The 137,373-nt window shown below is 34.7% G+C and overlaps 8 protein-coding genes, 2 non-coding genes and 2 pseudogenes across 12 annotated transcripts; 2 read left to right on the top strand and 10 right to left on the bottom strand.

Annotated features, from left to right (window-relative positions):
- Positions 1-5,816: 5,816 nt before the first annotated feature.
- On the bottom strand, positions 5,817-8,024 carry LOC110667474 (transcription factor MYB113). Of its 2 annotated transcripts, none has more exons than XM_058146812.1 (3): positions 7,847-8,024; positions 7,592-7,721; positions 5,817-6,731 (listed from the first exon to the last, which is right to left on the bottom strand). In XM_058146812.1, the coding sequence occupies exons 1-3, from the start codon at positions 7,962-7,964 to the stop codon at positions 6,122-6,124; spliced, it is 858 nt and encodes a 285-aa protein (XP_058002795.1). In that variant the 5' UTR covers positions 7,965-8,024; the 3' UTR covers positions 5,817-6,121. The 2 variants fall into 2 exon arrangements, with proteins under 2 accessions (XP_058002795.1, XP_021684018.1); XM_021828326.2 differs by having other exon boundaries at positions 5,817-6,707; positions 7,847-8,019.
- A 6,803-nt stretch (positions 8,025-14,827) lies between these two features.
- LOC110667470 (sodium/hydrogen exchanger 1-like) lies at positions 14,828-20,710 on the top strand (annotated as a pseudogene).
- A 289-nt stretch (positions 20,711-20,999) lies between these two features.
- Positions 21,000-26,097, top strand: LOC110667477 (glutathione synthetase, chloroplastic). Its single transcript, XM_058146813.1, has 12 exons — positions 21,000-21,520; positions 21,975-22,144; positions 22,802-22,877; positions 23,023-23,153; positions 23,679-23,801; positions 23,891-23,972; positions 24,235-24,314; positions 24,412-24,481; positions 24,872-24,993; positions 25,116-25,255; positions 25,353-25,545; positions 25,700-26,097. The coding sequence occupies exons 1-12, from the start codon at positions 21,209-21,211 to the stop codon at positions 25,830-25,832; spliced, it is 1,632 nt and encodes a 543-aa protein (XP_058002796.1). The 5' UTR covers positions 21,000-21,208; the 3' UTR covers positions 25,833-26,097.
- Positions 26,098-26,251: 154 nt separating this feature from the next.
- Positions 26,252-29,196, bottom strand: LOC110667478 (uncharacterized). Its single transcript, XM_021828336.2, has 3 exons — positions 28,310-29,196; positions 27,243-27,266; positions 26,252-26,759 (listed from the first exon to the last, which is right to left on the bottom strand). The coding sequence occupies exons 1-3, from the start codon at positions 28,500-28,502 to the stop codon at positions 26,443-26,445; spliced, it is 534 nt and encodes a 177-aa protein (XP_021684028.1). The 5' UTR covers positions 28,503-29,196; the 3' UTR covers positions 26,252-26,442.
- Positions 29,197-30,468: 1,272 nt separating this feature from the next.
- Positions 30,469-33,742, bottom strand: LOC110667462 (phosphoglycerate mutase-like protein AT74). The gene is made up of 2 exons (XM_021828314.2): positions 33,045-33,742; positions 30,469-31,106 (listed from the first exon to the last, which is right to left on the bottom strand). Exons 1-2 carry the CDS (start codon positions 33,505-33,507, stop codon positions 30,682-30,684), a joined length of 888 nt encoding a protein of 295 aa, XP_021684006.2. The 5' UTR covers positions 33,508-33,742; the 3' UTR covers positions 30,469-30,681.
- A 1,203-nt stretch (positions 33,743-34,945) lies between these two features.
- LOC110667463 (protein FANTASTIC FOUR 3) lies at positions 34,946-37,447 on the bottom strand. The gene has a single exon (XM_021828316.2). It carries the CDS (start codon positions 37,131-37,133, stop codon positions 36,258-36,260), a length of 876 nt encoding a protein of 291 aa, XP_021684008.2. The 5' UTR covers positions 37,134-37,447; the 3' UTR covers positions 34,946-36,257.
- TRNAA-CGC (transfer RNA alanine (anticodon CGC)) lies at positions 34,976-35,048 on the bottom strand. Its single transcript has one exon. It is a non-coding gene; the product is annotated as a tRNA-Ala (tRNA).
- Positions 37,448-46,112: 8,665 nt separating the features above from the next.
- LOC110671449 (protein DMP10) lies at positions 46,113-47,010 on the bottom strand. The gene has a single exon (XM_058146810.1). The coding sequence runs from the start codon at positions 46,856-46,858 to the stop codon at positions 46,238-46,240; it is 621 nt and encodes a 206-aa protein (XP_058002793.1). The 5' UTR covers positions 46,859-47,010; the 3' UTR covers positions 46,113-46,237.
- A 1,594-nt stretch (positions 47,011-48,604) lies between these two features.
- On the bottom strand, positions 48,605-58,762 carry LOC110671465 (uncharacterized). The gene is made up of 36 exons (XM_058147659.1): positions 58,551-58,762; positions 58,307-58,369; positions 57,860-57,949; positions 57,694-57,753; positions 57,501-57,566; positions 57,304-57,369; positions 57,142-57,217; positions 56,991-57,055; positions 56,735-56,827; positions 56,534-56,614; positions 56,366-56,450; positions 56,238-56,281; positions 56,099-56,161; positions 55,963-56,022; positions 55,803-55,856; positions 55,391-55,450; positions 55,194-55,308; positions 54,966-55,108; positions 53,361-53,591; positions 52,918-52,980; positions 51,932-52,021; positions 51,764-51,823; positions 51,302-51,367; positions 51,145-51,210; positions 50,996-51,071; positions 50,845-50,909; positions 50,502-50,594; positions 50,259-50,339; positions 50,066-50,150; positions 49,951-49,994; positions 49,804-49,866; positions 49,666-49,725; positions 49,523-49,576; positions 49,212-49,271; positions 48,997-49,111; positions 48,605-48,910 (listed from the first exon to the last, which is right to left on the bottom strand). The coding sequence occupies exons 1-36, from the start codon at positions 58,704-58,706 to the stop codon at positions 48,783-48,785; spliced, it is 2,940 nt and encodes a 979-aa protein (XP_058003642.1). The 5' UTR covers positions 58,707-58,762; the 3' UTR covers positions 48,605-48,782.
- Positions 58,763-71,148: 12,386 nt separating this feature from the next.
- On the bottom strand, positions 71,149-84,787 carry LOC110671443 (sugar transporter ERD6-like 5; annotated as a pseudogene).
- Positions 84,788-86,720: 1,933 nt separating this feature from the next.
- On the bottom strand, positions 86,721-119,105 carry LOC110671452 (sugar transporter ERD6-like 5). 2 transcript variants are annotated; one of them, XM_058146808.1, is made up of 18 exons: positions 118,810-119,101; positions 117,807-117,869; positions 117,474-117,563; positions 117,316-117,375; positions 117,154-117,219; positions 116,560-116,625; positions 116,389-116,464; positions 116,229-116,293; positions 115,991-116,083; positions 115,809-115,889; positions 115,639-115,723; positions 115,506-115,549; positions 87,800-87,862; positions 87,648-87,707; positions 87,475-87,528; positions 87,275-87,337; positions 87,059-87,173; positions 86,721-86,986 (listed from the first exon to the last, which is right to left on the bottom strand). In XM_058146808.1, the coding sequence occupies exons 1-18, from the start codon at positions 118,996-118,998 to the stop codon at positions 86,856-86,858; spliced, it is 1,464 nt and encodes a 487-aa protein (XP_058002791.1). In that variant the 5' UTR covers positions 118,999-119,101; the 3' UTR covers positions 86,721-86,855. The 2 variants fall into 2 exon arrangements, with proteins under 2 accessions (XP_058002791.1, XP_058002790.1); XM_058146807.1 differs by lacking the exons at positions 86,721-86,986; positions 87,059-87,173; positions 87,275-87,337; ... (1 more) ...; positions 87,648-87,707; positions 87,800-87,862 and adding an exon at positions 88,113-90,150 and having other exon boundaries at positions 118,810-119,105.
- A 13,262-nt stretch (positions 119,106-132,367) lies between these two features.
- Positions 132,368-132,474, bottom strand: LOC131180455 (small nucleolar RNA R71). Its single transcript, XR_009149227.1, has one exon. It is a non-coding gene; the product is annotated as a small nucleolar RNA R71 (small nucleolar RNA).
- Between the last annotated feature and the right edge of the window lie 4,899 nt (positions 132,475-137,373).

The raw sequence follows: 137,373 nt of genomic DNA, 5'->3' as shown, positions 1-137,373 counted from the left end.
GCCTTTATAATTTCACTTGCCTGTTACCTAGCAGCTTGTGTAGCCTGATAATCAAGTCGGCTTCATCTTCTGTAAACATTCCGCTCTTAATGTCTGGTTTTAGATAGTTCGACCATCTCAGTCTACAACTTTTCCTGCATCTATGTAATCCTGGAATTCCAAGACATTAATTATCTCTTCATTGACCACCCACAGGCCAGATGCATATATATTATAATTTAATTACCTGCTCTTAAAGGAACTAGCTGCCATCTGCCTTCTCCATATTTCTGAATGCACTTCCTCAGAAGCTCGTCTTCCTCATGACCCCATGCACCCTTCCTCGCTAAAGAGTGTTCCATAACAAAGAATCTCTCTCTATATGTATATACTGTTTTGTTTTGGTGTCTTGGGCCAACCTTAAAGCTAATATTCATAAATGAGCAGTTGCTGCACTTCTTGTCCTCATAATCTTGTAAAAAGAGACGTGCACACCGGCTATCCACAATTCCACATAACTATCTATCACTTCACCTAACATTAAACGATCCAATACATTCAACACTTATGGAAAGAATGTAATAATGAGGTGATGAATCATTCTTCATATAACTTCCATTGGTTTAGTTTTTCCATTTTTGTCCTCGGAAATCTAAGTGTGTATATATGTATGTTTATTCCTACCAAATTATGTCAGGACCTTGCTATATGGAAAATTAATTGAAGTCTTGATTATGAATTGAGTTCAAGTATACGTTGCTTATGTTATCATTTTGATTTGTTCCTTTCTATGTATATAATCATCAAGTAACTTTATGGTTCCTGCATGAGAATGGTACCTTGCCAGCTTAAGACCACATAAAGGAACTTTTTAACGATTGTAGAAGGTTTATATATATATATATATATATATATATATATATATATATATATATATATATATATAAAGAAGGGAAGAAAAACGTCAAGCAGAGACAATACCCACATTGTGCCTTTGCATCAACGGAATCACACCCACCAGAGGATGGCTCAGCTTGATTGATCCGTAAAGGTTTCTTCTTCTTCTTTAATATAGTGCAAGCGAAGGAAATATGACATTAATCTTTGAACTTGTACGAGCTGTCTCAGTTCCCTGCTTTACAGGATGGCAAAGTACTTATTGAATTCAAATTCAAGTACTTTGCCATCCTGGTTTGGATACATCTTTTTTCGTTTTTTTTTTTCAAAGTAAAATTTTATTAATAAAAATAAGAACAACAGAAAGCAAAGCAAGTACAAGCCAATTAAACCAAGACGAAGGCTCACCCCAAAACACCCGACCAATACAAAACCAACAACCAAGCTGTAGAACCATAGGAAAGTAAAACAAGGACGAAGTTGCACAGCATGATAAATAAGGGGGATAAATTTCAAACAATTGCCGTTAAACTTATATAGTTGTAATATTATAATCCTTTAATTTTAAAATGTAACATAAAATTACTTAAACTTTTAAATTTTACATAGTAAAATTCCTCTGACTTTCAATTACTGATTTTTTAGTTAGAAACTAATGTGAATAGCTCTCGCATGGCACTTAGTCAATATTTCTCTCCTCTCTTATACAAAGTATAAAAATATTCTATTTACACATGAAAATTTATTCTGTCTATAGAGAGTAATGATTCAATTTATACATGGTTTGAGAGAGAAAAGAGAAATACTACTAAGTTCTATGCTGGAACTGTCCAGATCAGCGTCTAACTGAAAAACTGGTAATTGAAATTAGAGCGATTTTACCGTGTAAAATTTGAAAGTTGATGGGGTTTTATATTATATTTTTAAGTTAAGAGACTGTAATGTTACAATTAGATAAGTTTAGAGACAACTGTCAAAATTTATCCTAAATAAGAGCAAAAGCAAGCCAAGAACAGTAGCAAATCCTGCAAAAGAACAAGAAGACAAATAGCAGCTACAAGTGGAGATGGCAACGGTCGAATTTTTGCAAGTACTCGATTCGACTGGATCCTAATAAGGTAAAGGTAAATTTAAGTAATATGTAATCGGATTTGAGATGAGTTCGAATTTGAAAAATAATACTAATGACTAGTTCAAATCGAATTCGACTTTTACATATTAGGTATTCATTACTCTGTTCATATAAATACTTAATTAAATATAAAATATAAATTTTTTGTGATAATATTAATAAAATTTATATTTTTTATTTTAAATAAAATAAAATTTAATATATTTTATAAAATTATTAAATTTTTTTAAGATTTATTTCAACAATGTTGGATGGATTTTAGTGTTGCGGAAAGAAGGATAAGCTCCCATTCAAATAAGTTACGCCTCCAAGAGAAATTTCATTCCCAGCGATTGTCAATCCAGGACCCATATTCATTAATCCTTCCATTCGTACGAGAGAATAAATTAAACAGTCTAGCAAAAGAGAATTTAAGTGCTGCATCATTGATCCACTTTCATGCCAGTACAATACCGAATCACCGTCGCCAATAGTGAACCAAACATTTTCGACAATAGAGAAGTTATGAAAGGTAAGGCAGCTGTCCTCTGGATATCATGTCATACTGGAGAAAGTGAGTTTCCAAGAGCCAGTAGAATACCATTATCAACTTGAAAATCATATTTAGAATGCAAAACACCATTATCAAGGTCTAGTGATTCAGCTATTGAGTCTCCAGCATTTCCCTCAATTGACTTTGAAGACCACTCTCCACCACCCTTTATTCCAGGGTTGGAAGTTCGTAGAACTCTCGTCGTGGAAAAGGAACTTGGACCGTCATTTCAGTGCTTGATGATGAGGTGTTCCAGGGACTATCATGTCCGTTGGTAAAAGACAATAGCCAGGAAATCTAGTGCAGCCCTAGTCAAGATTTGTCTAGCGTCGAGTCCACTCCTTTTTGTGGCACATAGTAAGAAGGCAGCCATGCATGCATGATTTTCAGCATTGATTTTCCTGATGGCGACCCCAGATTAATATATACTTTCATATATACAAACCCATTTCAAACCTTAAATTTGTGGTTTGATATCTAACAGGTTGTTAAATTGATGGTAATATAATTGTTGGGAATATACAAGTGTGAAATTTTCATATAGGAAAAAGATGAGATGGATGAGAAACATATGAGTAGGAAGAACCTATAAATTCATTGTTTTAAGGTATTGGGTTGAATGTGGTGTCAAGCTCATTAGCGTGTTATTTCACAAGGTCTAACAAAGAAGGATTCTCCCTAAGCACTTTGAACTCTCAAAATCTCTAACAAGTGGTATCAGAGCCCTTAGCAAGTGACGAGTATGAAAATGATAGTCAGTGATTCTCGTGATGTTCTGATACATGGATGAAAAAGTCAGGTGACTCTTGGTAGGCCCAATGGAACAGGAGGGCACTCTTTTGGAGAAGAGCATATTAATAGAGTGGGAACTCTAGGTATACGTGACGGCAGAACGCGTGATGGCTCTGGCATGGTTCTTAGAGGTGCATGCTCGAGTGAATTTGATGTAGTAATTGGGGTTTTTGATGACACCGTAATACTTGAATTAAGAAAAAAAGGCTTTTGTTCAAAGGAGCGTAGACCAAGTAAGCTCAATGTAGAAAAAATTCACATTTGAAGAGAAAATTATTGAAAATATATAAATATGTGTCAAGTTTATTAGTGTATTTTTTTACAAATTCCTATAATAAAAGACCCCTCAAATCTTTAATAATAATATTATGATAAATTTACCGATCAATCTTATTATGTAATTTAGGTATCTAAATCTTTTATACATACAGATGTGATATGAACCCTCCTGCCAAATAAGGATATTTCATCCGAGTAAGATGTGAAACTGAAAGCAAAAGCACAAAAAGTAGCCAATATCAATTAATTAAAAGAGAAATTATGAAGTATACTGATTTAATGCACTGGTCCACTGATGAATCATGCACACATAAAGTAGAGCACAGACGAGCTGGCCATAATGTGACAGTGACAGTGATATTCTTTCAAATCATTACTTCTCCATCAAATATACATGATTGCCTTGGTGAGTTTTCACTATCAAACATAAGCCATCGTGTTGTCTTGATGCTAACCACATATAAATTAACAAATTATACGCTGAAGAAGCCAAAAATGTTCGGCCTCAGATGTCGAGTTACTGTGATCCGATTTAATTTTGGAGATCTGCACTTCATACAAAGAGATAACTAATCAATCAAAAATTCACCAAAAAAGCCAGGCAAGATCATTGGACCCTCATCATTTTGCACTATTGCGATGGCAATGATTATCAATATCCAGAAAGGGAAAGAAACTTTTTCGCTTCTTACCTTATTTGTTTATAGGAAAAACAATTAAATATAATTTTTGGCAGCCTTTCTCAGTGCATTTTTTTTCATACCCGCCAAACTCAACTGCTGATGAATGATCACCTTTGCCAATGCCAGCTTAATCATTTACTTCAAGACAAAATTTCTTTCTTGTAAGAAAAAAAAGATCATTTACTTCAAGTGTCCTCTTTAAATATTCATTTATCTTCTTGTTGGAGGTAGAAAATCTACTTATTAGAGCTTTTTATCATATGGGTGAAAGGAGAAAAAGAATTAACAATAATATAAAGATTATTTTATCTATGGGTGAAAGGAGAAAAATAATTAACAATAATATAAAGATTATTTTATTAATAAAATAAAAATTTAAGGGCTAATTTTTAAAATAAAAAACATTAACAACAGGACTAATTTTTTAACAAATTTAAATTAGAGAATTAGAAGATTATTAAAAATAAATTAGAGACTAATTTATAAATTTTACTATATCTCAAAAGCTTAATTATAATTTTACCTAAAATAACATCAGGTACAAAATTCAAATAATTTATTTTCTTGAAGATACACATATATACGGATTAATGATGAAAATAGATTATCGTTAAAATTATAGCATTTTTAACGAAATCCTTGTTTCTATGTAACTCACACTCACACACTTCATAACCGCTATGAGATCTCAAAAAACTAGTCTATTGACAGATGGCAAATGGAGTGTAAATATAAATCATTAAATTTTATTTAATGGAATAATAATTATCTTTTTAATAGATGTAAATATACACCATTAAATTTTATTTAATACTCTAGAGAATATAATGTGTATTTATTATTAAAATTATAATTTTTAAGGTAAATTAAATGAATTTTAATTGATGTAAATTGTATATTAAATAATTTTAAGACTTGACTAGGTGTACAAAAAAAATGTTTACAAAAATTACACAAATGAGATAAAATGTCCTTTTTGCCCTTAAACCATTTAGGTTCCAAATTTATTTATTTTTCCTCTAAAATCTTTTTCCTCCAAAATCCAACCAATCATTACATTCCTTTCTTTTGATCAATCGGCTTTCACCAATGTTTTAACCAATCAGATTGCACCAAAATTTCAACTAATCACATTGCACCAAACTTTTAATCAATCTCTTAACTAATAATATTCCACTAAAAATTTAACCAATTATGTCTAACCCTTCCAAAAATTGAACCAATCATAGTCTTTTTCATATTTTTCCATCCAAATCATATTTTTATCTCTAAGAAAAAAAATATATTTCCTTCATCCATGGTTTAGGGTAGAACGAAAATTATTCCCAAACGAAAAGTATCAATCTTCTTCCACTCTAATAAACATACCAATACCGTCCAAGATTTTTTGTTATAGTGGGTGAATCTTATAGTATTGATTAAGGGTAATGGATGTTGAAAATGAAAGAAAACGGAGAGAGTTGTATGATACATTAGGGATTAGAGATGATAGCAGCTTGTTCGATAAAAACTCTCTTAGCCATGAATCTTCAAATGGCGCCAATGGCACACTTTAATCAACCTCCATTACCCTTAATCAAATTAATACCCTTAAGCGCCAAGAGCAGATTAAGCGCTTGTGGTAAATATACCTTACCAACATGATGAATACCAAGTGAAAAAGCCTAGCAAGAAATACAAAAATCAAGGAAAATCAATACAGTTTACATCACGCAGACATTTTATTTTTTGCCACACTGACTAAAGTCCATGAAACCAGTTGTTGGGGACACCATATGCAGTGCCAAAGCGGAGAAGCTCGATGATTTAACCTTGGTGGTGTAAAGCTTAAAACATCTCATCGATCGAGGTTTCTTGTTCTTCATTCAGTAGTTTCCAAAGGTCTATATGCGAGGAAAATTCAATCCACCAGTCTTCTTCATAGAAATCGTTCATTCCCTTGGTCATTTGGCCTTCTTCAAAGAAAGTATCCACTGCATCAGTCCCTGTTGCGTTTTCTTCTGCAAAAGGCTTTGTGGCACTGCCATTGAATTGGTTGATTTCTTTCTTGTCTAAAATTTTTTCACACACGTCTTCATTATACGATCTTGGAAGTGGAAAAGCCATAGAGTGCTCGCAAAGACTATTGTCAGCCGGCGCCACACCACCACCATGCACCATTCTTACATTTTGATGTGTGTTTGATCCATGTGGTTCCGGCAACAACTTCATTTGCGCATTATTTACAGTAGTTGATGACATATTTTTGAATTTCCAAGGTTGAGGCCTTATTATGTTGGTCTTTTTTGCGTTTGGTGTTTTCGGTTTCGCATCTTCCTCGCAATAAGTGATATTCTTGCGCATGCGGGTGTTCCAGAAATTCTTTATATCATTCGCTGTTCTTCCTGGTAGTCTTCCAGAAATTAATGACCATCTGGGCACAAGAAGCAGTGAAACCCTGTGAGTATCATCATTTTTTTTTTTTTTTGAGAAAACATTGTTTTAATATTCTCTTTACAAAGAAATTCTAATTCCATATGTGTTGTACAGGACTAAATTGCTTGCAATACCAATTTCAATCTTGAAAAAGTATGCACTAATAATTCATAAAAGACCCACATTATTTACATGTAATGAAATTAATGTTTATAAAATAATTGTGTTGTTATGGGGTTTTTTGCATCGAATGATATTTACTACTAGCTCCATTTAACATCAAGTTTTCATCTTTCAAGAGCGAAGTATTACTTATTGTTAAAAGTTGGGAGATTTTTTCATATAATTGTGGATTATATTCTTTTTTTATTTATTTAATTCAATTCTGTGTTTATATATACATTGAGTTTATCTTGCTTTCTATGTTTATATAAAATAAAATTATGATTTAATATAATTTTACTATTCATCTTGTAAAATTTTTATAAAAAGATAATTTTTCAATTCTAATTTGGTTTGGTTTCAAACCGGACCATGGGCAGGTCTACAAGGAGGGTCTTTAGGATCCAAAAACAAAAGGATTCTTTTTCTTGTATAGATCAGATCTACGTAGACCCAAAACATAGGATGTGTGGTGAAACCTGAACCAAAAAGAACCTCAACAACTCTCGATGCTGAAATTTAAACCAACAAAACCTTACAAGAAAATCCCAAGATTTGGCAGATAAGAAAACGCAATAGCTACCAAAGGATGAAGCATCAAAAATTAAGGTGATATAAAGCTTTCAGAAAGAGCTGCAAACTGATTACTTTCATGCAGAATGTGGTGAAAAGAGAGAGATTTGACAGTTTGTTCTTAAAGGAATGCACTTATTATCTTACCTGTTACCAAGGAGCTTGTGTAGTTTGATCATCAAATCAACTTCATCCTCCGCGAATTCCCCTCTATTGATATTTGGTTTAAGATAGTTCAACCACCTCAATCTACAGCTTTTCCTGCATCTGTTCAACCCTGCAAATACAAGAAACATTTCAGTAACTTTGAGCAAATATTTTTTTTTTTTTAAAAGCGCCTCTTTGCTATTGTACCATTTGAAATGTCAGCAAGAAAATCTCCATTATATGTATAAATATTACCTGCCCTGGAAGGAACTAGATGCCATCTGCCTTCTCCATGTCTTTCAACCCAGTTCCTGAGAAGGTTATCTTCTTCAGAAGTCCAAGCACCTTTCCTCACTCCTTTAGGGCCTTCCATATATGATGAAGCTAGCCTGTGCTGGGTGTCTTGCCCCCGCTAAGTGCACCCATAAATAAATACACCAGGCAAAAACGACAAAAAAATCTTTCTTTAAAGTTTAGACATTAAAGAGACACCAAAAAATGATGCTATAATCTTTGACAGTGCTGATAATGCAAGCCAAGTTTATCAGATAATGGCCATATATTCGTGTGGTGGTATTTTGTTTCTAAATTCTAATACTGAAAAGTGTTTTGACACTGGTGATAGTTTGGCGTTTGGCATTGAAATTAAAGGGTTAATTTTTTTAAGAAAAAATATTATCCTTGACTAATATATTTAAAAAATAATTTTTTAACATTAATTCTAACGATAATTCTAAGCCGATGTTTGGTAGCCTTGATAAATGATAGTGATATTCTAAAGAGTAACCTTCGTTTTGTTGTGACATCTATTCAACAATTAATGATTCTTTCTGAATTGGGATGATAGAGTTAATCATATTTATCAAAAAGCAAAATTTTAATTTATATGGATTGATTAGCTAATTTCATCATTTTTATATTTTTTATTAAACTCACAAAAAAAAACTTAGTAAATATTATTCAACTAAACTCTGATCAAAAGATCACCCAATATATTTAATTTGAAACAGCAAATATTAAGGAAAAAAAAAAAAAAACCTGGCAAGGGATACTTGAGTGCTCTCTATGTTTTTTTTTTTAAAAAAAAAAATTCATGATAAAAATAAATTATCTGAGCTAATTAAATTAAAAAGAAAAAGAAGTTGAGAAAGGGACATATATACGAGACTTGTAATGCTACAGGTCATAGATCATACATAAAAAGAAGTTAAAAAGTACATGTTGATGTGATCCAACACATGCATCCTGTTTATGCTTCTAATTAAGAGATTTAGATTTCCGCAAATTATTATATGATTTATAAGTATTTACAAAATAATTAAATATTAATTATTACATTTATTATTAATAAAATAAAATTAAAAAATTATATATAATTTACTGTTCACATAAACATTCTCATCGAAAACAGGATTTTTTTTTTTACAATTTTACCCTTTTGCTCTACACTTTTTTTAGCCTTAAAAATTAACGTCGCCATCTATATGAGCTGGAGTTTTTTGGCCTTTTCCTCTTTTTGTTGCATTGTGGGGGCCATTTTGTCAGGTCATTTTGCACGATTCCTCTTGCTCAGGGCCAAATGCATTTACAAATAGGGCGGAGCAGAATTCCGTTTCAAATTAAAAAATTAAACTGAATCGAATTAATTTAATTTAATTAATTTAATTTTAAAATTTAATTAATTTGATTCGATTTTAATTTATAAAAATTTTGATTATTTTGATTCGATTTAATTTTAAAGAGAAAAAAATCAATTAAATCAAATCGAATTGAATAGTAATTTATATAATCAAATCGAATCGAATCGATTTTTAAATTATTTTATTTTTATGAAAAATTTATGAATTATATTTAATTTTATATATGTTAATTGTTTAATTTCATTGATTAATGGTTATTAGGTTCAAACCAAAATTAAAATTAGACCAAATAACTTAAAAATCAAGTCTAAATTAAAAAATCAATCAAAAATCAAACCGAACCAAAATAAAATGATTCGATTCAATTCGATTTTTTACTAATTTCAATTGATTTGATTTCTAAAATTGACGGTTCAATTTTTATAATTTAATTCAATTCGATTCTATTCAATTCGGTTTGAACCGATTGCTCACCCCTATTTACAATGGCCCCTTTGTTGTGCTCTTTCTTTTTGCCATTTATGGGGCTTTTTTGTCCTTTTCGTCCTTCTGCACCTTTTAAATTTCAATTGACAGATTAATGATTTTTCAGTAGCTAAATATATTAAGCAGCAAGTCACAACTAGATTTCAAAAGGAGCTGCAACTTGAAAGCGTAATCTCCATGGTATCAAGATGGACCAAGGCAACCAGGGCATTATCATCAGCCACCTCATGAGCAGCAAGTTGATTCAGGGATAAATTTCCCCAGCGGTCCCCGAACACTCTTTCTGTTCCTGTAAGTGAAATGTTGAGCAGTTGGCACAGAAGCAAATGTTGAGCAGTTGGCACACAAGCAACAAATCGTTCTCACGGGAGGGCAGAAGAACAGCTGGCAGGGCACAAGAACAGCTGACAGGTTGCCTTTTTGAGGCCTTTTGAGAGGAGGAAGGAAAATAAAAGAAAGAAATTTTTTTTTTATTTTTTATTTTATTTTATTTTATTTTATTTTTACTTAGATAAATAGAAAATATAAGATGAAAAAAAAAAGAGAAAGGAAAAGTTATTTTTTAAAGTGATTTTTTTTTTCAAATTGGAAAGATAATAACTAAAAAAAATATGATAAAATTTTCTCTTTATCTTTATTTTTCTTCTTCTATCTAAATAAAGAAAAAATGTCATTTCAAATTTATTTTTCTTTTTTTTATTTTCCTTTCCCTCTCTTTTCTACCTATCCAAACAAAGTGTTAATGTAAAGATGTTGAAAAAAAAAATGAAGAATCTCATAATATTTTTGTGAAGCTTAATTAGTTTCTATTGATGTACTGAATATAAATAGAGTAATACAAGGATAGAGATAAGGTCCACAACAGAAAGTTGTTACAGGAAGGATAAGTGATAAAAATATACAAAATAATATAACATAATTACAACAACTAAATATTATCTCTTACACGCCCTCACAAGATGGTGGAACCATCTATGACACCAATCTTGAACCTATGAGAAAAGAGAACCGCTTTAGAAATTGGTTTTATCAAAACATCAGCAGGTTGATCTTTGCTACTAATGTGACGAATATAAAGAGATTGCTGTTGGACTTTTTCCCGGATAAAATGATAATCTAAGGAAAGATGTTTCATTCTTGAATGAAATACAGGATTGGCACATAAGTATGTAGTCCCAATATTATCACAATAAACTGTCGGGGGTTCTTTAATATTAACACCAAGCTCTTACAAAAGAGATTGAACCCAAATAAGTTCAGCAACAGTAAGGCAATAGCCCTATATTCAGCTTCGGTAAACGAGCGAGTAATGGTTTTCTGCCTTTTAGAATGCCAAGCCATCGGTGTACCACAAAGATAAACAATATAAGCCGATGTAGAATGCAATGCAATAAACAATATAAACTCCAGAAAATTGTAAACTCTGCCGACTATTTCCATGAGCAATTGGAACATGATAAAAAGGGGGAATGGAAGATTGCACCCAAGATTCTTGAGATGATGATGTAACACGAAGCAAGGAGGGAAGCTGACGTTGATAAGGGAACTGATTTTCAACAAAGGTGACATGGCGAGAAGAGTAAACAGAGCCAGTTTCTACATCAAGACAAAGATAAGCACTTTGTTTAGAAGAATAGCCTAAAAACACACAGGGTTTAAACTTAGGTTGCATCTTATTTTTTGTATATGGATGAATCCAAGGATAGCAAAGACATCCAAAAACCCTTGTGATAGTTAGGATCTCAAGCAAATAATTTCTGGAATGGAGATGCAAAATTAAGAACTGGTGTTGGCATTCTATTTATGAGATAAGTTGCTATTTTGAATGCGCAAAACCAAAACTTCAAGGGAAGTGAGGAGTGATGGAGTAATGTGAGACTAGTTTCAACCAAATGATGATGTTTCCGCTCAGAAATTCCATTGTGTTGCGGAGTATGGGGTGGTGACAGCAAATGACTTGTGCCATGATCAGTAAGAAATGGTTTAAGTTTGACAAATTCGTCTTCATTGTCAATATACAAGTTGAGAATTGGTTTTTGAAACAAATTCTCTACTACCGTTTTAAACTTAGGAAAAATAATAGGGACATCAGATTTCTTAGACAAAGGATAGAACCAAGTGTACCGTGAAAAATGATCCATAAAAATCACATAGTATTTGAAATTATCACAAGAAGTAACAGAAGTAGGTCCCCGTACATCAGAAAAGACAATTTGTAAAGGAGAAGTACTCGTTAAAGTGGACTTAGAAAATGGAAGACGATGACTTTTATTACATAAACAAGAATCACAACAAGATTGAAAATCTTTGACAGAAATAGATGAGGAAAAATCACGAGCTACTCGCTGTAAGATGAGGGAAGAGGGGTGACCCAATCTACTATGCCAATTGCTAGCAGAGGAGCCAGCAGTGAATGCAATTGGTGAAGAATCACTAGAAGAATTAGGCCGCTCATAAACTTCATTAAACTTTTTGCCCTGAAGAAGATGCTGCCCCGTGCTTAGATCCTTCACAACAAAATGAGAAGGAAAGAATTCAATTGAAGTTTGATTAGTGGCACAAAGTTTCATGGACGGCACACATAAAGTATCAGATAATAAATAAGAATTGGATTTTTGGTCATGAGAAATGTTACTAATATGAGTGATCTCCAAACCTAAACCATCACCAATTAAAATCTCTTCAATACTGTCATACTCAGTAGGCTTGGAAAGATGAGTTACATTAGAAGTCACATGATGGCTGGCCCCAGAATCAAGAAGCCAAGTAGAAGGTGATTGAGATGAAATACTAGATATATGAGCAACTGATGGTGTGATGTTATTGGGTTGACGAACGCAATTCTTGGCAGAATGGCCAAAGGCATCACAAAGTTGACACTGTATTCCTTGATGAGACCGGCCCAAAGAATTTGGACGAGGACGATGTTGTCTACCGACATCCTAGCTTCTTTCAAATCTGCTAGAATTAGAGAAATGTGAACCAGCAAACTGCTAATGTCTATTGGAATAAAATCCTGGACTCTTTGAGTCAGCTTTGCGAGCATAATGAGCAAAAACAACAAGAGAGTCATCACGGTTGGACATGCATTTCAAATAGTCATCAAATTCTACAAGCTTGTCATAAAGTTCTTCAAAGCTAATAGGAGACTCACGAGCTCTAAAGGCTGCAGCAATTTCTTTAAATTCACTTCCAACCCCATTTAAGACATGAACAGTAATATCATCATCTGACAATCGAGTATCTATAAGTGCAAGTTCATCAACTATAGCTTTGATGTTCCAAAGATAGTCCAGAAGAGGTATAGTCCCACGAGAGATTGCCAATTTTTCTTTAAAAGACATAACTCTCGATCTAGACTTATTAGCAAAAAGTGTAGCAAGTTTGTCCCACGCTTGCTTAGCACTTGATGCAGTAGTAATAAGAGTAACTATTGACTCGGAAACAGAAGCCAAGATTGCATGATATAATAAGCAATCTTGCCGAACCCATAAAGAATAAGCAGGATTGGGAAGCGCTTTGGTATCTTCTGTGATAGTTTCTGCTGGACAAGGATAAGAACCATCAATGTAGCCAATGAGGTCATACCCCATAAGAAGAGTATAAAATTGTGCTCGCCAGGATGGATAATTATTGTTTGTCAATATGAGAGGAAGTTGAGACGCAACATTGATGGAAATCAAGGTTTCAGTGGATTTAAGAGGGACTTAAGAGGAAGAAGCAGTATATTTTAGTTATTATATTTTTATTTTTTTTTCCACTAGCATATACTAAAATCAATTTAATAAAATCTTCGGTAAAACTACTATATGACTAAAAAAATTATCCCTTTATCAAGTACAGCAGTGAGTTTACCATTGAAAATGAGGGTTCGTTGACTTTTTTTTTAATTATTTTTATATATTATTTATTTAAATTGATCTTTTATAGATTTAATTATTAAACTTCTCTATTTTAATGGTGATAGATGCATTTTTCATAAATGGTAAGTCAATTAATACTTTTCTTATTAAAAAAAAATTCTTAATCACAATTTTTTTTTTATATAATCCTGAAAATTTTTTTTCTACATTTGCTAATGATTAAGTCAGATTAAAAAACCAAAAAAATAAATAAATTTTATTTATTATATTTATTGATCTCTATTTTTAGACCCTAAAATATATAAACTGCATTGTTATCCTAGTACATCATTTACCATAAAATATTAAGTTTTAAGTTTAATTTGAGTTAAATAAATAAATAATGATCAGACTAAAAGTATATTACTGACTTGATCAGTGTCATATTCGAATATTTGCTCTTTTAATTTTGCTATAAAATAAATAATATTTAATTATAATTTTATGGAAATTATGAAACTAAGATTCAATTTGATATCACTATTTATATTTAATATTTAAGTAGAAGTAAATATATTAACTACACATTAATTTATTTTTAATTATTTATGCACATCAACGAATTATTTATGTAGTGAGATTTTGAATTTATTGTAGCCCAATTTCAAAGCCCATCTGGGTCTGAAATCGGGTCCAGTTCACTGTCAAGCCCATTGAGCCTTTCTAAATAAATCTATCCCTTCATTTCTTTCTGTAGGGCCTATTTTATCTCTTTTATTTTATTTAAAATAACATAAATAAATTATTTTGGTGTTAATGAAATTAATTATTGATGTTCTTATTTTAAAAAAATATATTTATTAATTTATATATTTTTGTTTTATATATTATAATTTAAAATGATAACTAGAATTATTGAAAAATTTAAAAAAATACATAAAATAAAAATATAATGATTGATATATTTTTTTAAAAAATAAAATTAAATAATTAATTATATAAAAATAAAAAAATTAAATAATAAATTTTCATTACTTTAGGTAATTTTACATATCAATATAACACCCAGTAAACTCACTTTTTTTTATTTTTTAAATTTTTATATCGATTATAAACAGTGTATTTATATTTATGTAGCTTATATAAAAATAATTAATTTATTAAAATTACAATAATCTTTTACGTATGAGGGCTTGTAGGGAAACAAAGCCCAATGTAACTGCCAGTCTTCCCTCCATTTAAGACTAATTAAAAAGAGGAAACAGATCATTCACATGAAGTGCAAGTCAGTGTTAACTCCAGTTTAAATCCAAATTTTGAGTTCTTAGTCCACCAAACCCACGTTTCTGAATGCCAAATCTAGCCAAACATCTCCCAAAATGGCCTCTCATGAAACAATGCCAATTCAAGATTCATCATCTATTCTTTAAACCAGCACTGTAATAGCTCTCCGCGTCTTGTATGCTCTCCTCTGTGCTTGTATCGTAATAGGTCACCTCCTTGAAGAGAATCGCTGGGCTAATGAGTCTATCGCTGCCCTTCTTTTGGTATGTGAATTTCTTCCTGGTGGTTTAGCTTTCTTGATTGGTTTTCTTCTTGTTGGTTGTTTGATTGATTCTATATATGTTTACTTGGCTTTGTACAGGGCTTGTGTGCTGGTGCCGTCGTTTTGCTTATTGACAGAGGGAAGAATTCGCGGTTATTGGTGTTCAGTGAGGATTTGTTCTTCCTGTATTTGCTTCCTCCTATCATTTTCAATGCCGGGTATGATCTCTTTCTGCCTCAAATTTGAACTTTGATCGGTTGCTTCAAAGTTGGTTGAGGTTGGAATTTTAGTTCTGGAATTTGAGGTTTTTTGTTGCTAAAATTATTTTTTCTTGATTTGGAGTTTGCTCATATATAAGTTGAATAGTGAAATTATTCGCATGTAAAAAGAAATATAGATTTCAATTACCGTTTCTCCTTGAATTTGAATTCTTGAACTCGACATTTGTGAGAACAGGTTTGCTTTGATATGCTTGATATGTTGTCCCAGAGAAAATTTTGGACTTCTTTCTTTTCTTTCTATGGTTTATTGTACTTAGTACTATCAATCCAAGGCTAGTGTGGCCTTGATTTACTGTTTCTTATTTTCCAAATTTTGGTTCCAGATTCCAGGTCAAGAAAAAGCAGTTCTTCAAGAATTTCACTACAATTTTGTTGTTTGGAATACTTGGCACAGTAATTTCATTCTGCCTCATATCACTAGGTGAGATCCGTTTATATTATTGTCCTTTTTACTAGTCTGATTCATCATTTTCAGACTTTATATTGATGACCAGCTTATTTGAAAACATTAATATGTTCATTTTTTTTTTTTAATATCTCGTATCCTGTGAAAGAAAGCCTAACCGTCGGATAATCCTATAGGTGCTTTTCTGCTTTTTGAGAGAATTGGTCCAACCACTCTTACTCTGCAAGATTTCCTAGGTGATTTGTAACTATTGGTGAATTTATTCTTCATTTATTAGCCTTGATTGATTCTTAGACCTTAATTTTAAATTTCCTATATGTTCAGCTATTGGTGCCATATTGTCAGCGACTGATTCAGTTTGCACGTTGCAGGTACACTTAATAAAGTTAAATCGTAGTATAACAATGGATATGGAATAATTAATTAAAGATATTAATACTTGATCTTTTCCTTGTGGTAAAGGTTCTGAGTCAAGATGAAACACCCTTTCTTTACAGCATAGTGTTTGGTGAGGGAGTAGTAAATGATGCTACTTCCATTGTGCTTTATTACAACGCAGTCCAATCACTGAACTTCAACAACATTGGTGCCACAATAACCTTAAAGTTGCTTGGCAACTTTATCTCTTCTTCACCACCACTGCTCTGGTTGTTGTAGTAAGTTACAAAGTCATTCTATTTTTATTACCTTGTTTTCATTAAAATGGATTATAAAGAGCATTTCTGACAAATATGTTATGTTAGAAAGGAATACCTCTGTGTTTCTTAAAACTAAAGTTCTGTTGCTTTGCTTCAGATTTATCGGAAGTACCTACTTGGCTTGTGTTTTGTTTGGCTTCCTAGAGTTGAGAGATACTGTTTGTGGGTTGTGTCTAACTTTCCCTATTTCAATGTTTCAGGTGGGTCTGTTAAGTGCTTTTGTCATAAAAAAAACTTTACTTTGGAAGGTAAAAAGGGATGCTTTTCACTTCTTTCTTTAAGCATTTAATGTTTGCATGAACTCTTCTTATTTGCTCATTTTTCTGTTTTCAACAGCATTTTTCATTGAGATGTCTACATCTAGGGTAATGTCATTATTCACACATCGGTAAAATGAAGTTCAGATAAAATAAGTTGGAACTTTCATACAAAAATGAAAGCAAAATGAATGGAGCAACAAGAATGTCTGTTTCAGATACAATTATTTGAATCAGTGGCAGTTTTTTCATTTTCATTTGAACTTCAACTTTGGCTTGTGATGCCTCTAATTTAGCAGAAAACGTGGCTATGACATGTAGCTATTCACATCTGAAAATTGACCTGTTGCAAATAAGGAGTCATTGTATTACTCAAAGCTTGAATAATTAAGATACAAATTCAACTTTGGAGAGGGCCATAATCTAACTTTTTTCAACTTTTAGTTGTATTCATGTTAGTCTGTATTTTGAATCTTGAAATTTTGTTGTCTCATCGACAGGCATTCCACTATTTGTGAAGTTGCACTTGTGATGCTTATGGCTTATTTATCATGCCTGTTGGCTGAGGTACCAAACCATACAATCTCAAATCCTTCCTAGAAAATTTTTAAGAAAAAAAAGTGCAGGATTGAAAAATGATGCCTCCTAATTTTCCTTCCTTTCCACTCCGTAGCATAGGAATATCAGTAATCTCTTAAATCATATCTCACCTACTGCAGCTTTTTAAATTTTGTATTGACTTTGATTGGAAGCGGTACATACATGGCTATCAAATCTTCCTGCAGAATCATTCTAGCAAATGCGTTTCACTTCAAAATTTAGAAACATAGTTTCTTTGCATCATAATTCCACTCTAATGGCATCATTGGGTGAAATGGGACTTTTCTCCCCCCTCGCAGCTTTGCAATCTCAGTGGGCTTTTGACAGTTTTCTTCTGTGGCATTGTAATGTCACACTACACATGGCACAATGTTACTGAAAGCTTATTTTTGATTTTGTTGCCCCATAGAGACTTCTTCACTCTTTCACTCTTCAAAGAAAACTGGATTCCATCAGTTAATGAACTTAATCTAGTTTTGATATAGGTGGAAGATTTTATATATATATATATATATTCATATTTGCTTTTCTTTTAAGTTTCTTCCAGACCTGGTAAATGATTTTAGTTAATCCTCATGCTGGCTAATAATTTCAGGCATGCATTTGCAACAATGTCATTTATTGCAGAAACTTTTATTTTTGTGTATGTTGGCCTGGATGCCTTCAACATTGACAAATGGAAAGGGAGCAATGCAAGGTAATCTTCTACCTGTTAATTATACATTTCTGGCTTGGATGTTTTCTGGCACCTGTTCTTATTTCCAATAAGCTAAGTGATTCACAGCATGGTTAACTAAACCTCAGTAATGGCCATGATATTTAACTGAAATGTGAGGCATATTGCCACGTATACATACAGGCAAATAGTTCATAATCCATGATAATTTATGTCTCTGGAGATTTTGCATTACAACATCACTTGTCATATCTAACTCGTTTCACATTCATAATTCAGTGCAGGAACTTCGGTTATTATCAGTTCAACATTCTTTGCATTAGTGTTAGTTGGAAGAGCAGCATCTTGTTCCCTTTAACAAACATTATAAATTGTGTCCAAAAGGAAGAGAGTAACAAAATTGAGTTTAATAATTACGGGCATCCAAAAACTAGCTATTGTCTTATGGTTCTACTTCTAAAAAAGAAAAAGGGTGCTAACTGTTTGAAATCTTAGTTTTTTATGTGGTGGGCAGGACTAATGAGATGTGCAGTTACTACTGCTCTTTCTTGTAACCAGATATGCCATAATAATTGAACTTCTACTTCATGGTGTTTGATTCTCAGATTGACATTTGATTGTGTGATCTGCAATTACAGTTTTCAAACACTCAGAAGATCAGCAGTTCCTCAGATTCTGCACTAATGATCACCTGTACCATTATAGTTGTTCTCTTCAGTACCATTGTAAGTTCTGTTTATCTGAATGCCCTAACAGAAAATTTATTTGTCATGCATCAAACCCTTGGGCTATGTTTGGCAACTATAATGCAATGTAATGCAATCAAATTTTCTATTAACATAGCATAAGATTATTCTCTCTTTAAATCTAGGTTTCTTTTTCTCCACTAAGTTGTAGTTATAGGAGCTCTGCACTTCATCAATGGCACATACGACCTTATAATCAGATTTAACAAGTAATGTTTTAGGCATAAACTCAACATTTCATTGAATCATATAATTTTAAGAATTCTATTTGAATTGCATCCATCTTGGTTATTACTGCAACATTGTACAAGCACATATGACATTTCTGTTTGCGGAACAGGTCTGTGGCTCTGTTACAAAACCTCTTATTGAAGCAGTGCTATTAAGAAACAGAAAACCAATGGTTTTAGAAGCAACTGATATTCCAAGTCTGGAAGACTTCAGGCAACTTTTCATTGAAAGTGGTGAACCAAGTGAGCAGGGCAACAATCAGATAGCCCCTAAGGCAAGTAGCTTAAGGTTGCTAATATCACACCCCACAATAACTGTTCACTACTTGTGGAGAAAATTCAATGACAGATTCATGAGGCCGGTGTTCAGTGGGCGGGGATTTGTTCCATTTGTACCCGGTTCACCAACTGGAGCAGCCGATGATAGCTCTGCAACTCTCTGAAGGTCAAACACATTATAATTTTTTCATTCATTAATTCTTTTAGCTAAGCTACTCCTTTATCAATTGAATTTGATAAGAATGGTTACCCAGTAGGCATGAAGCATTCATTTAAAAAAATAATCAAAGTACCAAACTTAAAAATGGTTCTTTTTTTTTTTAAAATTATTATTGTTGCTAGAGAAGTTAAAACCGCGTTCTATGGTTTTCTTGATTTTCAATTGTTGAAATGTACACTCAAACTTTTGTTATTCTCATAGGCTACACTCCAGGCTTCTTTTGCTTTAAGCAGAAACAGAATTGACAGTGACTTTTCTTTTGGGTTTATAAATATTTTTTCAAGAAAAGAAAAGAATCATTTTCATCTTGTTTCTAATGTGCCTCTACTTTCAAGAAAAGCATCCAAATAAACCCACTATTATAAAAATCTTCCATCCCCATTCTATCCATGTATATCAACTTCTGAAATTACATTCCAGTTTTAGAGAGTCCAATAAATGGATCAAAGAGAGCACCAGTTTCAAACCCTTAGCATTTGCAACAGGCTCTACAACTTCATTGTGAAAATTCTAACAGCGCAGGCCCTTAAGACTGTCACATTAGGGCATCCTGTGCATAAAAATTTAGCCAAAGCAAAGAGTAGAGCTGCCTTAGAGAGTGATCAAATGGCAAACCACAGGATTCAAGAAGAAACACCATGTGAAAGTGTAGATCAAGCCCATAAGACATATAGTTCAGACCCCTTTGTTCCACTTAGCTCTCCTAGCAACGGTCTCAAGCAAGATGGCAAGGAGCTCCCAGAAGTTGAAGATAATGAAGCTAAAATCAAAGAAGAGAAAATCAATTCCTATGTTAGTCCAGGAAAGAGACCAGAAGAGGAAGCACCATTACCTTCACTTGAAGCAAAACCTCCAAAGAAAGTTGTTAGCATGAATGATAGGGTTGAGGAGATAGAAACAAGTAAGAAGAAGATAAAAAAGAAGAAATCAAAAGAAAGATTGACTTCATTTGAGCAAGAAGAAGATGAGCCTAAACCATTGAAATCAATTCTCAAGGTGGGCTCTTTTTCAGGTGAAAAATCAAATTCCTTCGTCAATCGTGCTCGTGATGTATGAAGTACAGGGTCAATTTGAGGTCCTATGCAGTAAACTGTTGTTTCATGTAACAAGCTAAGCTTCTTGTTGATATTTGGTGTTCTATCTCTGCTGAAGTTATAGTCACCAGATTATACTTAAATTTCAAAGAATAATAATTATTATTATTATTAATAATCATTTAATTCATTAGTAATTAGTATTTATTATTATTCCTTCTTAATGGAGTAAAGTTCATATATACCCTTACACTTTCCTTCAATGTTCAAATAAGTTAATTGTTAATTAATAAATACTAATAAATAATTTACAGGTTTTATAGAGATTGCAGACTATACAATTATTCTAATCTAAACAATTTAATGTTTTATTTTATTTTACTTTTGAAATTATCTTTTTGTGATTCCTCACTAAATGCACGAAGGGCCAAAACCTTACCAGATACAACCACTGGCCAAGGAAAGGAGATTGTATGAGATAAAGAACACTGACACTCTCATAAACTAAGGCTCCCACTCCCACTATTGGACCAGGTCATAATTCTTCTCTGTATATTGGACCGCAATGGAATCTTTATAATCTCTTTGAGGCCACCCGGAGAAAGGCCAAAATAGGTGCTCATTCCTGATTCCTCTGTTTTCTACGCCTTTCCCCTTGCCTTTACTGACATCACTTATGTGCTATCTTTTTCGTCACACATCTAAACCAAACTCGAAAGGCTACTTCCATTCCATCCCCGCCTCCAAAAACCAATTTAACAATTTAACTTTCCAACACCATTATTCTACTAATTCTCCTTGTTCATCTGCAAAGATTGTGCCTTTGAGGTGTGCGATAGTAAGGTTGATGGAGACCCAAGAAGGAAGTGCTTCAAAACCCGTTATTGATTTTCATGACATCAACGAAGAATTGGTTCAAAAGATGGTTTATGATGCTCTTGTCTGGAGCTCTCTCCATGGTCTTCTTGTTGGTGATAAAAGTGTTGAGGTTTGTGCATAAAGATTCTATTTTGTTTTCAATTCTCTATAAATCGTAATTAATTCAGTATGATCATAAAATGACTAAAGTGGTTCTTTATTCGTTTAGGAAATGAATGCCATATTCTACAAAGATAATTTGCTTTTCTTTTTCTTCGCCATTTTAGCAACCTAATGGAGTTAACGATGTTATTGAGAGATGATTCTTGGTCGGGTTTTTTTCGTTGTAGTCTGATTACTTGATTGGCTGTTGTGGTTCGATGTTCTTAAAGCTAGATTGTATTCTTCATAATTGCTAATGGTAACGATGGAAGAGAAGCATAATTACTTTCATTTTGTTTTCCTCACTATTGTTAATTAAAACAAAAAATTTTACTTTTCTTTCATCTAAATTTCTTTTATTCTTTGCTTCAACGCGATATATGTAATATAAGATAGGAATAATGTGGTTATTTGCTTCGTAGAGATCAGGAAAAGTACCTGGTGTGGGGATGGTACATGCCCCATTTGCCTTGGTGCCCGTGAAATTCCCAGAAAATCACTTTAAGTTAGCATGTGAGGTTGCGCCCATATTCAACGAACTTATTGATCGTGTGAGTTTGGATGGAAAATTTCTGCAGGAATCGTTATCCAGGTACTTTTCATCCTGGACGCCACATATTTCATTAGCAAGTTTCACTGAAATATGCCCCAGTAATTCAACCTTCTAGGACATCATTTCTCGGATTGTGGACTGCTACATGTTGCTTCAGTACAGTATCACCATTTGTTATTTGCCTATAGTTTGTACCGACTATAGGAATTTTGTGTTCGTTATCATTAACACAATCATCCTTTTTGATAAATGCTTATGTCAGAGCGGGAACCATTATTGAAAGATGTATAAATATGCTACAATATTCTTTATGTTCAATTGAGTGTTAGGTTGTTGAAAAAGTTGTGCATGGTGAAAGCTATAAAGATCTAATTGAAACTGATAGGACCTTCAGTTGCTCTTTTACCTGTCCTTAGCTTTACTTTCTTCTTCTTCTTCTTCTTCTTCTTCTTCTTCTTCTTCTTCTTCTTCTAGCACATCAGTCTCATAATAACCATGACACATTTTAGCTCCAGCTTAAGTGGAGCTGTAGATCAGTTTCAAAGATTCCTTTTCTATTCATTGTTGTTTCCTTTGCTTTGTCCAGCTTCTTCTCTTCTGGATCTGTTTGCCATTTTATGCTCATTCTCTATATTCTCTCGATAAATTTGGATTGGATAGTTGTGAAATTGATATCTCTACTATTTGACACTGCAGGACAAAGAAAGTAGATGTTTTTACATCAAGACTTTTAGATATTCATTCCAAGATGCTGGAAATGAACAAAATAGAGGTAATTACATCTCAACTGGGGAATTTGGGTCCCATTTTATGCATTATATTATATTTGGTTCATTTAGGCAATAGTTTGTTGTGAAGGGAGCTTGCTGATTTTCATTTAGCTGGAAAAATGCTAATGATTTTACACAATAATACAGGAAATACGATTGGGTTTACATCGCTCTGATTACATGCTTGATGAACAAACTAAATTACTCCTCCAGATAGAGCTAAATACAATTTCCTCTTCATTTCCTGGCCTCAGTTGTCTCGTCAGTGAGCTTCACAGGTTAAGAAACTTGTATCAATTTTATATTCTTATGCTGTCTTCTTAGTCATATCTGTCTCACTAAAATTTGCATATGATATCTTATTTATTAAGGATAATTTAAATGTTGTTTCAAGTTTCAATGGTCATTGTATTACTGGGTTAGTTTCTATTATGAATGGCTACATAGTTCACATGTTGAAGTAAGCATTGCCGTTGAAGCAGAGTTAGGCATGCTAATTTTGTACCTCCTTTTATTTGGTTACAACTTACAAAGTTTACTGTTGTAAGATTAATCCAACTCTTAATAGAGTCACAGTGTAGCATTTACCAATTTAGAATAACATTATTAGTTGCAGATTTTAAAAGTGTCCATGTGACTTAGCTTGTAATTTTGTTCCATGTATTTGATATCAAATGCCTGAAACGTTTGGGTGCTCAATCTCAAACACTTGGAGTGACAATATATATATATATATATTCTGATACAAAGATCTCAAAAATTGAGCAAAAGAGAATTATAACCCTAGCTGTTCATTCCTGCAGGAACTTGCTTAAGCATTATGGAGAATGGCTTGGATTAGATTCCAAAAGAATACCAAGCAACAATACTGTTAATCGGTTTGCGGAGGCTCTGGCGAAAGCTTGGACCGAGTATAATAACCCTAGGTTAGGTCTGATTACTCCTCCTTCATTTATTTTTCTTGCCGCTCTTACTGTGTTCATGTAGGTTGATAATTCTTGATACACTTGTGCAGGGCTGTAGTTATGGTTGTTGTTCAGCCTGAGGAGCACAACATGTATGATCAACATTGGCTTTGTGCTGCATTGAAGGAAAAATATCCTTTTCGTGTAACAATTATGCTTTCATTGCAAGACTGGTATAGTTTCTGAGGTGTAATAGATAGTCATAAAGACAAGTTTTTTCATGCATTGTAAGTTTAGAAAGCTGATGATATTTTTACCAATTCCTGAATGATTTGGTTGTTGAAACATGAACTTCTCAAAAATCACTTTTCAGAAATCTCCTTCCAGATACTTATTTTAGTCAGAAGCTTTTCCCACACTCCTCTCAATTTTTTTTCCTTAGCTTTATAACACACATAATGTAACAGCTATTCGGAAAACATTGGCAGAAATTGATGAAGAAGGGGAACTTTTACCAGATGGAACACTCCTTGTGTATGTTATTTCTGGTTTGGAAATATATCCTCTTTAATTTTGTGGTATTACTTTGTCCTTTTTTTGATTTTTGTAAATGAAAGACATAAACTTGCAGAGGTGGCCAAGAAATTGCAGTGGTTTATTTTAGATCTGGGTATGCACCAACTGATTATCCTTCAGAAGCAGTATGTGTTTATTCCTATTCCTTCATTTTACTATGCCTTACAATCTCATTTCTTTCTTTTTTGCCCCAAAAATTGAATCTTTTTTATTGTGCGCCACAACTTATTTGGTGGGTAGGGGGACATAACCTTTGAGGTCAGGGAAAATGTAATGAAACATAACTAAATGGATTGGACAGTGTCCTTGAGTTCACTGACTTGTTTCAGATTTTTCTAGTTAATTTTTACTTCCTGACATCATTTAATTGCTTATTTCCTGGTCATTTGCAATTAATGCAGGTTGCAAGAGTTTAAAATATTGTTCTCAGTTTCTCTATTGTTTTGATGCTTCTATGCTCTGAATGTAATCTCCATTTGTGGTCTTCAATTTCCTCATTCTTGGTTTGTTTGTAGGAATGGAGAGCTAGGCTACTTATGGAGCAGTCATTAGCCATCAAGTGTCCATCCATATCTTATCATTTGGCAGGCACAAAGAAGATTCAACAAGAGCTTGCGAAGCCTAATGTGCTTGAGAGGTAATGAAATTTTCATGATGAGAACTTGGTATGGGACCCAAATTATTGTGGGTTTGGTATCGATCCTTTGAAATGAGCCAAATTAAAGGATTATGAGGCCTAATATGTGTAGTTTCTTACAGATTTCTTGAGGATAAGGAGGACATCACCAAGTTGCTTAAATGCTTTGCTGGCTTGTGGAGTTTGGATGACACAGATATTGTCAAAAGAGCCATTGAGAGACCTGAGCTGTTTGTGATGAAGCCCCAAAGAGAAGGCGGAGGTCCCTTATTTTTGAAATTCATGTGGATATTTTCCTTGCCATGATGGTTATTTTGTGGTCTTGGTGTATGCTAACAAGGAGCCATATTTATTTTCAGGGAACAATATCTATGGTGACGATGTGAAGGAAAACCTTCTAAGATTGCAGAGGGAAGGAACTGAAGAGGATGCTGCTTACATCCTCATGCAACGAATTTTTCCAACTGTTTCCCCCACATTTTTGGTGCTTAATGGCATTTCTCATAAAGATCATGCAGTATCAGAACTTGGAGTATACGGCGCTTACTTAAGGTACATAAATTATGCACGAAAAGATGTTCATTAAGATGCATATCTAATGAAATGCTGGTCAGTTACTAAAGGGGTGGTTAAAAATATCATATAAATGACCAATGCCATACTTTCAACAAAATTTTCATTGACATTCTTGTATTGCAACAAGCAGGAACAAGGACAAAGTTATTATAAATGACCAGTGTGGACACTTGATGCGGACAAAGGTGTCATCATCAAATGAAGGTGGAGTTGTGGCTGGATTTGCAGTCTTAGATAGTATATACTTGATGGAGCAACTTTAAATTTCTTATGGACTCAAATGCTTCATAATCGACCAATATATATGTCAGTGTCATTCAGCACCCGGTCTGACAGGTTTGAGAAATAGCACGGTTTTTCCTTACAATTCTCGACAGGAAATATTGGCATGGAGGACTTTACCTTTTGTTTCCATTGTTTTGTTGGCATAGCAATGCAATTGTAATGAATTGACACCATTGTTGGGTTTCATGTATGTCGTGTTGTCTGACTCTACCGCCAAATAAAATTTGAATAATTTCCTCCTGTGATTCACATCATTGCTATAAAATTTTTAAGTTGGCATGGCAGAATGAAAATTTTAAATTCAATGTAAATCTAAGCAAATATCATAAGTATGAAGTTGAAAATATATTGAAAGTTCTGATTACGGGCAACAAGGTCCCCCAAGAGGCAGCCTAAGAGAAATAAAAAGGAAATATTTTAATCAGAGGTTGAAATACAGAACCATTTCGTTGGTTTAATTTCCTTCGCATTAAAGGCAGCCTAACGGCAATTCTCCAGGAGTATTGACAATAAACTTGCGCGCTAGTTATACAAGCTATTTTGCAAATTGCAAATCAAATCCTAATATTAATTAAAAAGAATTTTGCATCATGTATACATTTTACTGCTATCTTCCCATCCTAGTTCTCTTGCACGTTTCTCCCACAATGCTGAATGCTTATACTCCTCTACTAATTCTGCTTCAGCCCTTTCCCTTGCTCCTTCACAAGTTTCCGTTTGAGCATTGCACTTTTCTGCTTCTTTCTGATAGTGTAAAGAGGCTTTCCTAGCATCCATTACTAATGTCCTGGTGTGCTCCAAAGAATCATTAGCCACTCTTTTCTGCAAATCAATTTCCTCTGATAGTAAAGCTACAATATCCTTCTCCATTTCTTCTTGTACATCTGGATTGTGGTTGCCACAGTCTGCACATAAAGTGAAGAACAATCAGACAATGAAAAAAAAAAAACTTTTTAAGGATAAGAATCAATCTATGATTCTAACAAGGGTGGTTTCGAAACGTAGCCAGATTAGTTTAACTAACTATTCATTCTGTTAGATTTCACGGCTTCTTATTTGATCTTATATTATGGAAGACCATTAATCATATGCATGACTCATCTTAAACAATTAGAGAAAGGAAAAGGAGCAAAATATATGTACAAGTTCCAAGTCACACGAAGCTTCTCTAGTAATGTGCTATTAAACAATGTGGTGGAGATTCTTTGGTTGATTTCACATTGTTCACATATGATTGTCTGCAAGGATGTTTTGAGAAATAAAATTCCAGTGAACACAGACAGCCAAATGTTCTAGAGTTCCAAATGTAAATTGACATGGACAGATAACAACAATTATAAAAACAAACGATGAAATATTATGACTAGCAGAATACACATAAAACTGACCTGCATATGAGCTGTTGACAAATCCTGCAAAAGAATAGATATTGGAACAAAATTAGAGGAAAGAAAAAATTGTCTTTAAAGAAGGACAAGACTTGCAGTGACAATGAATAAGTGCAACTAGAAGAATACAAACAGAATACAGATAATAAAATGTCTTTAAAGGATAGTAATTGTATTGCTGAACAGCATTTGTGTTACTATCATTGCAGTGTGGAACTCTGCAAAGCTTCATTTCTCAGTGTGTTTATTACAAAAAAGAAACCTTTTATTTGACCAGAAAGCAGCACCTCATCAAGAATTTAACTCAAAATATAAAATGGATTAGAAGACAAAGTTAAAAACCCAGTTAGCCTATAAGCTATATTTCAAGCTACAAAATTGATTCCTTCTTCCTTTCATCCTCTTCAATCAAACTGTCGAGCCATCTACTATGAAAATGGTTCCCTAAATTAATTTGACTCTATCTGGATCATGGTTTTCCTAGGTCAAAGCAGCCAACCAGACTCCATGAAAAAGCCGGTAAGTCAATATGGCGGTGTTTTATGAGGGCGGCAGGAAAATCTACCATGACAGTAGCTGTTGAATTACTCTTTGGTACATGAACTTGACAGAGGCTAACCATAACAAAAAAATGGTTATGGTTGTCAGATTTTGGTTCTTCAAGCTGCAAAACATATATATATATATATATATATATATATATATAAAACTTAACAAAAGAATCAAAGTAATTTCTCATAGGGATCCATACTTCAAAAGCATTACATCATTTGTGTAAATAAACTTTAAAGGGGAAACAAAAAAGCTTCCAAACAGAGTTTCAAGACATCACAAAGGCAGATCACATTATAATGAGTACGAGCCATATATGCAGACTACGGGATTAGAACCATTTTTAGAACTGTAGTAATTAATAAGAAGAAAGACCAAAATTGCAAACTACATTCTCTGCCAAGACGAGTGAATGCTTATGCTGTAAGTCTATTAAGTTTAATTCAATGAGAACAAAACAGACACAAATATGCAAACTAACCAAACATTACCATTCTATAAAGGTAAAAGCTGACCTAATGGTAAGGAAAAGGCAAATTCTTCAGAGCAATCACAATCACAAGGACATGAAGTTTGAGCACTTGAACTCTGCCTCGAGTACAGCTGGGGTTTCACGATGTACCCAACCAAGAATGTAGCCACCAACGCCAAAACTATCCTTAAAGCGCCATTACTACACAACCCATAATGCTCAGATGGATAAGCCATCGATGGATTTACTCAAAAAGAAACAAAACCCCAAACCCAACTTTGTTTTAAATTCGATTTTCAAGAACAGAATGACCACCCAGAAGCAGATATCAACTGCCCAGTTAAAAAGAAATAAAACCAAACTTTTTTAAGAAAAAGTATCCGATACCCATTTCAAGATCTGGGACATGTACACCTTATTCGAGTATTAGGCGCATCATTGAAGTATTTTAAAATGCACCCATTTCAAGATCTGGGTCCAACTGTAAAAATTTAACTATTACAGTAACATCTGCAACATTAAACTAAGTGTAGAACCTCTTTAGTTGAAATGAGAGTGCAACAGAGCAAAAGCAACATATACCATGAATTTTTTGAGAAGGAAAAGGAGACCCAGATCCCTACAAAGTGTAGAAGAGATTTATAGGACTTACGTGTGGATTTGTTGCTATGGTGAGAGAAAAAAGATAAAGTGAGTGAGTGAAAGCAAAATGGAAGTTCATAGAGTTTTGGGTTGACGTATAAAGCTTACTTCAGTGATTCTTTTTGTTGCTTTTGTTTCTTTAGGGGAAAAAACTTGGAACTTTGATAGAAAGGAAATCAGGCAATGAAGGGCAGATATCGTTAGTTATCTGATCGCAGCTAAGCACATGGCATGTCTTCTCCCTGTGTTTTTCGATCTGCCACCGTGTGACCGATCTGCTGGGTAACTGTTATTTAAAATAAATAAATGAATATGACCGTTTATAGAGCACAAAATTTTATATTTAAATTCATTTTAAACTTATTAAAATTAATCATAAACTACTTATATTATTATTACTATTATTATTATTATTAGCTAAATACATTTAATTTTATATTTTTAATTAATGATTTGTATTTTAAAAATAATCTTAAAACATGTTTAATTTCATTTATCAAAAGTATAATATTTTAAAAATTATAATATTATATTAAAAATATATATTTTATATTTAATTAATTATTCACATAAAATTGATATCTAATTTCAAATTTAAACTCATCATAAATACTAAGATAAATTTCAATAACTATCTTTAAACTTTTGATATTATAACAGAACTATATCTAAATTTTAAAATGTAATATAAAATTTTCACACAGTAAAATTTTTTTGATTCCAAATAATTTATTTACAAGTAATACGCTACTGTGAATAATTAAAAGTGGCGATAATGTAAATGGTCACCGTTATTTTTTTTTTTAAGGTAAAATCTTTCTAATGAGCTATTATATATCCAGTACTTCGTTATTTCATACGGCTGAAATTCTTTTACGGTTAATCAGTGAAAAAAATCATATTTAATTTTATCAGGTCACTATTATTCTGAAATACATAAATCAACTATTAAGGATTAGAAGAATTTCACCGTATAAATTTTAAAGTTCAAAGAGTTTTTTACTATGTTTTTAAGTTTAGAAACTATTATATTACAGCTCCTAAATTTCAGAAACAGTCTTTGAAATTTATCTCTTGCACTATTACTAAACCTTCTCAAACCTATTATACACTACCAAATATATCCTTTGAAAGTGAAATAAGTTAAATTGAATCGAGTATACAAAAATACATAATCTGTTGGCATCCGTAAATATTAAAAACTAGTTTTAATTTAATAATTATAAAAATTTTAAAATATCTAAAATGATACTTTTTATGATACCTTTTAAAATAGTAGTTTTTAATTTCTCAACCAAAATTTTAGAAGCAGCCATTACGATTTGAGAACATGATTGAAAATTCTTGAATTGCTTGGCATAAAGAAATAAGAACTGTCATAAGCAGCTCCAGACTCAAAATATTCATAAATTAACTGAAGGCTGAATCTGAAGCAGATAAAAGACGTCTTTCTACCACAAAATCAGACAACGAACAATCACACAATACATGGAACAAATTCACCATGACCACGAAATTGTAATGCTTTTGTGTTTACATTTTGCAGATAGCAGCCAATCATGCATTCGGAAGTAGATCTTTCCAAGAAAGTACTGACAATCTACCACCTAAATAATCTTGCAGTGCAGGCTACAACAAGAAGCCTCTGTTTGCTCAGTTTAAAACTACGGTTTCCATGTGTTTTTCTAGTAAGGTATTCAACTAAACACAGGTCAATAAATGAAATTGGTACAGATTAAATCAAAAGAATTTCGCATCTGATTTCTGGGTAGCTTATTCACATGTAGTTGAAGAATCATCTGCTTTGTCATCACTTTCTTTATCCACATCTGTCTTTAGATGATCAAAAAATGCATCGAAGTACCAGGGACAGTTGTCATTCCAATCACCCCTGTGGGCATGGATTCGCCACTTCTGGTCAGCAATCATTTCAGGAGACATTCCCCATTCTTGCATTTCTTCATTGGTGTGATGAATTGCTAAGCTGTATTCCCCACCTTCTCCTAATTCCATCACTCGAAACTCACAGTTCCCAAGATTATTTAGGTGCTCAAATTGTTCCACTGTCCACTTGAACCACTTCATGAGGAATACACGACAAGTTAATCCATGCGATACAATTATGAGATTTAGGTCACGATAAGGCTCCTTGTGAAGCCTGTTCATGTCTAAGTCCCTCCAAAGAGATTCAAGAAAACCTGCCAGAAGAAAACATTTAACCTGAATAATTCATTCTATTAAAAAAACTTCTCTCCGCTGTTAAACATTGGAATTAAAGTAAAATTAATCCCAGAATTATACGTCAAACCAATTAGATCCAAAATTAGCTATTTTGCCAAATTAGCACAAACTTTTATTTTACGGTCCCAATAGTTTGGCAGGTAAATGAAATTTAAATTATGTACTTTTTAAATATTTTTCTAATAATGTTTTAAAATTTTGGAGAAAGAACTTCTAAAAAAAGAAAACTTCTCTAAAAAAGCAAATTGAGAAATTTTTATCCTTGCCAATGAATTCTTAGGGCTTCTAAAACTAAAAACTAAATAACAAATAAGCTAATCTTTTCCAACAAAGGCTAAGAAGACACAGTGTTTGAAAATTTAGTAGTCACAGGCTCACAGCCATGGGTGATGATCATGAGCACAATCAGCCTCAATATATCTCGTGCAAGAACAGCTTGATTCATTTGACAAGTTAATCCAAAAATGAAATAGGAAATTGTTGAAAAGTTGGTTAACATGAAGTTCCGTCCTGAGAGCCACCACAACGTCAGCCACCAGTCTGATTTGGCTGAGGTACTAGAAATTTTTGCTTTGAGTAAAGAAGTTTGGGAGCTGTGTTGTGTTGTCTATGAAAAAGAGACAGGACGGCTTTTGGATGAAATGATGATATTTGGCTTTTCAGATGTGTGGAGACAATAACTGGAAATATGGGGGACTTTAATCAGGGAAAATTTTGCTTGCTGAGTTTTGGGTTTGATTGAGTAGTTAGCTTGGTTATTTGTCTTAGAAGCCCTACAAATTCATGGTTTGTCCCTCAATTTGTTTCTTTTTCCCCCTAAAATCCTAAAATTTTGTTACAAACAAAAAATGCAGAAAATAAATATCACTAGTAATATTTTATTCATCCTTTCAAACCATTAGGCTAAATTGGCTACAAAATAGAAGTTGTTAATTTGACCAGGAACTTTATTTTGAGCCAAATTCATGAATATAATTCAAGGGTCAATTTGAACTTTAATTTGTTAAAACACTGAGTTAAAAGCATTTCTCAGTTAGTTTCCAAGTAAAAAGTTACACTAAACCACAAGGAGAACTTTTGCACATGGAAATATATCTCTGCCTATTAATTGAAGCAATGCTTAACTCATGAAATACCGGACTAAATTAAATACTCTTAACTGACAATCACATGCTTACTGAGGTTAGATTCCAAAGCCATTTAACTAATCCAAGCTGGGTTATACTGTATCTATAATGTAATTAAGAAGATCAGGTCATGTTCAGGCCCCAGAACCAAAGCATGAGAAAAGTTCAATTGCATAAAGAACCTGCAAAATGTATGTTTTTATGCCTAAATATCAAAAATAAAAGCCTTCTGTTGCTTACAAAATGTTCAGAATGAGATACATATTCTGAATCCATTTTCAACTTCTTTATATGAACATTTCACAACACATTTTCCTATTTCTTCAGTAGTTCACTGTCCAAGTCTAAACTACCAATTTAATTGAGCATTTTGAAAGAGATATATTTGGCATAAAAGGAACTGATTGTAAAAATAGCCCAAACTACTCTGACTAACTATGCTAATTGATTTAGCATTTTTAAAGAGACAATGGAGCTCAGTTCATCACAGTCCCAATACAAAATTAAGCTGCTTTTCTACATTAACAGGAAACAGGTTAAAACATAAACAGTTTAGCTTAAAACTCAGGTTTTGAATTCAATTTTTTTCTTATCCTATGATTTTCCCTACAATCAAATTTGCATAAGATAGATTATTCAGACGAGCAGAATGTTTAGAAGTTTAATAGGATATTAAGGTTAATTCACTAAACAAACAGAAATAGTAATAATAAAGAAAAGAACACCATTAACCAAATTAATTAACAAGGTCAAGGAAAAGAACCGTACTTGAAACGCGGTCAAAAACATCAGCAGCAGATTCTCCTTCAGGAAACCGATAAAAGAACCTCCCAAACCTCTCTCTGGTCTCTTTAATCACCTTCATCCTCTCCTCGATCTGAAAATTACCAAAATCTTGCTCTCTAATCCTACACTCCTCTCTAACCCCAATAATCCTCTGTCTCTCAAACGACCGTCCGATCTCCCGGAGAGTGGATCGGGTACGCTGGTAGGGGGAGACATAGAAGTAGACCCGCCAGTTGGTGGTGCAGTTTCCGTGATCGGAAAATAGATTGCGCAAATGAGTCCCAGCGACACGGGCCTGGTCTAGACCCAATGAGGTTAATGGGATTTTGTTGTCAGGGGTGGTTACATAGGCGGCGGTGTCTATGTTGCCCATTGACTCGCCATGGCGGACAAGGATAATCCGCTTGGGGAGGAACTTGAAAGGGTGGTGGTCGTCAGTGGTCATGGTTAGGAAGCGGTAGTAATGGTGGTGGTGGTGCTGATTCTTGATTCTTGATTTGGAGACTATGAATCTGTTTCTTTCTTGTTATAGAAACCAAAAAATCAAAAAGAAATCTGTAATAAGCGTATGTGCTTCTGTATCTGTCGAAAATGAACATCAAGTCAGGCTCGTCGGATTGGCTTTTATAGTGTGCCAGTCTTGTCTCCATTTTCATTTCTTAATCTTGTTGAATTGTCAACTCTTAACTTTTTCAAAATAAAGAAAGTTATTCAACTTTTTGGTTTTATTATTAAATTAATTAATTAATTAGTGACACTTTTTTTTAAGATACCATCGCAAATAAACTTAATAAAAGAGTAATGCTGTAGGGATGCATTTGGGTGAGGGGAAAGGGAAGAAGAAATAATATAAATGAAAATAACGAGAGAGCTATTTTTTGTATTTAAAAAATTAGAGAGAAAATAAAAAATAAAGGGAAATAAGATATATTTTTCGAGTTATTTAAGGGTAGTTCGGTAATAGCATTTTAGATAATATTTATTAAATATTAGTGTTTAAAATTTAAAATAATTATTTATAAAAAAATTATTTTTTTTACTATTTAAAAATTAAGAAAATATTTAAAATAAAATTAATAAAATTATATTATTATTTTTTAATTTAATAATTATTTTTATCAAATATTTTTATTTTAATAATTATATAAATAATAAATTATTAACTGTTAATATTTAATAGTTAATAAAATAATTAATAATTATTAAAATAATTAATATTAAGAAATCAATAACAAAAAAATATTCTATTTATTTTAAAAAAATAATTTATTTATAAAAACATATTTTTCTTTATTTAATTATAATATTTAATTAATAGTATATATATATATAAGTGTGTTTAAATTTTAATAAAATTATTAAAATTTAAAAAATAATATTCTATTTAAAAAAATAATATACAAAAATAACGGAGCCTAGGAAAATGTACTGTAACTCATGAAGTTATATATATACACTCAATTATTATTCAAATTTTTTAAAATAGAAATATAATGATAAATCCATAAAAGAAAAATTAAGAAAGTAGAAATTTGATGCAAAAAAGGAGACCATTCAGCAGCCTGAAATAGGATTTAAACCTTTAAAAGAAATTATATGTTAAAATGTTGAGAAAAACTTAATAATAACGAATTTTATCTACATGTATTAAAAAATTTGATTTTGAAATTGTGTGATGAACAGCTAGGTAGGCACATAAGCGTCGGCGACGGCGCCTGAGTGTTTACGAAGATGGGATTTCTAGATTTGCCAACCTGGTGTTGACATTTCATCTTCTTCATCCCCATTGCCTGCTGCTTTTTCCAATATTCCTAAACAAGTTTTCACACTGATCTCATGCAGAGCTACAGTAATGGGGCGACGACGGCGTTTTCGAAAGGGCCAAAAAGCCCCAAATTCATTAAAGGCGAAATTGGAGACGCGGGGAATCGAACCCCGTGCCTCTCGCATGCGAAGCGAGCGCTCTACCATATGAGCTACGCCCCCGTGACAGATTACATTATGAATGTTAAATGTAGGGAACAAAAATCGAGTTTACTTTAATTGATATTACTTGGATGTCGTTCTTCTGTTTAATCGAACCAGCTAGTGGTTCGAGTACTGAATCAGATATTAACTTTCTTTAAAGTTGGAAGACATTCATGCCAAATGTGTCGTGGAACTGAATAGAGCAAAACGCCAACAAGGAGAAAAGCTACCCAAAATGACTAAAATCTGCAATTGGATATGCTTATTAATTCTTTATATTGATATGTGTGATATGGACTCCTTACTACTCACCCCTACGGACTTGAACTGGGCCCTAGTTTTCTGAAGCCTTCACAGCAAAATTTTAATATTGGCTGATATAGCAGACTTCTTTTGAACATATCACCACCATTAGAAGTTTACACCCTGAAATCTTGAGGTATTCTTCATGTTCACACTCTTCGCAACAGAAAAACTTATAACACTTGATATTTTGATCGCAGTAATTTGTTGCATTTTTAAGCTGACTGCTGATATGATATGATATCATCTCTGCAAGGCAGGTCGATCATGTGATCATATTATATCATTAGGCACAAAAATTTGTCAACACTATATATAATAATTTAATAATTGGTGTACATTTCAAAGTCTCCGTATCCATTGACCATTAATTTTGCTACATCAACCAACCAATACAACCAGGCCACATAGACCAGGAAACCATAACCTTTGTGCTAAAATATCCATTATAAATACATAATTTATTATTATTATTATCATCACTTCTTTTGTTCTTTGGTGGAAGAGACCATAATTCATAAACTCATCAAATTTCTAGACTTTGGTTATGGTGATGATCATAGATATGGCATTTGGCATTTGCCAATTTTTTCTTTCAAAGATAAAAAATAATAAGAAAAATTGTGTATCAAATTTCTAAATTTGGAAATTTTAACTGATAAATCTGTGTGTGTTACCCGCAAGGCTCTTTCAATTGATGTGGATCCCAAGATTCGATTCGAACCCATTGAACCAATCCAATCCACTCCTCCAAATTTAGTTGAGACGCATCAACCTTCTCTCCCTTGAGAAATTAATTTTGTATTGTCTACCAAAGAACAACAGTAGGCGTCTTCAATTAAGGACACGCAGATACACAGACGCACACACTCTTTAATTCTCGTCTCTTTTTCACACCCCACGTGACCATCTTAGGACTTAGCTTCACCTAGTTGTCACGCAGTGCTGGCTCCATACATGCAAATTATGATGGTGGCCGTGGTGATAATCATGATGCTGTGTCCCCAGCTCATGACACCTCCTAAACCCTTCTCCATTCACCGGAAACCTCCATTCCTCACTTGTCTCTTCTTCTTCTTCTTCTTCTTCTCCAACCTCCTCCTCTTCAATCTTTTCTTCCTCCAATATTTCTGCTTGTTTTTCATGTTCTTGATCTTGAACTTGAAGCTCTTCATTAATATCGGAATCTTCATCTCTAACGAGATGCAACCTCAACCTTCCATGTTCACGATAAGCACGTAAAATCTCTGGCCTATCAATCCTAACCTCCGTCAACTCGAGTCTTCCATCCTTTCTGATCGGCCGGAGAAAGAAACAAGGGTGACCATTATGGTCCAAGGAAGAAATCGGTGGCGGAAACTTCTTAACCTCTCTTCTCTCACCAATCTTCCTCCACTTAACCTTATTAGCGGTGGATTTCATCCTGGAACACAACTCAATCTCGTCATCAACCCTTCTTTCATCGGAGCTCTCAAATCCTAAACTCTCAGTGCAAGACATCAATCCATTAACACCACCACCAACATCATCAATGAAACCAAACCCACCAGGATCTTTCTTGAAAGGAGAAGGAGGAGGAGAGGATGATGATGATGATGAAGACTTGACAACAGAAGCAGATTCAAGAACATTAGGAGTTTTATGAGAATCAGCAGCAGTGGCAGTAGTCAAGCCAAGGCCAGAAGTTAAAAGAGCAAGGCATTTGGAAGAACAAGGTTGTTTATTATCATCATCAAGATTCATGGGAATTGTGGAGAGACCTAAGAAAGAGTGAACGCTCTTCTTACAAAAGGTCATCATGGTATGTTATGAACATATAAAAATGGAAAGAGAGAAAGAGTAGAGAAGCATATATATAAATAAGAAGAAATTAAATTCTTGGAAATGTGAAAATAAAAAATAAGTTGCAGAGAGGGAGATGAGGGTATTAATAATATCCTCACGCCAAAGATAGGGAAAGGGAGAGGAGGAAGGGAAGGGGCTGTGGTATGGCATAGAGAGTGCCAACGTGACACAGGAAGGGTTCGTGAATTGATAGCTGGATTGATAGAGGAGGAAACGGTGCCGGGTCCCACGTTTAGATGGCCTAAGACTTCGCTCTGATCTGCCTTTTCTTCCACTCTTTTTTCTTTTTATTTTGCTGAAATATTAAATTTTAAATTATTTATTATTATTATTTTCCTGTTGGAGTAGGTATTTGGTGATTAGGTCTTGCTAGCTGTCTGTACAAAACAATAAAGCTTGATCTTATCTATCGATTAACACTCTTTCTATTCATGGATAATATAATACCTCAACTGCACTGAAATCCACACAGACATCCTTATCACATTCTCCCTATTTTTATGTACAAAATGCCGTTCATTTTGGTTTATAAAACACTCTGAAAAAAATTAATTTAAGAAATTGAAGTTTGTTATTAAATTTGCCGTTACATTAAGATTGGGAATGAAAATTCTTGGAAGTTGCGAGAGCGAATGTCCAGTTCAGATGCGATGGACCAGCATGGCGGCTGTTACTTAGTTTTTTTTTAATAAAAAAATGATGAGAAAATATCAAAATAATTAAAAAAAAAAAGGGGAAACGATAGTAGAAGATAGCATATGATATTGTTGTGCCCCACTATTATAAGAAAAAAAAAGATTAAATGTCAACCCGTCAACCACATCAATGGGCATGGTGGGGGAGAATATCTGTATTGCCTTGTAATCCTAAATGGTACAATATCGTTTGCGGCGGCCATTCCAGGACATTGGGCGGCACCGCCAAATGGAGCCTGTTCCAAGGACCGAGGCCAGGACATTACCGTTAAAAAAAAAATCTCTCAAATTAAATAATTAAAATGTAATCATTACATATAAAAATTTTTCTATGATATATATGGCAAAATAAATGGAGGGATATTCATTAATCATGTTATTGGAAGTTTGCATCATCGGATATCTACAAGATTTATTGTATCCTTTGGCTTCAAATGGCCAAACTTATCCTTTTGTAGGTTCCCACTTTGATCGCATGACCCTTAACATTACCCACTTCCTACGTTTGCTTTGATGGTGACTGTGGCATATATAGAAGATGTTGCTATCTTCATTACTCTTTAATTGACTAACGTCAACCATGGAGGATGCATGAGTAAAATTTCTTTTTCTCATGAAAATGTTTACAAAAGGAAAGGCTATGTATTGTTATCTCTTCAACATATAAAGATAAGACTTTACACTGAAAGCTACATGCATGCATGCCTTCTTATCTTCAATATATATTTTTTAATTATTCTTGAGATTTTTATAAGATAAATAAAAAAAATTAAAAGAGAAGTTGATACCTAATTAATTCAACTCAACTCAACTAAGCCTTTATCCAAAAAATTTGGAGTCGGTTATATGAATTATCTTTCTCAACTCTAAACGATTTTGGGTTAAATCCTCCGAAATGTGTAATACTTCTATGTTATATTGTACTACTTTCCTCCAAGTCAGTTTAGGTCTACCCCTTCTTTTCTTTCTATCCTCTAACCTAATGTGCTCTACTTGTCTAATTGGAGCATCCGTATATCTATGCTTTACATGATCAAACCACATCAATCTCCCTTCTCTCAACTTATCCTCAATTGGCACCTCTCCTATCTTTTCTCTAATACTCTCATTACGAACTTTATCTAGTCTAGCATGACCACTCATCCACCTTAACCTTCTCATATCCGCAACTCTTATCTTAGACACATACGACTCCTTCAATGCCCAACACTCACTACCATATAACATGGCCGGTCGTATAGTTGTACGGTAAAATTTTTCTTTTCAACTTATTGGGAATCTTGCGATCACATAAAACTCTCGTGGCACATCTCCACTTCAACCATCCAGCTTTAATCCTATGACTAACATCCTCCTCACATTCCCCATCTATTTGAAGTACTGAGCCGAGATATTTAAAGTGATTACTTTAAGACAGTATCACTCCATCCAAACTAACTTTTCCCTATCACCAGTTCGGTCTTTACTGAACTTGTAATACATATATTTTGTATTCGTTCTACTTAACTTAAAGTCCTTTGACTCTAGAGTACTTCTCCAAAACTCTAGCTTTCTATTGACTCCTTGCGTCTCATCTATCAGAACTATATCATCCGCAAATATCACGCACCAAGAGAGACTCTTTTGTATATGTTTCGTCAATTCATCTAAAACTAATGTAAAAAGGTAAGGGCTTACAGCTGAACCTTGGTGTAATCCAACTGAGATAGAAAAATCTCTTATACCCCTTATCACTGTGCGCACAATAGTAGTTGCTCTTTCATACATATCTTTCAACACTTTTATGTACCTAATAGATATCCTTTTTTGTTCTAACACTCTCTATAGGATATATCTTGGAACACTATCATAAGCCTTCTCTAAATCGATAAAAATTATGTGTAGATCTTTCTTCACATATCTATATTTCTCTATCAAGCTTCTAATGAGAAAGATCGCTTCTATATTTGAATGACCGGGCATAAAGCCAAATTGATTGGGAGAGATAGAAATATCACAATGTAGTCGATGTTCCACAACTCTCTCTCACAACTTCATAGTATAGCTCATGAGTTTAATTCTCATATAGTTTAAGCAACTTTATATGTCTCCCTTATTTTTAAAAATATGTACTAAAATACTCATCCTTCATTTATCAGGCATTTTCTTTAAGTTTAGAATCTTATTAAACAATTTAGTTAACCATATCACTCTCATATCTCCCAAACACTTCCACACTTCAATTGGTATTTCATCGGGTCCACATGCTTTACCCATTTTCATTCTCTTAAGTGCTTCCTTTACTTCTGAAGATCTAATCCTTCTAGTATAATTCACATTCTTTTCTATTGCTTTGTAGTCTATATTCACGTTATTACTATTTTGACTATTATTAAAAAGATCGTCAAAATAATTTCTCCTTTTTTCTTTAATGTCCTCATCTTTCACCAACACTTTTCCTTCTTTATCCTTAATGCACCTAACTTGATTGAGATCTTCACATTTCTTTTCTCTCCTCCTTGCTAATATATAGATATTTTTCTCCTCTTTTTTAGTTCCAAGTTTCTCATATAACTTTTCAAAGGCTTACACTCTTGCTTGACTAACTGTCTCTTTTACCTCTTTCTTTGCTATCTTGTACTATTCATATGCCTCATTAGTATCACACTTAGGTAACTTCTTACACCATTTTCTCTTTCTCTTCACTACTTTTTGTACTTCCTCATTTCACTACCATCTCTCTTTTGAGGGTGGTCCATGTCATCTAGACTCTCCAAGTATTTTTCTAGCTACTTCTCTAATCTTTGATGCCATCTGTATCCACATACCATTGGCTTCCATATCCAGCTTCCATGCTTCGGACTCGAGAAGTTTATTTTTGAACTTCACTTGCTTTACTCCTTTGAACTCCCACCACTTTGTTTGAGCTACACTATTTCTTCTAACCTTACTTGAATTGTTCTTAAATTTGACATCTAAGACCACTAACCTATATTGACTTGTTAGAGCCTCTCCCGAAATGACATTGCAATCCTTGCATAGAGCTCTATTTGTCTTCCTGGTTAAGAGGAAGTCAATTTGGCTTCTATGTTGCCCACTTTTTAAAGTAACTAAATGTGACTCTTTTTTTATAAAGTAAGTATTTGCTAGTATTAGGTCGTATGCCATAGCAAAATCCAAGATGTTTTTTCCCTCCTCATTTTGGCTTTCAAAACCAAAACCTCCGTGAACATTCTCATAACCTTGCCTATCACTTCCTACATGTCCATTCAAATCTCCACCGATGAAAACATTCTCTTCATTTGGTATGTTTTGCATTAGATTATCCATATCTTCCCAAAACCTTTGTTTACTCTCACTATCTAGTCCTATTTGTGAGGCATAAGCACTAACTATATTTATTATTTCTCCTTCTAGTACTAGCTTTACTAGGATAATTCTATCTCCTACTATTTCATAGCTATTACAGCATATTTCAATGTTTTGTTTATAATTATGCCCACTCCGTTCTTGTTTCTCTCCTTTCCGGTAAATCACAGTTTGTACCTTGAATTACCCACTTCCTTGCTTTTCTCTCTTACCCATTTAGTCTCCTGAATGCAAGCAATATTCACCCTTCTCATTTCCAATGTATCCACAAGCTCTATTAATTTTCCTATAAGTGATCCAACATTCCAAGTACTAACTCGGATTCTTCTCCTATCCTGTTCTTTCCTAATTGATCTCCTTCTATGATATCTTTTATTGCTCTCTATGCCTATCTTGTGTTTTATTCCACTATTTGTTCTACTATATGTCCTATAGACTAACTTCTTTAGTTTTACTATATGTCATATGGACTAACTTCTTTGCCTACACCCGTCCATGATGTGGGAACCTTTGCTCATTTAATACCACAGCCAGGCGTCGGTATGGCGCGTCGCTTTCAGTGAACGCCCTACACTCTTGCATATTTCTCACTACATCCGAGCTCCGATGTAGCACCCCATAAGTAGAGGACGCCGTAATATTTATATCATTTGAATCCATATCATAAGGTGATATAAAATTTTTATGTTGATTGTCACCTATCACAACTCTCCTCCTTTATCCTAACTTGAGACCAGCAAAACGCAAACTATTTAGACGAGTTGATACCTAATTAATTAATTTAATGAAAAAGGCTTAGATCAATACAAAGTGGGGGTCAATTGATCAAATGTGCGAAGGGAAAGAGTCGATGTCAGTGGGAGCAACAGACTCACATATTTGCACGCTTTGTGAACATGGCCATACGTCTCTTATCTTCATTCCAAGTCTAACTTGGAGCCACGCGTCCCTTCCCATACCGACGGAATAGGAGAAAAGAAGCTCCACACAGTGCCCAAATCAGAAGTTGACATTAGAGACATGCTAACGTCTCATATATATTTTTTATTAGCTTATAAATTTTAAAAACCTCTTTTCTAAAATACGTATTAATAAATTTATTTTTAATTATGATATTAATTTTTTAATTTTATTAATTAGTTTTTAATTTAAATATATACATAATTATAAAAGTAATAATTTAAAATTTTTTAAAAAATTTTAAGTTTATAATTTATATATAAATATAATACTAAAATAAAACACAAGTTGTTAAAAATTAATAAAAAATTTCGTCGGTTTTTGCTCCACCAATACTAAATATCCAAGTTCAATAAAAATTTTTATAAAAAAATTATTATTTTTAATTATAAAACAAAATAAAAAAATACTAAAAATAATTATAATTTATTATTTTGATGAATTAAAATTTATTTATATATATAATTAAAATAAAATCAATCGGTATCAGTAACTTATACTTAACAAAGTAATTTTTTTATCAGAAGTTATTTAGCTATACTTTTTTAATTAATTGTTTTTAAAAGGGGTTTGGGTTCTCGGATTTTTTATTAATATAAATTGATGACGTTTGAATCTTTAGAAACAGTGTACTAAAAGTATTATATTGAGACTAAAATTTTAATTTTAAAAATTATTTATTTATTTTTATGTATTTTTATAATTATTTATCTTTTTTATTATTGTTTATAAATATAATTAGAGATAAATATAAAGATAAATATATATTTGACAGGAATTTAATCTTCAAAAATAAATATATTTATTTATATTAATAACTTATAAAGACAAAAATAATCATTTCTTTTTTCATTTTTATAAATTATATTATTTATCCTTAAATTTATTTTTAAAAATAAATTAAATTGACTTTAATTACCTATATTAAAATTTCTAAATTTACTTTTAAAATTAAATAAATTTATCTCTAATAATATTTTCTAAAAATAAATTATCTTGTCATTATATATTAATTTCTTCATATCATTAATTATTAATATTAATGCATTTATTTATCTTTAATATATAATATTTATGTATTACTACAATTTAAATGAAATTTATTTTAATTATTAAAAATAATAAATATCATCTAAAATAAATAAATAAATATAATTTTAAAAAATAAATTATAACTAGCAGCGCCATATTTCCCACTTTTTGCTTGAAATTTCAAGGGCAAAGATTACTTTTATAAGAAAACTATCATCTCCAAGTCCTTGAAAAAATGATTTGGAGCATTGCTTATTTTTAATTATTATTTTCTTATTTACAATTTAGAATTTAAATTTTAAATTCATCAAATAAATACTTTACTATAATAAAGAATTAATAATATATTACATTATATAATCAAATTTTCTTATATTTATTATAGTACTTATATATTTTTAAGTACAAATTTAATTAAAAATAATAATTAAAAAATAAATATATTAATATACATATAATTAATAAATTCAAATCATTTTGTAGTTTAATGGTAAAAGTGTTTTATCAAAATTTTGAGTTTTTTTCTTAAGAAATTAATAATACATGTTAGCTCAATAATTACTAATAATATGTTGATTAAGAGCTTTAATTATATAGATTAAAAGAAACATATAATTTCTTTATTTTAACATCTACAAACATAATAAAATATAAATATATATGTGTATGCATTTACATGTTTAATTTTTAAAAATTACTTTTTTATTTAATTATATATAATCTATTCATACTTAACACAACTTTGAAGAGAGAGAATTTAATTAGTTATTAAATTTTTTTATTATAAAAAAAGAATTTTTTTAGTAACAAATTAAAAAAATTAAAACTTTTTATATAAATAAAGTTAATCTTAATGACTTAAAAACAAATAATATAACATTTAGAGACCAATATGTTTTGCCTCAAAAAATTAATTATTAGAAACAAATAATATAACATTTAGATACTAATAAGCTTTACCACAAAAAATTAATTATTAGAAACAAATAATTATAAATTTAGAGACTAATAAGTTTTTGCCTCAAAAAATTAATTTTTAAAAATAAATAATTTAGAGACTGATAAATTTTATCTCAAAAAATAAGTTATTAGAAATAAATAATATAAAATTTAGAGACTAATAAAATTTTATCTCAAATAATAGTTATTAGTAACAAATATCATATTAAGTCTTTAAAAGGTAATATTGTAGCAGAAAAATATTATAAAGAAAAATATTATTTATTTCAATTAATTGGTTTATCAATTGATGGAGCTAGTGCAGCTTGATTTTCATAAATTTGTACCATATTTCTTAATTTTTTTTTTGGATGAATTAGTGTATTGGTTAGAATATTTAAGGGGACTATCAACTCCTATATTATTACATCACCTCAAGAGAATATTGAAAAAAGAAAATAACCCTAATTAATTTCTAAAATTATTAGGTTTAATTAATTTAATGGTGTTTGATGAAGGGCGTGAATCATGAATTATTCAGTGGCAAAGATGATGAAGAATGTAATTCAACTGCATGCACGATCATTTTCCATTATATATTTGATTCTGCAGAAGCTAGCTAGCGATAGTAATTAAACAATAAAAAAGAGAGCCCACCAAGCACTTGATCAATAAATAAATAAATAAATAAATAAATATATATATATATATATATATATATATATATATATATATATATATATATATATATATATATATATATATATATATATATATGGAATGAGATTCTTGCCTCTGCATGTATTCCAAATTTGATGGAATAAAATAATTATTACCAATTATTCTCTCTTTTCTTCATTCTTTAGTTTGTGATCCATCCTTTTAAACTGCACCATACATATATCCTCTAAAATGGTTTATATAGTAAAATCCCTTTATATATAGTTGATTCTACCATTTTGAATAATATATTAAGAGAGAATTGAAGTCCATTTATATAAACACACTTGTTAATTACAATATATATTTTATTATTTTATTTTCAACTTCATCTATCTTGCATATCTATGCTCCAAGCTGATTGTATGCAAGGAGCATGTTAGAAGAAAGAATACAAGTAATGAAGAAAATGATTGTGTATTTGTCAGTGTCTTTGTCTGTTCCTTATTTACAGAGATATTACATCTATTTATACATGAGAATATGAGCTAATTTAGACAAGAATAATAATTGCTATAATTATGCTATAAATCTCCTATAATCATATTAATTACTGTAATTATGCTAATTGCTATAATTATGCTAATTGCTATAATTATGCTAACACCCCCCCTCAAACTCAAGGTGGTAACACAGGTGCCAACTTGAGTTTGATTAAGATCATCAAGCGGCGGGAGGATGCATTTGGTGAATATATCAGGGTTTGGGTGAGGAGAGCGAGAATCAAATTGGTATTGAATCAACAACAAGTGTGATTTTTTCCAACAGAGTAAGGCGGGCCGGGTAGAACTACGAAGAGTAGACTCTTGATTCAGCAGAGGCGGTGTAGTTGGACTAATATTGAGCACATCACAATCACGGATCGGGATTTGCTGACGGCTCTTTGGTATAATAATGTAAATAAAAGAATGAACGAACATGTTGTAGAGAGAGAGAGACCCGAAACTATAAATAAAATTTTACTCTCGATACCATGTTAGAAGAAAGAATACAAGTAATGAAGAAAATGATTGTGTATTTACAGTTTGTCTTTGTCTGTTCCTTATTTACAGAGATATTACATCTATTTATACATGAGAATATGAGCTAATTTAGACAAGAATAATAATTGCTATAATTATGCTATAAATCTCCTATAATCATATTAATTACTATAATTATGCTAATTGCTATAATTATGCTAATTGCTATAATTATGCTAACAGAGCATTTAGGTGATTAATGATAGGTTCCATCAAAGTGATTCAGAAGTACTCTTCAGCTCTTCCTTCTCAACTTTTACACAATGCAAATACACTTGCAAGTACATTTCAAGATTCACGAAAGCCAACCTATATTAGCCCATTGTGAGCTCAATCTAAAAACTTAAGCTGTTTGTTTCTGGGTGTTTTGGTCCCCAGTGTCGGATGTTTTACAGATGTTCGAACCCGGCACGTCTCCATAGCCAATTCCTCTCCTTTTAGTGGGAAATACCATGAACAAAAAGCTGCTCAAAAGCCCAGCTCCTAATGGCAAATTCATGATCAGTTGTTTCTCATTAGGTCCTGCCTTGGGAAAGAAACATTCTTGCACATCAGAGCTACTAAGAGCAAAAACCAAGAACACAGTTAGCGATGCGAAGGCATGCACAAAGTCTATCAGAGTGATTTTGTAATTTTTCATCTGGGCCCCATCCAGTTCTTCGCTTCCATTTCCATCGGCGGAATCACTATCGTTGAATACATATAACCCTTTAAAGGTGGCGATACCATAATAAAGCTTCTTGTCATTCTGCCCTAGGAAGCTATCAGTGAAGGAAGAGAAAAAGCAAACTAGAGAACAACAAACAATCACGGCTAAAGTGAGGTACTTATTGGCTAGAACACACTCACCATTATTTGAGAAGGAAGGTACAATGGCTTCAAATATAAGTACTGTGCCGGTTGGCAGAAGGTTTGCGAGGTTAGCTGCAGCAGTGGCTGCACTTCTAGTGCCAACTTTTGACATTTAAAACAAGGATATAGCGCAGTTTGTGTTTTCTGTTTTTGGTTTGATGGCAAGGATCGAAGCCTGGCTAGCCCTGTGGAGGGCTAAAAGAGGTGGAAATCAGTTAAAAGGAGCTTGTTTTTTTGTTTGTGTGCATATGATCTGTTGGCGGTGTTTTTATAGGCAAGCAAGGTGGGTATAGTGATGAGAGTTGAGCAGGATTGTGCATGTGCGTGGCAGATGTAGGTGTGAGTAACGTGAGGTATATCATATGGAGTGGGGTGGCGTCAGGTTATCCCAAAAATATGGCCAAATTAAATTTGTTTACTGCAAGAAATATGTAAAGGCCTGTCATTTCGCTGCATGGGTCACTTTAATTAATACATTTGCTTCATCTTTCCTTTTCAAGAATTGGGCAGTGAATGTGAGAGAGAGCATCTGCTTAATGCATAAAGTAATCTCAATCTCTCTTGTCAAATCTGTAATCTTTGCTAGAATTATTTGACCCGTTCTCTTTATTTTTCCTATCATGGCCAACTATTTGTTGATTTTGAACTCACAGTATGATCCTGTTTGTAATCACGTTAAATTTATTCCTTCTTATCTTGTTAAAAAACTAGCTAAAACTAGGTTTAATGGTTAAGAATTCAGCTTTTGATACATCTGATTTGAGTTCGATGAGAATACTCTCCTACCCCTAAATTTTTTATATAAAAAAAAATTAAAAAGAACAGAACCACATTCCTTGTTCTAGCTTTAATTGATCTAATAATATCAACACGGAAAAGAATCTGATGCAAATTAATTTGCACCAAGTATCATCACAAGTTTCACGTAAAAGAATGGTGCTTGAATTTTTTAATAAAAGTAAAAATAAAAAGAATATTATTATTATTATTAAACTGCATCTTCTACATGGGAGGATCTGATTTCCGAATTCTGCAATCTTTTTTAACTTGTTTCATATGAAATAGTATCAGGTTAGCTTTGTTATGCATCCGAAGAAGCTTTCTCTCATTATATTTTCACTGAACATGAAGGAAGTTATTATTATAAACAGATTTTCTTCAATGCTCGGCCTGGCTGCCAAGCAAAGTGCAGAACTAAAAATGGCTGGAAACTAAAGTCTTTCATCAAACACCACTGATAAGCCCCAAATGTTCTTCTTCCCTGCCTTGAGCTAGTTGCCATACAAATAGACCTCCGAAATTTATTCTAGAAGCATCATCTAAACCTAATAAATGTAATGCTATCAATTTGAGAAATGAAATCCTCTAAATTACTCAATTTAAAAGTTTAAATTCATAGATAATAGCCTCAAGAATAATTTTATATATCTAACACACCCCACATGCAAAAGAAAAACAGAGATAAGTTAAAAGGAAAAAAAAAATCTCCAGAATTCTTATATGTATATATATGCATAAAAAGGAGGACTAAAAGGGCAATTTATAAAAGCTTAAAAAAAATTCATTGATTAAATCGTTATGTGTGTATTGGTCTCACCAAAATAAAATGGAGAGTGTCTAGAGTCAACATCAGTTGGCTCTATTTAATTTGAAAAATTAAAAAATCAAATAAATAGAAAGAGAGTTTAGGGCTTGGCCAGGGAACGAATCGAAACCAAATTGATTGGCCACAGTTCCAGTCGGTTCTAGTCCCACTTAATTCCAATTTCAATTTTGGTTTTGATGGTTTTAGTTTCAATGCAAAAACGGTTTGGTTTGGTCTACATAGCGCTCTTTAATTTAAAGTGACATATTGAAATGATGAAATCAAAGTACTTAGATAGCTTGTTTATCACAGACCAATACGTTTGTGCATACTCACTACTAAAACATCCAGGTAAATTTTCCATCAGAGGTTTGCACGAGTTACAGTACCATCGGGCTCGTTGGAATCCATGAAAACACAAAATGAATGCAAGGTGAAGATGCCAAATTCATCAGTTTGCTGTAAATGGATTCATGGATGCTTGTATTTCTTCCAATGTTCGTCCCTTGGTCTCTGGTACCAGCTTCGAAACAAACAAAACGGTTACGCCACATATACTTGCGAATATGAAGAATGTTCCTGAGGTTAAAGATTTTAAAACAAGGCTTAGATTACATCCAAACTCCAGCATGCTTGGAAGCAAATTTGCACACCGAGCAATTTACCTGATGAACTCCAATCCATTAAGAAGTTAAAAGCATAGGAAATAATCCAAGAACCTAACCAATTAACTACTGTCACAAGACTTCCAGCTGAGCCCTTCATGTTTATAGGAAATACCTGAAATTAAAATCATTTTCAGGCTGTAAATCTTCTCGATCTATTGAAAGGATATGAACAGCAAAGATTACAGAAATCAAGCCCTGTTAGGTTAATATACCTCCGACATTATAACCCAGGGGATTCCTCCCATGCCTAGTGCGAATGATCCTATATATATCTGATTACAGAATTCAAAACATCAACATAGAATCAATATTCTCTTATAATATCTAATCAGATGAACTTTAAAATGAAGCAACCTAAGGTTTCAATGCTAGAATATTAATAGGCAGATCAGGAATGAATAGATCGTCATTCATATAAATGAATAGATCGTCATTCATATAAATGAAATTATTAAATATGAGCTGGTTTTCCTTTGCAGATAAATCAAGTGGACATCTGAATTCAAAGTTAATCTAGCATTACCAGTACACCAATAAGTGCCAAAAAGGGAGAGAAGTCCATCCATTTATGAAGGTCCTGCAAATGGCAAACTTTTAGAATCTACATAAAAATAAGTAGAAAAGGAAAAGTAAACCAGAAGATAAGTGGATTCTACTTTTGAGAACCTGTAACAAAAATGACAATGCTACAAGAAAGCAACCCAAGCATGTTCCAGCTGCAGAGATCTGCAAAATTTGTTGATTTCAGCATAGACTTCTTTTTTCGAACTACACAAATTTGGAACAATTCCTTAGAGCCCTTACCATCAGAAGTGGCCTTCGCCCAGATATGTCCATCAAGACTACTCCCAATGCTGTCAGTGGAATCTGAAGAAAATCAGTTACCATTGTTCTTAGAAAATCATTAAGCAGAATCCAACACTTGTATTACAGTGGGAATTGAGTTTTGACCTGGACGACAACCATTGCAATAGTCCCAACAGTACCAGAGAAACCTGCCATATAATTAGGGATTTCAACACTTCTCTTATTCATTTCCTGTCCATTAATTATAACAATGACATACCAGCTGATACAAATATAGAACTTGCATAAAATGCAATGCCATTGACCCCTCCAAATTGTTGCAGTACCATCAGGCCCACTCCAACCTTAGAATAGAATTTCGATTATTCTTTAAATTATCGTTCCAATCCAAATCAAATAGAATGAAAAATAAAAATAAAATGCTACTGCTAGGAATAACTTAGAAAACTCACAATGAGTGAATGAGCATATTTCCACCGGAACAATTCGAATATGCCTGCTTCAGAATGCTGTTGAAGGGTTTCTGTGTAATCCTATAAATAATAAAACCCCATCTCAGTTCTTCCTATGTGAATATAATCAAAACAAAAACGCAAAGTGAGCCAAAGATTCCACACCTTTCTCATCAAGAAGTTTTTGAAAAAATAAAAGAAAGATTGATAGAATCCAAAAAATCCAAACTGTCGTTAACCTACTTTAATCTCAGCTGCTTCATCTGAGATATCAGCATTCTCCCCTCTAAGACGCAGCAGAGCAGCTTCACACTCTTTCCATCGTCCAATCTTTGCCTGTGAAAGTCATTTAACATTTAACATCACAATCTTTCATAGCTTTACTGCTGTGCACAAAAGAAATGATTGCATTTACCAAATCCATAACACCTTTCTATTTTCAGTTCTCATGTTTTCAGGAGAGAGTTGTAACATAATTGTAAAAGTTTCTTGAAAGCAACAGGGAAAAATATATATACATATATTCTTTTATTCCTTATGTGACAAAAAGACTGATAGTAAGCCATTACAATTTCTAAATACTCACCAACCATCTAGGAGATTCTGGAATGAAGAACAGCCCAAGAAGTTGAACAAGACATGGAATTGTTCCTGAAATCAAACCGCAGAAAAGCCATGTATTATGGAATTACCCCTAAATTGCATTGAAACGCCACAAAAGGATACAGCAATATTACCAATCACAGCCAAAATTCGCCAGGACACAAAAGCTCCAATAAGAAATGTTATTGATGCACCACAACATATCATCAACTGCATAGTCAGTGGTAAATAGGTGTCTGCAAACTGTATACCCTTCCTGCAACTAAATGATGCTAAAAATTACCTGATGAGCTGTTGTGAATGCTCCTCGCAGATTCTTGGGCGTAATCTCAGCTACATAAATTGGTACCTTCTCATTAATGGGTTGAAAATGGATTAGACCCCATTCTCCACACATGAAGGAGTAATCAAATGAGTTGCAGTACTTGCAAAAAGTTTACCACATAAGAAAGAAGCCCCATCCCGTATCCTACCAACAGTCTTCCAACATTGAGCCACCAAGAAGCCTTTCAACATGCACTGAATGTTAATGACATGAACAAAATCCAAGGAAAAAAATTGCTATTTAAAAACTTCTTTTAATCTTTTTGTTCCCTCTGATAATTATTCTGATTATTTAAAATGTAATCCAATAAAGAATGCAGATGCTACTCCATAGAAGAATTGCTTTTGCACTATACAAATGAATCCAATGTCCTATTGCCTAAATTTTCTGAAGAGTACAGAAACAGCTAATCCTTGGGACTTCTGTAATGAATGTCTCCAAGTAAATCTAAGATTCATTTTCTTTTAAAGCATGGAAAGATATAAGAACTTAGAAGAATTTATCATTCTATTTGGAAACCATACAGAGAAGCAAATTAATGAAATTGTGAGATGGGAAGAAGACAAGTAATGAGAACCTTTGAGAATGCTATTGCAAGCCATCCTATGATGCAAAACATTTCTGAGAAGCCCATTATCTGGTTCACCACAACCAAAATAAAGAAAAATTAAACATACAAAAGAGTTGTTCGATATAGAACTTCATGGTGTGGCTAGTGCTAATCACAGTAACAACAAAGACTTACGCCTCTTCGACCAGTGTAATCTGCTATCCTCCCACTCATTATTGCGCCTACCATTGCCCCGATTGTTAATATAGAACCAAAAACTGAGTACTGCATAATGAAATCAAATTGAAAAAGAAAAGAAAATTAAGAATTTGCACTTTAATCTGCTTAGACAGCATGCAGTAATTTTGCATGAAAGACATCAACTTTTCTAATTAGAAAGAATGTATTTAGTCCACTAACTCCAACTACACAATTAATGTAATCAACTGCATGTTATAAAGCTGAGACTTTAATTATATCCTCTAACAGTTCATAATGAGACTTACCAACTGATTTACATTTACTACAGAGATGACATCTTAAGTTGTCATGGGGCTTTCCAATTCACTCTTTCTCCCTTTCTTTTCCTTCTACAAGCTGGCGCTACTTTAATTTCTTTACCCCTCTCTTCCCCTAAAAATAGTTTTTAGCATTTTGTATTCAATAAATCTATTTAGACATTTATCAATTGCATTTTCTTTTTAACAAAATCAAATTTGCAAATCATCATTGTACACTTATTAAAACTAGGATGTTCTACATTATTTATGCTTCCCACCACAAAAAAAAAAAAAAGAAAAAATTCAAAAAGTAAGAATATATAATTTCAAAACTATATATACACATTCACACACACAACAAGAGATATAATTCCTTCTCCTCACCTACTTCAAAGAAGTGGAACGCCAATTAAGCTAACCTAACCCAAATAATCCTGATGACCAACACAATATTGTTATTCTCTTCGCAAACAGGCTCATTCCATGAGAAGCTAGAGATCATAATTAGTTATCAAGACTTCTTTTATTTTCACTGCCGATACAAGGAGAATACATTCATAGCACTGTGCTACATACCCACAAATGTGAATTTAATGGGCATAAATGGAAAAGAAATAAAATGCAATGTATGGAAATTAAAATGCCACCTTTTTATTACTTGTTATTTCCATCATTGCTTACCTCTGCCAAAGATAGACCCAGGTCGTCCATGATTCCAGACTGAGTGGGTGATGAATATCCTACCTGTAGATAATGCCATTTGTTTAACTACTCCAGAACTCGCCTGATCAAGCTGGCTCTATTTCACTCTAATTTATAAACAAAATATTTTAAATAAATTAAAAATAAAATTTCTCTTCTATTCTCCTCCTTTTTCCTCCTCTCCCTGCTCCATTTAATGTCAAACAAGAAAAATCACAGAAATTATTTTTTTTTCCCATTTCCCTCAATCCAAACAGAGGGCTAGGCTTAGTGAGTTCACATAAGCTTAGAGCTAAAAGAAGGGTTTTTGGGGAAGGAGGAGGTTCACTAATTAGAAAGTTGGGATTGACTTTAATTTGAGCTAAAAAAAATCACCAGAGAACTTGCTACAATATCAAGTTATTATTAGTCAGAGTACTTACAGCTGAGCCGAAAACATATGAACCAGAAACAGCAACCAGGGTGCTTATCACCAACACAGTAGTTGCTGAAGATCCTCCACTCTGCACTTCTCCACTAACACAGGCATCATCTCTTCCACGTATCTGAGATCTATCTTTGACAAGTAGAGAGCTCGATATTTCTCCTTCTTCTATGCCTTCCCTACCCATTTCTTGATTCTCTTCAGTGACCAAGAAGAAAGTGAAGAAACTCTAGGAGAACTTAATGCGGAGACAAGGCTATGTTCTTGCCGGAAAGGGAGTTCTTTAATAGGAGTAATTAAGGCAAAGACGACAAAGACATAGATGACACATGGAGAATATCATTGAGCTGGTGGGATTTTAAAAATATTAAAATTAGAATATGATACTTCTTGTCTGCTACTCTCGATAATGGGGAAATTTGCTATTTAACCCTTAGGTTATGCTATTATTAGAAATTAAACAATTTTAACCCCTCAGATTTACTTTCCTCGCACACTTTAAATTTAGCGTGAATCAGAAAAATATTTTTTAAAAATACATTAATTAAAAAAATTTTAAAAATAATTTAAAATTAAATTTTAATTATAAAAATAAATAATAAAATAATTTTTAAAATTTTTTTAAAAATAATTTTGATCCTCCAACATTAATATTAAACAAACACTTAAATTCTTTTATATATTTTATGATAATATTTTAATAAAAATTTCTATTTAATTTTTAAATATTATAATTATTTATAATTTTATTGCTTAGTTTTATAATTATATACAATTCCCTTTTTAATATTATCTTTTTGTCTCTCTCTTGTGAAAGAGAAAGATGATAGAAGCAAAATTAAGAACTAGATAATTTAATTTTCAAAATATAAGGGTGTAAGTATTAATAATTAGAAAATTTAATAACTAAATAATAATTTATCCATAATAATATCATTTGCACCCCTCATGTTCTTCAATTTCCGTTTTGGGACTGTAATAAATAATGACATCACATTTTTTAACAAAATTATCACTTCGCATCGGCCATTTCACAGTTATTTTAAGTAATATAAATATATAAAAGATTCAATTAATCATTGTACGATTATCAAGTCTTCATTCATGCTGCTTTGTTGGAAGATTACAACTTCACCCTTTAATTTTCAAAACGTAAGCACAGGTATCCTCGTAATTTGAAAGATTTTCCTCTTACCCCTTTTTAATAATTTAGAGGGAAAATGTAGGTGAAGCTCATAATTTATTTTATACCCAAATTTTCTTTTCCTTCTTAGTTTCTTCCTTTCCAAACAAAAATACAATTAAAGTATAAGATTATATTCCACTTTTATTGTCCTTCCTCCTCTATTTTCCATGTTCCCAAACATATATTTAAATGGAATTAAAATTCATTGTTCAAAAAAAATAAAATTCAGACATAAATCACATAAAATATAAAAGTTTAATGCATAATGAAATTTATGAATATATCCACAGTCTGATTTTTTATTCATCTCTAAGATGTTGCAATTTTTTTAAAGAATTTGCACTTTCTTGGTGCTTAAATCATAATAATTATTACCACACAATGTTTGGAGTTTTTGTTTTTTCACTTATTCTCTCAAGTACTTGTGGTTTTTCTTAGTGCAGAAACATGAGTAATTGAAGCTTGTAATTCTTCTAACGTTCGCCCCTTGGTCTCTGGCACCACCTTTGCAATGAACACAACAGCTGCTCCACAAAGTCCAAAGAGTATGAAAAATGTTCCTGAGATGATTTGGTTCATCACAACTGTTAGGCATCTAAAGCAGAACAGAAGGAAAAAGGGAAGTGGGAGAAGGATTTTGGATACCCGTTGCGCTCCATTCTATCATAAAACTGAAAGTAAATGTAACAATCCAGGAACATATCCATTTGATTAAAGTCACCAGACTTCCAGCTGTACCCTTGATGTTTATAGGAAATATCTGCAATGAAAAACGTTAATCTAAGCTCAGATGGTATCCTTTTTTTCTTATTTATTCAGGCTTCTAGCTGATACAAGCATACCTCAGAAATTACAACCCATGGTAATCCTAGCATGCCGACAGATATAGCCACGCTATAGCCCTGTTAATGGCATATTACAGGATAGGTAAGTCTATTAAAGCTCAGCTTAATGGAACACCATTCAAACAATTGGCAGGTACCTCATTCTTGTTTCTTTTCAGATTGAACTTGAGTTGAAAATATGTGCAAAATATTTCAAATCATACTGTACTAGTGAGACTGGCCTAAGAAATAAAGTATTTTAAGTGCATCAAAATTTAAAATATTATTCAAGAAGATTAGCTCACATTAGAACTCATATTTAACTGGTTGCTTGAGCACATGCAAATGAGAAAAATTTGTGAGAAAGGAAACATAAATATTTTAAGGCTTCTTCAAAACAAGGGGAATTTTAAATTTGAGAAGCAATTACCAATATACCAATATAGACCAAAATGGGAGTGATCCCTGTCAACTTGTGAAGGTCCTGGCCGTAATAAACTTTAGACTTTCAGAGATTGGCCATCATAAGCATAAAAAACAAAACCCTAAGAAAAAATATTGAAGTATCAACATCTGATTTGTTCACAAACCTGCAAGCAGAATGCTATTCCTATGAGAAAGCAACTTAAGCACATGCCAAAGGCAGAAACCTGCAAGCATTTAATAGACGTCACTCGGTTGATCAACTATATCACAAACTTGAAACTAATTTTGTGGCATTATAACCATGAGAAGTGGCCTCCTTCCACATTTATCTGTTAAGAGAACAGAAACAGCAGCAGCTGGAGTCTGCAAAGAGAAGGACTAGTCCAATGAGAAATGCATAAAGATGAATCTTGCATCCACTAGTTAAAACAGCACATACCTGGATAATAGCAATTGATATTAGCCCAACATTACTGGAGAAATCTGTCATCAACTAGATAAATTATTATTTCTTCAATTTCATATATGGTTAAATGCACACCACAATACTCAAAGCCCTTAATTTACCAGCTTTTTCAAAAATGGAGCTAGCATAATATGCAATTGCATTGATCCCTCCAAACTGTTGAAATAGAAGTATCCCAATACTGACCTGAACCAAGTAGATAATCCATATAATTTTAGATTAGTGCTGAAGAGATTTGCCATACATGAGATTTTAGTTGTAAGGCTCACAATAAGAATATAAGCATATCTCCACTGGAATAATTCTAGGATTCTAGTTTCAGAATGCCCCTGAAAATTCTTGTTATAGTCCTGTACGAAAAATGGAAATCCATCTCATTTTCTGATTTTATGCCAATGATAGATAAATCCAAGTGAGAAAGGGGAAAGACATCCTTTGAGTTCAAGTTTAACATGAAGTTGGAAGTTTACTCTAATATCAGCTGCTTCCTGAGAAATATCAGCATTCTTTCCCCTGAGGTGCTGCAGAGTCACTTCTAACTCTTTTTCGTGACCAACTTTTGCCTGTAGACATTTATACTCTAAAAAGAGGGATAAAAGAGTATTGATGTGTTTTCAACACTGATTTGTGCTATAGGATAAGCAAAAATGCTAAGGACAAAACACAAAAGGATTCTTTCCAGTTTACCTACATATCAAGAAAAAAGGAAGAAAGAAAAAGACTCACCAACCATCTAGGAGACTCTGGGATGAAGAAAACACCTATAGTTTGCAATGCACATGGAAAAGCCCCTTAAAATTCAACCAAATAGAAGTAAGTAAGTTCAATAATTTTGGATATGAGAATCAGTTTATTAACAGGGGCAAGGAGATGTTACCAATCAGAGCCAAGGTGCGCCAGGAAACAACAGTTCCAATGAAATATATTAGTGAAAGTCCACAACCTGCCATGAACTGCTCACTTGTCGAAAAATAGATGCAAAAAGAATGAGTTGATAGAATACAATAATTCAATTCAATCCAGGGTGGCACGCCTTTACCTGACTAGCAGATGTAAGTCCCCCACGAATGTTTTTAGGTGTTATTTCTGCAATGTACACTGGTACCTGTTTGGTAAGAAGAATGCAAATGTGTAGCAACAAATAAAAAGCATTGAACACGTGCATAAGTTTTTGCTGGGGTAAATGTATTGCACAAGTAATTTAATTTGATATAAATGCAAAGATAACATAATTACCACAAAAAGTGTAATCCCATGTCCGATCCCTATTAAAAGTCTTCCAAGATCCAGCAACCAGGCACCCTTTGAACAAGTATTGAGAATTAAGTCCGTTACATAACGTTTTCCTAATTAAACTTTCACTTTTAAAACCATTACTTCACAAGGAAAGCATAAATGAATGCTAATTGTGAGGAAAGAGGAGAAAAACCTGTGCAAATGCTATTGCAAGCCACCCAATGATGAAGAAAAATTCAGACACCCACATTGTCTGCGATACAAGGTTAACAAATTGTTGGAGACTAATAGGAAAGTTGGTTGTATAGTTGAAATTTTACACTGCACCAAGAGACATTTAAATGGTAACAAAAACTTACATATCTTCGACCAATGAGATCAGCCATCGTTCCATTTATTAATGAACCTAGCATTCCTCCAATTGTAACAACAGAACCAAAGATGGAGTACTGCAGAACAACAAAATATATATATACATGAAAAGCTTCACCGACAACAAAATGAAAATGAATTTCTAGTCAAACCAGAAATTTTCATTCCATGATAATTCCGTTAAAGCAAAGGGTATCAAACAAACGTTCCAGACGTCTTTGCATAGCCTAATATAGTTTTTATGCTAAGACGCTCGATCATGATTCGTGGTTTTAGTTTCAGGAAGAATCTAGCAGAACAAAAAATAATTCATGATTCTTGGTTTCAGTTGCAAGAAAATACTTGCACAACCAAAAAAATATATAGATAATTCTCATGATTGTTGCTTTTAGTGACAAGATGAATCAACAAGGAAAAATGACAATAATGCTTACAGCGGCCACAGACATGCCCAGGTCTTCCATGATTCCGGACCGAGCAGGTGATGAATACCCTGTCTGCAAAAATAAATAAATGAAATTACAAAACTACGGGTTCAAAAAGTGATGAATTTCTCTCAAGAACCCAATTTCAAGTTTTACTGCAGCCACACTTGAGATTCGTAGTCGAATTCCCGGAGAAACTTAAGCATCAAAAAGTCAGGAAATGTGTTTGTAGAACTTCATATACAGTACTTACAGAACACCCAACAGCAAAGGAACCACAGATGGCGACTATGGTGCTGAGAACCACAGCAGGAGTGGCCAAAGAATCGCTGGATGGGGGGAGGTCGTGAATGCCATGAGCATTGGGCTGAGATCTTGGATGTAGCAGTAGCTCTTGTCTTTCCTCCATAGTTTCTGTGTCCGTATTTCATTATTGAAGAAGGAGAAAATTTTGCACGAGCCAGGAGGCATAAGACCGACACGGAGTTAGTGCGTGGAACCAAACAAAACTTCAACAGTGATAGATTATTGAGTAAAAATTTATTAAAAAAATTTTAATTTTGCTTACGTTAGGTGTATTTTTTTAAAATGAACAATTGAAAAAAAAAAATTAAAACATTCTTCAATTTATAACTTTATCTTAACTTTTCAAAAAAAAAACTTTATGTTAACTTTAATTTTTATTTTGTTATCTTACATTTATTTTAACATTTTCGATTCACACCGACAGCAATTATATCTAAATATTTTAATTTTAAATTATAAATTAATAATATTAAAAATTATAGTTGGAGTTTAAAATTAATTAAAAAAAATTAAATTTTATCCACTAAATTTATAATTATAAAGATTTGACTATAATTATAAATTATTATAAATATTTAATTTTTATATTCATTTAAAAATTGAATTTTAGAAATTAAATATATTTACATTCAATATTAAACATTATAATGTCCAAATTAAAATTAAAAAATTAGAATAAAATTATTAATTGATAAAAGATTTATTTTTTTTTAACAATTGGCCTTTTAAAATATATTAACTTTTTTAAATATGCTTCTTGTTTATATTAACTCTTCTATTTCATTTTAGGCTAATCCCCAAGTTAGTAAATTATTAGGTACACCAGTATATGTACATCTTCATTAATAAAATAGTGGATCTCATTCTTTTATTTTTATTGTGTAACTATTTTGTGAGTATGCGATGCACTATTTTTTAGTGTATCGGATATACTCAATAATAACCCCCAAGTTTCTCCATAGTGATTAGGCCTGGCCACCTGGGACCAATCCTATGGCCCAGAGTCAGTCGCTTTATTTAGCACACAACCAGCCATCTACAAAGCTAACAATCGTAACAAAAGCTTATCGTTCAAGGTTAAACAAGTCGCGGTACTTGGAAATAATATACGTTTGATAATGATGCGATGCGCAAGTTTATATCAAACTCAAAACTTGTATTTTCTTGATTTTACAGGATTTTTAATTCTAATTAGTTTTTTTTTATATAGATTTTATTTATGATTTTTTAATTTATTTAAAACTTTAAAATATTACTTTTATTTAATTTAGATTTTTAAATATGTTTTCTATTTAGATTAGGATTCCTTAATTCATTTTTATCTAAATTAGGATTTAGAACTCTATAAATACCCATTATATTTTCATTATATAAATAAATTTTCAGATTTATTCAATGAAAATTTTCTTCTTCATAAAGCTATGTTTGCTTTATTTTATTCTTAGATTCTAGATTAAATATTGTGTTTTTTAATATATTATATTAGATCTTATTTATTTTCAAGGGTTTGATCATGTGTCGATCCTTTTCTATGCTGCACATTGCGTTAGGAGCAGGGATTTTCACCTCATTAAGATGGCCTGGTGGTGGTGGGGGCAATCAACCTCATAACAGTGATCAGGGGTTGTACGCTCTTTGTTAAGTAATCAAAGAGTAGATGAACACTAAAAAGCAATTAAATATGAATATAGACCATCAATTTCAAGAGATTTGTCGCTTATTAGAAGTTCGTGGTGTTAAGAAGAGAAACCATGAATTGAATCAAGTCGGAGGGATTAACTACGGTAGAGTCAATTATAATTTTGTTATCTTTAATCCTAAAAAAACACTTGTTACTAATGATGAATATAGGAGAAGTAGTGTTTAGAAATTATATAATTTAACAAAAACAAAGAGTGTAGAGGTGGAAATAAATCTTATTGAGATATCAAATAGTGCTGAAGATTTAAAGCAAGAACAAAGAGATCAACGTGCATCAGAAAAATAACTCGAAGTTGAAGGTTCCAAGCTTAAAGGATTTGAAATTGAAGAATTTAAAACTTTGGTTGTATTGCATTTCGCTATAGTGGATGATGAGTAGTTTGAGTTAGAATTTCTTGAACAATCTACTCTAGAGGAAGAAATTGAAATTCTTAAGGAAGAGCAAGTAGAGTTGGAGATGACAATGGAACTTAAAGAATAACTAACCATGGAGGAATCGATGGAGATTAAAAATTTATCTAACCCTTTTATTCCTATTGTTTTGGTTGATTTTATTTGTCCAAATGTTCCAATGGATGCAAAGGACAATATAAAGTTTTTCAATTCAATTTTATTCAAGTCAATCTTGTTCATACCATTCAAGGAGATATGGTGTGATCTTTTAATGAATTTTTTTATTCTTAAACACTTTTACTCAATTTTTTTATTCTTCAACACTTTAAAATTTAGGGTCAAATTTTCTCGAAAGTGTGGAAGAATAACATGATGTGTAAATCCATACCAAATCCAAGACTTGTGTTTTCCTATTTTCACAGGGATTTCTAATTCTAATTGAATTATTTATTTTCCTAGATAAGTTTTATTTATATTTCCTAGTTTATTTAGAACTGTAATACATTACTTCTATTTAATTTAGGTTTTTAAATAAAAACTTGTTTACACAATGAAAGTACAATGGGTATTTATGGAGTTCTAAATCCTAATCTAAGTAGGAATGAATTAAAGAGTACTAATCTAAATAGAAAATATATTTAAAGACCTAAATTAAATAGAAGTAGTATTTTAGAGTTCTAAATAAACTAGGAAAGATAGATTGTAACGACTCAAACCAGGAGCCGTTTTCGGCGCTAAAGATCGAGTCAGCTTAAGGTTGTCGAAACCCATAGCAAGCCTGAAACCTATGGAACCTACATACATTCCTATAACTTACCATTAAAACATACGTCAAATCATTACACCTTAGTCTTTTATCTGTACATAAACATTCATAACATAATAATGGTTCATAATTTGAACCTTAACATACATAAGATTCAAAATGTAATGGTTCAACATGCATACCCTCAAAAGGGTTTATACAATGCATACATCATTATACTTTAAACAATTATTAATATTTCCAATTTCCTTTAAATTCTAGCACAGTACTAACCATTCAAAGATTACATGTTTATCTACCTATACATCATATACAAAGAAGGGCTAAGACTACACCTGAAGCTTTCTCTTCAAGAACTCTTCTAGTCCTGCAACTAAGGGAGAGCAGTTTTCGGTTTAAACCGAAAAACCGAACCGAACCAATTCAATTCGGTTCAATCGGTTCGGTTTTAAAATTCAATCGATTTGGTTCGGTTTATAATTTTGATAATTTTGGTTAATCGGTTCGGTTTGGTTATTTTCATAAAAAATAAAAAAACAAACCGAACCGAAATTATTGATATATATAGGAAATCAAAGAAAATCAAATCAAACCAAATCGAACCGAATCGAACCGAACCGAAATCAAAGAAAACTGAACCGAACCTTAAGATTTTTGAGTTTTGATTTCTAATTTTTTTTTTGTTTTTATGTTTTATTATTTAGATTTAATGTTAAAAATATAAAATTTTATCAATTTCGGTTTAATCGGTTTAAAACCGAACCGAATCGATATTTATCGGTTCGATTCGATTCAATTTTCTCTTATTAATCGGTTTGGTTTGGTTTTTAAAATTTTTTATTTTTGATTTTTCGATTTTATAGGTTCGGTTCGGTTCGAAACCGAACCGACCATTTGCACACCCCTACCTGCAACCCTGCACCTGGGGTTTAGGGGAATGGGGTAAGCTTACACAAGCTCAGTGAGTAAACTAACCATCATTAATTTCATCATTCATTCATACATGTGTAATGCATTATTCACATAGATTTTTGCATCACAAACATTTCACGTAAGATGTACATTATCACCAATAACTTTCTAAACTTTTCTTTTAAACATGACCTGTGTCACGTATCTAATGGCAACTATCGGATTTCCCTTAAAGGGCAACATCAAGATCTCCCCTTAGGATTTACTTATGGATCCATAACATTACACAACATAACATGGGGGGAGTAATGGGTCATCCAATATCTATCAATGCACCAACAGCAATTTATGCAATTATGCAATATTTTCATGTTCTAGATATATACATCCTAAATAAATATGACATAATATATAAGGATACTCATTAATTACCTGTAAATAGTTTTTATTTTATTAAGGTTAGAGTTCCTCACCTCTTGTAGCTTATCAGCCTCCTTACTCGAACGGGAGCTATCCTTGAATCCTTACTCTTCCAAGTCTCTCAAGCCCGATCCTATAAAATTAGACCCTAGAGTGTTATACAAGGTTATAAAACACTAAACATAACATAAATATCCTATTCTAGGCCCTTAGGAATCATTAAATTAGATTTTAGAACCTTAGAATCAAAGGAGAAAATAAGTGGCCAAAACCAAGTTTGGTTGTTAGAGCCTTGGGTTTCAGCTGCGGGAGCCTTGGGTTTTGGCTGCTAAACCCAAGAACATTAGGTACCCAATTTTGGGTAGTAGCCACTGTGGCTCAGACTTCGGCTGCCAAACTTGAAAAATTTTAGATTTTTCAAGAAAATACAAGTTTCGGCTGTTAAACCTCTGGCTTTCGACGGCCGAACCTGAGAATTTACAGAATTTACAAAATTTCCAAGTTAAAAACTTGCAGATCCCAAAGCCTCAAAACTCATTTCAAAGTTTCAAAATATAATCTCATCTCATATACACATCTCTAGGTCCTAGAATAACTAGAAAATATACTTAATACCCACATACATTTATCAAAACTCAAATCCTTGGTTTTCCCCAAACCCAACATGTATAAACTTCATCAAAAACTTAACTTAAAATAACTTTTCATGAAATTAAAGCTTTATAAGTCTAATTTCTCATTAACTCTTTTCAATCTATCTATTAAATCAAGAAAAAAGAAGGTTACCTCTTTTCTTAGAGCTTGGATGCAGAAGAACCAAAACTTCAAAGCTTGAATCTACTTTTTTGCACTTCTAAATGAAAGAATCTACTTCCAGATCTTTGAAGACCCGAGGAGATCTCTTTAAGGAGCTCCTTGTATGCACCAATAGTTAAGAGAGAGAGAGGAAAGAAAGAAACCCAAGTGTTTTGGGCAAGAAATGAACTGAGATCCCTTTTATACCCTCTTTGCAGAGGGACTTTCAGTTGCCAGAGTCTATTCTGCTCAAATAGGCATCCAGACCAAAAAAGGGACTTCGGCTGCTGAAAGTCTGTATTTCGACTGCTGAAGTTCCTTCTGCCTAAAACAACTTCTTCAAAACTTTTAAGGAATAAAACCCTTAAAACATTTTAAACACACATACATGCACATACTTTCATATTTTACCACCACTCCTAAGATAGTGAAGTCTCAGTTTTCACAAGAATATTCCATCACGGATAGATATCCTGACATAAAAAAATGATGGGTATTACATAAATAAAACCTATCTAGAAAAATAAAGAATACAATTAGAATTAGGAATCCCTGTGAAAGTAGAAAAACACAAGTCTTAGGATCTGGTAAGGATTTACACATTGCATCATTCATCGACACTTTCGAGAAAATTCGACCCCAATTTTTAAAGTGTTAAAGAATAAAAAACTCCATTGAAAAATCACATCGTGTCTCCTTCTTGAATGATATCAATAAAGTTAACTTGACAAAATTGAATAGAAAAACTTCACATTGTCCTTTGCATCCATTGGAACATTTGGACAAATAAAATCAACCAAGACAACAGAAATTAAAGAGTTGGATAAATTTTTAATCTCCATTGATTCCACCATGGTTGGCTATTCTTTAAGTTTCATTGACATCTCCAACTCTCCTTACTGTTCCTTATGAATTTCAACTTCTTCCTCTAGAATAGATGGTTCAAGAAATTCTAGCTCGAACTCATCATCATCCACCATAGCGAAAAGCAATATAACCAAAGTTTTAGACTCTTCAAGTTCAAATCCTTCAAACTTAGAATCTTTAGCTTTGAGTTATTTTTCTGATGCAGGTTGATCTCTTTATTCTTGCTTTAAATCTTCAACACTCTTTAATGTCTCAATAAGATTTGCTTCCACTTCTGTTGACACCATATTTTGGCCAATCCCCGAAATCAGTAGACTTTGAAATCGATCCCCACTCGACCGATCCCCCATCTAGTCGATTCATTTCTGACCTCTCGTCGAAGAGATCAAACCAATATCAAGTCTCCTTGCTATCCAATCTCATTTTTTATCTCTCGCTAAAGAAGGTCGAACCAACACCAAGTCCCCACGTCATTCGATTCATTACCGATCTCTCATCAGAGAGATTAAACCAATGTCAAGTCTCCATGTCGTTCAACCTCAGTCCCGATCTCTCAAACCAATATCAAATCTCCATAAAGAGAATCAAACTAACACTCGGTCTCCTGGCCATTCAATCTCATTTCCGATCTCTTCCTACAAAATATAGTTGGAAGTTATTTAGCTAACGTTAAGATCGGGTCCCTCACTTGTATATCTTAGACATTACTTAAAATAAAGTTTAAGATATCAGTCCGGTTTAATGGTGATTCCGATCTAACTCAAAACGAGCCTTTTCCAATTTTAATGATCTAAAGTTCTGCCCGGTGTTTGGTTTCGGCTTAGGCTGATCTCATGCATAAATGTTCTTCTGACCTCTTGTACTTAGATTAATAATCGCTGTTAAGTTAGATGTCCCAATACGTTTAAGCAATCAAGCATTCATGCAATTTAGATACTTTCCGAGCTCATCAAGAAATTGAACAAAAGAGATTTCATTTCATATCAAAATAAAATACAAGTCATTCGGCTGGAGGATCACCCCCAGCCTGTTCTACATTTCGCTCACCCTCTCTATCTCCCTTGGGCTCCTCCTCGCTCTCCTCCTCGTCTTGAGGAGCCAGGTCCACCATCCAAGAGAAGTCTTCCTCAGGATAACGCCTCCTGAGCTCGGCCAAAAGGTCATTGTGGGCATTCACGTAAGCACCGGCCTCCCTCGTCACTGCCTCTTCTTCTTTCGCTCTAAGTTCTTCAGTGAGGCGAACGACATCAACAGTTCGGAGCACCCGAGCTTCTCCGAGTTCATGAGCCTGCTCGGCCAATTTGTCCTCATAGGATTTCATCTGACCCTCGATTTTAGCTATATAGTCCTGGGCGGATGAAAGTTGAGCTCGGACAGAAGCTGCATCCTGGACCGCCTTCAGGATCTCCTGCCTTAGAAGATGAGCCTTTTCCCTGATTATATGCTGGTTTACCAAGCTCTCCACGCTCAAGCTCATCGTCTAGGCCAGGAGATCGTCGATGCTGCCCGGGGTCAGCCTGTGACGATCCTCCTGGAGGTAGATGGAAGCTCCCAAAACCTTAAGCACACTCGGGTTCTCCCGAACAGAGCGATTCTTCTCCAAAGTATGAATGAGGACCTGGGCACCACGAGACAAGGTCCTCACAGTGGGTTGGGAAGGACCACCTTCCGCACTCGAAGGAGTAGGTGGAGGCGGTGGCACTTCTTGTCGAGAAGGAGACTGAGCTATTTCTATTTCAGGGACCGGCTATCCCGAGGGTCGGGACGAGCCTCCCGGCACCTCTCCTGAATCATGCCTTGGCATTTGCGAGGCCTCAGCGCGCTTCATTTCCCGCACTTTCCTGGAGACCTCCCTCTTACGCTTTCGGCTCTCTTTGGAAGCCTCGCTGCCCGCCATACCTGCACAAAGAAAAGTCAGTGAGTTCGCTAAGGCCCAGAGATCAGAGATATAGAAAGTACCAAGGCCGAGGTCAGAGAGCTGAAGCTCGTATTCTTCACCAGTAACCAGCCGCATCATCCAATGGTGCAGTTAGGCCATCACTGCCTCTAAGCAGGAGAACTTCTGAGTGGTCGCCTGATCCTTCAGCTCCATTACCATGGCACCCTCATCCCTACTCAGGGCGACATACTTCGAAAGTGGCGAGACCAGATATTGCCAGTTACGGGGGAAACCCTCGAAACCGTTTGGAATCTTGCTCCTCAACATGAAGAAGCGATTTTTCCAATTCTTCAGTGAGGAGGGGAGATCGGTAAAAACCCCGCAGTGCGATTTTGCTTGAAAGAACTAGTACTCGTCGTCCTTTCGTCGAGTAAGCCTATGCAGCTCGACAAACACCTTTGCTGTAGGATCGAGCCTCTTGGCCCGGCATAAGCCTCTGAAAACCACCAGAATCCATCACGAGTTCAGATGCACTTAGGCTACACTTACGTGGTGAAATTTCAAGACGTCCTTGAAGAAGTCATCAAGGGGAAACCGAAGCCCGACTTTTAATTGCTCTTCGTACACCATGATCGCATCATTTTCCTCAAAAAAGTGATCGGCTCTGAGATCGCCATGGGATCTGATAAGCTCGAAGGACTCTATTCGAAGGTTGTATTCTTGACTAATGGATTGCATATCTGTCTCCTGGAGGACCGACGGCAACTCGTCCACAGGGAGATTTTCTCTACCCGAGGAAGATGTCTGCCTTGATTGAGCTACTCGACCACGAACTAAAGCGAAAGTCATTGGAGGCTCAGATCGCCCACCTGGTCCAACCACTTCAACTTCATCCGATAACCACGAGACATGGACGGAAGGGGGGCTCACCGCTCTCTGACCCTCGGCGCCGCTCATTTTCAAAGAAATAAAAAGGCTTAAATAAGAGAAGGATTAAAGTCCTTACCGGAGTGTGATCGGTGCCAGAAGAACTTGAAGAAACGAGAGAATTTTGGAATCGCTCGCGAAGTGCTGAAAATAACATAAAGGAGCAACTGACTGACCCTTCCCCTATTTATACCCATCTGAGCATTCAATGCTCACAGTGTCCCAAGCGATGCATCGGTTAGCGAAATTCGCCCACTTTTCTGACATGTCGCAGGAACATTTTAGAAACTCCATAAATAAAATAAGAGGAGATCGGTTGGCCAAGATCGTTGGATTAAGGCGGATGTTCAGAATTACAGATCGGCTCAGGGCGATTCAGTTAGGAATCAGATGGGATATGCACATTAGAGATCGAAAAATAACCAATGCAATAATAAAATGATAACTGTCAAAATAAAATTTCATTTCATTTCCAAAAGGTTAGATTGCATCATTTGGGCGATCTCAAGAGATCGGATTACATCATTAAGAACCTTTAAAGGTCAGATTACATCATCTAGGCGATCTCTAGAGATCAGCAGTATATCCTACCTAACAGGGACAAATGTCAAAGCCTAGTCTCGTGGTTGAATCAAAAGATGTGTTTAATCAGAAAGCCAGCAATAGGCATCGGATAGATGTACAGCTCAGATAGAGTGACTATGACTCTCATGATAATGAGAGGAGTCATCGTCGGTGTCATCGACCAGAACCGAGCCGCAGTCGGGACGCCCGATGTGGTGAGGAGCCAAATGAACTTCAAAAGGCGGTCACCGATGTTAAGAGGGAAATTAGCAGTCTTCTCGCCCGAAATCGGTTCATCGATTATATCGGTAGACCGACTCGAGATCGGTATGATTGATATTCTCGATCTTGATCGGTAAATTAGTCTGGTTCTCTCACTGTCATCAGATGTGGTTATCATGATTTTCCGATCACCGAGGTCGTAAATTTTCAGTCGGGGAGCTAAGAGAATAGTCAGAAAAAGATCAAAAGCGGTCACCATGGCAAGAATGTTACTGGAGAAACTGGAACAGAAGAAGAGCGAAATGGAGGGAGGAGAAATGGAATGTGGGATAAATTCCCTGCTGAGGCATATATATAGGGGGTTTGAGCATTTATTACTAGCAGAAATCGAAGCGGATGCATTGGTAACCGAAGGATTAAATGCTTTGACTGAAGCAGATCGGATAGAAGGAGAGGTTTTAGAATGGAAGAGATCGGGAGAGGGGCCCGATATGAGAGATCGGAAAAGGAGTCATTATAAAGAGATCGGAAGGAATGGGAGATCGGAGAGCAAAGAGAACAAAATACTTCCAATAACTGTCATCAAAATTAGAGCTGAGGTAGTTAAAGCGTTGCAGGCAAGATCAAATCTTCACCGCACGCTTCATTTGCAGAATCGCCCACAATGCTGACAGACGCCAGGACAGTTATGACAGTCTTGTGCTTCTGAATCTCCACTGTTGATCTTACTCGTAAGGACAGACCCGGAGCCTTTGGATCAAAAAGTAGACGACAGGACCGGCGCCTTTTGTTCCCGGCCTTCGGATCCATCTTGACAGATCCTGAGCCGTTGGATTGGAAAAGAGAAAGGACAAATATTCCGAATAGGATCTCAACCGTCCATTCTGATTCTCTTCAATTCTCAGGCATCAGATCATGTCCTTTTAAATCCAAACCTTCCATCTCCTCAGAAGAGATCTTGACCCTTCATTAGGAGCACCCGTTCCCTATAAATACCTGCATGCAATACTGTTGAGGGACGGACAAAAAAAGGTGGTAATTATAGTGGAGAGGCTATGAAATTTGATTCAGTCTTGCTACTTTGCTATTTTAAGCTTTCAAAATAGAGAAACTTCTGAAAACAGTTTTCTTAAGTATCTCCATTGAAGGAGTATTGGACCCTGAAACTCTTCATTTTCAGTTTGTTCATTACTCTGCGATACCATTTCTCAGTTCAGTTTCGTCTTCATCATCTTAGTATCAACATTTTATTCTCCAAGCTTAATCTCATTCCAACCCGGTCACTGTCACTTTGGCTCAACTGCATTCTAACTTGGTACTTGTTATTTCAAAGTAAGCATTAGTCCCCAGACTATTAGCTCGCAGCTCCACAATATTTGTGGCTCCACAGTTAGTTCAATAGACTCAATCCCCCATAGGTAAGTGTCTAGACCGTTGTTTTATCAAATGCTCGCGTTTTATTTTCTTTGTTTTCATGCTCGTAATTTTCATTAAGTTCACTTATGCTAAAGAGCCCCACGTAGATAGTTATTCTCTTGAGTTTACCTTTTATTCATCAGTTCATGTTATTTATTTGTTCTTAGCTTTTATTACCTTTAAATATAGATGTTCTGGTTACGGGTAGCGTGTAGATAGTCTAATAAAACGTTGGTAGCTGTATCTTAACGCGAGAGCTTCTTTAAACAAATAAAAATAATAAAAGTTTGAATAATAAATCGGAGGAAAAAGTTATGAAGTTGAACCACTAAACGAGCTCAGGAGATAACCTGATATAGTGGGGATCGATATAAGATCGGATCCTAGACTAGTAATCGAGGAGATCGGAGGAGAGTTCTTATCCGAGATCCTTCACTAAAAATCTTTAAACCAAATATTTTAGGAGATCGGGGGAGAGTTCTTACCTTATTCTCGTCCAAAATTCAAACAAAACGAGGAGATCGGAGAAGAGTTCTTATCCGAGATCCTTCACTAAAAATCTTTAAACCAAATATTTTAAGAGATCGGGGGAGAGTTCTTACCTGATTCTCATCCAAAATTTAAAAAAAAAATGAGGAGATCGGAGGAGAGTTCTTATCCGAGATCCTTCACTAAAATATTTAAACCTAATACATTAAGAGGTCAGGGGAGAGTTCTTACCTGATTCTCACAATACGCGGAGTTCGGAGAAGAGTTCTTATCCGAAATATCCTGTTTGACGCTTTAAATAAAACATGTCTAGAGATCGGGAGAAGTTTCGTCCCGAGCTCTCTTAGTGAAGTTCAAAAATAAACAAAACTCCAATGCACAAGGCAACTTCATCCGAACACCTATTCACTAAAGGGCCGTGTCACGAACTCGTGTTCTTGGGCAACCCTAAATAAGTGAAATATCAAATACTCCTTTATTTTGCACAAAGGATTAACATCATCACTATCCCAACCCCTTAATTACCCTTTTTAATTTACGAAAGAGCATAAGATTAAATCTGTTTACCCTCATTGAGGGACGACGCGGGGTGCCTAACACCTTCCCTGCCCGTATATGGACTCCGAACCTGGAATCTCTGTTTTTGAAGTGGTTTCTTTTAATTTGTTTTCACAAATAGTTTTCTTTAATTTCCCTCAAAATTAAAGTGGCGACTCCTCACTCTTTCCCACTTCGGTGAGCGTTCGTCCAGGCGACTGCAAAATACCTTGCGACAACCTCCACATTCTTTGTTTTTGTTGAATTACACAATTCCTGAATGCCATGTCTCCTATATTCATCATTAGTAACAAGTGTTCTTTTAGAATTAAAGAGAACATAATCATAATTGACTTTACTGTGGTTAACTTCTTCGACTTAATTCAATTTGTAGTTTCTCTTTTCAATACCACGAACTCCTAATAAGTAGCAAATCTCTTGAAATTGATAGTCTATATCCATATTTAATTGCTTTATAGTGTCTGTCTTCTCTTTGATTGCTCGATAAACAGCGTGCAACCCCTAATCACCATCATGAGGTTGATTGCCACCACTACCACGAGTGTTAACTATCTTAATGAGGGTGAAAATTCCTGCTTTGATTTCACTAGCGTATAATGTGGAAAAGGATTGACACAAGGTCAACTGAAAACGACATTAACATCCATACTGCATCTTTCCATATTAGAAATCAAGAACAATATAACATTCATAAAAAAATATACTATCGACGATACAGTTGAACTCATAAATTTTATTACAGTTTTGTGTGTTTTACTTATTACAGGAAGTGAGTAATTGATGCTTGTAATTCTTCCAACATTTTCCCCTTGGTCTCTAGCACTACCTTGGCAATGAACATTATAGTCGAAGCGTAAATGCTCGAGAATATGAAAAATGTTCCTAAGACAAAACACCAAACCACAACATCTGTAAGTATCAAAGAGAGAGCATTAGTTAAAAGAGAAATGGTAGGAGAAAATCAAGTACCTGCAAAGCTCCATTCCATTATAAAGTTGAAAGCAAATGAAACAATCCAAGCGCTTGTCCAATTGATTAGAGTCATAACACTTACAGCAGTTCTATTGATGTTAATGGGAAATATCTGAATGAAAATTTTAAACCGAATATAAAGCTTTTTTGTTATTTTTCACACTATCAATTCACATATGTGTAGAGTTTAGGCCTGATGAAGTTATACCTCTGACATTATAACCCATGGTATCCCAGCCATGCCTAATGAGTAAGTTGTGCTAAATCCCTATTAACAAATGCAAAATTAATTGGCATGTTAAATGAATACATTTAAGTTCAGCTCAAAGTAAATCCTTTTAAAAAATTATCAGATGGTAGATTTTAATATATTTTCTTGATAGTGACCTTGATTGGGGATTGAACACTTGAAGTGCATCATGATTTTAAATGTTACCCAAGATTAGCTCACAATTGAGTATATCAAAACCCTTAGATCCTCTCTAATAAGCATTATTAAATTATAAAAAATTACAAAAAAACAGGAGAGATAAAAGTGTTAGTAGTATGCCCTAGAGAATATCATTTAGTATGTATCTTGTACATGTTTTTATTAATAAAAGGCGTTTCCACTTTTCCGTTTACATAAGATATTTATGTGTAATAGAAAAGGTTCATTGATATTTTGTTAGAAATTCTATTCTTAAGTTGTTAAGAATATGAGTAACAGTATTTCTAGTACAAAGTATCATAAATAGGTTCACAATCGAGGATACTTCATAATGAGGACATGACTTATCTAAAAAGATTATATTCATGTTTGTTCCCAAGCTATTTATATGATATATAAATAAGATGGAATGGTGAGTCTCATGCCATATCACAAACATGATAGACACTTATACATGATAAGTAGACCGAACCAGTGACACTTATGACAAGCACATGGAGTTTACTCTTGTCAATATTTTGTCATAAATCATATCAGTGCATATAATCTTTAGACCTGAGATAGCACAGCTATCTTGTATATAGGTAGTTTGAGTTTGATACTGCTTTCATACTTGTACTGTGTATGGGTATATGGGCATATGTTGGCTCCTACTAGTTATATATGGAGGTAGGTGTTTATCAAGATGGAATCTATTCCTCTAAGTAAATAGAGATAAAATCCTATGTTTATTTAATTGTTCTTGATGTTTCAAGTTCCTGGCCAGGACAGATAGATTTAATCAGAAAAGAGTTTCTGATGAGAAAATCTTTTTAATCAAGAACTGGAATTAAAAGAGAACATAATATTCATAGCAAATGGAGTTTGACATAAACCATGACTCCAGCTTGAGTTGAGATTTTGTAACAGAGAGATTCTAGTGCATGGTAACATATGATTATAGGTTCATTTAAGGTAAACCTTATTTACTAATTGGGTGGTCATGGCATGCTATGCTAGGTGTTAACCATGGTCTATGAGGTGCATAAAATGATTTAGAGAAATCATTTATGGTAAGAAAGAGTTCTGATGATTTTAAGAGTTGATATCATGTCTCATTGCCAATTAGTGATGAGCCTAGTAAGTCACACACATACACAAATTATCACCTATTTAAATATGATTTAATTAATTAATTAAAGAGTTTAATTGATTAATTAAATAGGTTTGGTTTGCAATTAGATTGCAAAGCTCCTAGCATGACTTGAAACCAAATCTATTATTGGATGTATAGTATAAGTTAAATTTATATTTGAAGTGTTTAAATATGAATTTAATTAATGAGAAATTAATTAATAAAGATTAATTATTAATTTATATTTGATATAAATTGATTAGAAGAAGAGAAATAATTATTTTGGGTTGAGAACTCAAAATTAAGACACATGGGCATTTTGGTCATTTCACAGGGTGACATGTGGCACCATGAGATGGTGACACATGGCATTACACATAAGCTTGCCAAATGTCTTTTAATTATGTAAGATGATTAAAATTAAGATTAAATATAGGTTTGACACTTGGCACAATGTGATTGGGTCAATTAAACCTAGAACCAATCAGAGGGTGACATGTGGCAAGAGTTTAATGTGGAGTTTAATGTGTTAACCTAGCTATATAAGTGTTGTTATGAAAAAGAAATAATACAACCAGCAGCCTCTTTCTTTGGTGCCGCCACCCAAGAATGTTTCTCTCTTCTTCATCTTCTTCTCTCATCTTTCCAAGAGATTAACAAACAATCTCTTGAATTAAAAATACTAGAAATTGTTTCTATTGTCCTGTTTACATCTTTAATCTCTTAAAAGGCAGAACTTAATTTTCTAAATAATAGAAAAAGCTTTAGAAGCTGTTCAAGAGCTGCCATAGGTGTTCTTGGTGTGGACAAGCTAAAGGGACAACATCTAGTATCTTGAAGACGCATCTGAAAGGCATAAATACATTGCAGTGCATTAAGAGGTTAGTGTGTTTGTTCTTGATTTAATATAGGGTTCTAAAATTAATCTGATTAATTTTAAAATCTTAAATGACAAATACAGATCCAAAAACATATTAAAAGAGTTTTAATATGTTGTTTATCATTGAAATCAAATAGATAAAAATAAATCTTGCATGATGCATGTGACCCTAGGTGAAAATTTTTGAATTCAATGGTATAAACTTGTGTTTTTCACACTTCCGCTCCTTCAATTGGTATCAGAGCCACTATATTTGCCATTTAGATTATTGATTATATGATTTAATTGTGTGTTTTGATCATGAGATGATTTATCCATTGCTGGTTGCAATGGATGTGTGGCGGCATGCAAGAGAACACCTTCATGGTGCGCAATGTTTGTGGCTTCATGGGTGGCTCAAGGTTTGACTTTTTAATTTGCAATTGTTGTATGATCTAAAAGCTCATCCTATGTCTAATTAAATTGTTTAATTAGAATTTCAATCACAAAATTAAATTTTGATTCAAATCAGAATTTTAAAAATTGTTTGAATGTGGTTCAAATATGAATTTTAAAAGTTGTTTAAATGTGATTCAAATTTGAATTTTTAAAGTTGTTTGAATCATATTTAAATATGATTTTTTAAAGTTGTTTGAATAATATTCAGATCTGAATTTTTAAAAATTGTTTGAATGTGATTCAAATATGATTTTTTAAAAATTGTTTGAATGTGATTCAAATCTGAATTTTTAAGGTTGTTTGAATGTGATTCAAATCTGAATTTTTAAATTTATTTGAATGAGATTCAAATCTGAATTTTTAAATTTATTTGAATCATATTCAAATCTGGATTTTTAAGTTGAATATGAGATATTCAAGTATGTATGTTTAATTTAATTATTAAATAATGATATGCATGATGGATGATCATAGACTATAAAAGACCAATGTGATTGAATTTATTTCTTTTATGTTTCTTTGAGATTGTAAATTAATTAATTTTTTTAAATTTATTTTGGGCATGTATTATTAAGTTTGTAATAATTTTTAGGTTGTAATTTCATTTATTTAAGTTCTTATAAATTCGTCTTGGTATGCCAATGATTAATATGTAATTGGATTGCAAGAAGTTCAAGGAGGTCAAGAGTATTGGTGGGACCAGTGGGAGAAATTCAAGATCAAGTGTTGATTATGTACTCTTTCGGCAACTCTTGTAAAATGAATGAATGAAATGCACCTAGGAATGTCCTGATTCAATTCTTGGTGGCTCAGAATTGAATCCCTTAGAAAGTCCATGATCATACCATATTTACTGCTTATCCATGAATGCATGAGATGTATGGGAATGTATGCAATTATATGATATATGCATGCTAAATGGATAATGTGTAAAGTGAGACCTTAATAGTAATTAGGATGACCATAAAATCTTCCAAACAAATGATTAAGTTGGAAATGCTATAATTAAAGTAATTATAACATGGGCCCTCCATTGGGGCAATTATTTTAAGAAATTTTAAATAGTCGCATAAGATGCAATTAATTTAAGAGATTTTATTAAGAATAATTGTTAAGCATGAGATGTTGTAAATATGTAAATGGTTTGGTGGCCAATATTGGATGTACCTAAGGACATTAAAATTATTTGCATAATTACTGGCTCAATGGGATCAACTTAACTAATGCAATATAAGTCAATAATGGATGTACCTGAGATTTTGAACATTAAGGGCTAGGTAAAGGATTGAACCTCACATGAGATGTGATGGACAAGGAGTTGCTCACTTATAGTTTATTGTAATTTCAATAACGGATGTACCTGAGGATGATCAATAGAATTATAAGAATTCAATCACCTACTAGAAATCCATCCAACTAGGATTTCCGTTTTCTACTTTGAAAGTGTAGGATTCGCTAAGTTAGTGGGAGGACCAATTTGATTAAAAGACCATAATCATTTTGGTTAATTACTTGATACATTTACTAATTAATCTGGTTATTTTCTGAAGTTAATTTTCTGATAATAATGAGCACAGAACAACCACCACCATCCAATATCCTTGCAAGCAAACTTAATCGCAATAAGTTGACAGGACCTAATCTCTCTGATTGGCTAAGAAATTTAAAACTTGTCCTGAATCTTAAACATATAGGATATGTTCTAGACTCAAATGTTCCTGGTCCCTTACCTCCAGAGGCCATTCCTGAGGAACATGAAACTTTGGATAAGTGGAAGGAGCATGATTTGAGAGCTAAGTGTTACATGCTTGCTTCCATGAGTAATGAGTTACAGAAGCAGCACGAGAACATGCAGAGTGCGAGTGAGATCCTCCTTCACCTACAAGAGTTATATGGTGAGCACAGCAGGAATGCTAGGTATGAGATATCTAGACAGCTATTCCGCATGAGGATGTCTGAGGGATAGAATGTTGGAGATCATGTCCACAAGATGATTCGGTTGATTGAGCAGTTGGAACATCTTAACTTCAACATGGATTTCCAACTACAGACAGATTTGATCCTTCAGTCCCTTGCTGAGTCTCTTGGGAATTTTGTGACAAATTTCCATATGACTAAACAGGAATGCACATTGGCTAGTTTACTCAACATGCTGGTTATTGCCCAAAAGAATATACCGGACAATAAAGAAAAATAGGTAGCTTTGATTGCATCTTCTTCTGATGGAAAGTCCAATAAGAAGAATGACAATAAGAAAAAGAAACCTCAGATTTCTGGTCCTTCTAAGAAAATAGCTAAACAGAAAGGGAAGACTAAAGCTGATGGAGGCAAAGAAAAGTGTTTCCACTGCCAGAAGGATGGGCACTGGAAAAGAAACTGCCCAGAGTATCTTGCTTCTCTAAAAGACAAGAAGGATACACCTTCGGAAGATATGTCCATATCTTGTTATTTAGATTATGATGATACTCATAGTTCATCTACAGCTTGGGTTTTAGATACTGTTGAAGCTTGCGTTCTAATGATATGCAGGAACTAGCAAATAGTAGCAGCTTGCGTTCTCAAGATGTTAGAGTCCGAATTGGCAATGGCTCAACTGTTGAAGCTTTAGCCATAGGATCTAAATCTTTTTACATGTTTGGACATGTTTTGTGTTTGGATAATATTTTATATGTACCTGATGCTTTTAAGAACATCATTTCTATATCTAGTTTGACTAGAAATGGCTATGAATTTCAGTTCACAGATGATGTTTGCAATATTTATTTTGGAAATAAATATGTTGGTTCGGGTTATATGAATAATGGTCTTTATTATTTGGATAATAATGACAAACACAAAATGAATGCAAGTGATCTAAATGAATGCAATGCCATGGTGAAAACCAACTCAAATTCAAAATATATTTGGCACTTAAGGTTATGTCCTATTGCAGAAGATAGGATTGCAAAATTGGAGAAAATGGGGATTTTATCCTCATTGGGCTCTGAGTCTACTCCAACTTGTGAATCTTACCTTCAGGGCAAAATGACTAGATCACCCTTTGTTGGACAAGGACTAAGGACTGAAAATATTTTGGAGCTAATACATAGTGATGTATGTGGTCCATTTAAGGAAATAGCTAGAGGCAGTTTTCATTACTTTATTACCTTTACTGATGATAAATCAAGGTTTGGGTATTTGTATTTGATGAAATACAAACATGAATCTTTTGAAAAGTTCAAAGAATTTAAATCTGAAGTAGAAAATCAAATAGGAAAGAGTATTAAAGCTCTTCGATCAGATCGTGGGGGTAAATATTTGAGTACTGAATTTGATGAATACTTGAGAGAGCACAGCATTGTTTCCCAGCTGACTCCTCTAGGAATGCCACAGCTGAATGGTGTATCTGAAAGGAGAAATCGTACCCTATTGGATATGGTACGTAGTATGATGAGCTATACTGATATGCCAATATCCTTTTGGGGATTTGCATTAGAATTAGCTTTGTATATTCTGAATAGGATTCCATCAAAATCAGTTTCTTCCACACCTTATGAGATATGGCATGGAAGAAAACCAAGTCTTAAGCATGTTAAGATTTGGGGTTGTCCAGCTTATATCAAAAAGCTGAACACTGATAAATTAGAAACCAGATCAGAAAAAGGATCGATTTGTTGGATATCCAAAAAATAGTTTTGGATATTATTTTTATTTGCATACATCACAAAAGGTTGTGGTGAGTAGAGATGCCACATTTCTTGAATAACAGTTTGTTCAAGAAGGAGGCAAAGGAAGGCAAATAGAGTTGGAATTGGAGAATTCTGATCAACCAACAGATGGATATAGATCAATCTAGTCAGCTTACATCCGTTGATGAAACATCTACAGCTGTTCCTCGTAGAACAACCAGGGTATCTCACCCACCAGTGAGATATGGTTTCCTTCATGAAGAAGAACAAGAGTTGTCTACTCATGAAGAAGTAGATCATGGAGATGATCTACTTACCTATAAAGAAGCTATATCAGATATAGACTCTTCAAAATGGATTGATGCTATGAAATTCGAAATTGATTCCATGTATAAGAATTAAGTTTGGGATCTTGTTGACTCACCTGAAGGTATTGTACCTGCAGGGAACAAATGAGTTTTCAAGAAGAAAATTGATTCTGATGGAAAGGTAGAGACCTATAAGGCAAGGCTAGTAGCAAAAGGGTTTCGCCAAAGGCAAGGAATCGACTATGAGGAGACTTTCTCGCCTGTTGCCATGCTTAAATCAATTAGGATTCTATTAGCAATAGCTGCATACTATGATTATGAGATTTGGTAGATGGATGTCAAAACAGCTTTTCTCAATGGATACATTGAAGAAAACATTTTCATGGAACAACCTAGGGGTTTTGAATCCCAAGATGGTTCCAAGGTATGGAAGCTAAAGCGATCCATTTATGGGTTGAAGCAAGCTTCGAGGAGTTGGAACATCCGTTTTGATGAAGCCATTAAATCCTTTGGTTTTATCAAAAATGAGGATGAGCCATGTGTATATAAGAAGGTTAGTGACAGTGCTATCACCTTTCTTGTCTTATATGTAGATGATATACTGTTGATGGGTAATGACACAGGTATGTTGACAACTGTAAAGGTATGGTTGTCAAATACATTCTCCATGAAAGACTTAGGGGAGGCAACCTATATTCTTGGGATTCGCATCTATAGAGATAGAGTGAAAAGAATAATTGGTTTATCCCAAAGTCTATACTTGGAAATAGTATTAAGGAGGTTTAACATGCTTGATTCCAAGAGAAGATTGTTACCAGTGAGACATGGTATCCACCTTTCTAAAGAGATGTCTCCAAAGACACCTGAAGAAAGAGATAAGATGGCCAGGATTCCATATGCTTCGGCTATTGGAAGTTTAATGTATGCAATGTTGTGTACTAGGCCGGATATCGCATATCTCGTTAGTTTGACTAGCGGTATCAATCCAATCCAGTTTGGAACATCTGGATAGTATCAGAATATCCTTAAGTACTTGAGAAGAACTAAGAATTTATTCTTGATCTATGGAGGTGAAGACTTGCAATTGGATGGTTATACTGATTCTGATTTTCAATCAGATATCGATGATAGAAAGTCTAACTCTGGATTTATATTTATTTGTAATGGAGGTGCAGTCAGTTGGAAGAGTTCCAAACAGAGCATGACTGCAGATTCCACTACCGAAATCGAGTATATTCTTTGCATCGAATCTTGCAAAGGAAGCTGTTTGGATAAAGAAATTCGTGACAAAACTTACAGTAGTTTCTTCCATTGAGTCAGCAGTTCCACTACACTGTGACAACAATGGAGCGGTCATACAGGCTAAGGAACCCAGGTTTCACCAAAAATCCAAACACATAGAAAGGCACTACCACATTATCGGAGAAATAGTTGGACGAGGCGATGTAGCCATACAGAAAATAGCATCAGTTGAAAATCCAGCTGATTCATTCACTAAGCCTATGTCACAGACTCAGCTAGACTGACATCTTGAGAAGATGGGTCTAAGATATTGTAATGAATGGCTCTAGTGCTAGTGGGAGATTATTAGTAGTATGCCCTAGAGCATATCATTTAGCATGTATCTTGTACATGTTTGTATTAATAAAAGGCGTTTTCACTTTTTCGTTTACATAAGATATTTATGTGTAATAGAAAAGGTCAATTGATATTTTGTTAGAAATTCTATTCTTAAGTTGTTAAGAATATGAGTGACAGTATTTCTAGTACAAAGTATCATAAATAGGTTCACAATCGAGGATACTTCATAATAAGGACATGATTTATCCAGAAAGATTGTATTCATGTTTGTTCCCAAGTTATTTATATGAGATATAAATAAGATGGAATGGTGAGTCTCATGCCATATCACAAACATGATAGACACTTATACATGATAAGTAGACCGAACCAGTGACACTTATGACAAGCACATGGAGTTTACTCTTATTAATATTTTGTCATAAATCATATTAGTGCATATAATCTTTAGACTTGAGATAGCACAGTTATCTTGTATATAGGTAGTTTGAGTTTGATACTGCTTTCTTACTTGTACTGTGTATGGGTATATGGGCATATGTTGGCTTCTACTAGTTATATATGGAGGTAGGTGTTGATCAAGATGGAATCTATTCCTCTAAGTAAATAGAGATAAAATCCTATGTTCATTTAATTGTTCTTGATGTTTCAAGTTCCTGGCCAGGACAGATAGATTTAATCAAAAAAGAGTTTCTGATGAGAAAATCTTTTTAATTAAGAACTGGAATTAAAAGAGAACATAATATTCATAGCAAATGAAGTTTGACATAAACCATGACTCCAGCTTGAGTTGGGATTTTGTAACAGAGAGATTCTAGTGCATGGTAACATATGATTATAGGTTCATTTAAGGTAAACCTTATTACTAATTGGGTGGCCATGGCATGCTATGCTAGGTGTTAACCATGGTCTATGAGGTGCATAAAATAATTTAGAGAAATCATTTATGATAAGAAAGAGTTCTGATGATTTTAAGAGTTGATATCATGTCTCATTGCCAATTAGTGATAAGCCTAGTAAGTCACACACATACACAAGTTATCACCTATTTAAATATGATTTAATTAATTAATTAAAGAGTTTAATTGATTAATTAAATAGGTTTGGTTTGCAATTAGATTGCAAAGTCCCTAGCATGACTTGAAACCAAATCTAGATTATTGGATGTATAGTATAAGTTAAATTTATATTTAAAGTGTTTAAATATGAATTTAATTAATGAGAAATTAATTAATAAAGATTAATTATTAATTTATATTTGATATAAATTGATTAGAAGAAGAGAAATAATTATTTTGGGTTGAGAACTTAAAATTAAGATACAGGGGCATTTTGGTCATTTCACAGGGTGACATGTGGCACCATGAGATGGTGACACATGGCATTACACATAAGCTTGCCAAATATTTTTTAATCATGTAAGATGATTAAAATTAAGATTAAATATAGGTTTGACACTTGACACAATGTGATTGGGTCAATTAAACCTAGAACCAATCAGAGGGTGACATGTGGCAAGGGTTTAATGTGTTGACCTAGCTATATAGGTGTTGTTATGAAAAAAAAAATAATACAACCAGCAGCCTCTTTCTTTGGTCCCGCCACCCAAGAATGTTTCTCTCTTCTTCAGATTCTTCTCTCATCTTTCCAAGAGATTAACAAACAATCTCTTGAATTAAAAATACTAGAAATTATTTCTAGTGTCCTGTTTACATCTTTAATCTCTTAAAAAGCAGAACTTGATTTTCTAAATAATAGAAAAAGCTTTAGAAGCTGTTCAAGGGCTGCCATAGATGTTCTTGGTGTGGACAAGCTAGAAGGACAACAGCTAGTGTCTTGAAGACGCATCTGAAAGGCATAAATACACTGCAGTGCATCAAGATGTTAGTGTGTTTGTTCTTGATTTAATCTAGGGTTCTAAAATTAATCTGATTAATTTTAAAATCTTAAATAGCAAATACAGATCCAAAAACATATTAAAAGAGTTTTAATATGTTATTTATCATTGAAATCAAATAGATAAAAATAAATCTTGCATGATGCATGTGACGCTAGGTGAAAATTTTTGAATTCAATAGTATAAACTTGTGTTTTTCATGCTTCCGCTCCTTCAAAAAGAGAGGGAAATATTTCATTACCAGTATGCCAATGTACACTAGAATGAAAGTGGTCTCATTTGACTTGTTGAAGTCTTGCTCATACGAGAATTAAGATTTTCAGAGAATGACTTATATCTATAGGCATCAAATCGTGCCAAGTATCTATTTTGATTTGTTGTCAAACCTGCAAGCAAAATGCTAGTCTTATAAGGAAGCAGCTTAAGCACATGCCAGAGGCAGAAGCCTGCAAACATTTGAAGTAGGCTCAACACCTATTGTTTTATCAGCTGCATAGCAAACTTGAAATCAAATTTTGAGGTGTTCTAACCAAGAGAAGTGGCTGCCTTCCAGCTCTATCTATTAATAGTACAGAAACAGCAGTAGCTGGAATCTGCAAAAGAAAGTCTAGCATGACGTCAAATGCATAAAACAGAATCCTTCCTTCATAGTTAAAATAGCAAGTACCCGGACAATGGCCTTCGAAATTAGCCCAACACTACTTGAAAAATCTGTCATCAACCAGGCATTTATCTTAGTGTTCTTCAATTTTATGCATGGTTAACTACCGTGATGAATAAAATAAAGCCTTTAATTTTACCAGATTTTTTCAAAAGGAGCTGGCATAAAATGCAATTGCATTGTTCCCTCCAAATTGTTGCAATAGCAATAGCTCGGCAACAGCCTAAAATAATCCATGGATTATCAGACCATTCATGAAGAGGAGACTTGCCAAACTTCAGAATTTTATTTTAAGACTCACAATGAGAGCAAGAGCATATCTTCCCTTGAACAAGTCTAAAAGTCTAGCTTCTGAATGTCCTTGAAAAGTCTTTGTATAATCCTGTACAACAATGCAAGTGAATCTTATGTCCTTATTCTGTGCCAACTGCCAACAATTTATACATAAAGAAAGAAAGAAAAAGGCATCCAAAGCCAGGAAGTTTACTCTAATATATGCTGCTTTGTGTTGAATATTGACATTCTTTCCTCTGAGGCACTGGAGAGCGAGCTCCAATTGTTTTTCTCGACCAACCTTAGCCTATAGATGGTTGTACTCTTTAGCCAACCAATATGATGAATGTGCACCACATTATTTCTGCGTCAATAATTCTATTAAGGGGGTAAAGGAGTTTGCAAAGTACACTTTCCGTCTGTCCTCTATGCTAATGTTTGAATCGTCTAGGATCAAGTGAAACAATGAAAGCAGCAAAAATTTTGACTTTCTGTTTCATATACCACAACCAAAGAATTTTGACAAAATTTTAAGGGATTACCAACCATCTAGGAGACTCTGGAATGAAGAATACACCCACAACATGCAATGCACATGAAACATCACCTTAGAATCCGAAAAAAAAAAATTAGCAATCTTCATACTTTTCCAACACAAAAATCAGTGGAAATAGAGGGTGAGAAGATTTTACTAATTAGAGCGAAAGTGCGCCATTAAACAATAGTTCCAATAAAATATACTAGTGAAAAGCCACAGCATAGCATGAACTGCACAATTGTCAAAACATAAATGCAAGAAGAACGAGTTGATAGGATATAATTAAAGGTTTAATTAAAGTCATGGTGGTAGTATATTACCTGGTTAGCAGCAATAAATCCTCCACGAGCGTTCTTAGGTGTTATTTCTGCAATATATACTGTTACCTGCATTCAAGAAGAAAGGAAGCGATGTTACACAAAATATGTTCACACATAAACATTTGAAGGGTTAAATTCATAAAGCAAGTAGGAAGATGTTATTATTACCACATAAAATATAATCGCTAATCCAATTCCCATTGAAAGTCTTCCAAGATCCGGCAACCAAGCAACCTTTTAATAAGCATTTCAAATTAAGTCAACTCCATAGTTTTGAAATGAAGCCTAATTGTGGGGAAGATAAAGAAAAAAAAAAAAAAAGACAAACCGGTGCAAATGCTACAGCAAACCAACCAGTGATGCAGAAAAATTCTGATACCCACATAGTCTACATTAAATTACAAGGTTAACAAATTGAAAAGTTGATTTTGCAATAGAAATTTTTATCAGCGCCAAGAGATAGTTTAAAGGGTAAAAGAAGATCCTACAAGTCTTCGACCAATGAGATCTGCCATCTTTCCATTTACGATCGAACCCATCACTCCTCCAATTGTAATTACAGAACCAAAAACAGAGTACTGCAAATTGAAAATTTATCATTAAAAAGATTAGCAAAACAAAAACAATAAATAAATTTTGCCCAAAACAGAAATGTTTTATGATTGCCGTAAAAGGAAACTAGGGCTTACTGATGCTACAGACATGTCCGGGTCTTCCATGATTCCAGCCTCAGTAGGTGATGAATGCCCTGCCTGAAAAAAAGTAATAATTAAATCTATCAGCTTAGTCAAAGTTAGCTCATTTCGTGATCAAATGGTTATTGGGTACAATTTAATTCTTTAATGGGCGACAGCTTCTGGGCTGTGCTTTGCCAGTTCTTTAAAAAGGTGAAATCCAGGAGTGAACTAATCAACCCTAACAAGTTTACCCACTAAGAATATTCTGTGATTACGTAGAGTACTATTAATTATTAAACAAACTAGTTTGATCTCTTGGGAAGTTAAGGTATAACATGTTTATTGCTATGCAAACTATTGTATTGCGAATTTTAGCCTTCGCTCGGCTTGGGTCCGCATGATACCTCCACTCCAGCTGGTCTGTTGCAGCCGATGGAAACGAATATGCAGGGCGTTTTCTTTAGCGTTTGTGTTTTTTTTAGGGTGCTAAGGTAAAAGGCCGACCGCCGACAAGCATTTCAATGGATTTGTCCTCAGAATCTATGACAAAAAGGTGGGCGGCTTAAGGCTTTGACAACCCCTATGGCCCATTCCAGCCCCGGAGACACTATTCCACAGTAGACCTGGCCAGATTTTGATTTGAAAACAGTCCGAAAGTGCTGGTTTTGATTCCTTGGGATATAAATCTGAATCAGCCTGTAGAAACCCTAAAATTTCGGTTTCAATTTTTATTCAGATTTCGATTTAGATTTTGGTTCAATCTATTTCCATCCAATTTTGATCAAATCCAACAGTTTTTTTTTTAAATTTTTTAATTATCAAAAAAATTCAATTTTAATTTGGAACCGAATTGTTCAATTCTGATTCATTTATCGTACCACGAAATTTAATCGATTTAATCCAGTTTAAACCTGTCCGATTCTAATTCTTACCAGCGCGCACAAGGCCAGGTTTATTCTACAGGCCTAAATGAACTGAAAACTCGCAAGTCAAACGCAAAACTGCACTAAAGAAGAGCAGATGAGCCGACTGCGGAGCATAGAAATGAAGAAAATATAATGGTTGTAGAGCACTTACAGCACATCCCGTGGCAAAAGAACCGCAAAGGGCGACTATGCTACTGAGAACAACAACGGAAGAAGCCCAAGATTCACTTGGTGGTACCGAGTCACTGATTGGATCAACTTGGAAAACAAGTGTAGACCCTGGTAGGAGCTCTTCTTCCGTGTTTGCTCTCTCTATAATTTCTTATTTCTTGAAAGAGAGTTTATAATGAAAACCACGGCTAGTTTAGTTAGAACATGCCCCAATATTGCTGTTTTTGATGATAATGATGGGTCAGAATCAATACAGTAGCAGCAGTTCAAAGATTGAGTAATTCAGCTAGTGAAAGTTCAATTCAGAGAAATTTTATTTATATATGTTTAATGTTAGTTTGGTGTGAGTGGCCGGTAAGTCTTGGTTTCATGGAATTTGCACACCCTTGACATCAAATTGTCGGGTTCAAATTTTTAGATTTTTTTTTCTGATATAGTAAATTCAAATTTTGGAATTGTATTATAAAAAAAAAAAAAATTTTCTAACTTTGACATAAATAATTTATCTTCAATTTAATGCAAAATTGAATTGATTTTGTTTGCCTTTGCAAAATACAATGTAATGGCCTTTTTTAAAATTTTTTTATTATTAAAGTTATGTTTGCTCAAAAATAATTATTTTAGCTAATTAATCATTTTTAAGTTAATTTTTTTAAATTTAATTTAATTAATTTTATTATATTAATTTAATTATGAGGCCTAAATATTAAATATTAATTATTATTTTGATAATTATCAATTATGGAAGTTAGAAAGTAATTGGAAGTTATTTACCATAGGGGGAAGTTATTAAACCACAAGAGAAGTTAATAGGAAGTGCAAGTAATAGATGGTAACTATTGGACATAGAGAATGTGAGCGTTGAGAATATACAAGTGTAGAATTCTCACATTTAAAAAATATGGGATTAGTGAGATACATATAAATATAAATCCATTCCTTTCACAAGGCTCATCAAGAAAGAATTCTCCCCAGACGTTTTGAGCTATCCAAATCTCTAACAGTGGATGTAGCTATAAATTGTTTAGTGCTTGCTATGGGAATATTCCTAATCAATCGAACAATAACAACTCAACAGACTCCAGCAATTTTTTATCATTTATTTATTTGTGCTTAATTTTCCAAACCTTATATTTAATTTCTTTTAGCCTTGCAATAAAATATCAAGCAATCAATACAAGTTCATTCTAATTTATTATGAGGTTTTAATAAATTGCATTTAGTATATTCGATTTCCCATAGTTGTTTAACTAGAAGTCAAAAATATATTAGCACGTCTGCACTTTTTAAGCTGTTAACTAATGCTACCTAACATAATTCAATGGATTACATAATAATTTTATGATACATAATAAAAGGTAATTTTTCTCTTTCATAAATTTCATCATATTAATAAGTAGCGATCTTTCATCTGACACTTACTCTTTACTTCATTTTAAAAAGATAAAATAATTTACAATTACATTAAAAAAATAATAATAATAACTCATCATATGTCTTGTGGATTAAAAACCATTTTTGCTTGAATTTCTTCCAATGTTCGTCCTTTGGTCTCTGGCACCAACTTCCAAACAAATAAAACAGTGAAACCACACATAGTCGCAAAGATGAAAAATGTGCCTGCAGGGCATATATAAATTTAATCGTAATGTTCTCCAACTATAGCAAAACATTAAGGTGAGAGAGAGAGACCTGCAGAGCTCCATTCCATCATAAAGTTGAATGTGTAAGACACAAGCCAGGAGCAGGACCAATTGGTTAAGGTAACTAGGCTTCCAGCTGAGGCCTTGACACTTACAGGAAATATCTGAAGTAAAAATTTATCTCTCAATTTAAGGTTCAAATCATCCATTTCTCGAGTTAATTGATTAAAAAAAAAAGTAGAGTGACATCAAGAAAATTACATACCTCTGACATGATCACCCATGGTATTATTGATATGCCTACTCCAAAAGTCATGAGATAACCACGCTCGCAGAAAGATCAATCGAGATTGTAATGTCATAACACAATTATAACACTTGAAATAGTATTTCTTTTTTTTAAGATTTATTTGATAATATTTTAAGTTTTAATTTTCAGTTTTATCAAACAACAATTTGAGTTACCAATAAGCCAGCAAATGCCATAAATGGAGTGAGGTCCTTCAAATATCCATGTTCCTGGAGAGAGAGAGATAGAGAGAGAGAGAGAGAGAGAAGAAATGTTTGTGATTCAGGAAAATGCCGATCAAAACCACATGCAAAATAATGGGAAGACGTATATCTTAATTTGGTTAAACCTTCAATAAGAATGATAATCCAACTAGGCTCAAGAACAAGCATGTTCCTCCAGAAGAAACCTACAAGTTTATATTCACCATCACCTCTCTATTTAAATACGTAAAATATTACACATGGAAGAAGAAGAAGAAGAAGAAGAAGACATTCTAACCATCAGGAGAGTTCGTCTTGCAAATATATCCATTAAGAGTAGACTCACAGTAGCTGCTACCAGCTGCAAAACATTTTCTGGGAGCTATAATATTTGAACGCGAGCTAAACACAAAATCAAGTACATACTGTAAAGTATAGATCAACCTTATCATTTACTGTTGTTAAATGATAATATATATACACGGACTCTGGAGGTGGCAAACCTATACCCAACCTCATTTATTTGTTACACAGTTAGAGTTTGTTACAAGGATAAATACATGAGGATAAATAAATGAAGATAAATATATGATTATCTACACGAGATATACTCTATCACCGCCCTGCAAATCTAACCAGGTGAGGTTAGAATTGTGAGTCTCATCTGCAAATCAGCATGTCTACTGCTTGGAAGAGGCTTGGTTAGCACATCTGCAACTTGATCCTTAGAAGATATGTAGCGAACTTGCAGGTCTTTATTGGCCACCTTGTCTCGCACAAAATGATAGTCCACTTCAATGTGTTTTCAGTCGGGAATGGAAGATGGGATTAGCTGTGAGGTAGGTGGCACATACATTATCACACCACAGAGTAGGAATTTGAGGAGATAAAATAGAAAACTCACGAAGCAGAGTTTGAATCCAAGTTAATTCAGTAGTTGCAGCACCAATAGAGCGATATTCTGCTTCGGTAGATGAACGCGCTGCCGTAGGTTGTTTTTTAGACTACCATGAAATTAGATTACTCCGCATGAATATCACAACCACTTATTGATTTTCTATCATCTAGATTGGATGCCCAATTCGCATCACTATGCGCATGAATATCAAGATTAGAAGAAGGAGTAAGGAGCAGCCCATACCATTGTGTGCCCTTCAAATAACATAAAATACGTTTTACTGCAACCCAATGCTGCAGTTTGGGAGAATGAACAAATTGAGAAGCTTTGTGAATCGAGAAGGCAATGTCGGGTCTGGTGATATTCAAATATTGCAAAGCACCAACTATGGTGCGGTAGAGAGTGATATCAGGTGCAGATTCAACACCAGTTGCTTGTAATTTCTCATTCGGTGTGGCTGGTGTAGATAAGCTTTTGCATGTGGTCATATTGGCTTTGGGTAACAAATCCTCAATGTACTTTGTCTGTGTAAGTAATAAACCCATTTTTGTATGATGAGCTTCAATACCCAAGAAATAATCTAATGAACCCAAATCTTTTAATTGAAACTCTAGTTGCAGAGATGCAGCAAGGTGTTGTAAATGAGTATTATCACTCCCAGTTAGGATGATATCATCCACATAAATAAGACAAAAAGCTTGTGTCCCACCATTCGTATAAGAAAATAAGGATGTATCTACAGCAGATGACTTAAAACCATTTTTAAGAAGCGCATTATACAAGCACTTGTACCATTGACGTGGAGCTTGACGAAGGCCATACAGAGAATGATGTAACTGACATACATGATTTGGTTTATCGAGATCAGTAAAACTAGGAGGTTGATCCATAAAGACCAGGTCATCAAGTTTGCCATGTAAGAAAGCATTTGAAACATCTAATTGTTTGATATTCCACCCCTGTGTAACTGCATATGACAAAATAATTCTAATAGTAGTAGGCTTTACCACTGGAGAAAAAGTCTCAAAGAAGTCAATGCTTGGCTTTTGATGGTAGCCCTTAGCAACTAATCGAGCTTTGTACTTTTCAATGGATCCATCTGGTTTATGTTTGATGCGGAAGACCCATTTGCAACCAATAATATTCTGGGCATCTTCTCGTGGTACCAATTCCCACCTACCCGTTTGAATTAGAGTATTTATTTCAGACTGCATTGCATCACGCCATTATTCAGATTTCATAGCCTGGGAATAGCATGTAGGAACAGCTTGGGCAACTATAGTAGTGGCAAAGATATTTGGTTTAAGATTCCCTGTTTGAGATCGTGTCACCATTGGATGAGTTTTAAGTGGAACAGATGGTTGATTATGGGAGTTGGTGAGACCTTGTTGATGAGGTGAGTGGAGATGACTAGGTGAGTGTGGGCTTTGAGTATCAGCATATATGGAAGTATTATGAGGTTGAGTGGAAGTAGGTTGGCTATGTGGGAGAGTGGATGCACATGGTGTGATGTGACTATGCTGAGGGTGGGCCAAGGGATTATGTGTCATTGGAGTTGCAGTGGATACTGCATCTATGGGCTGTAGAGATAAGTGAGCTGGTGGAGGACCAAGTATACCATCTTGAGGAGATAGTGATACAGTTACAGGTTGTGGCGTCAACAAAAAAGGTGGAAGAGGTGCATATGGAGCAGTAGTGGACGTAGTTGATTTATTGGCACTAGCATCATCAACACTTTTGAATGGAAAAATCTGTTCATGGAAAATAACATGGCGTGAGACAAGAATTTTTTTAGTAGATAAATTTAAACAGCAATACCCTTTATGAACCTTACTATAACCAAAAAAGACACATTTGGTAGAGCGAGGTGCCAACTTATGAGGAGCATAGGGCTTGAGCCATGGGTAGCAGAGACTACCAAAAATGCGCATATCGTTATAATTTGGAGGGCTACGAAATAATAGTTCAAATGGAGAATGAGGCTTGGTTTGGTCAAAAGGTAATCTGTTAAGTGTATATGTCACAAGGTATTTTGCGGTCGCCTGGACGAACACTCACCGAAGTGGGAAGAGTGAGGAGTCGCCACTTTAATTTTAAGGGAAATTAAAGAAAACCTTTTGTGAAAATAAATTAAAAGAAACCACTTCGAAAATAGAGATTCTAGGTTCGGGGTCCATGTACGGGCGGGGAAGGTGTTAGGCACCCCGCCTCGTCCCTCAATGAGGGTAAACAGATTTAATCTTATGCTCTTTCATGAATTAAAAGGGTATTAAGGGGATTGGGATGATAATGTTAATCCTTTGTGCAAAATAAAGGAATGTTTGACATTTCACTTATTTTGGGTTGCCTAGAAACACAAGTTCGTGAGATGGCCCTTTAGTGAATAGGTGTTCGGATAAAGTTGCCTCGTGTATTGGAGTTTTGTTTATTTTGAACTTCGCGGAGAGAGCTCGGGACGGAACTTCTCCCGATCTCTAGACATGTTTATTAGGAATTTTGAGTGGGAGATTTCGGATAAGAACTCTCCTCCGATTTCCCCGTTTTAGTTTAGGTGAGAATCAGGTAAGAACTCTCCCCCGATCTCTTAAAGTGTATGATTTAAAATTTGATGAAGGATCTCGGATAAGAACTCTCCTCCGATCTCCATGTTTTGCTTGAATGAGGATCAGGTAAGAACTCTCCCTTGACCTCTTAGAATATTTGGTTTAAAGTTTTTAATGAAGGATCTCGAATAAGAACTCTCCTCCGATCTCTTTAAGTATTTAATTCAGAGTTTAGCATGAGGAATCTCGGATAAGAACTCTCCTCCGATCTCCACATTTATTAAAATTTGGTTGAGAATCGGATAAGAACTCTCCTCTGATCTCTTTAAGTATTTAATTTAGGTTTTTAATGAAGGATCTCGGATAAGAACTCTCCTCCAATCTCCTGTGTTTTTGTTTGAATGAGGATCGGGTAAGAACTCTCCCCCAACCTCTTAAAATATTTATTACGATCGTATATCGTAAGACCCTTAGATTAGCGATGGCTTCTCTTAACCCATTGGTGCCTTATAATTAGGAAGGGGGTACCAGACTGAGTTTTTGCCGATCTACTTTGTGATCGCCTTATCGATACTCTTTTGCAGGCAATGTCCGATCTCTTTCTTTTACTAGTCTGGGATCCTATCTTACCTCGATCCCCACTATGCCAGGTTATCTCCTGAGCTTGTTTAGTAGTTTGACTTCATAACTTTTTCCTCCGATTTATTATCCGAACTTTTATTATTTGTATTTGTTTAAAGAAACTCTCGTGTTAAGATACAGCTACTAACATTTTATTAAACTACCTACACGTTACCCGTAACCAGGACACCTATATTTGAAGGTAATAAAGGCTAAGAACAAATAACTAACATTAACTGATGAATAAAAAGGTAAACTCAAGAGAATAACTATCTACGTGGGGCTCTTTAGCATAACTGAACATAATGAAAATTACGAGCATGAAAACAAAGAAAATAAAAAGCGAGCATTTGGTAATGTAACGGTCTAGACACTTACCTGTGGGGGATTGAGTCTATTTAACTAACTGTGGAGCCATGAATATTGTAGAGCTGCAAGCTAATAGTCTGGGGACTAATGCTTGCTTTGAAATAACAAATACTAAGTTAGAATGCAGTTGAGCCAAAGTGACAGTAACCGGGTTGGAATGAGATTAAGCTCGGAGAATAAAATGTCGATATTAAGATGATGGAGACGAAACTGAAACTGAGAAATGGTATCGCAGAGTAGTGAACAAACTAAAAATGAAGAGTTTCAGCATCCAACACTCCTTCAATGGAAATACTTTAGAAAACTGATTTCTGAAGTTTTTCTATTTTTGAAAGCTTAAAATAGCAAAGTAGCAAGACTGAATCAAGTTTTAGAGCCTTTCCACTATAATCACCACCCTTTTCGTCCGTCCCTCAACAGTATTGCATACATGTATTTATAGGGAACGGGTGCTCCTAATGAAGGGTCAGGATCTCTTCTGGGAAGATGGAAGGTTTGGATTTAGAAGGACATAATCTGATGTCTAAGAATTAAAGGGAATCAAAATGGACGGTTGAGATCCTATTCAGAATATTTGTCATTTCTCTTTTCCAATCCAATGGTTCAGGGTCTTCCTGTCAAGATGGATCCGAAGGCCGGAAACAAAAGGCGCCAGTTCTGTTGTCTCCCTTTTGATCCAAGAGCTCCGAGTTTGTCCTTACGAGTAAGATCAACGGTGGAGATTCAGAAGCACAGGACTGTCATAACTGTCCCGGCGTCTATCAGTATTGTGGGCGATTCTGCAAATGAAGCGTGCGGTGAAGATTTGATCTTGCCTGCAACGCTTTAACTACCTCAGCTCTGATTATGAAGAGGGTTATCGAAAATTGTCTCATCCTCTCCTTGCTTTCCGATCTCCCATTCCTTCCGATCTCTCTATTATGACCCTTTTCCGATCTCTCATACTGGGCCCCTCTCCCGATCTCTCCCATTCCAGAATCAGTCAAAGCATTTAATCCTTCGGTTACCAATGCATTCGCTTCGATTTCCGCTAGTAATAAATGCTCAGACCCCTTATACATATGCCTCAGCGGGGAATTTCTCCCACATTCCATTCCTCCTCTTTCCATTTCTTTCTTCTTCTGTTCTAGTTTCTCCGGTAACATTCTGGCCATGGTGACCGCTTTTGATCTTTTTCCGACTATTCTCTTTGCTCCCCGACTGAAAATTTATGACCCCGGTGATCGAAAAATCATGATAACTACATCTGATGACAGTGAGAGAACCGGACTAATTTACCGATCAAGATCGAAAACATCAATTGCACCGATCTCGGGTCGATCTACCGATATAATCGGTGAACCGATTTCGGATGAGAAGACTGCTAATTTCCCTCTTAACATCGGTGACTGCCTTTTGAAGTTCATTTGGCTCCTCACTACATCGGGCATCCCGACAGCAGCTCGATTCTGGTCGATGACATCGACGATGACTCCTCATCATCATGAGAGTCATAGTCACTCCCTTTGAGCTGCACATCTATCCGGTGCCTATGGCTGGCTTTCTGATCAAACACATCTTTTGATTCAGCCACGAGACTAGGCTTTGACATAGGTCCCTACTAGGTAGGATGTAATGTCGATCTCTAGAGATCGTCCAAATGATGTAATCTGACCTTTAAAGGTTCTTAATGATGTAATCCGATCTCTTGAGATCGCCCAAATGATGTAATCTGACCTTTAAAGGTTCTTAACGATGTAATTCAATCTCTTGAGATCGCCCAACTGATGTAATCTGACCTTTTGGAAATGAAATGAAATTTTATTTGACAGTTATCATTTATTTATTACATTGGTTATCTTCTGATCTCTAATGTGCATATCCGATATGGTTCCTAACTGAATCACCCTAAGCCGATCTGTAACTCTGAACATCCACCTTAATCCGATGATCTTGGCCAGCAGATCTCTTCTCATTTTATTTATTTTGTTTTTAGAATCTTCCCGCAACGCGTCAGAAAAGCGGGCAAATTACACCTACCGATGCACCGCTTGGGGCTCTGTGAGCATTAAATGCTCACACGGGTATAAATAGGGGGAGATTCCCTCAGTTGCTCCCCTATGCCATTTTCAGCATTCTGCTCACAATTTCAACTCTCTCTCATTTCATCGAGTTTTTTCGACATCGATCACACTCCGGTAAGGACTTTAATCCTTCTCTTACTTAAGCTTTTTATTTCTTTGAAAATGAGTGGCGCCGAGGGTCAGAGAGCGGCGAGCCCCCCTTCCGTCCATGTCTCGTGGTCATCAGATGAAGTCGAGGTGATTTGGTCGGGTGGGCGACCTGAGCCTCCTACGACCTCTGCTTTAGCCCATGGTCAAGCGGCACAATCAAGACGAACACATTCCTCTGGGAGAGAAAATCTTCCCGTGGATGAGCTGCCGTCAATCCTCCAAGAAACCAATTTGCAGTCGATTAGTCAAGAGTACAACCTTCGGACTGACTCCTTCGAGCTTATCAAATGCCATGGCGATCTCAGAGCCGATCACTTTTTCGACGAAAATGATGCGATCATGGTGTACGAAAAGCAATTAAAAGCCGGGCTTCGGTTTCCCTTTAATGACTTCTTCAAGGACGTCTTGAAATTTCACCAAGTCTCGGTAGCCCAAGTGCATCCGAACTCATGGCGGATTCTGGTGGCTTTCAGAGGCTTGTGCTGGGCCAAGAAGCTCGATCCTACAGAGAAGGTGTTTGCCGAGCTGCATAGGCTTACTCGTCAAAAGGACGACAAGTACTAGTTCTTTTAAGCAAAACCTCACTGTGGGCTTGTTACTGATCTCGCCTCCTCACTGAAGAATTGGAAAAATCGCTTCTTCATGTTGAGGAGCAAAATTCTGAATAGTTTCGAGAGTTTCCCCCGCAGCTGGCAATATCTGGTCCCTTTGATTTCGAAGAGGATCGCCCTGAGTAGGGACGAGGGTGCCATGGTAATGGAACTTAAGGATCTGGCGGCTACCCAGAAGTTCTCTTGCTTATATGCGGTGATGGCCGAGCTGAGACATTGGATGATGCGGCTGATCTTCGATGAAGGATGCGAGCTCCAGCTCTCTGACCTCGGCCCTGGTTCCTTCCCCATCTCTGATCTTTGAACCTTAGCGAACTCACTGGCTTTCTCTTTGTGCAGGTATGGTGGGCGGCGAGGCTTCCAAGGAGAGCCGTAAGCGGAAGAGGGAGATCTCCAGAAAGGTGCGGGAAATGAAGATCGCCATGGTATTATAGACGCTGAGGCGAGATTCAGAAGAAGTTTTGAGAGATTCGTCCCGACCTTCGGGACAGCCGGTCCCGGAAGTAGAAGTAGCTCCTTCTCCCCCTGGGCAAGAAGGGCCACTGCCTCTACCAATTCCCGCAAGTGCGGAAGGGGGACCTTCCCAACCTGCTACGAGGACCCTTTCCCGTGGCGCCCAGGTCCTCATTCACTCCCTGGAGAAGAACCGATCAGTTTGGGAGAATCCAGGCTTGGCCAAAGTCCTGAGCACTACCATATGCCTTCAGGAGGATCGGAATAGGTTGACCTCGGGTAGCATTGACGATCTCCTGGCCCAGACAATGAGTTTGAGCGTAGAGAGCTTGGTGAACCAACATATAATCAGGGAGAAGGCTCATCTTCTGAGGCAGGAAATTCTAAAAGCGGTTAAGGACGCATCCTCTGCCCAAGCTCAACTTTCATCCGCCCATGATTATATTGCCGAACTCGAAGGTTGAATGAAGTTCTACGAGGATAAATTGGCCAAAAAAGCTCATGAACTCGGAGAGGCTCGGGCACTCCGAACTGCTGACATTGCCCGCCTCACTGAAGAACTCAGAGTAAAAGAAGAAGAGCTTGTGACAAGGGAAGTTGGTGCTTATGTGAATGCCCACAGTGACCTTTTGGCTGAGCTCAGGAGGCATTATCCTGAGGAAGACTTCTCTTGGATGGTGGACCTGGCTCCTCGAGACGAAGAGGAGAGCGAGGAGGAATCAGAGAGAGAGAGGGAGAATGAGCGAAATGTATTGAGAGATCAGGCTAGGAAAGATCCTCCAGCCGAATGACTTGTAAATGTCTACCTTGGAATGAAATGAAGTCTTTTTGCTCAATTTTTTGTTAAGATCGGAGAATGTCCAAATTGTATGAGTACTTAATTGTTTGAACATATTATAACATCTAGCTTAAAAAGATTATTAATCTAAGTATAAGAGATCGGAGAAACATTGTAAGCATAAGATTAGCCTAAGGCGGAACCAAACACCGGGTAGAACTTTAGATCATCAGAATTGGAAACTTGATTTAACTTCCTAAGCTCGGAAACACCATTGAGTTGGACTGCAACCTTAACGTTATTAAACAATTTTCCACAATATTTATAAAGGAGAGATCGGAAATAAGACTAAATGGCACGGAGACCTGACATTAATTTGATTTTCTTTGACGAGAGATCGGAGACGAGACAGAATGGCATGGAGACCTGGTATTGGTTTGAGAGATCGGGAATGAGGTTGAACGTCATGAAGACTTGACATTGGTTTGATCTCTCTGGTGAGAGATCGGTAATGAATCGAATGACATGGAGACTTGGTGTTGGTTCGACCTTCTTTGGCGAGAGATCGAAAATGAGATTGGATGGCATAGAGACTTGATATTAATGTGATCTCCTTTGTTGGGAGATCGAAAATGTGATTGAATGGCGTGGGGACCTAATATTGGTGTGATCTTCTTTGTTGAGAGATAGAAAAACATTTGACTGGATGCGGGATCGGTTTTTTTCCTAATCAGGTTACTTGTAACCGAGGAATGTCAATTGAGGGTCGATTTTCAAAGTTCATTGACTTCGGTGATCGGCCAAAATATGGTGTTGACAGCTGCCCCTCTTTACATAATTTCTATTGAAGGAAATAAAATTTTCCCGTGTAGGAATTATGTAAAGATTCAGACCTATATTTTGGGTGATTGGGTATTAAAACGTTGAGACTCAAAATTTGACTTGGAAGTTAAAGTTAGGAAACTAAAACCAACTTAGGTCAAGGACCTAGAGGTTGATAACAGAAATTTAAATGCTGAAAAATCAAAATTAACTTAGATCAAGGAATCAGAGGTTGATGACAGAAATTTAAATGCCGAAAAATTAAAATCAACTTAGATCAAGGAATTAGAGGTTGATGACAGAAATTTAAATGTTGGAAAATTAAAATCAACTTAGATCAAGGAACCAGAGTTTGATGATAGAAATTTAAATGCAGGAAAATTAAAATCAATTTAGATCAAGGAACCAGAGGTTGATAACAGGAAGTTTAAATGCTGAAAAATTAAAATCAACTTAGATCAAGGAACCAGAGGTTGATGACAGAAATTTAAATGCTGAAAAATTAAAATCAACTTAGATCAAGGAACCAGAGGTTGATAACAGGAAATTTAAATGCTGAAAAATTAAAATCAACTTGGATCAAGGAAACAGAGGTTCATAACAGGAAATTTAAATGCTGAAAAAAAATTAAAATCAACTTAGATCAAGGAATCAGAGGTTGATAACAGAAATTTAAATGCTGAAAAATTAAAATCAACTTAGATCAAGGAACCAGAGGTTGATAACAGGAAATTTAAATACTAAAAAAAAAAATTAAAATCAACTTACAAAGCAAGCCTAACCTGGCACGAGAAGTTCTTCCTCGGCGAAGTGTACTTAACAGAATTCCGAAGACAAATGATTAATGGAGGACGAGTCGCAAGACTTAAACCCATCACTTCCCATTTCTTACTCACTTTCCGGATTTCCTTCCTGTTCTCGACTTTCTTCTTATTTTGCAGAAAGCGCCCTTGTGGGTTTTCACTTTCCCCTCTGCCCATCTGATTAGAAGCGCCCTTCCGAGTTTTTACCCCTAGTTTTTTTTTTTTTTTCGCTAGCGATCATTCCCTACAAATCTCTTAGCAAAGTACATGAGGTCATCAATATCCAAATCCTAATCTTATGACAAAATTTACCCGATTAATAGCGCACAAAATAAAAATGTAGAAAAGACAGCATTAGGGTGTGAGTATACGAGAAAGATAAACCTGAGTTTAAGCAAAAAGATAGATTAAGATGCAAATGTGTGAAGAAGATAGATTAAAGTGAAAGGATAACTTTATTATGGCTTGAGAGATAAAGGTACAGTTTCAAAGAAAAAGGGTACAAAGATAGATCTCACAGATTCCTTGTAGTTGACTTTGAAGTCCCTTAACTGCCATTACTTCAAGTACTTTATTGACGAACATTCATGCCGTGGTGGTTTATTTCCAATCTAGGTTCCGTGTCCCCTTCCTTATTTCTCCATTTTCTGGTTCTAAGGGTGCCCTTTCGGGTTTTCACCCCTAGATTTTGTTTTCTTTTTTTTCTCTTTTCTTTTTCAGGGTACCTTTTCGGGTTTTCACCCTTCACTCATTTTACAGAAAGCGCCCTTCCGGGTTTTCACATTCTTTCGTACATTTTGTTAGGAGCGCCCTTTCGGGTTTTCACCCCTACCCTCTTCCTCTTTTTTTTTTTTTTTTTTTTTTTTAAGGCATAATACTTTTTGACAGTGTCAGCATTCACGGGTCTTAGAAATTCTTCACCATCCATATGGGTCAAGATCAGGGCCCCACCAGAAAATGCCTTTTTAACCACGTAAGGTCCTTCATAAGTTGGTGACCATTTACCTCGGGCATCGTTTTGATTCGGGAGCACCTTTTTCAGGACGAGATCTCCTGGTTGAAATTCACACGGGCGAACGCCTTTGTTGAATGCCCTAGCTATTCTTCTCTGGTATAGTTGCCCATGACACGCTGCTGCTAGTCTTTTCTCATCCAATAAATTCAATTGGTCTAACCTTAACTAGATCCATTCCGACTCATCAATTCCTGGTTCTTTGAGAATTCTCAGGGAAGGAATTTCTACTTCAATAGGCAAAATAGATTCCATCCCGTAAACCAGTGAGTATAGAGTTGCCTCAGTTGATGTTCTTACAGAGGTCCAGTATGCATGAAGAGCATAAGGAAGCATATCATGCCAATCTCTATAGGTGACTGTCATTTTCCGGATGATTCTCTTGAGATTTTTGTTAGCGGCTTCCACCGCTCCATTCATCTGGGGGCGGTATGGTGAAGAATTGAGATGTCGGATCTTGTATTGGTCACATAAACTTTAGGCCTTCGGACCATTCAAATTCTTGGCATTATCTGTGACAATTTCGCTGGGGAGGCTGTGTCGGCAGATGATATTATTTCGGAGGAATTCGAGGAATGTGTTCTGCGTGATGTGGGCATATGATGTCGCTTTGACCCATTTAGAAAAATAGTCAATAGCTACCTAGATAAACCTATGCCGATTAGATGCCTTGGGGTTAATGGGACCAATTACGTCGATTCCCCACATTGCAAAAGGCCATGGTGAGACGAGGTTGAACAATTGGTGAGGCAGAACATTTATCGGATCCGCATATATTTGACATTTATGGCATTTTCGGAAGTACTCGATGCAATCTTTCTCCATGGTAGTCTAGAAGTATCCTCGTTTCATAATTTGCTTAGCCATCATGTGCCCATTAGCATGGGTCGAACAATTCCCCTCATGGGTCTCAAAAAGGATCCTCTTTGCTTCTTTTACATCCACGCATCTCAACAGTTCTCCATTGGAGCTCCTTTTGTTAGAATTTCACCATTGGGGAAGTATCCCAAAGCTAATATCCTGATCATTCTCTTTTCGTTTCTTCTTGCCCCTGGAGGGTATTCCTTGGTTTTGATGTAGACCTGGATATCATGGTACTAGGGTTTGCCATCAATTTCTTCCTTGGCCATGAAACGATGTCGGCTCACCCTTGCTTTGATCCGCACACCGAGTCGCCCGCCTCTTCCATTTGAGCCATGACAGCCAGGGTGGCTAAGGCATCCGCGAATTGATTTTTGTCCCGACTAAGGTGAGTGAAAGAAATTTCTTCAAATTTCTTGATCAATTTCAGTAGGTACTTCTGATATGGGATTAACTTCGGATCCTTGGTTTGCCATTCTCCCTTGACTTGATAAATGATCAGGGCTGAATCGCCATATACCTCTAACTTCCTGACTTTCATTTCGATGGCAGCCTGTAAACCCATTACACAAGCTTCGTATTCTGTGACGTTGTTAGTGCAGTCAAACCTTAACTTAATGGCTATCGGGAAGTGTTTTCTGTCAAGGGATACCAGCACAGCTCCAATCCCATTACCAGACAAATTGACAGCTCCGTCAAAATACATTTCCCATACATCAGCAGGTCCTTTTTCATCGCCGTCGACCTCGTTAACATGCTCATCAGGGAACTCAAAATCCAAGGCTTCATAATCTTGGATAGGGTTTTCTGCTAGGAGATCAGTGATTACGCTACCTTTTACTGCTTTCCGGGTCATATAGACAATGTCATATTGAGAGAGTATGACCTGCCATTTGGCTATCCTCCCTGGCACAAATGGGCTTTCAAATACGTACTTGATGGGATCCATGCGGGAGATGAGCCATGTCTTATGATTCAACATGTAGTGTTTAAGCCGATTTGCTGTCCAGGCCAATGCGCAACAAGTTTTCTCTAGGAATGAATACCTTGACTCGCAATCATTAAATTTCTTGCTCAGGTAATAAATGGCCCTCTCCTTTCGCCCTGTATCATCATACTACCCCAAAACATATCCCATCGAATTCTGTTGGACTGCCATGTATAGAATCAATGGCCTTCCTGCCACCGGAGGAACCAATACCGGCTGGTTTGACAAGTACTGCTTAATTTTCTCGAAAGCCTCTTGACAAACTGAATCCCATTGAGAGGTGTTGTTCTTTCTGAGAAGTCTAAAAATGGGTACAGCTTTAGCAGTGAAGTTGGAAATAAATCTTGAAATGTAGTTCAGCTTCCCCAGGAAACTGCGCACCTCCCTTTCTGTTTTTGGGGATGTCATTTCTTGAATGGCTTGAACTTTGTCTGGATCTACTTCTATTCCCTTCTCACTCACTATGAATTCCAACAGCTTTCCAGATCTAGCTCCAAACACATATTTGGCTGGGTTCAACTTCAGCTGATACTTTCTGAGTCTTTCGAATACTTTCCTCAGCACCTGTACATGGCTTTCTCCCTCCCTGGATTTGATGATCATATCATCCACGTACACCTCCACTTCTTTGTGCATCATATCATGGAATAACGTGACCATAGCGCATTGTTAGGTAGCGCCAGCATTCTTTAAGCCAAATGGCATGACCCGATAAAAGAATACCCCCCACCAAGTGATAAAAGTATTTTTCTCCTTGTCTTGTTCATCCATGGGAATTTGGTTGTATTCCGATGCCCCATCAATACACGAACATCTACCTAATCCTGCAGCATTGTCCACTAGCACGTCTATGTGTGGGAGAGGGAAATCATCCTTCAAGCTTGCTTTATTAAGATCCTTGTAATCAACACACACCCTGACTCTCCCGTCCTTCTTCATTACCGGGACAACATTAGCTATCCATTGGGGGTATTTGACTACTTTCAAGAACCCAGCATCATACTGCTTTTTGACTTCATCCCTAACCTTGAGCAAGGTGTCGAGATTCATTCTTCTCAACTTCTGCTTTACTGGAATTGTCCCAGGAATCAAGGGGATCTTGTGCATTACTATCTACGGATCTAACCCAGGCATATCGTCGTAACTCCATGAAAACACATCCAAGAATTCTTTGAGCAAACTGATCATATGTTCTAATTCCCCACTCCCCACAATCTTAAGTTCCCTCTTTATTTCTTTTGTGCCTAGATTGATGGTGTGCGTTTCATCCCTACACGGCACCAGGGAAGGTTCATCTCTCTCACCTCTTTCTTCTACTAGTTCTTCTTCAGAGTCACTTGAAGTAATGGCAGTCATGGGAGTTTCAAAATTAACATGAGGAATTTCTAAGTCTATTGAATTATTAGGCGTTAATTGATGAATGGTTCTGAAGAAATGAAAGTGGAGTATATTATAAGAATGGATTTCAAGAGAAAAAGAAAAGATAATTGGATGCAAAATGCGCTATTAGTTCATTAATATTCATATCATAAGAGAAGGGTCCATTTACAGCATTACACTTGTCACCATGGACAAAATGATCAAGTGTTGATAACCAAAGGTACTTTACTCGATATTGAGTACAGGAATGTCCTCTGCTGTCCAGTTTTCCAGCTCTTGCCCCTTATCAATTAGCGAGATCAAGGCTTCATATAGGGAGTCTAGTTGTATGACATTAACAGATGGTTTTTTGGGTGATTCTTCAGCTTCCACTGGATTTTCAATGACTGACTTGGTGAAGACACCTGTGATTTTTGGGACAAACTTCATTTTCCCGACTTTCTGGTTAAATCTCTGATCCCGAAGGAGATTCCTCTTCCAAAATCTCCCATCCATCAGGGCATCTTCCTCAAATCCCAGGTCAAAACGGCCAATCTTCTGGATAGCAGGTATGGGTTCGACAATCCCCTGTAATGTAGCGCCTAACCCCTTGCCCATCTCATATCCATTCTTAAGCATCACCTTCGCAACCATAGCCGTGGCCCCTTCATCCCTCAGGATAGTTTCTTGCAACTCTAGAGCCTGGAAAGAACTTTCCAAGGACTTTCAGCTGCTTCCACATAAGGAAGTGATTGCGGCTTGGTGACCAGCATGGCTTCCTCCCCCCTCACAATGATGATTTTGCCGTCCATGATGTATTTAATTTTTTGATGCAAGGTCGAAGGTACGGCATTTACTAAATGGATACAAGGCCTTCCTAGTAGCATGGTGTATGCAGGTTTAATGTCCATCACTTGGAATGTGACATTGAAAGTGCATGCCCCGATTTGAAGCTGCAAGTCAATGTCTCCCAGTACTTCCCTCCTTGTGCTGTCAAAGGCTCTTACTACCATGGCACTTTGACGTATGTTTGATCGGTCGACAGGTAGCCTTACCAAGGTGGCATTGGGCAAGACATTAAGCGCAGATCCGTTGTCAATGAGGACCTTAGCAACTATGCAGCCTTCGCATTTTACTGTCACGTGTAAAACCTTGGTGTGCTTTAAGCCAGCCGGGTCTATCTCTTCTTCTGAGAAAGTAACAAAACTGGATGCCTGAATCTGTCCTACTATCTTCTCGAATTGCCCCGGTGTGATATCGGGGTTTACAAAGGCCTAATCCAGAATCTTCTGTAGGGTTTGGCGATGCACCTCTGAACTTAAGATCAATGATAACAACGAAATCCGGGCAGGCGTCTTCCTCAGTTGCTTAACAACGTCATATTCACTTTGATTCATTATTTGAAGCAACAGTTCTTCTTCTCCATTTGATCCCGCAGGTTCTCCCCTCTCTGCTTTCTCAACCTCCTCTTCCGTGTTCTCTTGTAGCTCTCCCATTTTTACTTTCCCTTTCTTCTTTTTCCTCTCTTCATTCCAGTAACATCTCCCACTTCGGGTTATAAATTCTATCTCTTGCTCAGGTGGGTAGGAGCTACTAGTCGTGACAGGTTTGGGGTTTGGTTGGGGAGTAGCATTGCCGGAGGGTCCGGTGTAAGTCATTCTGAAGTGCTCGTGGGGGGCGAAGCACGGTTTAAGGGGTGTCGAGGGTGAAGTATAGGCGAGGTTAGGAGTTGCTGTACTGCTGGATGCTTCTTGAGTGAAGACTTGGAAATTGTGGGCTCTGATGCAGGCTTATTTTGGGACATCTCCCTCATTAATCTCATGAGCTCTGAGATTTGGTCTTTCAATTCGGAAACTTATCCCTGCAGGTTCTGGACTTGCTCCTGATCTTCCATTAGCTTCTTCGTTCATGATCTCGTTAAGTACACTCGTCTTGGTTAAACTATTTGTTTGGTCAGGCTTGCTTTGCTTGAAGCAATGTTGATTTCCTGTGGAAGATGGTAAAAAAAAAAAAAAGAAGTCTTTAAATGAATTTCAAATTTCGTGAAAATTTAAAGGTCCTGTTTTGGACAAAGGATACTGTGGCATCTGAAAGCCAGAAATGAGATCTGTAGAAGAATAATTGCATCCATTTTATCATGGCATCACTCGATAGTCTGACGGTGAATTACTGGATTGAATGCGTGTCTATGATACTTGTCCATATGGCGTATTCAACTTTTTGCATAACCCTAGCGAGGGTAGTTCCTACGGGAGTCATACTATTCATTCACAATTTTGCTAAACAATGGCCCAAAGCTATTTCATTGATTGAATAGTTCATACATAGCACTCTTTACATTGGACTAGGCTTAGGAAGACTCTTTATAATGTAATGACATCTTTTGAGATATTCGTAAAGTCTTTCTTCTTGTCTGGCGGGGTCAAACATCTTTAGGGCATATTCGGATTCTGGCAAGAGCTCTTGTTTCCCTTGTGCTACCATTCTCTCCAGCTGGTCAACATTTTCTCTTAACTTTTGATGGAGAGTAGCTTGTCTTTCTTTTTCCTTTCTTTAGCACACTCTTTCAGAATATCATTAATGAGTTGTGCTTGCTCTTTCAGTTCAAGCTTCTTCTTTTTGCTCTCTTGTTTATACTCTTCCATGAGTATCTCCTGGTATTCCATTTTCTCTTGGAGCTTGCCATTCCGAACTTTTGCCTCTTTTATTATAGCTTAGAGGGAGATCTTTTCCCTTTCCCACCGCATTTCTTGCTCCTCAAACTCTGCTCGTTCGGTCATTGCTTCTTCCCTCAGCCTTTTTATCTCTCTTCTGAGGATGTGCTGTTGATCCTCCAACTGCCTTATCCGTTCTTGTAATTGCTAGTTCTTGGTATCTGCCTTTTGTAGAGAATCGACCAAATGAGCATTAACTTCTTCTGAAAAGATGTTTTGATAGGGGATGTTTCTTTCGAGTTCCATTGGCTCGGCAGCTGAGCGTCCTTGATCCCTGCTGGCCCTCCATTTGAGATAATCTTCCGTGGCACCCGGACCTTTAGGCGATCTCTCCATCATGGTGACGCTCTCCCAAGATTTGTGGGCCACTTTCAATTCCTCTTCATTACCGAGCTCATGGTAGAAGTGACCTTGATGGCATTCTTCAATACTGAGTGCAGACTGAGTTGAGCCGAACTGCGTCATTACCAATGTTGGGACGTAACTTGTATATCCAATCACTCCGATCAAAGATACTGAATAATTACTCCCTGTGCTGAACAAAATAGGTAGAATTGGTGCCCACAATTTCCTCCAACAGTAGTTGTGACTATTAAAGCTTAAAATCTGTTCTTGCCACTGCAGTTCGTTCTTTGGGCTGATAATCCGGTCATTTTCTCAATAAGAGGCTAGTCTAGGTACTAAGTTAACCCCTTTGTCTCTATAGGGCACATGTGACTGATGATTCAGAGGTGCAATAATTGAGAACAGTACTTAATGGATCCCCTACCTTGTTGTCTACAGTAAGTAAGAGTCAACAGAGTCTCCGTAAAGATTGCTGGTATTGGGTTGACCTTCTGCTTTTCTACTACCCAGAACATCTCCGTGACTACAGGTTATGATTCCCGAAGGCCCAAGGAATAAGATCAGGCCATAGATCCCCAAAGCTAGTGCCAATGAAGCTCGCTCCCATTGTTCATCTTGGATGTACAGGTCCAACTACTTCTTGAGGTAGGTCCAATACCACCCGTGTGTGTTCCCTTTGATAGTTTCTCTTGCCTTCGCTTCCTCTGGGGGAATTCCCAATATATGCGCGAACCGTTTCCAGGTCTGCCTATGCTCGAGGTGTAGGTAGATCCGATTTTGTGCAACATAAGGAATTTCCAAAAGCGCTTGATATTCTTCCATAGTGGGAGTCGTATCGATGTTATTGAAGGAGAACACCCCATACTTGGGGTTCCAAACTGACAGCATGGCCTTTAGCGCTGGAATTTGAACTTTGACTCATATCAAGGTCGCGATCCTTCTGTATTTTTCCTCAAACCTTGCCTTGACGTGATCGGGAAGCGACCTCCAACTACTAGATAAACCCTCGAGATCGGTCATTTTGACATCGACTTTGCTTAGGTCTAATGGAGGTAACAGGCTAGTATCTGCCCTGGTGACATCACTTTACGGGGGCACTGAACCACGGTTTAGCATTTTGTTCTTGTCTAGGAACCTCTTCCACCGACTGACTTGAGGATGTCATGTTAGAAATGATGCTTATTCTTTTACAGACCTTAATTCTGTGATGCCTGTGTAGAAAACTTGTTAACAGGATAAATTCAGGTAATTTTGAATTATATTGTTGGCAGGGTGACACCCACACATTTGTCAAAGTAGGAAAATGTGTAGATCCTCCTAACAGTATGATCCAAGATTACCCTCAAAAATAAAAACATGAGAAAACACAAATAGAATAGGGTGAGAGCAAGTATGTCCCTTTTATCCTATAATAAGGAAAATCCTAGTACCGGGTAGGTGCTACCTAATTGGATAGTTCTATCTTATGAGATAGTTTGCTACGGCTTCCAGCTATTGTGATGGTTTAGCTCAAGGTCTAATTTTCTAAAAGCCACAAGTTCTCAAATTGCCCCTACTGTAAACAGTAGAGCCCCATTCTATCACCATGATACTAACAGGAGAGTTCCACAAGTATCACAGTAAATAGAACGAGTTTCAATCTGAGCAGAAGCCTTTACGGATACTAACAGGGTAAAACCCACAGGTACCGCTACATGACTCCCTCCTACTTTCCTAAAAGGGTAAGAAAGCCCGGGTATAGGGCTGAAGTGTGTGAGGACATTGTGTGAATGTTCAGTGTGTGAAGGGACACCTTTACCTCTTCTTAGTACAGGAGAGTTTTTTTCCTTTTTTTTTTTTAGACGAAGAGTGCTGTATGAAATAAGACAATCAAGATAAGCAAAACGGTTAGCAAGAATAACAATAATCAATAGATTGAGATTTTCGAATTTTGTAAATTAAGCCCTCCTAACTACGGTTTTAGTTTATATGAGCATAAAATTAAATATGCTTTTGGACCTCTAAACCGGGGTTAAGGTGAATACTTCTCCAGTGGAGTCGCCAAGCTGTCGCAAGGTATTTTGCGATCTCCTAGACGAACACTGACCAAAGTGGGAAGAGTGAGGAGTCGCCACTTTAATTTTGAGGGAAATTACAGAAAACCTTTTATGAAAATAAATTAAAAGAAACCACTTCGAAAACAGAGATTCTAGATTCGGGGTCCATGTACGGGCGAGGAAGGTGTTAGGCACCCCGACTCGTCCCTCAATGAGGGTAAACAGATTTAATCTTATGCTTTTTCATGAATTAAAAGGGTATTTAGGAGATTGGGATGATGATGTTAATCCTTTGTGCAAAATAAAGGAATGTTTGATATTTCACTTATTTTGGGTTGCCCAGAAACACAAGTTCGTGAGATGGCCCTTTAGTGAATAGGTGTTCGGATAAAGTTGCCTCGTGTATTGGAGTTTTGTTTATTTTGAACTTTGCTAAGAGAGCTTGGGACGGAACTTCTCCTGATCTCTAGACATGTTTATTAGGAATTTTGAGTGGGAGATTTCGGATAAGAACTCTCCTCCGATTTCTCCATTTTAGTTTAGGTGAGAATCAGGCAAGAACTTTCCCCCGATCTCTAAAGGTGTATGATTTAAAATTTGATGAAGGATCTCAGATAAGAACTCTCCTCCGATCTCCGTGTTTTGCTTGAATGAGGATCGGGTAAGAACTCTCCCCCGACCTCATAGAATATTTGGTTTAAAGTTTTTAATGAAGGATCTCGGATAAGAACTCTCCTCCGATCTCTTTAAGTATTTAATTCAGAGTTTAGCGTGAGGAATCTCGGATAAGAACTCTCCTCCGATCTCCAAATTTATTAAAATTTGATTGAGAATCGAATAAGAACTCTCCTCCGATCTCTTTAAGTATTCAATTTAGGTTTTTAATGAAGGATCTCGGATAAAAACTCTCCTTCGATCTCCTGTGTTTTTGTTTGAATGAGGATCGGGTAAGAACTCTCCCCCGACCTCTTAAAATATTTATTACGATCATATATCGTAAGAACCTTAGATTAAGGGTTCTGGAGCCTGAAGACGCCAGGAACCCGAGCGATGGCTTCTCTTAACCCATTGATGCCTTATAACTAGGGAGGGGGTACCAGACTGAGTTTTTGCCGATCTACTTTGTGATCGCCTTATCGATACTCTTTTGCAGGCAATGTCCGATCTCTTTCTTTTACTAGTCTGGGATCCTATCTTACCTCGATCCCCACTATGCCAGGTTATCTCCTGAGCTTGTTTAGTAGTTTGACTTCATAACTTTTTCCTCCGATTTATTATCCGAACTTTTATTATTTGTATTTGTTTAAAGAAACTCTCGTGTTAAGATACAGCTACTAACATTTTATTAAACTACCTACACGTTACCCGTAACTAGGACACCTATATTTGAAGGTAATAAAGGTTAAGAACAAATAAATAACATGAATTGATGAATAAAAAGGTAAACTCAAGAGAATAACTATCTACGTGGGGCTCTTTAGCATAACTGAACATAATGAAAATTACAAGCAGGAAAACAAAGAAAATAAAAAGCGAGCATTTGGTAATGCAATGGTCTAGACACTTACCTGTGGGGGATTGAGTCTATTGAACTAACTGTGGAGCCACGAATATTGTAGAGCTGCGAGCTAATAGTCTGGGGACTAATGCTTGCTTTGAAATAACAAATACTAAGTTAGAATGCAATTGAGCTGAAGTGACAGTAACCGGGTTGGAATGAGATTAAGCTCGGAGAATAAAATGTCGATATTAAGATGATGGAGACGAAACTGAAACTGAGAAATGGTATCGCAGAGTAGTGAACAAACTAAAAATGAAGAGTTTCAGTGTCCAACACTCCTTCAATGGAAATACTTTAGAAAACTGGTTTCTAAAGTTTCTCTATTTTTGAAAGCTTAAAATAGCAAAGTAGCAAGACTGAATCAAGTTTCAGAGCCTTTCCACTATAATCACCACCCTTTTCGTCCGTCCCTCAATAGTATTGCATGCAGGTATTTATAGGGAACGGGTACTTCTAATGAAGGGTCAGGATCTCTTCTGGGAAGATGGAAGGTTTGGATTTAGAAGGACATAATCCGATGTCTAAGAATTAAAGGGAATCAAAATGGACGGTTGAGATTCTATTCAGAATATTTGTCCTTTCTCTTTTCTAATCCAATGGTTCAGGGTCTTCCTGTCAAGATGGATCCGAAGGCCGGGAACAAAAGGTGCCGGTCCTGTCGTTTCCCTTTTGATCCAAGGGCTCCGGGTTTGTCCTTACGAGTAAGATCAACGGTAGAGATTCAGAAGCACAGGACTGTCATAACTGTCCTGGCGTCTATCAGCATTGTGGGCGATTCTACAAATGAAGCGTGCGGTGAAGATTTGATCTTGCCTGCAACGCTTTAACTACCTCTGCTCTGATTATGAAGAGGGTTATCGAAAATTGTCTCATCCTCTCCTTGCTTTCTGATCTCCCATTCCTTCCGATCTCTCTATTATGACCCTTTTCCGATCTCTCATACTGGGCCCATCTCCCGATCTCTCCCATTCCAGAATCAGTCAAAGCATTTAATCCTTCGGTTACCAATGCATCCGCTTCGATTTCCGCTAGTAATAAATGCTCAGACCCCTTATACATATGCCTCAGCGGGGAATTTCTCCCACATTCCATTCCTCCTCTTTCCATTTCTTTCTTCTTCTATTCTAGTTTCTCCGGTAACATTCTGGCCATGGTGACTGCTTTTGATCTTTTTCCGACTATTCTCTTTGCTCTCCGACTGAAAATTTACGACCTCGGTGATCAGAAAATCATGATAACCACAAATGATGATAGTGAGAGAACCGGACTAATTTACCGATCAAGATCGAAAACATCGATCGCACCAATCTCGGGTCAATCTACCAATATAATCGGTGAACCGATTTCGGATGAGAAAACTGCTAATTTCCCTCTTAACATTGGTGACTGCCTTTTGAAGTTCATTTGGCTCCTCACTATATCGGGCGTCCTGACTGCAGCTCGATTCTGGTCGATGACATCGACGATGACTCCTCATCATCAAGAGAGTCATAGTCACTCCCTCTGAGCTGCACATCTATCCGGTGCCTATGGCTGGCCTTCTGATCAAACACATATTTTGATTCAGCCACGAGACTAGGCTTTGACATAGGTCCCTGCTAGGTAGGATGTAATGTCGATCTCTAGAGATCGCCCAAATGATGTAATCTAACCTTTAAAGGTTCTTAATGATGTAATTCGATCTCTTGAGATCGCCCAAATGATGTAATCTGACCTTTAAAGGTTCTTAATGATGTAATCCGATCTCTTGAGATCGCCCAAATAATGTAATCTGACCTTTTGGAAATGAAATGAAATTTTATTTGACAGTTATCATTTATTTATTGCATTGGTTATTTTCTGATCTCTAATGTGCATATCCGATTTGGTTCCTAACTGAATCACCCTTAGCCGATCTGTAACTCTGAACATCTGCCTTAATCCGACGATCTTGGCCAGGCGATCTCTTCTTATTTTATTTATTTTGTTTCTGGAATCTTCCAGCAACGCGTCAGAAAAGCGGGCAAATTACACCTACCGATGCACCACTTGGGGCTCTGTGAGCATTGAATGCTCACACGGGTATAAATAGGGGGAGGTTCCCTCAGTTGCTCCCTTATGCCATTTTCAGCATTCTGCTCACAATTTCAACTCACTCTCATTTCTTCGAGTTTTTCCGGCACCGATCACACTCCGGTAAGGACTTTAGTCCTTCTCTTACTTAAGCTTTTTATTTCTTTGAAAATGAGTGACGCCGAGGGTCAGAGAGCGGCGAGCCCCCCTTCCATCCATGTCTCGTGGTCATCAGATGAAGTCGAGGTGATTAGGTCGGGTGGGCGACCTGAGCCTCCTACGACCTCTGCTTTAGCCCATGGTCAAGCGGCACAATCAAGACGAACACATTCCTCTAGAAGAGAAAATCTTCCCATGGATGAGCTGCCGTCAATCCTCCAAGAAATCGATCTGTAGTCGATTAGTCAAGAGTACAACCTTCGGACCAACTCCTTCGAGCTTATCAAATGCCATGGCAATCTCAAAGCCGATCACTTTTTTGAAGAAAATGATGCGATCATGGTGTACGAAGAGCAATTAAAAACCGGGCTTCGGTTTCCCCTTGATGACTTCTTTAAGGACGTCTTGAAATTTCACCAAGTCTCGGTAGCCCAAGTGCATCCGAACTTGTGGTGGATCCTGGTGCTTTCAGAGGCTTGTGCCGGGCCAAGAAGCTCGATCCTACAGCGAAGGTGTTTGCCGAGCTGCATAGGCTTACTCATTGAAAGGACGACGAGTACTGGTTCTTTCAAGCAAAATCACACTGTGGGCTTTTTACCGATCTCCCCTCCTCACTAAAGAATTGGAAAAATCGCTTCTTCATGTTGAGGAGCAAAATTCCGAACGGTTTCGAGGGTTTCCCCCGCAGCTGGCAATATCTGGTCCCTCAGATTTCAAAGAGGATCGCCCTGAGTAGGGACGAGAGTGCCATGGTAATGGAACTTAAGGATCTGGCCGCTACCTAGAAGTTCTCTTACTTATATGCGGTGATGGCCGAGCTAAGACATTGGATGATGCGGCTGATCTCCGATGAAGGATGCGAGCTCCAGCTCTCTGACCTCGGCCCTGGTACCTTCCCCATCTCTGATCTCTGAACCTTAGCGAACTCATTGACTTTCTCTTTGTGCAGGTATGGCGAGCGGCGAGGCTTCCAAGGAGAGCCGTAAGCGGAAAAGGGAGATCTCTAGAAAAGTGCGGGAAATGAAGATCACCGCAGTATTACAGACGCCGAGGAGAGATTCAGAAGAAGTTCCGGGAGATTCATCCCGACCTTCGGGACAGCCAGTCCCTGAAGTAGAAGTAGCTCCTTCTCCCCCTCGGCAAGAAGGGCCACCGCCTCCACCGGTTCCTGCAAGTGCGGAAGGGGGACCTTCCCAACCTACTACGAGGACCTTTTCCTGCAGCGCCTAGGTCCTCATTCACTCCTTGGAGAAGAACCGATTAGTTCGGGAGAATCCAGGCTTGGCCAAAGTCTTGGGCGCTACCATATGCCTTCAGGAGGATCGGAATAGGTTGACCCCGGGTAGCATTGACGATCTCCTGGCCCAGACAATGAGTTTGAGTGTAGAGAGCTTGGTGAACCAACATATAATCAGGAAGAAGGCTCATCTTCTGAAGCAGGAAATTCTAAAAGCGATTAAGGACGCATCCTCTGCCCAAGCTTAACTTTCATCCGCCCAAGATTATATTGCCGAACTCGAAGGTCGGATGAAGTCCTACGAGGATAAATTGGCCGAACAAGCTCATGAACTCAGAGAGGCTCGAGCGCTCCAAACTGCTGACGTCGCCTGCCTCACTGAAGAACTCAGAGTAAAAGAAGAAGAGCTTGTGATGAGGGAAGCTGGTGCTTATGTGAACGCCCAAAGTGACCTTTTGGCTGAGCTCAGAAGGCGTTATCCTGAGGAAGACTTCTCTTGGATGGTGGACCTGGCTCCTTGAGATGAAGAGGAGAGCGAGGAGGAATCAGAGAGAGAGAGGGAGAATGAGCGAAATGTACCGAGAGATCAGGCTGGGGGAGATCCTCCAGCTGAATGACTTGTAAATATTTACCTTGGAATGAAATGAAGTCTTTTTGCTCTATTTCTTGTTAAGATCGGAGAATGTCCAAATTGTATGAGTACTTAATTGTTTGAACATATTAGAACATTTAACTTAAAACGATTATTAATCTAAGTATAAGAGATCGGAGAAACATTGTAAGCATAAGATCGCCCTAAGACGGAACCAAACACCGGGTAGAACTTTAGATAATGAGAATTGGAAACTTGATTTAACTTCCTAAGCTCGGAAACACCATTAAGTTGGACTGTAACCTTAACCTTATTAAACAATTTTCCACAATATTTATAAAGGGAAGATCGAAAATAAGACTGGATGGCACGGAGACCTGACATTAATTTGATTTCCTTTGACGAGAGATCGGAGACGAGACCGAATGGCATGGAGGCCTGGTATTGGTTTGAGAGATCAGGAATGAGGTTGAACGTCATGGAGACTTGACATTGGTTCGATCTCTCTGGTGAGAGATCGGTAATGAATCGAATGACATGGAGACTTGGTGTTGGTTCGACCTTCTTTGGCGAGAGATCGAAAATGAGATTGGATGGCATGGAGACTTGATATTAATGTGATCTCCTTTGTTAGGAGATCAGAAATGTGATTGAATGGCGTGGGGACCTGATATTAGTGTGATCTTCTTTGTTGAGAGATAGAAAAACATTTAACTAGATGCGGGATCGGTTTATTTCCTAATCAGGTTACTTATAACCGAGGAATGTCAATTGAGGGTCGATTTTCAAAGTTCATTGACTTTGGTGATTGGCCAAAATATGGTGTTGATAGTATAGACAGCACACTCGAATGCATAAGTCCAATAATGTAAGGGAATAGAGGCATGAGTAAGTAAAGCATGACTTATTTCAACGATATGTCTGTGCTTTCTTTCTGCACAGCCATTTTGTTCAGGGGTATGAGGACAAGAGATGTGTTGGCTAATTCCATGTTCATGCAAATAATTGGTAAGTGCTTAGTACTCTCTGCCCTAATCGGCCTGAAAACATTTGATGGGAAGAGCAAAATATTTTTCAACCAAGTGTTTAAATTGGATAAAAATATTCAAAACATCAGACTTTCTCCGCATAAAATAGATCCAGGTATATTTACTATGGTGATCAAAAAAGATAACATAGTAACGAAATCCATCCACAGATGCAATAGGTGATGGGCCCTAAATGTCAGAACAAATCAATTCAAGTGGTTTATTAATAACAGAAACTGAATTGACAAATGGCAACTTATGAATTTTACTGACATTATAAGCATGACACAGAACAACGAAGGACTTATTCTTAACAAAAGAAAGACTCTGACTGGACAAAACACGATGGACAACACAATCATTATCATGACCGAGACGTGCATGCCATGTGCTAAGTTCCACAATGTGTGTTTCAGGCTTGATAGGAGTCAAAGAAAGCGGCATGGTGTAAAGGCCCCCATTACTCTGGCCTGTGTATAAGACCTGCCTTGTGGGGATATCCTTGATGACAAACAGATTAGGGAAAAACTCAATTGAGACATTATTATGTGAAGTAAAAGAGTGAACAGAAAGTAAATTGCGAGTAATAGTAGGCGAACAAAGAATATTATGAAGAGTAAAAGAACGATTATTAAGAGAAAATCGTGATGTACTAGTGTGGGTAATAGGGAGGGGATTACCATTTCCAACAAGAATTTCGTCAGAGCCTTGATAAGGAGGGAGATTGGAAACATTCCCCGTTTCATTAGTGAGATGATGGTTAACGCCAGAGTCAACTGTCCATTGAGCCATGGAAGGATTGTTAGATGATGAGGCTAGGTATGTGGTTGGCTTAGTTTGTCCAGTGTTGCTATTATGATGGAGCTTTGGCGAAGGACACTGCTTTGCAATGTGGCCATGACCACGACAATTGTGACAAATAATATTAGGTGACACTTGTGCAGTAGAGGAAGAGTTGGTACCATAAGGTGGCTTATTGCTTCGACCACGAACTTGAGACCTGCCACCATGTTGATGTGGTGTCTTTGTGGCCACATGTGCTGATGGTGGAATTGAAGAGGATACAGCTAGTGCCTCCATTTTTAGTTGACTTTCTTCACTCAATAACAAAGCATAAAGATCATCATATTCCATTGGAACATTCCGAGCCTCAATGGCCCAAACAAAGGGACGATACTCACTGCCTAACCCTTCAAGAATGTCATTGACTAGAGTGTCATCAGACACAGGTGCTTGAAGAGCTGCAAGCTGATCGGCGAGTGTCCTGGCTCGCCGCATGTAGCTATTAATCGAATCAGTGCCTCGAGATAAATGCTTGAGCTATTTCCGAAGTTGAAGAATTTGAGTTCTAGAACCAACGGAATATATTGACGCAAGTTTCGTCTAGGCTGCCTTTGCAGTCGTACTGCCAACAATCTATGGTAGAATAGTATCAAAAACAGAGGAGAACAACCAACTCAGGACCATCTGGTCTTGCCGAAACCAGAGATCATACTCAGGATTAGGCTTATTATCTTCAAGAAATTGGGATGGCGGAGTGGCAGTGTCAGAGATATAATGAGACAAATTGTACCCATGCAGTAATGACACCAACTGTGCTTTCCAAAGGACATAGTTTGAGGAATTTAATTTCGCAAAGATGAATTGAGCAATATTCGGTGGTGTAGAAAGAGAGAAGATAACAGTATTGGTGCTAGAAACTAAAGATTGGGAAGAAGAAAAGTCTGCCATGGTCAGATGGCTCTGATACCATGTAAAGTATAGATCAACCTTATCATTTACTGTTTTTAAATGATAATACATATACATGGACTGTGGAGGTGGCAGACCTATACCCAACCTCATCTAGTTGTTACACAGATAGAGTTTGTTACAAAGATAAATACATGAGGATAAATACATGAAGATAAATATATGATTATTTACACGAGATATACTCTATCACATACCGATATAATAGCTAACGCTGTACTTCCAAGAATTGTAGAAAAATCTGTAACATACCAAAAAAAAGTCACCATTTTAAAAAAATGTCCTAGTCATATGAATACCAGTAAAATTAATTAGTACTGATTCTCATACCAGCTTCTGCAAATATGGTACTGCTATAATATACCACGCCACTGTTCCCTCCAAATTGTTGCAGTAACATTAGCCCTACTCCAACCTAAGCCCAGTTCAAACAATGCAATGAAAATTCTAAATTAGTCATGAAACTGAAAGGAATTCGAAGAAATCACTTAAAGACTCACAATGATCGAATAACAATATCTCCTCTGGAACAAGTCAAGAGCATTGCCTTCTGAATTGTGTTGAAAGCTTTCGATAATATCCTATAAACAATGAAGTACATAATCATCTTCCAAAAAGATTCTTTCCATAAATCCTGTACATTCTTTCACTTTTCTGTGAGGTATGAAGGTTGAAATATTACTCTTATATCCATTGCTTCTACAGATACATCTGCATTTTTTCCCCAAAGATGTTGCAAAGAAGCTTCAAATTCTTTTTCTCTGCCACGTTTCGCCTGTAAAAATTTCAAATTTTCAACATTAAATATAAGAAGTGAATCAAACAATAACTAAGCTCTAATCTCATGAATTCTTTTTCATCATTATCCTTATTACACAATCACAAAAAAGAAAAATACCCTTGTTTTCAGTTGAACTCACCAGCCATCTAGGAGACTCAGGAATAAAAAATAAACCCAGAAGTTGCAACAGGCATGGAATAGAACCTAAATAATAATACAATAATTAATAGTAATAAAATTATATATACTTGAATCAATTAGCAAAGTAACTGATTAAAAGGTAAAAAAAATAAAATTACCAAGTAGAGCCAAGGTGCGCCAAGAAATTATATTTCCAATACAGTATGAGAATGCAAAGCCACAACTAGTTAACATCTGCGCAGTTACAATTTTTTTTTTTTTTTAAATTGAAGTTCATGATAATATTAAAAAGAAAATTTTTTCAATCTCAATTGGTTGTGTAGTTTCACCTGATGGGCTGACGTAAATCGTCCTCTGAGGTTCTTAGGTGTAATTTCTGCCACGTATACAGGTACCTGTCACTGTTAAAATTATTACCTCTGCCACATCAAGTCATATTAGATCCACAGTCTGATGCTAAGATACAATTTTAAGTTGCCGACAATTCAACAAAGACATGAAATAACCCAAAAATCATACATTTTGTAATAATTTGGAAGTTCAAGTTTCAAATCCTTTGAAACCAAATAATCAAACTGAAAATTTTAATTGGAAAATTAAATAAATTAGTAAGAGAAAAATGATATTACTTTATTATAGCATTCACACTAAACAAATGACCCAGTATTAGAGTAGTTTAATTGATTTTTATTTTACTAAATCAACAGAATTTTATTACTAGAAAAATAAAGAAAGGTACTACCTTTTATTATATAATTCATTAATTATTGTTAGATCCATGAAAATTTTTCAAAATATTTTAAATAAAATTATAATTTTTAAATTCATTTTCTCGTAATAGATGAGACTGGGTGTTCAAACTCTGGAGATTTCCTCCATTTTAATAATTTTTAAAGCATCAAAGGAATAAAAAAGGGCATTACCACGTAAGTAAGAAGCCCTGCTCCAAGTCCAATCAACAGTCTTCCAATATCCAGCCACCATGCATCCTTTTGAAAAAAAAGAAAAAAAATCACTCTATTTCACTGATTTAGTTAGTACTTGAATGTAGAATAGCAATTGCATGGGGAGGGAGGAAAATAAACCTTGGCAAATGCTATTGCAAGGCACCCTGGAGTGCAGAATAATTCTGCTAATAACATTGTCTGCTTCAAATGAACACCAAATTAATTAACTGATTCAAGACTGCATGCAGATTTTAATTAAACTTAATTAAAAGGGTACTTGAAAAAGATTTAATTACTCGTCTCCGACCGACAACATCAGCTATCTTCCCACTTATAATTGCACCTATCATTCCTCCAATTGTCAGTATGGACCCAAAAACTGAGTACTGCACAGTTCACAGAAATAATGTTCATTCAATAGATAGGAGTACTTTTTTTATTTACTTATGTTTTAGTTGAGAGATTGGAGAGTACTTAAATTCGAGTTTCTCAATTGAACAATATGCCTATCGCCATTAAATTAAGTTTGACTAAATCGAAAGTATTTTCTTGTTTTCATATTTGTTCTTTGTTTAGAACTTAATAATAATAATAATCATCATCATCGTCGGAAATGGTCAGTTACTAACTGCTGCCAAAGAGAGGCCTAAGTCTTGCATGATTCCAGATTCTGCCGGCGACGAATAACCCACCTGGGAAAGCAATTATATCACAGTAAGTTAAACAATAATTTCCCGTTATCTAAAATATTCCGGCTACCAATAACCCACAAGCAATTCCGATCAAAACTAAGAATTCAAACAATTAAGTAATATACATATTACTTAATTTATTTAAAATAATTGGTGATGCATCATGGTCCTTCTATTCCAACCACCCCAACTCAAAGAAGTATATATTATTATAATAATTTATACCCAGTTAACTATTGTTCAAATTTCAGTTTCTTTCGTATTTGTGTTTGATGGAGAAGTTCAAGATAATAAAAAAAAATTAAAATATAATAATACTTTCATTTCTTTTATTCCTTCTGTTGAAGAATCTAATAAGTAAGGCTAATACCTTTTATTTCTTTTTAATTTTTTATTTGTGAATGCCCAATAAGCCCAATCTTAAAAGTACTTCTATTCTTGAAACTCCACTTTATGTCTCTATTAATAATTATTTCATTTGACATTGCAGATTAAATATATCCATAAAAATGGGTGATGTAGAACTCACCTCCAATGCCCAACTTTCAAATTTCAACAAGTTCTCATTTATACTTCTCAAAAAAAATTTATTTAATATATAACACAATTATATTTAAGGCCCTTGATAATGGGGTTGGATTGTACGAGATTCCTTCAGTGATTGCTTATCGTACCCCAAGATATTAGAAATACTAAAATTATTATTTTTTAAGGATATGTGATGTAAATATTTAACTTTTAAATATATCAGTAAATATTTGAGATCTTGTCTTCACTTGGAATCTAAGAAAACCAAAATACGAGAGTAAGTTCATATGAGATTTTCCTGATTTTTTGGAACTACATGCTAGACGTCCATGTTTTTGGGTTTTGATTAAAACTCTGTGTTTTCGACTGCATAAATCAACGGGACAAACATAATAAATATAGGAGTACTTACGGAACAGCCATAGCAGAAGGAGCCACAGACAGCGATGAAGGTGCTAAGGAAAAGAACTGAAGCGATGGAGGAATCTCTGGCCGCTCTGTTGAAGTTACTAATCTCATGAATAGTGTTGGGCGTCGGCTGTGCATCAAGAAGCAAAGGCCTCGTCGTCGGCAGCCCTTCTTCTATGCACTCTCTTTCCATATTTTTGTGTTTCTTGGAAGTGGGAAGAAACAGAGAAAGTGGGCGGCCGGGGCTGTGTGTTGATTCTATATCAGTGCACAAACATAATCTGTTTATGCAATAATTATATAGGTAGTAGAGAAGGGACTGTAGTTTGACTTATTCATAGAATTTCATTTTGGAGAAATCATTGAATATACGATCCATGAATTTAATATAATAAATTAAATTTTAAAAAAAAATTAACAAAATAATATATTACTTTTATTTATTTATCTATAATTATATTATTATTATTATTATTTACAAATAAGAGGACAATTGTTAATGGACAAAATATATTTATTATATTTGTAAAATAACTATTTTAAATAGCGTTAACAATAAATTGTTTAAATAAACAAAAAAAAATATAATTCTAATGTTTAAATATTAAAAATTTCAAGGTCACAAAAAATTATGGTTAAACTAAGATTTTTAATAAAAAAATAAGCAAAACTTCTAAATAAAAAACTGATACTTATAAAATTATTTATAAAAAATCTTAATATTAACTATTCAAATAAAAATATAATTCTAATACTTAATATTAGAAATGGGAATTATTATGAATCATTTCATAGGAATTAGGTTTATCAATTCATTCTATACAGTTATCGAAGAATCTGGACAATGGCCTTAATAAGAAAAAGAAAGAAATTATGCAATAAAATTCTAAATAAGAAAAAAAAACACTTTTGTATGAATTAAAAAAATAATAATTAATTAACTAATATAATATAAATACTGTTATAAAATTACTATTTAAATAACCTTAATGCTAACTATATAAAGAAACAAAAAAAATATAGAAATTTCAATCGAAGATATTTAATTATTATCTCATAAAATGTAATTAATCTCAATGTTTTAGTGTTTATTATTCCTTTCAATTATTATTCTGATAATTTTGACCTTTTTTTTTATGCACATGAAACGCTATGAAGCCATAAAAGCTACAAGTAAACCAAACAAGGCCTTAAATGATCTGGTACTAAAAAAATAAATAAATAAATTACAGCCGTTCCTTTTCCCATCCACCTACACCACCCTAACCATCCACCGTGACCACAGCCTCGTCCTCCTCCTTAACCCTCACCTGTGAAGGACAATGACATAAAAAATAATAATAATAATTATATATATATATATATATATATATATATATATATATATATATATAAATTAAAAAATATTGTGTTAAAAGAAGAAAATGACGTATTTGTAGTCTCTCTCAATTTTTCATTAAGATATAAAATTTGATAAAAATCGATTTACTTAAATTCAAAATTAGAATATTAATTATTCATTAATCTAGATTAACTAAATCGAAACCATTTTAAGAAAGATGATAGTCTATCTTTTTTGAATCTTAAACTTAACCAGAACTAATAATTTGGTTTTATTTCATACATTAATTTTTGAAAAAAAGAAAAATTTTTAAAATGTTTATAATAGTTAAATTATTTTAATTTAAAGTAAATTAAAAATATAACTAAAATCAAAATTTTCTTAATCAAGACTTAGAGAATATTTAGTTTAACCTATAAATTAATTAAATTTATTTATAATAAATAAAAAATCATAAATAAAATAATATTTGATTTAGCTTATAAATTAGATAAACTATTTATTACTTAAAATAAGTAGAAGTCATGAGAAAGATGTCTCTGGCTTCTGATCATCTATGCATTTTAATTTTTTTTTAGATAAAATTTGATAATTTATTGATAAAAATAATAAGATGAGTATAATATAATGTTCTTATATGAGAAAAATTATAAAATAGATAATTAAAATATTTTATTCAAAGATGATTTGAATATAATAAAATAACCTTTCAAGTAATACAAAGTCTATTTTGATTTTGGACGATCAAATAAATATTCTGTAATACTTTCTTTTAGAAACTTATTATCTCTATAGCTCACAGCAGGTAATCAATCACTAAAAGTCAATAGAAGAATAGGTACACTACTAGACTCTTTTGATAAAAAATCTTTACCTATACTTGAATTTTCAACTAAAAAAAAATTAACAATCCAAGTTAACATTCTAATTATTCTTTGATTAAGTAAAATATTATATTAATATTATCCTAATATTTTTTAAAAATATTAACATTATCTCCATTTTAATAAAGTAAAATATTATATTAATATTATCCTAATATTTTTTAAAAATATTAACATTATCTCCATTTTAATAAACTCTCAGCTACTTAAAAATTTAAAAAATATAATTTTTTTATCACTTTGAGATATTAACTTACATTTAACTATATATTAACTAAACACTTAAACTCTTAAACTATTTAAAAGTAACTTTCAAGTAATTTTACTAAACACTCAACTATTTATTATTAGATTAACTTATAAATTAAAAATTAAAAAATTTATAAATATTTAAAGAGTTAAAACTACTATATTGTAAAAATATCAAAATCGCAACTGATAAATAATAAATTACATATTTATCAGTTACAGTTTCCATCATCTTTAAAATATGCCATTTTTTTCAGTTTATTTTATTTTATATTTTATTCATATTATATTACCCTTTTAAAATTTATTATTTATAAAATTTTTGTCTTTAAATTATATTTTATATGATTAAATTATTTATAATTATAAGAAATAAAAAAATATTAAAATATTATAATTAATAATTAGACTAGTTATAATATTTATTATTATATATATATAACTATATTTTTAATGAAAATTATTTTTTAATTCGTATATTATTATATAATAAATTAATATTACAATTGATTGATAAGAATTACTCAATGTTCTAGAACCGCCAATTCCAAGAGAACAGGAGCGTAGGCAGCTGGACTACGAAAAACGAGTTCCTCATGGCACGGCTCTTTCGAAGAAAACAAAGAAGTCACGGTTCTTGACGTGAAGGCTTAGATGAGGATTAAAGCAGTGATCTTGCTGTCCACCGAAAAAAGAAAATTGAAACGACGGAGTTTTCGTGCAAGCATGTTACAAAAGAATTCAGCACATGCATAATTTTAGCTATTAAATTTTTTTAAAAAATTATTATTTAATTTATATATATGAATAAAATTAATTATTTTATTTTTATATTTTAAAAAATATAATATTTAAAATATAAAAATTATACATGTTTGGCGGGTGCTTTCGATTCTATGTTCTTTTCCTATCACTCCAGCACTTCACCATCCATCTTTTATTTTTAGTCCTTTGGAGTAAGTGCTATTTGTTTCAATCAGTTTGCTCGTGGCATTCTTTTGCTTTTCTTTATTATTATTAATTTTTTTTTTTTATAAGAGTAGCTCTGATAATTTTTATTAGCTAAAGAATAATTTAGCCTATAAAATTTAATAAAACTTATAATTTAATTTTTATATTTTAAGAATTAAGAAATTTAGTTTATAAAATTTAGTAAAACTTAAAACTTAATTTTTGCCATTAAAATTTCATTAACTTATCTTTAATTTTATTTAAAATAATAAAAATATTTTATTTTTATTTTTATTTTTAATTTAAAAGCAATTTATTCCGGATATTTTATTTTATTAATAATTTAATTCATGTATTTTTAAAATATGAGTCCCATTAAGTTAAAAATTTTTAATTTAAATTATTAAAATATAAATTAATTATTTTAAGATCCTTAAAAATTTTGATTAATTAAAAAATCATCTATATATCTTACAAATTGATCTTTATATATATATATATATATATATATATATATATATATATATATATATATATATATATATAATTCTAATTTTAGTAACTAACTTATAAGTTTAACAAAATCTTAAGAGCTAAATTGTTAATAAAATAAATTCTTAAGGACTAAATTATTTTCAGATAAAAAATAAAGTTAAGTGCATTTTAGTTATTTTTACTACAATTAACGATAACTTAACTAAAATTCTAATAGTAAAGGTTAAATTATAGATTTTGTAAAATTTCATGAATTGAATTGCTTGATTTTAAAAATATATAAATTAAATTATTGGTATTATCAAACTTTAGAGACTAAGTTATAATTTATTATTATTATTTTCTTTTGTTCGAACTGATCCTCAAATATAAGTAACTACACCAATAACAGCCTAAAAAAATTGTTAAAAGAGGACATAATTAATATTGCCCCACATTATTTGATATTTCAGTTCTCTGACTTTTGTCGTTGTGGTACTGTTAGATCAATTTGCTCTATGCATCGATGTGATGGACAAAGTAACAAGGAGTCTATAATATATATATATATATATATATATATATAAATTTCACTTCATTCTTGTTATAGTTTACCTCTCCATATTAGGTACCAGTAAAAGGAAACTTGAAAAGGGAGTAAAATCTTCTCTAATTATATCATTAGGCCTACCTTATAGTTTTCTTTGTTGCTTGAAAATCACTTGATCTTGACAAGCCAGACCTCTTGTTGTTTCTAAGGAAACATCATGTTTTAGCACTTTAATTATGTAGAACAACACACCCTTCTTAAGTCTATGCATGGATCAATATCGAAATAAGAGTAGCTTTAATATTATACAAAGAAAATGTATTGAACTTAACTCAAACTTAAAAATTAATTCAAGAAGGAAAATTGTCAAAATCTTTATATTTAATATTCTTATTTTATACTCGATGTGGTACAACAGTTCCATATTCATCCTATTACTATCGTTTTTTTTTAATAATATAAAAGGGAAGAGTTTGTTTAGTTTCCAAAATGTATGCAAGTTCATTTAAAAAAAAAAAAGAATGGTTAGTCGTATGACTACTATTAGAATTTTTAATTTCATTTGAATTGTCATTAATGATTGAATACTTGCCTGGTAATACGAGATTACAAGGATTTAAACCCTGACAACATTATCCCCTCTAATATTTTCTAAAGCGCCAAAAATATAAAAAAGAATATGGATAGAATTAGATAAGTTTTATCACTTGCTAGTTAAATTATTAGATACTCTCAGTGCATGTGCAACTCACTCATGGAGTTATAAGTCCCACATTCTTAAATTGATTTTTTGAGAGTGATGGGAGTATTATTTTTTAATACACTGAGTGCACTCAATAATTTACCTACAACAATATTATGTTCTCATTCCATAAAATAAGCAAATGATACCCTTATTTCTTCTGGCAGAACCCCATGGTCTCTGGCACCAACTTCCAAATGAATAACATAGTTGACGCCCAAGTCCCTCAGAAAATGAAAAATGTTCCTGCAATAGTTTATCCATAACATGAAGTCATAAATCTTTAGTATCCACACATGTTTAATGGTGTGCGCGAGTGCATGTGCATCCCTGCTGCAAGTAAACTAAAACTTAAAGAAAAAAAAAAAGATTGCAAATATTATAATCCAAGATGGTATTCTTTTCGAAAGGCAATATTGTGTTTTTCTATTAGCTTTTCAAACCAATATCCCAACAAATGCCATTATAGGAGTGAGCTCCTGCAAAATGTGTAGCTCATGCTCATTCAAAGAGAAGGAAAAACTTTAATTAGATGACTAGCTAACTGAAATTGGAAAATGATACTATCAAACAAAAGGAAGATTTATTGCTTGGAGAATGATAGTCCTACAAGAAAGCAACAAAGGAACATTCCTATGGTGGAGACCTGCTGATGCGGAGCAGATTATGATTTAAATTTATTTAATTTTATTTCAATATGAATATTTATTGGTTATCCAATTTTAATTAGGATTAGTTATTTTCCTATTCTATCTAGATTTCCTATTATTTATAACTAAAATATTTCCTATTGTATTTATATTTATCTAAAACTCCTAGATAATAGTTATCTTATCCTAATTGGTTTAGGACTATCAACCCTATAAATACCCTTCATTTTATTTCCAATACTGGTGGTGGCAATCAACCTCGTGATGGAGATCAGGGGTTACCAAATGTTTGGAGAGTAATCGAAGAGCAGCAAAACTCCATGACAAAAATTATGCAACAATTACAAGAGATCCAAGAGCAATTGAGCACTAAGATGAATGTTCGTGAAAATATGAATCAAGAACCTATTCAAGCCAGTGGAGCTAACCTCAGTAGAGCTAAATTTGATCCTGATCTTGTCAACCCAAGAAGAAGAGCTATGATGGATGATGATACAAGCGATGATGAGGAGATGGACTAGGGGTATGGAGCACGCTAAAGACAAAGAAGAACTGGCTGAAATTTCCAACAAAACTATAGGAGGGAAGATGAGTTCAAATTGAAGATGGATATTCCTACCTTTAGTGGAGATCTTGACATTGAAGGTTTTCTTGATTGGCTAATTGAGGTGGACCATTTCTTCAAGTATGCTGAAATTTTGGAGGAATGAAAGGTAAAATTAGTAGCTTATAGATTAAAGGGAGGAGCTTCTGTATGGTGGGATCGATTGAAAGAGACAAGGAGGCGAGAAGGTTGCAATCCAATCACTTCATGGAGGAGAATGCAACAATTATTAAGGGGTAGATTTTTACCTCCAAATTATGAACAATATTTATTTGAAGCTTACCAAAAATATTTGCAGGGAAATAGGAGTATCAATAAATATACCGCTAAATTCTTGAGGTTGGCAGCAAGAAATCATTTGTTCAAAAGTGATAATCAACAAGCAGCGTGATATTTGAGGGGATTAAAACCTTCAATTCGTGATAAAATTGGAATTCATATGGTTATGAGCGTGCAAGAGGCAAGAAACTTAGCCTTGAAAGCTGAGATCACATTACAAGAGAAAACTCACCAAATTTATTATCCCTCATATGGTAAAGATGACCACCAAGCTAGAACTAAAAAGGAGGAAATCTCACAAGATGTTTCTTTGGTTGGTAATGTGGAGATAGCTAAGAATCCTACAAGTGTCAATAACAAAGCCAGCAGTTCTAACCCTCCAAAGACTAATAATCCCTATGCTAAGCCCGTTCCAGTCAAATGCGACAGGTGTAATGAGATGGGAAACAGGTCTAATGAATGCCCAAAGAGAAAAACCATTAACATCATTGAAAAACATGATGATTATGATGGTGAAATCTATTCTGGACCTGATGGAGAGGATGGAGAGGAAGATTATGAACAAGATGAATCGACCTGCTTAATGAGGAGGTTAATGTTCATACAAAAGATTGAAGATAAATCATTAAAAGATTTTGTAGAACAAAGGGATCATCTTGAATTTGAATTTGACACTTTTATAATGCCTTTTACTATGGTAGATGATGAAGAGTTTGAAAAGAGTGTCATGGGGAAAGAAGAACATCAAGCCAAGGAGATTTTAGTGAAGGTTGAAATTTTTTCTAACAATTTTCCTAGTATTTTTTTTTATTTTATTTGTCTAGGTGAGTCTAAATATGCCAAGAAAAATTCAAAATTGCTCAAATCAATTTTCTTCAAGCCAATCTTTTTTATACCATTCAAGAAGAATATTTTGTGTGATCTTCCAATGGAGATTTTAATTCATTAACATTTTAAAATTCGAGGCCAAATTTATCTTAAGTGGAGGAGAATGGTGTGGAAGATGATCGTTCCATTATTATTCTATCCCAAAAAAATTAAAATTCAAGGTCGAATTTTCTCCAAAGTGGGGGTGAATGATGCAGAGCAGATTATAATTTAAATTTATTTAATTTTATTTTAATAGGAATATCTATTAGTTATCCAATTTCAATAAGATTAGTTATTTTCCTATTTTATCTAGACTTCCTATTATTTATGTTTATCTAAAAGATTTCCTATTGTATTTATATTTATCTAAAACTCTTAGATAATATTTATCTTATCCTAATTGGTTTAGGACTATCAACCTATAAATACCCTTCATTTTATTCAAATTTTGTAACTTTAATTATTTCTTTAATTTTTAACAAAACTTATTTGCTTTACTTTTATCTCTTTCTTCTTTAAGTTTTGGATTAAATCTTTATTGTTCTTTGGATATTTGTTCTTGTGACAATCTCTATACGCTACACGCTGTATCACCTGCAAATTCTTGATTGTTCTAAGATGATTTGGTCATGTTTAATGAGAATCAAAATATTAATCATCAGCTAAGGCTAGTGTAACTAGTATGGTTGTTGACATTTTTTTTTTGATAAATCAAAATTTTATTTATTAATAATAATCAATCCATGAAAAACTTAACAAATCAAGCCATTCTAAAATTCATATCAGATAAACCCAAGAACCCAACCTAGGCAGTTTTTGGACAGATGAACCAAAAGAAGTCTATTTTTATGTTATCCAAGTTTCTTGTTTACAGACAAAATTGTCTAAATACCTAAAATGATTAGATTTCATTAAGAATTGACTTGAAAATGAACAATAGCAGGAGAATAGCTTTATTGATGTTGATCCATGATCATGGGTTTATGACAAAATCAAGCAAAAGTCAACTGGATAAGAAGAAAGGCATGTTATTTTTATGTAGCTTGAATTTTGGGTATGTCTTTATAGACCTGAAGTATGATCAGACCTGAAAACTTCCTACTGTGACCTGATTAGAATAAAAAGTGAGGTGTTGCCCTAGTATGGATTAGCATAAATATAGTAATATTTTATCATTTGTAGTAGATTTATGAGATTTTCACCTTTTTTCTCTTGTCTTGTGATGTACTCATTCATATAGTTATTTTAGGGTAGTTTTATATCCATTTTGCCTTTTTAATTTAGTAGTTTTATGCTTTTAATATTTATTTTAGTTAATTTGTTAATTTTAGTTGCTTTGCATTTGATTTTTAGAATTTTAGTATTTTTAACAGGTTTCAATATGATTTGAAAGCAAAAAGGTACATATAGAAATAATTCATGATGATTTGAAAGCTTTAAGTTGTGAGAGAGTTGAAGAAAATATGCTCATTGAAGCTCATTAGCCAAAATTTACAAACTCTGTGACATGCCCCATGTTGCAGGGCATGCACAGCTAAGAATCATTGAGTCAAAAATCCGCACGGGACATGCTGTTTGTAGTAGCATTTAGCACTGAGTAGTGTAACCTCAATTTTTACAAATTCAACTTGATGAGATTTGCAGAGCTTCAGCATGCCTAGTGCAACTGGTTAGTGTAGAATATAAAGCTCTTCATCTAAATCTGCACAGGGCATGCTAAAAGATACTGAATTTAGCACTAGACATACTGAAATGTGCTGACAGCATTGCTAACTTGGAAAAATTTTCACACCTCACATCTTTTATATCTTTTGTGTTTATCTCTTTTTAGCCTACTTTAGGGCAAAATTTTTGGTACATATATAAGCATATTTTTCTCATTTTTGCTACAAGATGAAAGAGGAAAGAGGGAGAAATACAATAAGAAGAAAAATAGAAGGAGTTGATGCCATTTTCTCTACCAAAAATTCCAACAGCTGCAAGGGACGCCTGTAGCTGTAGATTTTAGAGATTTTGAGTTCTCCTTACTTGGGTTTTTCTATCTTTGGTTTATTTTCATGTTTTCTTTACTTATTTCATCATTTCATCTTGTAAATACAATCATGAGTGAGTAGATACCTGAGATTTCCGAATTTGGCATAATGATTTAAGTTTTATTTGTGGATTTGGACTGGGTTTTATCTAGATTTTAATTTATATGAATTTTGATTCATATCTTGTGCATTTTCTTGTCTTGCCCTTTGTTGGTACCTAATGGGTATTGCCTTAATTTTTGATTGAAATACCAAGAGGTGAAAATCATTGATAGATAATAAAGATATTGAACTTAATTACCTAGTGTTAGAGATAAACCAGTGGTTAAGAGGGTTATTGATTTATTAAAGTTCTTAATGGGTTTTGAATAAATAAAAAATGGTACGAGAGTGGGGTTTGATTTATCTTAAAATACTTTTTATTTTGCTTGCAAAAGAGGTTAAAGTATTTTAGAATCAACTACCTTCAAATCTTATATTTTCCTTTAAAATTGGATTTGCCCAACCAAATCTCAATAAATTTACTTCATGAATCCCGATTCTGGAATCATTTTTATCATCAATTAATTTTAGTTTTTGCATAATAAAGTTTCATTTAGTTTAAAGATTTATTTACTTTACCCATTACTTATTTCTTTTAATTTCTCTGTTATTGTTGCATTTACTTCGTTTAAATTTTAATATATATCATTATTAGCCCAAATAATGTAATAATTATAGTTTGGTACTCAAACTTAAATATCTATGGGATAATAACTTTTCTTTATAACTGGGTACGATCCATGTACTTGCGGGTGATTCATATCTTCTCCCTTGGACAAAGACTTTAGGGTCGAACGTAAATTCTATGTTATTCTTTTACTTTTTTTCATATATTATGTGATTGTGCAATTGTGTGTTTTAAATTTGGGTGTTTGCTATAACAAGGCAGCATACAAAGAGCCAAATAAGATTAAAGTATCATGCTTCCTAACTCTATTATCATAACATTTTCTCTCTCTCATTAAATGGAAGTAGAAAACAGATAAAATCAAATGAAAGGGAATGCTTATTACCTTACCTGGACGATTGATAACAGTGTGTAGAGGATGCACCACCCTTTGAATTGAATGAAGCTCTCGCCCGAAATCGCGGAGGCGGCAGGAAAGCTTTCAATGAAGAAGAAGGGGAAAAATATGAACTTGCAAGGGAAAATTTTCTATGGATTTGGCTACCCACTTGGTGGTGGATATTAGAGAAAGAGAAGTGGTGATGGTGATAATGAGGTTAGAATTTGATCAGGCGGTGTACTTACCAAACAAAAATTCCTATCCATTGGGAGTTTGTTTTTGGATCTGATTAAGAAATAAAATTGATTAAATTTACAAATCAACTCTAAATTAGCAAGATTACAATTTTGATTTAACTTATCAAACAAAAATCCAATAGACTAAAAAAATCATTTCATTACATTGGATTTTATTACACCAAACATGTACTAAAATTGGTAGAATCTAGAGAACATGAAACACAATCAGACAAGATTTGGTGTCCCATGTAGTGTTTCCATCCGCAGGCACATACTTTTGGCACAATATAATACCAAAAAATTCTACTACAATGCACTAGGAGTACATAAATTAATTGCTCTCTCACTCACTCATTCGCGATATCCATCACTGTTGCCGTAATATGTGCAAATGATGCTATTCAATAATAATTGAAGCTTGAATTTCTTCAATGATGCATGCATTTTATATCATTATTTAGGTATAATTTTTACACATAATTTACCCTTATTCATAGTTATTATTATAGATATTAACATATATTTAGTCAATTTTATAATTTTTACATTTCTTAGTTTAGTTTTTGGAATTTATTTGTTTTGTAGGTTAAATTTGAAGAAATTTGGTGTATTTTGATCAGAGTAGCCATTTGGACGAAATTAGAGTTGAATTGCAAAAATTTTTGAATTTGAGTTAAAAATGGCCGAGAGCTTCACAACCTGTAGCACAACCAATTTAACTTATGTCGCAGGTTGTGTCGATCGTCAGATATTTAGGCCGAAGGTTACACAACCTCGACACAAGCGATTCAGCTTATGTCGTTTTTACTGGAAATGGCTGACGTGGCATTTTCGTTACTCTGATTTTATACCTCACTTTCTCTGGAATCTTCCACCTTTTTACCCATTCTAGGGCAGACCCCTAACCCATATAAAGCCTCCTTTATCTATTTCTTTCCATAAGGAGGAGAGGAGGCATTTTTGGTAAGAAAGAAGGAGAGAAAGAGAGGACCACGTGAAGCATTTTTGCAGCAGCAGCAGGGGCTCTTTCTGCACTTTCCAGCAGCAGCTTCAGCAGCATTCTTCTGGGTTTTTCTATTCCTTAACCTAGATTTCCATTATTTCTTCATTTATACATTTCGGTTTGTCTTGAAACTATGATTTGTGAGTAGTTGTTTGAGATTCTAGAGATGGGTTTGTAAATATTGCTTTGTATTGTGGTTTTGAACTGATTTTGTCATTTAAATGAGGTTTGTTACATTTTGATTTATTGCTTGTGAGCTTGTTGCCTTGCTTGATGAATGGGCCCTCATTAAGTTAAGCTTTAATCCTTAATAGATGGACTGAAAAGTGAATATTTGGGATAGATAATCTTGCAATTAACTTAGTTTTCTTGGTGTTAGAGATAAGCTAAGAGGATTAAGGGGACTTTCTAAAATCAATTAGAGCTTTAATTGGGTTTTTGTTAGGTTTGAAATACCGTGAAAACAGGGTTTGATTTAATGAAAACTGACTTTGAAATGCTTGAAAAAGGTTTCAAAAATTCAAGAATTGATTTCCCTCAAAATTGCAATTCTCATGTGTTTGGCTAAATTAGGGATGAACCACATGCAAACAATATTGAAAATCCAATCTCTAGAATCACTTTAATTTTTATTGAATTTAGATTCAATTCCTCTAAATTTCATAAATAGCAAATTTCAATTTAAATTTTGGTAATCTAGTTTAATTAATTTTAGTTAATTGTTTGATTTAGCTTAAATTCCTCAAATACCAATTTTAATTTTTAGATTTCATTTTTTATACCTTTAAATTTTGTCATTCTAATTAGCTTATACTTTTATTTCCAATTTAAGCACAATTCCCTGTGGGATCGATATCATTTTTTTTAAAACTATACTACTGTGACCCGTGCACTTGCGGACACACTATCAAGTTTTTGGCGCCGTTGCTGGGGAATTGTTTATTTTTAAGTTGGATTTTAATTGTTTTAAGCTGATTAGAATTTTTATCTTCTTTTATTTTCACTACAACTCCTTGTGTTTTTCAGGTACTTTTCTTGTTTATGAGACGATCGAAAAGCACAAGCGACATTGAATTGTTGTTCAACCCTGAAATTGAAAATTCTGTCGAGCCAACAAAAAGGAATACAAGAGAAGAAAGGAAGCAGAAAAAGAAGAACAACAAAGATTTGAGCAAGAGGTGACAATTGAAAATATGGAGAATCAAAATAGAGCTATTGGTGGAAACAATGGAGGAAATGAGCAAAATAGGCAAAATGAAGTGGTTAATCAAAATGATCCTCAGAGAAGATCCATGTTAGATTATGCTTTTCCTAGATGTGCAGATGTGAGAGATAATAGACCTATTATTGGAGCTAATCAATTTGAGTTAAAGACTGGTCTTATTCAAATGGTTCAGAATTCACAATTTGGAGGTAGTCCACTTGAAAATCCTCATTCTCATTTGAAGAAATTTTTGATGATATGTGGTACACAAAGGCAGCCTGGAGTTTCAGATGAGGTGATTCGGCTCACCTTATTTCTATTCTCTCTTCAGGATTCAGCATTGGAGTGGTATGACTCACTTCCACAAGCTACTATAACTACTTGGGAGCAGCTATCTCAAGCCTTTCTATCTCAGTTTTTCCCACTTGGGAAGACTACTCATTTGAGGAATTTGATGGTAGCTTTTAAGCCAAGAGATGATGAAACTTTGTATGAATCTTGGATGAGATTTAAGGAGCTTGAAAGGCAATGTCCTCATCATGAAATACTGAAATGGATGATTGTTTAGAATTTCTACACCAGAGTTACTCCAGCCATAAAAAACACAATTGATTCACAAGCAGGAGGAGATTTCATGAGAATCACAAGTGAAGAATGCTATAATTTATTAGAGAAGATTGCTCATAATACCCATTTGTGGGGAAATCCTAGAGCACTTGAGCCAAAGAAGGCTGGGATTTATGAACTTGACTCAGTTAGCTACATGAATGCAAGATTTGATCAGTTGACTCAGCTTCTTAGTGATTTTTGCATAAAGGCAACAACCTCAACTCCTACAACTATGCAACAAGTTGCCTACACAGATGGAACTCAAAGTTGTGGAGTTGATTACTCTTCTTATGGTGATGATTATTTGCAAGAACAAGCTGCTTATTCAGGAGGTTATCAACAGAAACCTATGGGGAACTCTTTCTCTAATGTGAACAACTCAACATGGAGACCACAAGCAACTTTTGCTCAACAAGGTCAAAGCTCAAACTATGCTCATAACCAGCAGTATATGCAGCAGAAGAGGCCTCAATTTCAGCCTCAATTTCAGCCCACAAGGCAGCCACAACCTGGATATCAAGCAAGAGCACAACAATCCCTTCCACCTCATGAACCGAAGCCAACCTTGGAAAGCATGATGGAGAAATTTTTTGCTGAACAAAGCAAGATGAATAGCAAATTGGAGGAAGAAATGCAACACATGAGACAAACCATGGATCAATTACAAGTCCACAACCGCATGTTGGAGACTCAATTGGCTCAACAAGCAAGCTCATCGGGAAGCAACTCCTATGGGAAACTACCTAGCCAACCACAAAACCCTCATGAACAATGTAAGGTTGTGACCTTGAGAAGTGGTAAGAAAGTTGGTCAAGAGAGTTTAAACAAGAGAGAAGAAAAAGAGAGCATAAAAGAAGAAAATTCAGTTGAGAGCAAGAAAAATGAAAAAGAAGAAGAAAGCAAAAGTGAGCAAGATGAGGGAGAGAAACCATACATCCCACCTGAACCTTACAAGCCCACCCTTCCCTACCCTCAAAGATTCATCAAGCATAAGCTAGACAAATAATTTGGCAAATTCCTTGAAGTGCTAAAGAAGTTGTATATCAATGTGCCATTCACTGAGGCACTATCCCAAATGCCAAGTTATGCCAAGTTTTTGAAGGAGATTCTTACCAACAAGAGAAGGCTAGAAGATTATAATACCATCAACTTGGGAGAGCAATGCAGTGCTATAATTCAGAAGAAGTTACCTCCCAAACTCAAAGATCCAGGTGTGTTTTCCATTCCTTGTCATATAGGTGATAATTGTGTGGCAAATGCCTTATGTGACCTTGGAGCTAGCGTCAGCCTAATGCCACTTTCAATATATGAGAAGTTGAATATGGGAGAGTTGAAGCCCACAAACATGTATCTTTCATTGGCTGACCGTTTAATTAAGTATCCAGAAGGCATTCTAGAAAATGTGCCTATCAAGGTTGGGAAATTCTACATTCCGGTGGACTTTGTTATTTTAGATATGGAAGAAGACACAAAAGTTCCTATCTTATTGGGAAGACCCTTTTTGGCAACAGCTGGTGCATTAATTGATGTAAAGGGTGAGAAATTGACACTTAGAGTGGGAGATGATCAAATGATATTCAACATCAATCCAGCCATGAAAAGGAAACATGAAGAAGTTGAGTCTTGTTTGCGGGTAGACATCATTGATGAGATTGTTCAAGAGCATTTTAGAAAAAGCTATCCACAAGACCCTCTTGAAAATTGCTTAGTCCATGGTGAGAGCATTGATGATGACAATCACAACATAGCTGCTTTTGCACAACACTTGGAGAGCTCTCCACCACATCCTGAAGCCACAATTTTTCAACTTGAAGAAGTGCAAAATTTGGAGATCAAACCAGCATCATTAAAGGTAGAGGATGCCCCAAAGGTAGATCTTAAACCTCTTCCTTCCAACCTCAGGTATGCTTTTCTTGGACCCAATGGAACATATCCTGTTATAATTAATGCATCTTTGACTGATATTGAGAATGAAAAATTGTTGAGAGTTTTGAGAGAATACAGAAGAGTTTTGGGTTATGCAATTGATGATATAAAGGGAATTAGTCCAACAGTGTGTATGCATAGGATTTTACTAGAGCCAAATAGTAAACCTTCCATTGAACATCAAAGAAGATTGAATCCTACAATGAAGGATGTTGTGAAAAAGGAAATCCTAAAATTACTAGCTGCTGGAATTATTTACCCTATTTCTGACAGTGAGTGGGTTAGTCCTGTGCATGTTGTACCAAAAAAAGGTGGGGTGATAGTTGTTAAAAATGAGAATAATGAATTGATACCCACTAGAACTGTTACAAGTTGGAGAATGTGCATAGACTATAGGAAGTTGAACAATGCTACAAGAAAAGACCATCTTCCCCTTCCTTTTATGGATCAAATGTTAGAGAGATTAGCCAAGCATTCATTCTTTTGTTACTTAGATGGATATTCTGGTTTCTTTCAAATTCCAATCCATCCTGATGACCAAGAAAAAACTACCTTTACCTGTCCCTATGGCAAGTTTGCATATCGAAGGATGCCATTCGGATTGTGTAATGCGCCTGGCACATTTCAAAGGTGCATGATGGCCATTTTTTCTGATTTTATTGAAGAAATTATGGAGGTCTTCATGGATGACTTTTCAGTATATGGAACTAATTTTGATTCATGCTTGACTAATTTGTCTAAAATCTTGTAGAGATGTGCTGAAAATGATCTGGTGTTGAATTGGGAGAAATGCCACTTTATGGTCCAAGAGGGGATCGTTTTAGGGCATTTGATCTCAAACAGGGGAATTGAAGTAGATAGAGCCAAAATAGAAATTATTGAAAAAATGCCCCCTCCAACCACTGTCAAAGGAGTGCGGAGTTTTCTTGGACATGCAGGGTTTTACCGGCGATTTATTCAGGATTTTTCTTAACTTGCTAAACCCTTAACAAATCTTTTGAATCATGATGTTAAATTTGATTTTAATCAAGATTGTATGGTTGCTTTTTGCAGGTTGAAGACAGTATTAACAACAGCTCCTATCATGCAACCCCCAGATTGGACTTTGCCATTCGAAATCATGTGTCATGCAAGCGAGTTTGCTGTTGGAGCTGTCCTTGGCCAGCGAAAAGATAGAAAACCTTATGCCATTTACTATGCAAGCCGAGCCCTTGATGAAGCTCAAGTTAATTATGCTATAACTGAAAAGGAGTTCCTTGCGGTAGTATTTGCACTCAATAAATTTCATTCTTATTTGGTCAACTCAATGGTAATAGTTTTCACTGATCATGCAGTAATAAGGTATTTAATGAGCAAGAAAGAAGCTGAATCTAGGTTGATTAGATGGATTTTGTTACTTCAAGAATTTGATTTAGAAATAAGAGATAAAAAAGGTGTTAAGAATGTGGTAGCTGATCACCTTTCTAGGATAAAAACTGAAAATAAAGATGATGAAATTGTGCCAATTGATGAGTTTTTTTTGAATGAGCAGTTGTATGTGTTGAAATCTGCACTTCCATGGTTTGCTGATATTGTGAATTTCTTGTCTTGTGGTGTTTTGTCACCTGATTTGTCTTGGTAGCAAAAGAAAAGATTCTTGCATGATGTTAAATTTTATTCTTGGGAAGAACCTCTTTTGTTTAGGAGATGTAATGATGGAATAATTAGGAGATGTATACCAGAGGAAGAAATAAATGATGTTATTTACCATTGTCATTCCTCTGAATATGGTGGTCATTTTAGTGTCTCAAAAACTGTTGAAAAAGTCTTGACATCAGGTTTCTATTAGCCTAATATGTTTAAACATGTGAGAGACTTTGTGAGCAAGTGTGATAGGTGTCAAAGGGTAGGCAATATTTCCAAGAGAGATGAGATGCCCCAACAGTCCATATTAAAAGTTGAATTGTTTGATGTGTGGGGAATTGATTTCATGGGGCTATTTCCATCTTCTTATGGGAATAAATATATCTTGGTAGGGGTGGACTATGTATCTAAATGGGTAGAAGCTATTGCTACACCTACCAATGATGCAAAAGTTGTGGTGAAATTTTTGAAAAAATTTGTTTTGACCAGGTTTGGTGCCCCACATGCCATAATCAGTGATGGTGGTAGCCATTTTTGCAGCCACCAATTTGAAAAATTGATGAGAAAATATGGGGTAAAGCATAGGATTGCCACACCATATCACCCTCAAACAAATAGCCAAGTAGAAATCACAAATAGAGAAATCAAGCAAATCTTGGAGAAAATCACAATAAGTCCGTAAAAGATTGGTCCCTTAAATTAGATGACACTCTTTGGGCATATAGAACAGCATTTAAAACCCCCATAGGAACTACACCTTATAGGTTAGTTTTTGGGAAATCATGCCATTTGCCCGTAGAGTTAGAACATAAAGCTTATTGGGCCATTAGAGCAATCAATTTTGATTTACAAGCTGCTGGACACAAAAGACTTTTGCAACTTGATGAGTTAGAAGAATTGAGACTTGATGCTTATGAAAATGCTAGGATCTATAAAGAAAGAACTAAAAAATGGCATGATAATCATATCAAGAAAAAGGACTTTAAAGAAGGAGATTTGGTTCTCTTATTCTATTCAAGGTTGAAATTTTTTCCAGGAAAATTAAAATCAAGGTGGTCCGGTCCATTTAAAGTTGTAAAAATTTTCCCTCATGGTGCTGTGGAAATTTTTGGTGAAAAATCTGGTAATTTCAAGGTAAATGGGCAAAGGTTGAGGCATTATTCAGTGGGTGAGCCAATTGAGAAGATAGCAACTTGCTATCTCTCTCATTCTCCATAAAATCTTGAGTGAATATGGTCAAGCTAAAGACCTAAACTTAGCATTTTTGGGCATAACTCACAATTTTTC

The sequence above is a fragment of the Hevea brasiliensis genome, chromosome 5, assembly GCF_030052815.1.
Source record: "Hevea brasiliensis isolate MT/VB/25A 57/8 chromosome 5, ASM3005281v1, whole genome shotgun sequence".
In the NCBI taxonomy this organism is placed as follows: domain Eukaryota; kingdom Viridiplantae; phylum Streptophyta; class Magnoliopsida; order Malpighiales; family Euphorbiaceae; genus Hevea; species Hevea brasiliensis.
This window is presented reverse-complemented; position numbering and strand designations above follow the sequence as displayed.

What these genes read in the sequence shown, in the direction of transcription:
- LOC110667474 (XM_058146812.1), bottom strand. Translation starts at nt 7,964, where the DNA reads ATGGAAGGCCCTAAAGGAGTGAGGAAAGGTGCTTGGACTTCTGAAGAA. An exon ending in TCTAGTTCCTTCCAGGGCAG is followed by an intron (nt 7,722 to 7,846) that starts GTAATATTTATA and finishes TTGTATTTGCAG; the next exon opens with GGTTGAACAGATGCAGGAAA. An exon ending in CACAAGCTCCTTGGTAACAG is followed by an intron (nt 6,732 to 7,591) that starts GTAAGATAATAA and finishes TGATACTCACAG; the next exon opens with GGTTTCACTGCTTCTTGTGC.
- LOC110667477 (XM_058146813.1), top strand. Translation starts at nt 21,209, where the DNA reads ATGTGCTATCTTTTTCGTCACACATCTAAACCAAACTCGAAAGGCTAC. An exon ending in CTGCAGGAATCGTTATCCAG is followed by an intron (nt 22,145 to 22,801) that starts GTACTTTTCATC and finishes TTGACACTGCAG; the next exon opens with GACAAAGAAAGTAGATGTTT. An exon ending in TGGAAATGAACAAAATAGAG is followed by an intron (nt 22,878 to 23,022) that starts GTAATTACATCT and finishes ACAATAATACAG; the next exon opens with GAAATACGATTGGGTTTACA.
- LOC110667478 (XM_021828336.2), bottom strand. Translation starts at nt 28,502, where the DNA reads ATGGCTTATCCATCTGAGCATTATGGGTTGTGTAGTAATGGCGCTTTA. An exon ending in TGCCTTTTCCTTACCATTAG is followed by an intron (nt 27,267 to 28,309) that starts GTCAGCTTTTAC and finishes ATTCTTTTGCAG; the next exon opens with GATTTGTCAACAGCTCATAT. An exon ending in TGTCAACAGCTCATATGCAG is followed by an intron (nt 26,760 to 27,242) that starts GTCAGTTTTATG and finishes CTTTATGTGCAG; the next exon opens with ACTGTGGCAACCACAATCCA.
- LOC110667462 (XM_021828314.2), bottom strand. Translation starts at nt 33,507, where the DNA reads ATGACCACTGACGACCACCACCCTTTCAAGTTCCTCCCCAAGCGGATT. An exon ending in TGTTTTTGACCGCGTTTCAA is followed by an intron (nt 31,107 to 33,044) that starts GTACGGTTCTTT and finishes TTCTTCTGGCAG; the next exon opens with GTTTTCTTGAATCTCTTTGG.
- LOC110667463 (XM_021828316.2), bottom strand. Translation starts at nt 37,133, where the DNA reads ATGATGACCTTTTGTAAGAAGAGCGTTCACTCTTTCTTAGGTCTCTCC.
- LOC110671449 (XM_058146810.1), bottom strand. Translation starts at nt 46,858, where the DNA reads ATGTCAAAAGTTGGCACTAGAAGTGCAGCCACTGCTGCAGCTAACCTC.
- LOC110671465 (XM_058147659.1), bottom strand. Translation starts at nt 58,706, where the DNA reads ATGGAGGAAAGACAAGAGCTACTGCTACATCCAAGATCTCAGCCCAAT. An exon ending in TTGCAATAGCATTCTCAAAG is followed by an intron (nt 51,368 to 51,763) that starts GTTCTCATTACT and finishes GCATGTTGAAAG; the next exon opens with GCTTCTTGGTGGCTCAATGT. An exon ending in CAGAATCTCCTAGATGGTTG is followed by an intron (nt 50,595 to 50,844) that starts GTGAGTATTTAG and finishes TGACTTTCACAG; the next exon opens with GCAAAGATTGGACGATGGAA.
- LOC110671452 (XM_058146807.1), bottom strand. Translation starts at nt 118,998, where the DNA reads ATGGAAAGAGAGTGCATAGAAGAAGGGCTGCCGACGACGAGGCCTTTG. An exon ending in CAGGGCTTCTTACTTACGTG is followed by an intron (nt 116,626 to 117,153) that starts GTAATGCCCTTT and finishes TAACAGTGACAG; the next exon opens with GTACCTGTATACGTGGCAGA. An exon ending in TAGAAGCAATGGATATAAGA is followed by an intron (nt 115,890 to 115,990) that starts GTAATATTTCAA and finishes CATTGTTTATAG; the next exon opens with GATATTATCGAAAGCTTTCA.